The 122,388-nt window shown below is 40.9% G+C and overlaps 2 protein-coding genes, 2 long non-coding RNA genes and 1 pseudogene across 20 annotated transcripts; 3 read left to right on the forward strand and 2 right to left on the reverse strand.

The window, feature by feature from the left end:
* The first annotated feature begins 8,590 nt into the window (after positions 1 to 8,590).
* On the forward strand, positions 8,591 to 24,520 carry Gm31449. The gene is made up of 5 exons (XR_868245.2): positions 8,591 to 8,825; positions 15,723 to 15,820; positions 17,855 to 17,986; positions 23,586 to 23,705; positions 23,934 to 24,520. It is a non-coding gene; the product is annotated as a predicted gene, 31449 (long non-coding RNA).
* Positions 24,521 to 35,624: 11,104 nt separating this feature from the next.
* Tmem243 (transmembrane protein 243, mitochondrial) lies at positions 35,625 to 53,871 on the forward strand. Its single transcript, NM_001081029.1, has 5 exons — positions 35,625 to 35,747; positions 36,105 to 36,283; positions 51,368 to 51,418; positions 52,347 to 52,451; positions 53,342 to 53,871. Exons 2-5 carry the CDS (start codon positions 36,206 to 36,208, stop codon positions 53,462 to 53,464), a joined length of 357 nt encoding a protein of 118 aa, NP_001074498.1. The 5' UTR covers positions 35,625 to 35,747; positions 36,105 to 36,205; the 3' UTR covers positions 53,465 to 53,871.
* Positions 53,756 to 96,694, reverse strand: Dmtf1 (cyclin D binding myb-like transcription factor 1). Of its 17 annotated transcripts, none has more exons than XR_001784690.1 (18): positions 96,502 to 96,659; positions 86,686 to 86,806; positions 85,264 to 85,380; positions 83,788 to 83,910; positions 75,274 to 75,368; positions 72,014 to 72,128; positions 70,954 to 71,030; positions 67,344 to 67,501; positions 66,164 to 66,196; positions 65,256 to 65,365; positions 64,036 to 64,264; positions 62,845 to 62,996; positions 61,428 to 61,637; positions 59,330 to 59,415; positions 56,670 to 57,349; positions 55,973 to 56,350; positions 55,238 to 55,382; positions 53,756 to 55,026 (listed from the first exon to the last, which is right to left on the reverse strand). XR_001784690.1 is itself a non-coding variant. In NM_011806.3 (18 exons), exons 3-18 carry the CDS (start codon positions 85,370 to 85,372, stop codon positions 54,917 to 54,919), a joined length of 2,286 nt encoding a protein of 761 aa, NP_035936.3. In that variant the 5' UTR covers positions 85,373 to 85,380; positions 86,686 to 86,806; positions 96,502 to 96,664; the 3' UTR covers positions 53,756 to 54,916. The 17 variants fall into 17 exon arrangements, 10 of the variants coding, with proteins under 10 accessions (NP_035936.3, XP_006503637.1, XP_011238970.1 ...); XR_003955639.1 differs by having other exon boundaries at positions 56,670 to 56,825; positions 61,428 to 61,690; XR_001784692.1 differs by having other exon boundaries at positions 61,428 to 61,690.
* On the reverse strand, positions 93,405 to 95,798 carry Gm46901 (predicted gene, 46901). The gene has a single exon (NR_166570.1). It is a non-coding gene; the product is annotated as a predicted gene, 46901 (long non-coding RNA).
* Positions 96,695 to 103,950: 7,256 nt separating the features above from the next.
* On the forward strand, positions 103,951 to 104,154 carry Gm24666 (annotated as a pseudogene).
* Positions 104,155 to 122,388: the final 18,234 nt, after the last annotated feature.

A 122,388-nucleotide genomic window follows, 5' to 3' on the forward strand; every position in this document is an offset into this window, starting at 1 on the left:
GTATAGCTGACTTGAGGAAGGTCTATTTGCAATTTTCTATACTTGATCTTAGCCAAAAGGCGGAGAAGCAATTACTTGCAATTTTCTAAGAAGCAGACAAATTTATTTTCAAAGTTGACTGTACAAGTTGGCACTCCTACCAGCAATGGATAAGTGTTCCCCTTGCTCCACTCAGCAAGAGCTGTCATTTGAGTTTTTTGATCTTAGCCATTCTGATGGGTACAAAATGGAATCTTAAGAGTCATTTTAATGGATGAGGATGTTGAACATTCCTTTAAGTGATTCTTAGCTATTAGAGAGATCCCTATGTTAAGAACAGTTTAGATATGTACCCCATTTCTTTATTGGGTTATTTGGGTTGCTGGTGTCTAACTTCATACATTTTGCATATCAGCCCTGTGTTGGATGTGAGGATGGGCATCTTTTCCCATTCTGTAGCCTGCAGTTTTGTTCTATTGATGTGTCCTTTGCCTTACTGAAGCTTTTCAGTGTCATGAGGTCCCATTTTTTATTGTTCATCTTAGTGTCTGTGTGATTGGTGTTCAGTTTTTTTTAGGACAATAGATAGGGATCTATTTGCATTTTTCTAAATGCAGGCATCCAGCTAGATAAGCACCACTTGTTGAAAATGCTTCCTTTTTTTTTTTTTCCATTGAATGGTTTTAGCTTCTTTGTCAAAAATCAAGTGTCTGTAGGTGTTGGGGGTTAGTTCTTGGTCTTTGATTAAATTAAATTGATCATCCTATCTGTTTTTATGTCAAAACAATGCAGTTTTTATTAGTATTGCTCTGTAGTATAACTTGAAATCAGGGATGGTAATACTCCCAGAAGTTCTTTTATTGTACATATTGTTTTAAATATCCTGTTGATTTTTTTTTTTACATATGAAGTTGAGTATTGTTCTTTCAATGTCTGTGTTGGAATTTTGATGGGAATTGGACTGAATCTGTAGATTGCTCTCGGCAAGAAGGCCATTTTTCCTACATTAATCCTACCAATCCAGAGCATGGGAGATCTTTCCATCTTCTGATAGCTTCTTCAATCTCTTTCTTCAAAGACTTGAAGTTCTTGTCTTATAGGTCTTTCACTTGCTTGGTTAGATTTATACCAAGATATTTTATATTACTTATGGCTATTGTGAAGGGTGCTGTTTCCCTAATTTCTTTCTTATAATTATTGTTTGTAGAAAGGAAGGCTACAGATTTATTTTTTTTAGTTAACTTTGTATCCAGCTACTTTGCTGAAGGTGTTTATCATCTGTAGCCATTCCCTTGTAGACTTTTGGGGTCACTTATGTATACTATCATATCATCTGTAAATAGTGATACTTTGACTTCTTTCTTTCCAATTTGATCTCCTTTAGTTGCCTTATCCTATTGCTCTAGGTATATCAAATAGATATTCAGAGAGTGGGAAACCTTGTCTTGTTCTTGATTTATGTGGGATTGCTTTAAGTTTCTCTCCATTTAGTTTGATGCCTGCTATATATTGCCTTTTTTGTAGCTTGTATCTCTCCTGATCTCTCAACAACTTTTATCATGAAGGGGTGTTGGATTTGTCAAAATCTTTTTAAGCCTCGAATGCGATTACCATGTGATTTTTTTCTTTCAGTTTGTTTGAAAATGCTTCCCCCCCCCTTTTTTTCCCATTGAATGGTTTTAGCTTCTTTGTCAAAAATCAAGTGTCAGTAGGTGTTGGGGGTTAGTTCTTGGTTTACATTGGTAGAGTTTTCTATTGTTGAAACATCCCTGCATCTCTAGAATGAAACCTACTTGATAATGGTAGATGATCCTTTGATGTGTTCTTGGATTCAGTTTGTGTTTTATTGAGTATTTTTACATCAATGCTCATGAGGGAAATTGATCTAAAATTTTCTTTATTGAGTTTTCCTGTGGTTTAGGTAGAAGTGTGACTGTGGCCTCATAAAATGAATTTGTCAGTGTTCCTTCTTTTCTGTTTCTCAAAGAACCAATACTTTTGTTTCCTTTCCTCAATTCTTTGTATTGGTTCTCTTTGTTTCTATTTGAGTATAGAGTTGTTCAGTTTCTATGAGTTTGTAGGCTTTCTGTTGATTCTGTTGGTGTTGAAGTCCATGGTAGTCTGATAAGATGCAGAGGGTTATTCCACTTTTCTTTTATCTATTGAGACTTTCTTTGCTACCAAGTTTTGTGAGCAGTTTTGGAGAAGGTTCTCTGAGGCTCTGAGAATAAGTTATATCTTGTGTTTTTGGGTGAAATGTTTGTAGATATCTGCTAGGTTTACTTGAGTTTTAGCATCCGTTAGTTCCATTATTTCTCTGTTTAGTTTCTGTCTAGATGACTTGTCCATTGGTGAGAGGTGTGTGTTGAAGTCTCCAACTATTAATGTGAAGAGTTCAATGTGTGATTTAAGCCTTAGTAATGCTTCTTTACAAATATAGGTGCCCTTTCAGTTGGAGCATAGATATTCAGAATTAAGACGTCATCTTGGTGGATTTTTCCTTTGATGAGTATGAAGTGTCCTCACATTTATTTTCATTAATTTTGGTTTAAAGTATATTTTGACAGATACTAGAATGTCTACACTAAGCTTGCTTCTTGGGGCCATTTGCTTGGAAATCTTTTTCCAGCCTTTTACTCTGAGGTAATGTATATCTTTAATGTGGAAATGTGTTTTTTGTATGTGACAGAATGGTGGATCCTATTTTTATATCTATTCTCTTAACCCGTATCTTTTTACTGAGGAATTAAGTCCATTTTTATTGAGAAATATTAATAACTAATAATTGTTAATTCCTGTTATTTTGATGTTGGGGTGTGTGTGTGTGTGTGTGTGTATGTGTGTGTGTGGGTGTGTGCATGTGTGTGTTTTCCTTCTGTTGAATTTGCTGGTGTGAAATTATTTATTTCTTGTGTTTTCTTTGGTGTAGTTAAACTCCTTGGGTTGGAGTTTTCCTTCTTAGGGCTGGATTTGTGGCTAGATGTTTAAACTTGGCTTTGTCATGAAATGTATTGTTTTCTCCATCTATAGTGATTGAAAGTTTTGCTGGGTATAGTAGTCTGTACTGACGTTTGTGGTCTCTTAGAATCTGCAAGTCCTCTCCCTAGGCCTTCTGGCTTTTAGAGTCTCTGTTGAGAAGTGAGATGTAATTCTATTAAGTCTGCCTTTATATGTTACTTGACCCCTTGTAGCTTTTAATATTCTTTCTTTGTTCTGTACTGTTAATGTTTTTATTATTATGTGGTGGGAGAATTTTCTTTTCTGGTCTAATCTATTTGGTGTTCTATAAGCTTCTTATACATTTATAGGCATCTCTTTCTTTAGGTTAGGGAAATTTTCTTCTATGATTTTGTTGAAAATATTTTCTGGGCCTTTGAGCTGGGAATTTTCTCCTTCTTCTATCCTTAGTATTCTTAGGTTTGGTCTTTTTATAGTATCCCAGATTTCCTAGATGTATTGTGTCAGGAGCTTTTTAGCATTTACATTTTAGATTTGACATTTTGAATGATATATCAGTTTCTTCTACCATATATTCTATGTCTGAGATTCTCTTTTCCATCTCTTGTATTCTGTTGGTGATGCTTGTGTCTGTAGTTACTGCTCACTTACCTAAATTTTTTATCTCCAGGATTCACTCAGTTTGAGATGCCTGAATTACATCTCACTTCTCAAAAGAGACTCCATGGTGAGCAAGACAGGTACATCTCAATTTGTGGTCTTAGCTAATGTGAGAACACGGAGGTGGCAAGACAGGCAGAGGCAAGAACACAGGGGCTCTCTCAGGGGCACTTTCTGTGAAGGGCCAGCAGCCTTTGAGTTTTTGACAAGGCTAGCCACAGTGCAGAAAATTAACAACACTTCTCCTTTCAAATGAGGGTGCTTTGCTCAGTTCCTGCTCCGTATGGAACAAGCTGCCCTCTGGCACGGCCCACCTTGTGGTTGCTGGGAGCTTAGTAATCATGTCTGCCAAATTCTGGCAATTGTCCTGGTAGTTGCTGAGCTTGTGAGTCATTCCTTTTCCTCATGCTGACTCAGTGGCCAAAGCATGAGCAGTTGGGCACTTCTGCAGGATAGAACAAAACAAGGTTCAGATTTCACATCAAACCTAAACAGATAGGCTAAAGGCTGGATGTGGAAAGCAAAACTGAAAGACAGAGCAAAGTGTAACAGGGCTTCTGGGATCTTGAACCAAAAATGCTTTTTAAAAATAAAGCACATGAAGTGTAAACACTGAGGAAAAGATTAATAGATTGTGTCAAAATTAAAACTCCTGTGTATCAAAAGATGTAGGGGGCACAGAGGTCCTTGCATTCACAGAGAAGCAGTAAGAGAGCAGTTAATCACACAGGGGTTTCTCCTCAATGGAGGAGACAAAATCAAATACCTGCATTCCATCCAGAAAGCTGAGAATGGATTTTCTTAATGATCTGTTGATCTTTTTGCTATCTGTGGACACAGACCTCACCCAGTTTTTGCTACAGAGGCAGACCTCACTCAACCCCCCCAGAATGATTATCCCAGACTCTTCCCTCACTAGACCATCATAAGGGGAGATGTCACAAGTATTTTATGGCCTGCTGACCTCTGTGCTATCGGTCAGAGACCACATTAGATTCTAGCTATAGAACCCACCCTCATGGTCACATGTACTCTGTAAAGGAGCTCCTGTGTACTCACACCTTACGATTTATCGTGCCCCTGGAATTGGACTGATTGGACTGATTGTTGCCTGGAAACCTTTTCCCACGTGGTACTGTGTACAATGGACTGCTTGCCATCAGACTCCCTGAAGTCTGATCCAGGTTGACAAAGTCAATGTGCTCCAGGTCTTCATTCTCTCTGCACATTCTTCCCCCTGTCTGACACCTTCAGGGAGCCTCTCAAAAAGAAACCTTCAAAAGCTGAAAATGAAAACAGTTGTTCAGCATGCAGGCGGGCGGGGTTGACAAGTAGGAGACTGATGTGCTGAAAGCTTGCTGATTAAGTGCCATGCAGTCAGGAGGGTGTTACTGGAGTAAGCTTTGAGGTTTCAAATGCTCAAGCCAGGCCCAGGCTCTCTCTCCCTTACTGCTGCCTGCAGATTTAGAACCCTCAGTTACTTCTCCAACACCATATCTGCTTGCATGTCACTATTCTTTCCACCATGAAAATAACGGACTAAACCTCTGAAGCAATAATCTGTCCCCTGTTAGATATTTTCCTTTATAAGAGCTGTCATTGCCATAGCAATAAAACGCAGCTAAGACAAACATTCTCATGAGACAAAAGCAGAAAGACCTGGAGCTGTCAGATCTGACTGAAGTAAAGGGAGGTGTGACAGCATTAAAGTCTCATTCTCACACTTAGCAAAAGGTAGGATTCCAGCGAAGAAAAGCCACCTCCAAAGAGCTTCAGCAAGATGTTGTCTAGAAATGGGGCCGTGGTGCAGGGGACAGAGGCTTTGAAGGGCACAGAGAGGCAGATACCATGTAAATAAAGAGATTTGACTGCATATTCATATAGTTTTATAAGTTCAGGAGGCAGAGTCTCTTTTTAAACTGTTTTTTTTTTGTACAGTCAGGATAATTCCAGTGGCCAGGTTTATCACAAAGAATATTTATGTACATTTCTAGAAATTAATGTGGAACAAAATATTTCTACATGGCAGCAATTCAACTTTGTTTTTGAAAAGGTTGATTACAGAAGGTTATGTTATTAGTGCATCAACTGATACATGATATTCAGTGTCTCACAGAATCTATGTGGTGCAATTAACTAGCTTTTTGGGATAGCTTATTTTTCGTTTATTCATCACTGACTCCCAGAGATGCTTAACTGAGGAAGGGTGACTCATTCATGGCGTGAGCAGCCCCATCACATAATATGGGACAGAGACTTAATATAAACAGAAAAGAAGAGAGAAGGCAGATTAGGACCATCTTCATTGATCTCTGCTTCCTGGCTGTGGAGAGGATGTAACCAGCTCGCATGCAGCTCTCTCATGCCCCTGCTGTGAGGCCTTCCCTGCCATGAGGAACCTCAAACTATGAGCCAAACAAAAATAAGCAGATCAACACATCCTTCCTTCCTAAGTTACATATTGCCATGCTTTGGTCACAGCCATAATTTAAAAGTATGTCACCAAAGACTCAAGTAACCACTATTCTATTCCCAGCTTCTACAGTCACTGACTTTTTATGTTGTCTTTCCCATGTAATGCCGTCTGATTATATTCATGTCTTAAATGACAGAATTTCACTTTTATGGGTTAATAGTACTATGTATATAGATGTACTATTTCTTTATCTTTCCATCAGTTGAAGGCTACTTATGTTCCTTCACCTCTAATTTCCTTGGTTGTGCTAGAAACATGGAAGTGCAGATGTCTCATCAAAACATTGATTTTATTTTCTTTGGCTATATTACCCAATAGTGTGAGTGCTGGATCAAAGGAAGTTGCATTTCCTCTTTAAACACTATTGTCTATGTATGGGTGTATTGTCTGTGTGTATGGCTGTGTGCCATGTGTGTGCCAGGGGCCTTGGCAGGCCAGAAGAGAGCATCAGATTCCTTGGAACCGGAGTTACAGATGGTTGTTAACTATCATATGGATCCTGGGAATTGAACCTAGATCCATTGGAAGATCATTCAGTACTCGTTACTGCCTATCTATCGCTCTAGTCTGTTTTTCCCCTTTTGGAGCATGTCTTAGTTAGGGTTTTACTGCTGAGAACAAACACCATGACCAATGCAAGCCTTATAAAGGACAACATTTAATTGGGGTTGGCTTACAGGTTCAGAGGTTCAGTCCATTATCATCAAGGCAGGAACATGGCAGTCCTGTCATCCAGACAGTCACGGTACAGGCAGAGCTGAGAGTTCTACATCTTCATCTGAAGGCTGCTAGTGGAATATTGGCTTCCAGACAGCTAGGAGTAGGGTCTTAAAGCCCACACCCCCAGTGACACACCTACTCCAACAAGGCCACACCTACTCCAACAGTGTCACTCCCTGGGCCAAGCATACATAAACTATCACAGAGCATCTTTCATTTTTCTATAATATCTATATGAATTTGTATTAATATGCAAACAATATGCTTTGCATTTCCATAGTTCTGAAGTGTCTGTGTTATGGTTAGCATGTCTTTTGGGTTGGATATCTTTTCTAGTTTTATTTGTAGATCTTCCTATTAAATAGTTTACATTTGGGGGCTCAGTCCTGGAAATCCCTCAGAGAGAATAAACTGAACTGCTGTGATAGCAGCAACTGCACCATGGAAGATAAAGAAATACACTTAAAATCTGTTAAAACCCACAAAGATATAAGCGACGATCACAAAACACAAAATGGCAAACTAAAGTGGACTGTGCTATGACGTTAAAACGATTAGCAAAAGTATAGAAATAAAAATGGAGGAGATGAAGGGAGGGGTGAGGGAAATAGAGTGCAGGGGAGGTAGCATGAGATGAGAAGGAACAAGCGGGAAGAATGGGATAAAAGGGAAACAAGGGGAAGAGATTAGACAGGTGGGAAACAAATGCCAAAAAATTCTAGTAATATAAATTTTCTAACCCAATTAGATAAATGTGAGAAGGGAAATTACAAATCACTCCTAGATTCCCCAGTGCTCCAGGACCTTAGAGGAGCCTGACTCCTAGGTTAGAGCCCACACACACTCACTGGCACCACACCTCCCGGTCCCTGAGGACCAGCACAGAGCTCACTCCCAGCACCTTGGGACATAAATGGAGCTTGCTACTCAGGATAGAACCACATTTCCCTTCCTCGGCACTCTCTTCACAGCTGCCCGAGAACTGACATGGATGGAGCCTGTTTCCAGAGCCTTGGCACAGAGTGGCACTCATTCCCAGAGTTTTCTTTCAGGTGACATCCCCAGCGCTCTGTCACCCTAACATTCAGTACCTCATGTGGGGGTGCCCGTCAGCTTGCCCCACCTCCCAGAGTTTGTTCATATGCCTGTATCTGGTACATACATTCTGATTGTTAAATGAGGCCATATTCCCCCCAAAAGGTTTTATTTCCTTGCTTGCTTTGTTCTGTGACAAGGGCCAGCCATACTGCCCAGGGTGGCCTCAAACTCACAATCTTTTTGTGTTAAACTCCCAAGTAGCTGGGATTGCTGATGTGTCCACTGCTCCTAATTTCCTTTGAATGCCCCTGCTGCTACTTGTGTAGCACATCAGGACACAGAGTTGTTAAATATTCATGCTGCTCTTTGTAATCGGGTTTTTGTATGTGTGCCTGTGTTTCCAGAAAGCCTAAGCAGCATGGTCATTTTCTTTCACTATTTCACCTGTAGGTGGTACCCTAAAGCCTGGCTTTCTGTAAGTCTGTTGTGTTAGCACTAGAGGGTAATCCAAGCCCAGACTTGTCACAAATAATCAGTGAGCATATTACTCAGCAGGCGCTGGCACAGAACTAAAAAACTTAGTCCATCCCTGCAAGTGGGTGGTACTACAAGGCTCTTCCTGGGGCGATGATGCTTTACTCCTAACCAACGGATTGTCAGCACTGTTGGAGAATGCCTCCCTTTTGACAGCATCACAATAGAGGGAGCAACCCAGGCTCCCATGTCACAAGGGTGGCTATCAGTGCTGTGTCACTCTCTAATGTGATAGCCTACCAAGACCAGTCCAACCTGGTATTCCTACTGCTGAGATGGATTCGTGTCCCATGCTGCTATACTTGGCCACAGGGGATGCTATCTCAAGTAGAAAACTGGTGCACTGATGCCTCATGTCTTCATTTAACATGAGGGCTCTTCTAGAGACTTCATCTGCAGGAAGGCCCAGTGGTGGGGGCTGCTCCGTGCTAGGTCTCGGCAGCTGGTGATTAATTCCAAGGTAAAGACATGTGCTTGCCACCCTTTGCTCTCCCCCAGAAAATGTATCTGTCTTCACCCTGTGCTACCAGAGGTTCGGACAGTGCTTGTGAAAGCAGTCCCTAAGCCACCAAGGCTGATTCTAAACTGTGTTACACACGAATCTCTAGATGTTACTACATCTATGCTATTTTGGCTGGTGATACAATCCTAAACTTCTGTCTGTCTCACTAGGGTGAAGGTACTCACCCAGTGCTAGAGTAGCTAGCTTGTCAGTCTGGAGGCACTCACTTGTGGGTAGCCCTGCTGCTGGAGGCAGGGAAATGGAGGTAGGGAGCCTGGTGCCTGGTTCCTGTCTTTTCCTGTCACTTTTCATTCATGCCTAATTATATGGTTTGGGTTTTTGACAGTCCTTGAAACTTTGTATTTGAGGTTTCATAGAGGCCTGAATTTAAGATGTATTCCTTCCAGGTTGTATAGCTGTCTGACAGAGCCTGAGGGCACTGCCAACCAGAACCACTTTGAATTCTGGCTTTGAGAGTTTTTCATGTTCTAAACTACCTTTGTGGTAGGAAAGTAGGGCATGGGAAATGAGGCATCAAGATTTACCAATAATAATAATAATAATAATAATAATAATAATAATAATAATAATAATAATAGACTGGTTGGCAGAAATACTATTATCCTCTACCCTGGAGGGCCACATGTAAGGAACAGAACACAGACAAGAAGAGTGTGTTTTACACGAGTGTGGGAGAAAGCAAGTGCTATATAAATGATGTATGGGAGGTTGTGAAGCTGGGAGGCCACAGATTTTGAGCCTTAGACCTGTCTAATTCATTCCTATCCTTGGGAATGACATTCTTTTTATAAGTAATATGTCTCTATTTCTGTAATTACGCATGTGTCCCTCATCTACTTCTTTGTTCTGGGGACAGAAGAACCAGAGGGTATCAGAGCGTGTTCCCCTGGACTCAGACTTGTACCTAGCAAATCCTAATAATGCCCTTTGGAGGCTAAGGTCCTATCGGGAAGGCATTTTAAGACTATACATTTTTATTGGTCTTAACTTTCCTTTTCATCAGCCAACATGAAGGTTTGGAACAATCTATTTTCATTCTTTCCTTGGAGAAGCTTGATATTTCTAATTTAAATTTACAGTGGAGTTGTAGCCCTGCAGGATAACAGCTTAAGTGTAGAAGATGGGAATCTCATTTTACCCCCTTCTACCTGGATTCTGGATTCAGATCCTTCTCTGAAGCTTCATCCCTCACTATGCTCCTTCCTTTGACTGCTAACTTCATTGCATCAAGAGAAAACGCTTTATTCTTTGTGTATAATTTTTTTTTCCTCCACACACCTTCCATATGCCTGGCTCACATTGGTACCTTGTGAATATTCCCTGAATAGGAAAAGGCAAGGCCCTTTGAAACTATAGATTTATTTCAAATATGGAAATGTTCTCTTTTCTTTGAGAACATAGAAGCACCAGAGAGAAGCAAAAGGAAGAAAGAAATGCACTCAACTGTTCCTATGCAATTACCGAATTCTTGGAAACAAAAAGCAAGATGCTGCAAGGCCATTTCAAAGCAGAGGGAGTAGATCATTCGGATGTCTTTTCTCTTGTGGCTGCCAGATAATTATGCTGCAGAAGTCATTGCAGGGCTCAGATGTGGTGTGACTGTCAATCTCATTCATCTGTGCACTGGCACTAGCTCTACAGGGCTTGTGTTTGGCAGAGTGGGAGAGAAAAGATCCACAAAAGCTAAGTGAGAAATAGTCACATTTGAAAGTGATTTTACTTCTCAAGGTGATCTACTGGAGGGTGGAATACAAAAGAGCAATAAGCCCTTGAAAACCAGTTCAACTTCACCAATAATCAAGACAAAGCAAACTCTACGGCATCATTATGGTCAGACTGAATAGGCAGCCATCCTAGTCAGCGGTCTAGTGCTGTGAGGAGACACCATGATCACGGCAACTCTTATAAAGGAAAGCATTTAATTGGGGTTCGCTTACAATTTCAGAGGTTTAGTTCTTTATCCTCATGGAAGGAGCATGACAGCACACAGGCAGACATGGAGCTGGAGAGGCAGCTAAGAGTTCTACATCTGGTTCCACATGCAGCAGGAAGTAAGTACACTGGGCCAGACTTGAGCATTTGACACCCCAAAACCCACTCGCAGTGACTTCCTCCAACAGGACCATACCTTCCAACTCCTGCCAAGTAGTGACTCTTCCTAACGAAGAAGCATTCAAATATTCGAACCACCTCACCAGCTTTATGCTTTCTAACCTAACATCCAGAATTAGCTAAAATGTGGAGCATTGGTCACTAAAACACCAATGTAGAAGATTCTGCCAAGAAAGTAATTTGACAAAGTTCTTTTATATCTTAAAAAGGTATACCTTATCCTGATGGTTAATGATTGGCTACAGGATCTAAAATCTCTAAAAAGACAAGCATATGAATGTGTCTGTGAAGGATCATCTACATTTAGTTAACCAAGGTTGGGGAGACCCACTGTAGATGTGGGTGTGACTGTTCTGTGGGCTGGAGTTCTAGACCAAACAAAACGGAAAGTAAGCTCAGGAAAAGTCGTCATCGTTCTTTGCTTCTTGAGTGTGGATGGATATGACCTGAAACTCCTGTCATACATCCTGCTTTCCCCATGATGAGGGACTTCCATCTGAACTATGATAAACCCTTTGTCCTCAGGTTGCGTTGATCAGGTATTTTATCACAGCAATAAGGAAAGTGAAAGGCAATTCCACTTGTACAAGTAGATTTAATAAAGTCATTTTTCCCATATTTGCTACAAATATGTTCCGTGCATCAAAGCTGGACATAACCTAAATAATAATAATTTACATTTCATTGAGCATTTACTACATCCCAAGCACTTGCCTAATAGTGCATATAAATTAATTCATTTAAATTTCACAAACAACTAACAGACAAGCATGAAATGCAGAGCTAGTAGGTAATCTAGTCATATACCGAGAGTGGGCAGTCAGCACTTCTCCTGGCACTCTCTCACAGCATTAGTTCCTAGCCATTCACTCTACTCCCTTTCTAACACTCTGATCTAAACATCCAATGATGGAAAGTGTGTGGGTGTGAGCATGTATGTTAGACAGGGAGAAATATATCCTCAGTGTACAGAAATGACAGGACATAAAGTTATGGCCTATATTCCTTAGGAGTAATGCAGAAGAGAAAAACAAGAGAACCACTGGGTTGTATGACTCCTAGCATTTTTATGCAAATGTAATCATTGAAAACTATAACGGCAGAAAGACAGTTCACAAAAGAAGAAACACAAGGGTCAATTAAGTACTTTGTGTTCAAGATCCTTAGCCACCAGAAAAACACCAATAAAAAATACTTTGACATTCTATGTCACCTCAGTCAAAATGCTATCATTTGTTAGGAAAGAGGAATCCTTATTCATGGCTAACAGGAATGTAACCTAGTACATCCATGATCCTAGTACATCAGTATAGAGTGTTCTAAAATCAATTAAAATCTGGACTACCAGACGACCCAGGTATATCTCCTGGACATATACCCCATGAGTTTATTGCATTATAGCAAGAAAATGCAACCAGTTTAGGAATCTATCAGCCAGTAAATGAATGATAAAGACATGGTAAACATACATAATTGAATTTTATTCAGCTGTAAAGAAAAATTAAATGAAATATGCAAGAAAATGTATAGATCTGTAAAATATATTAAGCAGGGTAACAGACTCAAAAGTCACGTTCTCTCCCATATACAGATCGACTTACAATGTTTATGTGTGCGGATATAAATGGAGGTGAGTGTGGGTGTGAGCAATGGAACTAGAAAGACCACAAGGGGAGGAAATGGAAGGTGGGAAGGACAGCAAGACACAGTCAACACAGAAGTGGAGGCTATGATCAGTGGTGGGTGTATAAATAATTCAGGAAAATGGGGGAGACATGAGAAGAAGAAGCAACAAAAACAAATTGTGTTAGAAAATGTCATAATAGGGCAGATGAAATGACTCCACTGGTAAAGTTATCTTGACCTCCACACATGTGTATACACACACACACACACACACACACACACACACACACACAGAAGGGGGGGGGAGAGAAAGAAAGTATATGTAATTTTAGAATGTTTCAAAGAAAATGCTACAATAAAACACAGTGTCGTGTACACTAATTTAAAATTTTTAAATGTCAAACAATGATGACTAACTATAGAGTTGTGGTAATAGTATCTTTGAGACTTTTATATTTTTATTTTTTGTATATATATACACATACATATATACATACACACACATATATATTATACACACACACACACATATATATATATATATATATACATACTTGAATACACCACACACACATAATATATATATATATATATATATATATATATATATATATATATATATACTTGAATACACCACACACACATATGTCTATACATACACCTTGACATAAGTGTACCCATGTAAAACTCAGAGGTCCCAGAGACTGAACTCAATCATCAGGCATAGCAGCAAACACCACTACCCACTGAGTCATCTCACACACACATTGACCCGAAGTCTTTGAAAAAAAAAATGTTAAGTCACAACCTTGCCCATCCATAAGAGATCAAATGTCAGCTGGCTCCTACCAGTATAGCTGTGCAGGTGGGCATGGATTTCAGTATCATCTCAGTTGGTAAAGATCATATACACACACACACACACACACACACATATACACATATATATATGTATGTATGTATATGTGTATATATATATATACATATATATATATATATATATACATACATATATATATATACACACACACATTGCTGTACATAAACACATAGGAAACAAAAATGTCATGAAACAATATTCAATGTTTGTAAATATCATGCACTATTGTATTCAGTTCTATGCTCCATTCTTAAACTTCTAGGTGTCAGCTTCTCATTGATTTTGTCATCCTATGTTAATGCATTCTTAAGACAATCCTCAAGGAAAACCAAGGTTCTTGTCATGAATAAAGTATCCGAGAGAGGGTACCACAATTCTAGCTAGAGCACACCATCCTGAGGGCCTGCCATTGGCGAGCAAGTGAAGGGATGTTGAAGCTGTTTGTAGGAATAGAAAAATGGACCAGGAGTTGGCACCTAACCTAGAGTAGCTAGTAGCTAGTCTTACTCTTGCTATCAGAAAGCCTGGCCCTGTTATAGAATGATGGGCTCCACCAGACTCAGTGCCCTGTATAAGTAGAAAGTATTGTAAGCCTTAGTTAGTTGGTGAAGTAGGAGAAGATGAATACCCTCAATATAGGAAAGGGATGGAATGAAGGAAAATGCACTGGGCGAGCTGTGTTTATGGCAGAATGGTGGTGTGAGCATGTGTGCTTCACAAGTAATCTTCTTCTGTAAATAAATGAATCCTAATGTTTCTTAGTGCAGTGAGGATTTTAGGGAACAAGACTGTTGAGGTGCACCTGGCCTGCCAGTATGAAGTTGGACAGTCCTCTGAGATAGGGATGGGGAGGAGTATAGGAAAGATGACTCAGAGGAAAAAATATATAGGAGGGTTGTCCAGTGAGTACGGCAGCCTCGAGTTTAATTCTCATAGGCTTTATATACTTTATGTTGTCATGGGAAACAAAGTCCAAAGCTAGCAGAAACAATGGTTGATGTGCATTGGATATCTGTTCCCATCTGGAAGCCTCCCTGTTCTTTTACCAAGATTAATAGAATGTTCAGCCCCTCACCTTGAACGTGTGTCAGCAGGCCAGGAAATCTGCCAGCAGACCCCAACCTGCCTTGACTCTGCCTGACAGGCAGGCTTCCACAGAATTAGACAAAATGGCTCCTGACATTAAAGACAACAGCTCAAGGTTGCCAACATACCCAGAAAATGTTCCAATATTTTTGCAACAAGGGACTTTGGCTACAAGGAAATTTTGAGACAAATGTCCTGAAGAATGATTTACATATGGAGCCACCATATGTAAAGCAGGGTAGAGAGGCCAGGGCCTCCTGGTGTTGGAAGCTGACTGTAGCTGAGGTAGAGGAGAACAGAAAGCAGAGAGCAGAGAGCAAAGAGCAGAGCATTCCATCAAAGGGCTCACACATTTGAAAGAACTCAGTGAAGACTTTGTGATTTTTTTTTACATAAAAAGTATGAAATGTTTGTTATGTAAAGAGATATAATTTGTGTTGATTATGAAGCATGGCAATAAAACAAATGCATATTTATAACTAAGCTTTAAAAACTAGAACATGAGTAATATCTTTGAGAGTCTCACATGTCCCTGAATCTGTCACAGTCCTCCACTTCCAGATGGCACTTTGGACTTTCATGTTAATATTTCACCTATGTAGATCTCTATAACAGGAATCTCACAACCATAGCACAGGGCATCCCTAATCTAATTTATGATGAGAGTCAGCATATAATGAGAGTAAAAAGGCAACTTCAATGTATATGGCATATTACTAATACTTATTTAGATTTATTAGCCCTGCATAAAGAGGTTGTGGATTTAAGAAATGCAAAGCCTTTGTCTTTTGATGCTGCTAGCATTGCAAATGATATTCTGAAAAAAATTACAGGCTGTGTTGCCTTCATGGCCCTTGTTTACACCTCTCTTATTGGGTGTGACGGGACTTGGCTCTATGATCCTTTTTTTTTTTAAAGATTTATTTATTATATATAAGTACACTGCAGCCGTCCTCAAACATTCCATAAGAGAGCGTCAGATCACATTATGGATGGTTGTGAGTCACCATGTGGTTGCTGGAACTTGAACTCAGGACCTTCAGAAGAGCAGTCAGTGCTCTTAACCGCTAAGCCATCTCTCCAGCCCCCTTATGATCCTTTTTATGGCATGTCTGTTACCTGTTCTTTAGAGAGGAATCATCAGAGCTTTTACAGATGTCAAAGCAGAGTTACACAAATCAAGCTCCAGAAGAAGTCTTTCCTAGCAGAAGTTGGTAGTCAATGACAGGTAAGGTCATCTTGAAAACTTTCTAATTTATAGTGAGATAACCTTCTCAACCTAAGAAAGGCCACGAGATACAAGATTACTCATGTGCCAATGACAGGTAAAAGCAGTGTTTTTAGATGGCAACCTAAGACAGGCACGACTTTCTGCTCTGTGACTGATAAGGTGTGCAGCTCTTACAGATAAAAAGTCAGGTAAGATTCTCTCAGTGGTAGATCAACCTAAGATAGGGCATGAATGCTAGGATTCATGTACTGATGACGGATAAGGTCCACACCTCCTGAGGGGATGCCTAAGACAGGCCCAGTCTTTCTGTGCCAATAGGTGAAACAGCTTTGGCTTATATAGATTAGAAAAGGGGGTGTGGGAGACATGTAGGGAGCACAGCTAGAGATAACTTTGGCTGACTTCTTGCTTATGATTAATCCTGAAAGAGTCTACTAACATCTGTCTTTTGTTTTAATTAAGACATGCATTATATTCTGCCAAGTTCCTCAGTTTACACATATGTCCTTGAGAGACTGTCCAAGCCTGAAGGAAATGGCCTTAGTCAAACATAGATACTATGTACCATAACTCACCATGTAAGCATTTGTGGTCATTGTTTCCTGGAATTGGTCATGCTTTCTGTTGCTTGTCTTTAAAAGATACTGAGGAAATACACTCGCTGCTGGAGTAGTATTGACCAGTAGCCCTCCCATATCTGTCTCTTGCATCTTCTTTCTGCCTTTCCTATAATCATCCTCACTGACCCAGTCATGGTTTTCATGTTGACTGACCGGCAGGCTCTGAGAGCATCTTTACCACATGCACTCTGGGAAGATGTAAACATTCCATCTCTCATAGTTCACAAAGTTTTGATGTTTCACAAAACTTTACTCAGGCTCCTGAAACTTAAGAACCCTCTACCTTATATATCAAAGCCCGTCATTTGTTGGTTTTCTCATCCTCCACCAACCCTGGGTAATGTCTGATCATCTTGGTCTGTCCTCAGCAAGAATCTATCCCAGTTTATAGCTGTTTGATCTATTTACTCCTGATAATACCACTTGGTGAATTTCTATTCACTGAGTTACATTCTGCTCCTTAGCTGTAAATCCCTACTTCGTAATGCATTCAGAACTGAGACCAGTCTTTCTCTCCCACTGAAGAACCCCATTATTGGTATACTTGATTCAGAATAAAATTTTCCTCAGTTTGTGATTGAATAATCTTCCACAAGTATTTGGGTTGGGAGGGCTAGAGGGGCTGGACATTGAACTCAAGACTATACGTAGTGTAGGCAGCAGAAATCTACTACTGCTACATCTTCAACCCTTGGTGTATGTTTTTTTTTTCACACAGCCACAATCACAGGTTTGGTGTGACAGATCTTTGAGATCACAGTGTCAGAAAACCTGTTAGTGAAAGAAGGTGTTTGCATTAGAGATTTAGAGACTGTGCTCATATTGGTATTAAAATGGGATGAGAAAGCAGCATACTGGGTGGTATAGATGGGGTTCCTCCCCTCCTGTATTCTCAGAGCTAATAACTTTTCCCCAAATAAAGCTCAGGAACATATGTTTGCTCTCATTGCAAAGCCATAGGGAGTGGTGCTAAGATTTTCATTGCTAAGAAGACAAATAACTTAAGGAAAAAAGTATGAATACTGCTGAACATATTACAAAATAATTTCTTTTTAAAATCTGTGTGTGTGTGTCCGTGCGCGTGCGCGTGTGCGTGTGTGTGCGCGTGTGTGTGTGTGTGTGTGTGCGTGCGTGTGTGTGCGCACGCGTGTGCGTGTGCGTGTGCGTGTAGAGGTCAGAATAGGGAAGCAGCCCCACAGGAGCTGGAGTCACAGGTAGCTGTGAGCCACCTGATACAGTGCTGAGAACTAAACTCTGTAATACATGCTCCTCTCCTGAGGGGGTCTTTGCTAACACCATGGCAGCAGAATGTTAATCCACATGAGTCAAGAAGGAAGCCTGGTTTAACACAGTTCAGTTTCGGGAATTAGTTTAAACTTCAAAAGTCTAACACTGGGATACTTTATTTTAGACATATTTAAACACAGCACAATCTGGACAAAAAATTTCCTGGTGACAAGTACTCAATCTCATGTGTACAACAAAGCTTAAGACCTGACTTCATCAACACTCTTGTAAAGAGCAAGTGCCATCTTCCAGAAAGGTAGGTTCTATAGACTCACTGAGAAAATGGGAGCAAGATAAACAATGCTTCGGACAAGAGGCTCGGGGACTTTAGCAATGACTAAGATGAACGAACTCAAGATAAAGGTCTGGAAGTAGACTCGGAGTGCCCTGGCCACACAGGCAGGACAGAAGTCACCAGGCTGTTGTCCACTTCTACTCCCAGCCTTCTGGGTAGAATCCAAGCTACAAATCTCTCCCTTTGGAGAGAGAACAAGACATGTTTAACATTCCCAGTTCCCCAGTGCTTGTCTGTGAGCACAGGAAGCTACAGGCCTCCTACAGTAACCACTGAGCCACCTCTCCAACCCCAAGAAAATCTGTGTTTGCTTTACTTCCCAATCTTACCATTCTTAAAAGTTAAAATCTCAAAAGTTGTTAGGAAGATGAAACAAATTGACCTCGAAACCTGTTTTGCAATGTTTTATTTATTTTTAACTAAACAGTCATTAGTAAAGATGGCAAAACAATGAGTTTTCACTCTGGGTTTCTTTGTTCCTTTATTTTATTTTTCTGTATTTATATGTGGTGTTCTCTCTCTCTCTCTCTTTGTGCGCGCTTGTGTGTGTGTGTGTGTGTGTGTGTGTGTGGTGTATGTGGTTCCAGCTGTATGTGTAAGTATGGAGACCAGATATCAACTGGACTTTTCATCCTCTATTGCTCCCTAGCTTAAGTTTTGGAGCAGGATCTCTCACTGAACCTGGAGATCACTCATTAGTTAACCTGGATAGCTTGACCATTGAACCCCAAGGAATCTCTTGCTTCCTAGATGAGAATATAAGCATGTACCATCACACTCACTTATGTATAGATGCTAAGAAACAGAAATTGAGTCCTCGTATTTGAGTATTGAACACTTTACCAACAGAGCCAGCCTCCCAGGTGCTGCTGTGCTGCGTCTCTACACTTAGGAAGTCAAAGAGCTATAATGCCTCTCAGGTCACCTGCAGGCAGCCACAGAGGCTGAGAGCTGGTTACTGCAGCAACCTGTCATGCTTAGAAGACTGTTTTAGAGCCATCCCTCTTAGTCTGTCCACCCCTTTCTTCAAGCCTTAGGGGTTAGGGATGTGACACATAGATGTCTCACTTATAGCTGAGTACTCCACAGACCCCTTAGTCTCTGCCCTTTGACCAGACTGAACATCACAATATGGCAAGCAGTACCATTTACTTCTTCATATTCATTTATATTTCACTATGAACATTGTTTTTTAAGCAGTAAGGTTGTATTGCCTTGTCATCTTAAAAATAAACAGGTGGCATTATCCTAAGAAAAGATGTGTGATTGCTCCATTGTTGTGTCTATTTAGAGAGTAACTGTGGGAAGGCAAGGCTGTCAGGTTTGGGCTTCACCGTATTGTGCTGTTCCTTACTGTGCTTCAGGATAAAAACATCAATTTACCATGGAGACTTTGTTTTTGAAAGAGACTTTAAACACCCCTCAACACAGAGAGGAGGGGAGAGAAGAAAAGAGAGGACTTATTTGAAAGGTCTACTTAAGAGTCTATTTAGCCATATCTGTGAGCAAGGCAGAAAAGAAAGAGGAGACTAAAGGGACCTGGGAAAATGGGGAAGTCCCTCAGCCTGAGAGATACTTTTCCTGGTGGCTGAGAGTCAAAAAAATTGAATACAGTTGATGAAGCCAAGATTGCCTGCAGAGATAATAATGCCTTCTTTCCCAAAGACATTTCAACAACAAATGAACTATGTTTCTATAGACCCAGCTTGTTCCTGCCCTTAAGTTTTATACGCATTCTTCTCTCATCTCTAAATCTTAAACAACATTCCTCACAAAACATCTTACAACTGCATTTACAAACCTCACAAGATTAGCTTGCTTAATTTTCCAACCTTATTGAAATTCTATTCTCTGAGCAAGAAGCCTGCACCCATGTCTTGCTGTGTACTGTTCTTTCTCTCTCTCGCTCTTTCTCGCTCTCTCTCTCCCATGATGAAGTATAAAATCTGTACTATCACTTAACCTAATAAACATAATGACTTTGCTTTACTTTGACTAATCCTGAAATTCTTTTCTGTAGCATAGTTAAGGACTTAGCTTACCCCAAGTGGTGTTCCCCCAGGGGTAACTCACATGTTGGAGTGGACCACAGCTGCATCTTTTTAAGATGGCTGACAAAGGGAGTGGCTTCAATGAATACATTTTAAAAATCAGTCACTAAATGTCTTTTAATTGCTTTTCATCCATTGAGGCTGTTCTAGTGAGTAGCCATTCAGAGAATAAAACCACGGCTCACCTACTGTGTTCTGTTTTACTCGAACAACTGCCCTGGGAAAGGAGGGACTTTCCTTTCTCTGTGATTGTAAAAGAAACAGCTCTGAGAGCTGTTCAGGGTTATAGTTCTTGCTATTCATCTGCCTCAGAGAGAAACTCCAGTAGAGTCTGCAGTATCAGTCTGCAGTAACAGAACAGCACTGAGCCTTAGCTTTGCTAAAAGCCCTGCTGTTTTCTAAGACGCCCATGGAGGAGATGCTAGAGAAGGGTTTGCCATACTCTACACTGTACAGGTTATTTTAAAAAGTTGTCCCTCTATTCTCATAGCATGGTTGCACTTTAGATCTGGCTAGGTAATCTATAACCTTTCTTCTTAGAGATAAAGAAACTACCACCCAAGCAGACTCTCACAGATCAACCCAGAATGGAATCCCCCAGTTATTAAGCTGGCAGTGGTAGAGCACTCGCCTAGCTCTAGTCAGGCCCTGGATAAAAAACAAAATGACTGATCTGTTTTTTTCCAAAGCAGCTATATTACTTTCAAGGCTGTGCAGGAGGCTCACAGGCCCTGTCTGCCTTCAGTTGTACAGAGAGTGTGTATGTACAGGTTGTTGCAATGCCAATATTTCCTGCATCTGTCAATCAGTTCTCCCAGACTGCATTTTGACTTTTGTATTTTATTTCATGGGGTCCACTGAGCAAGGCTGCCTAGTCACAATCAGTGCATAAATGCTTTGAGACAATGTTGCTTTTGGGGGAAGACTCAGCAGGTAGGTGAGAGACAGCAGGTCAGCAAACCTCAGGCACGTTTCCAGGTTTGCAAGCCTTGCATCCTTCAACACCAGTAGCAGAACAGGGTTTGAGTGTGACCCTGCCAGTATCCAGCTGCTTGATATACTTAAGTGTGGGAAGCCACATGTGCCGTTGCAGGGTGGCGCTGGCTTCTGCTGGCCACCACGCATACATAGGCAGTAAAGTTCTTTTGCCAAGATGAGGTTTTGAGAATTAACCAAAATTAACCAATCAGATGAGAGAGAAGTTAACCAATCAGATGAGAGAGAAGTTAACCAATCAGATGTAGGCATGCAAATGAGGTGGTAAGCATAACCCAAGCACAAACAATCCGGGTGTGAGACACGCCTCTCCTAGGCCTATATAAGCAGCACCAGTTCTGGGCTTGGGGTCTTTTTGCCTCTGTAATCAAGCTCTCCCAATAAACGTGTGCAGAAGGATCCTGTTGCAGCATCGTTCTTGCTGGCGAGTCAGGGTGCGTGCAAGACTTAAGTCATCAGACAAGATTGTGTGTGATCAGATGGAGTTGTGGCTTACCTGGTAGAGTCCTTGCCTAGCATGTGTGAAGTCCTGGGTTTGATCCTCAGAACTGTCTCATAAAACTGGAGTGGAAGTGTGTGCACTAAGGAGGAGAGGCAGAAGAATCAGAAATTCAAGGTCATCTTCAGCTACATGGTGAGTTCAAAGACAGCCTGGGCCATTTAAGAACCTGTCTCAAGAAACCAAAACACATCACCACCACCACTACTACCACCACCACCACCACCACCAATACCACCCATTACCACCCACCACCCACCACCAGCAACAACAACAAAATACAATAATAAACAAAAAGCAGAAGAGAACAGATTTCATGTGGCCAGTTGTTCCTCCCCAACAGAGTTTAACATTTGTCACTGACAGGGTTCTGATTTTTCTTTCACTCTGTCTGTTTCCTTTCTTGGCCTCTTCCTTCCTGTATTCACTTCCGTTTCAGTTGCTAAATACTCTTGCCTTTGACAGTTGGGCCATTGATGTTACACACATGAATGTCTTTATGAAGAAGAGGTACTTAGTGTGAAGAGAACATGTTTCTGATTGCCCCAGTTTGCTTCTCTTTTGCCGTGATAAAACTTTTTGACCATCACCAACTTGAGGGAGGAAATGGTTTATTTGGCTTACACTTCCATAGTTTACCAAAGAGGAAAAGACACAACAGTAACTCAAATGAACTGGGAAGCAGAAACTGAAACAGAGATCATAGAGGAATACTATTTATAGGCCTGCCTTCTCAGGCTTGCCCCCACCCTGAGGCCTGCCCCCTCAGGCATGTACCCACAGGCCTGCTTTCTCAGGGTTGCTCGTTGCTCCCTCAGGTCTGGTCCCTCAGACTAGTTCCCCTCAGGCTAGTCTTCTTCAGGGCTTCTCCCTCAGGCCTGTACCTCAGCCTTGTTCCCTTAGGCTAGTGCCCCTCAGGTCTGCTCTCTCAGGCTAGTCCCCCTCAGGCCTGCCCCTCAGGCCTACTCCCTCAGACTAGTCCCCCTCAGACTTGTCCTGAAAAGGTCAGCATAGGAACTTTGGAAAGGTCATGAAACACTCTCCTCTCCAGAAGGGAGAGGCTAATTAGCATTTCTCAGACACAGGATGGGAATGGACCTGCAGGTAAGGACACATTCCACAGGACTGACCTTTTGCTCACCTTCAGACAAGGGAAGTCCCTGTCACCTCATTCCCTAAAGACCAATCAATCATATTGTACCTAGTTGCTGATGCTTTGTTCTGGCCCTGGAAACCATATAAAAACTCACCGAACTGGTGCTGGTAGTTGCCACCTCTTCTTCTGGTCTGGGACAACCCCAATGCACTGGAACAATAAATTCCTCTTGCTTTTTGCATTGATCCTGGCTCTATGTGGTTCACTCGGGGTCCCTGGTATGCTAAGGCTCTCCAAAGTCTTTACAGCCCCTCAGGCTTGTTCCCTCAGGTTAATCCTCCTCAGGCCTGCTCCCTCAAGCTAGTTTACCTCAGGCTAGTCCCCCTTATGCCTGCTCCCTCAGGCTTGTTCCCTCAGGCTAGTCCCCCTTAGGCCTGCTCCCTCTGGCTAGTCCCTCTTAGGCCTGCCTCCTAAGGCTAGTCCCCCTCAGGCCTGTTTTCTCAGGGTTGCTGGTTGCTCCGTCAAGCCTGCCCCTTTAGCCCCCCCCTTAAGCTTGCCCCCCCCCAACTTGTTCCCTTAGGCTTGCTTATCCACTCTATTTTTCACACAGTCCAACTCTACCTTCTTAAGGGTGGCACCTCATTCAGTATGTTAGGCCCTCCTACATCAATTAGCAGTTAAGAAAGTGCCTCGCAGACATGGCCAAAGGCCAGTCTTACCTGGGCACTTCTTTAGTTGAGGTTCCCCTTTTCCAAGTGGCTCTAGGTTGGGGTCTAGGTTGACAGCTGATGCTAATTTATGACCCTTGACACACCTCCTAAGGGAATTATACAGACTTCCCTAGGGATTCCTTGGCTTAAGCATTCAGCTCTCCCCTCAGCTTCAAGGAAAAGTTGAAGTCTAATATTTTCCTTGTAGGTGCTGTTTTCAAGGAAGGTTGAGAGGGACAAGATGGCTGTGTAAATAATCAAGAGTTCCACAGAGGATGCAAAGAGAGCACAAAGCATCTGAGGGGACATCAACTCAACTTGGTGAAAGGTTTTTGCTTGTTTCTTTCCGGTTGAAACAACCCTTTTAAAAGTCTGGTCACAGAAAATATTTACAGGGTGAGATTTCTATGATAACGAGACACCATGGAATCTAAAAATATGAGATGGGTAGGCACATCTTATTCTGATGAAAGGAGATGGAAGGAAAGATGGAAAGAGGTTGTTGGGGATCGAGGGAATTCCCATATGATGGTTTCTGTCCTCTTTTGGTCATTAGGTGTCTGAGCCATCTGCTGAATGGAAAGTGCCCAGAGGGTAAGTAGATGATGTGCCAGTGAGATTCCTGGAAAGAAGCAAAGCCTGAATGACTGATTAGGACTGCAGTGACATGGAATGACTGGTTAGGACTGCAGTGACATAGATTGGTTAGGACTTCAGTGACATGGAATGACTGATTGATTAGGACTGCAGTGACATGGAATGACTGGTTAGGACTGCAGTGACATGGAATGACTGATTAGGACTGCAGTGACATGGAATGACTGGTTAGGACTGCAGTGACATAGATTGGTTAGGACTGCAGTGACATGGAATGACTGATTGATTAGGACTGCAGTGACATGGAGATGTTAGAATGTTGCTGGCCCAGACACTTACTGTATCTCAGCTAAGCTTTGGCCATGTGAATAGCCATAGTGAATAGCCACAGTTCAGCTCTGTGGCAGAACTAATACCTTATAAAGAATAAACAAATTCCATTTGGGACCTACTAACTTAGCAGACCACTAGCTACACTAACCCAGAAACTAAGAATGTCATCAGATACCATCTGAACCCTAGGAGAGAGTTCCCTGTAATTATGTACCCGCCTCTCTGGTGTATTTTAAACTTGCCTTGACTTATGGCTTTCTTTGTTCTGTAAAACTATAAAACTCTCATGAAACTGCTTGCACAGTGGAACATGGAATTTGGGGGTAACTTATATTCATGCTCCCAAGCCATGGTCACTCAAATTTGGCTTTAGAATAAATTATCTCTTAAATCACTTTGAGGTGAGGGTTGTTTTTGTTTTTAGGTTTTTGTTGTTGTTGTTGTTTTTGTTTTTGTTTTTTATTTTCATCACAAAAGCTGTAAAGAGTTGCTTAGGCAATGCAGGAATTCCATATGTCTTTAAGCACACAGTTGAAGCTGGCTGTCTGATTAGGGAATGCTAAACTCTCCATCTTTAATGGATGTCTGACCACAAATGCTGAGAATAGGGGTTACTGTTATAGGAGACTTTATGCACACACATGCATAAAGCAAATAGAAAAAAAACCTGGAGACTTGTGGGAAGAGAAAGCACAGTGATAGAACACCGAATCTCAATCAGAAGAAAGTGGGTCCTTCACATACCACCAAAGGATGGGAGATAGACTGACATGGGTGGGAGGAAGTGCTGGGAAAGCTACTGCAGACAGGCTGAGATTCTGGGTGTTGACAAAGTTCAAAATGTGCAAAACATACAGCAGAGACAGTGCGGATGAAGAATCAGGATGCAGACCAAGAATCAAGGAGCTGAGGTGGTGGCCATGGCAGCAGCAGCAGCAGCAGTGGTGTTGGTGGTGGTGGCAGTGGTTATGTGTGTGTCTTAGATGGGGGTAGGGGATGGGAGTGGTGATTATGTGACCTTAACCCATTTTGTAACAACGATGTAAGTGATTTTCAAGCTTTGTATATCTGATTCCTCAAGAGAGTTAGTAACAGCAAATATAATTCATTCGCTTTAAGGTGAGACTGGAATTTCCGTCTGTCTTCTTCATTTGTATTATTGTATTAAGTGGAGTTATGAAAGGACCTATTCATAATACTCTTCCAGCATAACCCCATCCCCCACCCCCTTTTCTTTCTCCTCCCTTTTTCCTGTTCTCAGTCCCCTTCATTCCCCTAGAGAGTTTCAGTTCTACTTTCTTGTTATCTATGTATCTGCATAAAATCTAGGACCATATTTCCTGAAACTGGCTTAACTCATTTCAGGTATTTACCTTCAGTTGCACTCATTTGCATTGAAATAGCATAACTTCATTTTTCTTTACAGCTGAAAATAATTCTTTGTGTTGTACAGGCTACATTTTCTTTCCCTGTTCCTCTTTTGATGGGCAGTTCTAATTGCCTCCATAACTTAGCTACAGTGATGCAGTAAACGTTGATGGGGAAGAAATTCTACATTTCTCACAAGCTATGACGCTAACATGGCTCATCTGGAGCCGCCACACTGAGTGCCAAGACACTGCACATCCTGCCGTTGACATCCATGTAATTCTCTCTTTCATCCAACAACACTCTACCACCATGTGCTGAAAGGAGCCGATTTTAAAAGATCACGTTTCACCTGATCCCTGACATTATCTGGTAGGGAGGTGGGGATGGGATGCACCTAAGAATCAATACCTAATCTGTACTGAGCTAATCAAAGTTCGTTATGAGAAGGGACAGAGGTAAATCTGTGGTAGAGCCATTTGCTTGCCAAGATGGAGGCCCTGGGTTTCATCCTCAGCACCAAGAACAAGACAAACAATTACAAAATTTGTTTATGTGTGTGTGACTCTTTGAGTAAGAATGGCCCCTGTAGGCTCATATATTTGAATGCTTGGTTCTCAATTGATGGTTTACCCTGTTTGGAAGATTAGAAAGTATAGCCTTTTTTGAATAGGTGTGTCCTTGAGGGAGGAGGTGTGTCACAGAGAGTGAGCTTTGAAGTTTTCTTGGTGGGGGGGGGGAGGGCAGGGCTCAGATTTCAAGATAGGGTTTCTCTGTGTAGCCTAAAACGGTATAGTTCAGGTGAGCCTAGAACTAAGAAATCCAATTACCTCTGCCTCTAGAGTGCTGGGATTAAAGGGGTGCATGATCACCAGCTCTTGTCTTTCAGGTTTTAAAATCCCTGGCAGGCCAGGCCCTTCTGCCTTGTGCCTGTGGGTCAGGATATAGCATTGAGCTACTTCTCCAGAACCATGTCTGCCTCCATGCCATGATGATATTGGACTAACTTTCTGAAACTATAAGCAAGACCCCAATTAAGTGCTTTCTTTTACAAACATTGACTCTATCATAGGGGGTCTCTTTACAGGAACAGAACAGTGACAAGGCAATGTCAATTGAAGTAGAAATCACATTGTGCTTGGCAACAGTGAGGCACCATAATATAGGTCCATTTACCCCATATTTAGCACCCCAAAGTGAAAGCCAAATGGGGAAGTGCGGGAGAAGTAGACATCATGAGAAAACTGGAATTTAAGGGAGAAAATGGTAGCAGTGTTTAGAAAATTGGTGACCCAGAGAAAAAACTATCAGTGAAACAAGGTCATTGCCTCTGAGTCAACCTTTTCCCCAAGCCCACAGGATCTGGCCTGGACAGCTGCCTCTTCTTGCTCTTCTCCTTTCATAGTCTCCTTTGGGGTCTTGAAGCCTTCTCTCACAAGGCTTTTCCCTGTCATCTGAAGACAGTTGGCATCCCTCACACATGCCATCATGCACACACTATCCAGTACTATCATCCTAGCCAAATTAGCAGAATCTTTAGCTGCTGGGATGCTTCCAAAAGACTGTCACAGTGGGGCTTGTCGACTGTTTGCCCGCCCTCATAAAGAACAACGGTGTGGAGAGAGGGACTTGAGGTCCTCATCTGAGTAGCCAGCCATCTCTCCTACACTATTTGCAAATGGACTAGGTAGGACTACTGAGGGAAAGGTTAGAGGATACATGTGGGGAAGAAGGAGAGGAAGGAGGCTCCATTTTCATAGCCATGGGGAGGCCATCAGCACTGCTGAATGCAGACCTTTCATTCATTGTGGCTGCATCAGGGTCATGTGTGCTCATGTTTGTAACCCCTCATCTACTGTAGAAGCCTAATAAACTCATTGGTTTCCTAGGGACACTTTGGTAGAATTGTAGCTCAGTTTATCACTGGGACATAAGGAGAAAGGGTTAGACATTGAGGATGTCTCACCAGGGAAAGAATTTTAGCAACATCAGATTTGTTAGTGCATTATGTCTTGTGGGGAGCACATCTGGAGTTAACTTTGGCTAGCTTGTGATTAATCATAAATGAGTCTGCCAGTATCTGTTGTTTTTAGTTAAGATGTGCTTTAAATCCTGCCAAACTCCTCTGCTTATGCATATGTCCTTGAGAGACTGTCCAAGCCTGAAGGGAATGGTCTTAGTTGAACATAGATACCGTATATTATAAACTCACCATGTAAGCATTTGTGGTCACTGTTTAACTTCCCAGAATTGGTCATGCTTTCTGCTGCTTGCCTTTGAAAGACACTGAGAAAATACACTTGCTACTGATGTGGTATTGACCTCCCATATCTGTTTCTTGTATCTTCTTTCTGCCTTTCCTATAACCATCCTCACTCTGGCAGACTCCAGGAAGTAGTGCCTAGTGTGAAGGCTCGACTACTGGGGACACAGTGAAGGACACTGGTGGAAGTGGAGTGCTCAGGAAAAGTGAAAATGTTGGCAGCATTGAGTAACTTTCAAGAGTAAAAGACATAAGAAGACGTAGAAAAGAGAACAAGGGAGCTTGGAAAAAAGAAAAATACATAGAAAAAATTGAGAAGAAACATGAAAAAATGGAAATGGAAATGGCTGTATGCTCTTTGTACAAATGCTTAAGAATACAATTCACTAAACTAGGGAACCGGCTTTTTAGGAACAGAGTTTTTTAGATTTTGTAGAAAAGGTTTGTCCTTGGTTTTCTTAGGAAGGTATAATATATTTAGCAACCTGGAAGAAAGTTGGAAAAAGACTTCAAATATATTGTGATGTGAATGGACTAGGTAAAGTGCCTGTAGATAATTTTAGTCTTTGACCTTGAACAGGGCTTGGAGAGAGAAGTGGGTTGTGGAGAAGGGAAGTGAAGTAAGCGTCCCCAGAGCCAGGCGTGGATGCTTGCCACCACGATAGAAGTGTGCCTAGTGAGCACCAATCGCTGGCATCACCACTGGAGTGCCCACCATCCTCTGGAGGGGCAGGAGATGGAGGCAGCAGCAGGAGGCAGAGATGGGAATGGTGTGTGAATGGAGGAGCCAGCCTGGAGCTGGAGGCAGATTCCAGAGTGGCAACAGAGGCAGTAAAGTACAGAGTGCTACTGTGACCAGTGGACAGTAAAGCAGATTTGCAAGCTCTGGCATAGTGAATTATGATCCAACCCAGCAGGTTAAGAACTAAGAAAAAAACTTTTATGGAAAATGTTTGAGATTGATAAATACAAGTAATGAAGGTTAGAGGATGTAAAAGAATGGTGATGATTTAGAATAAAAGTGCTTCAGATGAAAGATATTTAAAGTTGGTAAATGTAGGTAAAGATGTCTAAAGTTGGTAAATGCAAGTTATAAATATTGCAGGGTCTAAGAAGATGTTTTAAGGCATATAAATGCAAGTTATTAGAGATGTAGGAAATGATTTAAGGTATAAAAAAGAGGAAGGAAGAAGTGGGAAATGTTTCATATTCTACCCCACATGCTACTATTATTTCAAAGTTCAGAGTTTAACATTGACCAACAAAGTTCTGGTAAGTTAATGGCACATTGGCAGTTTACAATTCATTCACAAGCTTCCCTTTGGTTTTCTTCTGAAATGCTTCTCATCATGCTAAAACACTCTGTTCAATTTGTGTATCTAGCCCTCTGAATTGACGAAAAATGTTCTGTGCCTTTTAACACAAACCTATAGCTTTTACTAGGTCTCAAAGGCATGAATCTACTCTTGTCTAACAAACACTGTTAACTATATTTCTAAAATATGGATTTCAATTCAATGGTAAATACTAATGTACAACATTTTGTAAACTAAAGTTCACATAAACTTCAGGAAATCAAGAGTCCTAAGCTTGGGCCCTCCTGTCACAGATCAAATGGATTCTGGATAAGTACACCTGCCTGTTCTTGGAAATGGGATTCCCCCTTAGTCTTGGGATTTCTTACCTTCCCCAACTCTAGACAATTTTAACTTCTGTTCCTAGTCTGTATTTCTCTTAGCATATTTTCACCTGGCTGACAGACTCCATCCAGGGATCACCTGTGGAGCTGCTGAACTCTGGACTTGCTGAAAGCTGATGTTAACAAGTCCAGCTGATGTGATTGTTCCCTGTCTTTCATCTGGATCAGCTAATCAGATGCTTCTGATAAATGCCCTATTGCCCAGACTTTGACTAGCATTTCAGTCTTCCTGGGCCCCTTGCAACAGCTTAATGTCATCAGTAAGTAGATACAGATGATAGATATGACATCCATTGTCTATAGGCTGCAATGCTATGTCCAAAAGGGACCCCCCTGCATACACTTTGAAAACAAACCCATGTCCCTTGTCAGGTTTTTTAATGGCTTGTGTATTTTTAATGGCCTTACGTGTTGATGACCGGACAAATGAATGTTTCTATGTCTGGAGATTTGTATAATGTAACCTGTGTCAATTGCACTGTTAGTAATTGTATGGGTCCAGATTAATTGTGATTTGCTATAGCTGTAACTTGACTAATTGTGTATCTGACATTGTATAAGGAATTTCTTCATCAACCTTCATTATTTGTTATGCTTACAGTTAATGTTTCCAAACCTTGGTATTCAGAGAGAGTCTTAAACGTGTTGGTTAAAGTTCAAAAATCTTTGAGTAGACCTAAGAGACTGATTTTATTGATCATTGCTTGTTATAGTATCTATTATAGCCAGTGCTACTACTTCTATATTAGCTTTAGCACAAGAGTTTTATTGATCATCTTGCCAAAAATGTAACAATGCCATGAGCATATAAAGATAGATGGCTAGAACAAAAGATAAATACATTATATGATATAGTGCAGATCATGAGAGAGGAGATACGGGGAACAAAAGTCAAAAGACATAGGAATGTCATGCTCAATAGCTATGGGTTTGTATTACTCCAAAAATGTATAATTAGAGTCAGCATAATTAGACCAGACTAAAAAGGCACCTTCAAAGTATTTGGCATACTAATACTTCTTTAGAGTTGTTAATCCTGCACGAGGAGGTTTTACATTTAAGAAATATAAAGCTTGGGCTGGTGAGATGGCTCAGTGGGTAAGAGCACCCGACTGCTCTTCCGAAGGTCAGGAGTTCAAATCCCAGCAACCACATGGTGGCTCACAACCATCTGTAAGGAGATCTGACTCTCTCTTCTGGAGTGTCTGAAGACAGCTACAGTGTACTTACATATAATAAATAAATAAAATAAAAAAAAAAAGAAATATAAAGCTTTTTGTCGTTTGACACTGCTAGCATTGCAAATGATATTCTGAAATAACTACAGGCTTTTTTTTTTCTTCATGGTCTTCATTATGTCTCTCTTATTGGGTGTAGCAGGACTTGGTTTTGTGATCCTTTTTATGGCATGTCTGTTACCTGCTCTTTTCAGAGGAATCATCAGAGATTTTACAGATGTCAAAGCAGAGTTATATAAGTTCAGGCTCCAATGTTTTCCCTAGCAGAAGTTGGTAGTCAATGACGGGTAAGATCATCTTGAAATCCTCCTTAATCTAAGACTGGCTACAGATACAAGATTATTCCTGTGCCAGTGATGGGTAAGAGCTGTGTTTTGGGATGGAAACCTAAGACAGACACAATTTTCTGCTCCATGACTGATATGGTGTGCAGCTAAGGTAAGATTCTCTCAGAGGCGAATCAACCTAAGACAGGGCATGAATGCTAGGATTCATGTGTCAATGACAGGTAAGATCCACACCTCTTGAGGGGATGCCTAAGATAGGCACAGTCTCTCTGAGCCAATAGCTGAGACATCTTTGGCTTATATAGATTAAAAGAGAAAGTGGGAGAGATATTGGGGAGCACAGCCAGAGTTAACTTTGGCTGACTTCTTGCTTGTGATTTTCATGAATGAGTCTGCTAACATCTGTCTCTGTTTTTATTTAAGATGTGCTTTATATCCTGAAAGGTCTTCTACTCATGCATACGTCCTTGAGAGACTGTCCAAGCCTGAAGGGAGTGGACTTAGTTGAACATAGATACTTGCTACGCTCTCCGGTCGAGTCAGCTGGACAAGCCGAAAGGCTTAAAAGTCACTCATGAGGCAAAAGAGTTTCAAGGAAGCTCTCCTCCTGGAGTCTAGCATTCTCTACCCATACATTAATTTTTCATTCCCGCGTTCCATTACCAGGTTAGTCTAGTGTATGGATCCACGTGCTCTCTTTCAGTATTTTCCTATTATAAGTGCTTTTTAAAATTGAATTCTGTCATAGCTAAAGCCTTCCGCCAGTGTTCCAACAGTCCTAGAACGTCCTTGACTAAGATCAAGGGCTTGGAATTCAGTAAGATTGTAAAAGCTAAGTCACTCCCTTACACAGGAATTTACCATCACTAAGGAAGAAGGAAGTTTCAGACCAAAGGAGAAACCAGAATAGATACTTAGAACTATAGCAGAGTTACACCCATACACACATATTTATAATGGCCTAAGGGGAAGGTGGACTATACAAGAGACTAAAATAGGAACTATGGCAAGGGCGCAAAGCCCTTGATCCTGGCTTCTACGATTAGAGAATCTTAGGTGGAGCCCTTGTTGATCCCAGCTGTTATCAATGTATTCTATCCCAGGTGGTTCCCGTTAGACCTTTTGTGTTTGCATTCCTCTGTTTTATGTAAGATTTTGGTTACCTCAATTGTACCTTGCGAATATGTCACCCAACTTCCTTATTGTCCTCTGCAAAAAAGTCGGATGCTCGATTAGAAAATTACACTCAGATTCCACACGACCTCTCCTGTGTGTGTCTGTTTGTCATTCATCCACGCTTTGCCCACCCGCGTCAAGAGACCCGTTCCATGCAGACACAGGGACCAAGAGGGTCTGCGGCAGATACTGTATACTATAAACTCGCCATGTAAGCATTTGTGGTCATTGTTTAATTTTCTGGAATTGAAATTTCTGTTGTTTGCCTTTGAAAGACACTGAGAAAATACACTTGCCACTGGGGTAGTATTGACCAGCAGCTCTCCCATATCTGTCTCTTCCATCTTCTTTCTGCCTTTCCTATAATTATTCTCACCTTCCCAGTCATGGTTTTCCCACTCACTGACTGGCTGGCTTTGGAAATGTACTCATGTCAAATATTTTAAATATAGTTGAAGTCATATATTTCCATTTTCTATCATCTTTACTTTGTTTGTTTCTTTGGTTTGGTTTGGCTTTTCAAGGTAGGGTTTCATTATGTAGCACTGTATATCCTGGAACTCAATATGTAGAGCAGGTTGGCCTCGAATCAACAGAAATGCAAGTGATTTTGTCTGCCAAATCCTAGTTCTATGCAGGACTTTCACGTTAGCCTTCGCACAGGAAGGAGTTCCAGCAAGGCTACATAACTTGTGCAAGGTCACACAGCTTGTAGGTGGTGAGTTTGGGTGTTAGGTCAAATGCCATCTATTTTAAAGCTTGTGTCTATGCATTCTCCTTTTCCTAGATTGCATTTGCTCTGTCTTTTATTTCAGCCTCAAGACAATGCCCATGCTTATGGGCTGACCTGGTTCTAATTACTAGCCTAAGAAACACAATACAAATGTCCAGAACCTTTAGCCTATAATCCCCCAATTATAATCTCAAAAGGTGAAGATGAGAAATTTGGAAACACTGAAGGCTGTCTTAGCTAGGGTTTCTATTGCTGTGAATAGTCACCTTTAATTGGGGCTGTCTTACAGTTCAGGAGTTTATTAAATTATTGTCATGTTGTGAAGCATGGTGGTATGCCAGCAGATATGGTATTGGAGAGGTGGCTGAGAGTTCTACATCTAGATTGGCAAGGCAGCAGGAAGAGAGAGTGACACTGGGCCTGGCTTAAGCATCTGCAACCTCAAAGCCACCCCCAGTGACACACTTCCTCCGACAAGGCTACAGTAACTTCTAATAGTAACACTCCCTGTGAGGCCATGGGGCCATTTTCATATAAACTACCACAAAGGTCAAAATTTGAAAACTGCAGTTCCCAAGGAAAGAGGCTCCCGTATCAGGGAGAGAAATTTTAATTCCGGGAAGAAGGCTGACAGACTTTAGTAAAAACAAAAATTTTAGTTTAAAAATACGTTGTTTGGGAGCCTGGAAAGATGACTCAGCATTTAAGAGCGCTCACTACTCTTGTAGCGGACCTAATTTTGGATCCCAGCACCGATGGTTGGGTGGCTTTCAGCTGCTTGTAACTCCATATTGAAGGAAATTCACACCCTTCTGGCCTCCTTGGCTGGAAGCACATATGTGGAAGCACATGCATGCACATGCACACACACAGTTAATAAAATCTTTTGAAATATGTCATCTAACTCTAACTGGCATTAGAGATGTTTGTGAACCACATGCAGATGCTAGGAAACAAACCTAGGCCCTCAGCAAAAGCAATAAGCATGCTTAGCTGATGAGCAGTCCCTGAAAGTTTTAGTAGTTTTTGGTGAACCAAAGTAATATTTTCCCGAGGAGCCAGTGAGGTTTCTGGTTTGAAAACAATTATGTACAAGTAGAACCAGGAGAGAGTTACTCTGTTCAGTCGACAGAACGATTTCTGCCCGGCCTGTGACCTAAATATGAATATTCTAAATGCTTCCTCCCCACCCAGTCACCACAGCAGCAGAGCACAGAGGTGAATATAATTTCCAAATATGTATGTTACCTATTTTACTATAAAACGTTGCCTATATGTTCTCTTGTTTCTCAAATAACTATACTTTAAAAAATATACTTGTATTTAAAGTCTTTATTTTTTCCCAGAATAATATTTCCAGAACTTTAACCTTTCAGAATTTTAGACTTTATGGATTTTGATTTGACTGTATATCAAATTTGGTATTATGGCATCTTTTGGGGTTGTTGACCAAGGCCCATAATTACTGTGTTATTTTGGTGGATAGTTGCTTAGCACACAGCAGATTCTCAAAGTATTGTTAGTTTTTATTTTATTATTTTGAGACAGGGTCTTGCTACTTAGTCTAGACTGTCCCTAATATTCAAAGGATTACAGCCTAGAGCCTCAAAAATATTTTTTGTTGAATGAAACTGAATATAAGTAAGTGAATTAATTTGTAGGACCTTTTAATATGAATCTTTAAATAGAACTTTTAATAGAAGTGGGTGCTGGATTATGTAGTATTGCTGTTGTTAAGGTAAAGTCGCGAGTAAACAGCTAATTTGTAAAACACGTGTAATGATTGGGCAATGGGGATATGTATAATACTTACGTGTACTCAGGGCTGGAAGTTCGTTGTGGTTGTTATTCCATCCCTTGTTCTAAACTGTTGCGTGGCACTGGAACCCATGTCTAGATTCTAAGCGTTCGTGGAGGTATCGCTTCAGCTTAGAGTCTCCTGCACACTAACACTTTCCGAACTTTCTTGAATCTAGCTAGGTATTAGTGTCAGCCCAATCCTATTAGTGTAGTTGTTTGGTTTTTAGCTTTTAGGAAGAACTTCAAATGTAGAGCGACGGTACTTGTGCAGCTTGTCCATTCCATTCAGCTCTCTAAGCCCCAAGACTCCAAAAAGGCCCAAGATGCGAAGCTCTGGCCTGTGGCAGCACCCCCACTGGACCAGGCAACGAAATACCTAACTGTTTATGTAAACTAGGACCTCTTATTCTGTGTGTAATACAGAATAAAACACGCATACACGATTGCCTCCGATACTGTAAAGTGTCCACATCCAAATCCTGGAGTGGTCGAAGCAGGTTGTCGGGTTTTAAGACGCCAAATTCGAGTCGGTCTTCAGAACCCTGCTTTAGCCACTACGTGCACCGCGCAGCCGCCAATTGCCAAGAGGCGGAGAAACGCTTGGCAGCGGGGACCCGCGCCTCGGTGGGACGACCCGCACCTCTGTAAATAAAGCTCTGCAGCCCAGGCGGCGCCTCTGCCCGTGGGATTGGCTGCCTGAGTCGTGACGCGATCTGGGCGGGCCCGACCGGTTTGCGACAGTGGCCGCAGGTCCCGGACCGGAGAGCCCGGGGGGACTCGCCGCACGGCGCCGGCGTCCGGCCGGCGTGTGGGGGCCACGGCTCGGGGTCGCGGCCGCTGCCTGGATCCGCCGCGCGCGCGGCGCGGGACGCCGAGGTCTGGCTTGCGGGCGCAGCCGGGGCTGCGGGGAGCACGGGGGACGGGACGCGAGCGGGCGGATGCGGAGCTCTCAGCCGAGCTAGGGTGGTGTGCGGGGCCGCCCGGCCCGCAACTTCACTCCCGCCGCCCCGCCGCGCGGGGGACTCGCGCCAGGCAAACTTTCTCCCGGTGGAGCCCCGGCCGAGATTGGGGGCGGCGGGCGCGGGCGGGGCGGCGGCCAAGCGCTGTTTGTTTCCTTTCACTTCCCGCGGCGGCCGCTGGAGATGAGGACGGCGGGGCTGGGGCGGAGCGGCCAGGGGCCCCCGGGAGTGACAGTCGCCCCGTCGGGATTTCCCGCCCTCCCCACCCCCCCAGGGCCCGGGCCATGCGTGCGCCGTGAGGGGCGGGCGTCCGGACTTCGCGAGCTGATGCGGACTCGCTTTTGAGCGTCCGGGGACGAGCGAAGCAGCCCTAAAATGGAGGACTTTGCTACCAGGACCTACGGGACCAGCGGCCTGGATAACAGACCTCTGTTCGGGGAGACGTCTGCCAAGGTGAGTGCGGGAGTGGGCCCCGGGCCAGAGTGCGAGAATCCCGCCTCCCTCCACCCCGCTGGCTCCTTGCAGCCTGCCTGGAGGGTACTTGGAAGTGGGAAGAACTGTTCTTGCCGTCCCGCCCCTCTCTTGGGATGTTTGCCCTGCACTCTGCACCAAGAGCAGTTTGGAGTGGAGAAAAGTTCAGAAAGTTCTGGGCAGTTTGTGGGAAGCCCTTACGGAGAGTGCGGAAACCCCACCGTGGAGGGAAAGTCCTGCGAAGGTTGCATAAGCGCACTTTCCAGCTCCACACTTCAGGTGTGCGTCCAGGGCTTTAGTGGTTTCAGGAGTGCATCGAGAGCCCAGGGTTGCTTCTGATGATTGCTTACCTAGAGTTCTTAAGAGGATGAGGATGTGAAGCAGCTCCATGAAGGTGGATGTTGGCCACAATCCCAGGAGGTGATCAAACAAAGGGTCCCAGCTCTCAAATAGGCAGAGGCACTAACCGTTTTCTAGAAGCTTGACTAGATAGAGCCTCTGGCCTGCAGTCAACAAAAGTCTTTCTCTGTACTTAGCGTTAACTTTCTGAAACTTGCTCCCCACCCCCAGCCCCCTTGCCTTGGGGACAATCAAGAAACTCTGTATTCAGCATAAAACTTTCTCAGAAGTCAGGGCAAGATTAACCTGTAGCTCTCTTACCCTCCCCCCCCCCCCACTTGTAAATGACGTTGGTGACTGTAGACCCCCTGACCCCTGATAGGAGCAGTCAGCCTTTGAAAGTTGCTGTGGTTACTGTAGAGCTGGGTTTCTTACCTTGTGGGAAGAGCCTGTACCACACACAGGGAACTTCTCCACCTGGCAGTCATGGGGAATCCTAAACTTGGAAGCTGCCAGTCTACCATGAAGATTACTTATTATTAAATTCCATATAGAATTTGATTTGTCTTGGGGTGCTTTACTAAGACATTTCAAGATGGATGTCTGGCTTCTTGTAACTTCGCCTAATCTCAGCTCGCCATGCTTGGGAGCTCAAGTTCACTAATGCTCCTTCCGTTATTTGCAGACGTTACTGAGCGCTCATGTGTGTCTATTTGGTGTTAAAGGAAAGCAGTCAGGAACGGGAGATCTGTGCATATCTGTGCATAAAGTGGAGATTCTGGTGACTGTGGCCTGTGTCACAGCACGGAGGGCATCATGCATTTTGGGTACAAAGATGAAACTGGTCTCATTCATATGAAACATTTGTCCAGCTGTCCACAAATCAGGCTCACTGTCTCTTGCGCATAGCTTTCTGAGTGCTGATTGAGAGTCTGGGTGATTCAGACTTTTAACTTCATAGGCTCTGTAATACAGCAGCACTGGGCTTCCCAGTGGACTTGTCTGATGCAGACACTGAAGCTGGCTGGGCTGACTGAGATAGCTCACTGTGTTAGTTTCAGCGCTTGGGAGGCTGGGGTAGGAGGGTCACTTGATCACAAGGTTCAAGATGAACCTGAGGTACATAGTGCAATCTTGACCCCAAATCAAAACCAGGAGCCTTAAAAGCAAAATAACAACCCCCCACCTCCCTGACAAATGTGTAGCTATTGAGAAATAATTGATGTTATTGGCTGGCCAGATGCCTACTGCTTGAAAGTTTCCTACCATCCGTCATCCATTTGAAACCCATCCAAGGACATCAGTATCCAAATATATCTCTGTTCATGACACCCCTGAGTTCAAGTGTACGGCGATTTTTTTTTTTTTTTTTTAAAGATTCATTTATTTATTATATGTAAGTACACTGTAGCTGTCTTCAGACAATCCAGAAGAGGGAGTCAGATCTTGTTACAGATGGTTGTGAGCCACCATGTGGTTGCTGGGATTTGAACTCCGAACCTTTGGAAGAGCAGTCGGGTGCTCTTACCCACTGAGCCATCTCACCAGCCCGTGTACGGCGATTATAATGCGCTGCACTACTTAGGCAGCTCCAGAACATTGCAGCACTGGCCACATAAGCGAAAAGTTAAGAATAATATATAAGTTTGCTACAACTTGGGAGTTGGATAAGTTGCCTTGTGAGGTGGACGGGGCCATTGCATATACATTCCATGGAGTGGAGAAAGGAAAGAGATCCATGGTTTGATGTGGGGCAAGTCATGTTTCCAGTAAATTGCAATGCCTAATCTGGAGATTAAAGCACCTGCCTTTGTTTATAGCAAGAGCTTTATGTGTAGGCCTGAGTGGGGCAAGGAAGAGTGCAGCCATTTCCTGGGATGGAGGAACGGCTGCTGGAGCGGAGTCAGTCTTGGGAATTCCGAGACATCAGTCTCTGTCTCCTCTCTCCTCTCTTGCGTGTGAGTGGCTCTGGCTTCCTCCTTTTCAGATTCCAGGAAACTAGACCACAGTAGCCACTTAAGTGGAAACTTGGTAATAGTGAGCTGCTGTTAAACAAGCTGAGAAAATCACGACAGGAGAAAGCCCATTCCCTTATGACAAATTCTTGGAGCTTTTAGTGGTCTCGTTTCTCTAGAATAATCAACATGGTATAGGCTCTCAGTTTTAGGGGTCATCTCTTCATTCTTAAGGCTAAGAGCACTGATGCCCAGATAGAGGGGCGTCCTGAGGGTTTGTGTTTCCTCAGCGCCAGGCAACAGGCTGGGCACTCAGTGTTCCTTGTTTGATCGATCGTCAGAGTCCTTTCTAAGACAGATGTTTGTATTTCTGTTGTACGGCTAAGGAAGTGAACTCCACGGTATTACTTTTTCAGCTACACGGCCAGTTCTCTGGCAGTATTTTGCCAGTTCCCTTTTGTGAGCTGAACAGTGGTGTGAATACTGACTTAGTCATGGAGCCTGTGTGGCAGGTTCTCACTTCTTGCCTCTTCCCAGGAAGTTGGGGTGAAGGGTTGCCCTAGCTCAGGTAGTGAGTTTTCACTTTTGAAGAAACTTAAAACCTAGTGGACCTTGAGAAACAACCAGGCGGGCAGATCACAGTGATTTCCAAATTGATTCAGTTTTTAGTGCTAGGTTTAGAAATAGCTTCAGAGATGGAGCTGCTAAAATAGTTCTTGTTCCGCGTGAGGGATGACAGAAGGGATGGTGGTTATATTTTGTAAGAAATTATACCTCATCGATACCTTTGAAAATGTTATCAGTCTTGGTCGGAGTGTCAGAATGTTATTTTCAATGTCTTAAACTATTTCTTCCCATCAAGGAGGCAGTAAGAGTGCTGTGAATCTGAGGCCAGCTCTGGCTCCACAGTTCCAGGCCAGTCTGAGATACATCGTGAGACCCTGCTTCAAACAAAACTAAAAACCAAAACATTCTTAAGTTCTCTTCCATGGTGCATTTCCTTCGGGTAAAAACCAAGCATGGCAGAGACCAAAATAATAAATGTCTGATGTTTATCTACGGCCATTTTGTAGTGTCTAAAACAGGGTTACCCATGTGTAGACCACAAGTGCAGGGGCTATATGCTCGCCTAGCATGCATAAGACTACAGGTTTTATTCATAACACTCTCTACCCCCATCCCAACCCCAACCACCTATCCAGTTAGCCAAAACTCCCAGAAAAGACAAGCTCAGGGGTAGAGCACTTGCCTGACATGGACAAATCCCTGTGTTTTTGATCCCTAGCACCAACACTCCCAAACACTCCCATTCATTTATCGAGGCATATTCATTCATTCTCTCTCTGTCTCTGTCTCTCTGTCTCTCTCTCTCTCTCTCTTTCTCCCCCTCCTCCTCTTCTTTCTCCCCCTCCTCCTCTTCTTCCTTCCCCTCCTCCTCTTCTTCCTCCTCCTCTTCCTTCTTCTTCTCCTTCTCTCTCTTTCTCCACCTCCTCCCCCTCCTCCTTCTCCTTCTCTCTCTCTCTCTCTCTCTCTCTCTCTGTGTGTGTGTGTGTGTGTGTGTGTGTGTGTGTGTTTGCGCGGGCAAAGAAACATTTGGGCCTTAATGTAATTTAGAATTTCTTTGTAGACCTACCAAAATATTTAGACCCATAAATCCATTGTTTTACATCTCTGACAACATGTGGTATTAGTCACACCATTTTATTTTCTGTCTTGAAGGGGATAAAACAATATAATATTTAATTGCTATAGAATACGTTTTATAAAAAATTGAAAATTGTATTACTAAGAAAAAATCCATTGTTTCAAGACATTACTAGTATAAATAAATTTGAAAAATGTTTTTGTACTGTCTTTGATGTCAGATACGCTTTACTCTTGGAGTCCATTGCAGTTCACATTGGCTACATTTCAGGTGCCGAGCACCTACGGCCGAGCCCATCGCTTCGACAGAGTGTTCAAAGCTGGTGGTTTCTGGTTATGGCGTTTGTAGCTCTGTTTGAGAAACGCCTTCTCTTGCTGTGAGAGTCGCAGAGGCTCAGTGTGCTGGTTTTCCTCTCTGACGCTAGTTGATGAGGGTGGGTGCGTAGGACTTTTAACTACTTTGGTAGTGTGTTATGCCCACCACAGGAACATTCCAAGACATGGCACTACAGAGAGATTTCTGGTGGACCCAGGGCTCTTTTCTTTGCTCTTCCACCTCCTTTCCTGCTGTCATGTGAACTAAAACCTGGAGACAGTCCCTCTGTCTAGTCCTTGGTTTTAGAGAAACACCAGTCTCTGCAGAAGAAGGGCGTTCAGTTGCCCAGGCTTGGGTGTCACCATTTCTTGACTTCATAATTACGTGTTAGGTATCTTAAATCGGTTTCAATTGTCTAGGCTGCGTGGACCTGAGTGTGAAGAGGGACCGTGATTCTTTGAGTGGGAGAGAGCAAAGCATTTCCCCACAGCTAACACCGATGGCCAGAGGACAAATCCCACTTGGTGGGATGCAATGAAAACTGGTTTCTAGACAGATGTGTTCCAATGATGGTGTCTTCGCTCAAAGTATGTAGTTAAGTCTAAGAGGAGCATTGACGTCCTGTTACTCATGGTGGAAAGTGAGGCTGGGGAGTTGCTGCTGTGGACTTCAAAGCAGATGGGAAAGGACAGGGAGGTTTTCTGCAGAGGTCAGTAGGCTCTGAGGCTTTTGATACTGGTTCTGAGAGCAGGATGCTCTTCCCATGTTCCTCAGTAAATAAACGAGCGAAGAGAAGCAGCAAAACCAAGATGTCTCTCATTACGTGCAGTGTCCTGGACAGGTTGTTTGAACTGGGAGTTTGAATGGAAGAGGAGAAATGTAAGATACTCTTTATGCGATTTTTAGCCCCTTTAAATTTATTTATTTATTTGCTGATTTAAGGACAAAGCTGTTGCTAAGGTCTCTGTGTCTTTGCTGCCTTCTCTTGCTTAGGCCCCCACAAGGCTGCCCCATAGGGCAGCGGAAGCTTCTAGTTTCTTTTGAAAGCCTAGTTTCTGTGATACCGTGAGCACATCTCTGTCTCCCTCAAAGGTACTACCTCTTCTAGCTTGCCAAATCACGGTCCCTTCTTGTGCCAGAGTTGTGGTTCTGAACAGATAGCTGCAGCGACGTCTCCCTTTCTACTCTCGGAAGTTTTCTTCCTCCTGTCTCAGGATCCCTATGGACGGGCCTCAGCCAGTCACTGAGTGTTTAGAAAGCTCTGCAGAAGACATCTGGAGAGAGTTGAGATGCACTAGTCATACCTTGCTCCGTGCCAGCTCTGTCCAAGGCCACTTTCTTCACTGACCTTTGGAGCCCTCCCTCTCTTATTGTGGGGATTGAACTTGGACAGCAGGCTTGTGTGGCAAGTGCTTTTCACTCATTGGACCGTGTCCTTGGCCTTGTTGCTAAGTGTCTCTCCATTTTTGTGGTCTTCCTGTAGTGCCCCCTCTCCCTGCAGACCAGAATCCTGTTGAGTCAGTCTGACAGCCCTGCTCAGTCTTTGCTTTCTTCCAATGAACCTGGCTGTCAAGGGGGCGTCCTGGCACCGGTCTGTGTACTGTGAGGAACTTGGGTAGATGTGGCTGCTTCCAGAGTATGTCTTTCCTAAGCTCTTGACTCTTCCTGTGTATGGCTTTTAAATATATTCAGGTTTAGCTGTCGTGAGGGATTAACATCACCTAACATGACCTGTATGCTTGGGCAAATCTAAAACTACGGACTTCAAAGGCTTCTGTTGAGAAACTTGGGTACACTGCTGCCCAAACAGGAAGTGGTGTTTTAAACTCTCAGGCTATTCAATTACTGTGTGTCTTCCTGTTGAGGTATATATAGCAGAGGCCAGTATTAAATGGTTGTATCATACAGTATTGTGTAAGAAACAAACTGAGCCTATCCTCTTGGAAGCTCTTATTCACATTTACTGTTCCCTGGGCAGACTGGACTTTAGTGCAGGTGTCGTAATGCTACTTCTTATGAACTGAATAATTATTTTTCTTACAGTCATGTATAGATATTGTAATAATATTTTCTGAGCTCAGATTGCTGACAGACTTGAGTGGTCCTTGTGGAAAGTAAAATGAATTAAAAGTTGTTGGCTGCTTTAGAAATTGGGGCTAAGCACGGAGGAGTCGGTTCAGCTCCCACTAAGCTCCGAGCAGTCTAGTCAGTCCTTAAAGACTCCGTCAGACATGGCCACCATTGAGCAATAATTCCTGTTGTGAGGACTTTTATTTCCTAATCTGTACGGCAACCTAGGAATCCACACAACTGGAAAAGTACATCTTAAAAGTTAAGTGACTTATCCAAACTTAGCAGTCAGTACATGGCAGAAGAGGTTTGTGAGTCAGGTCTGTCATGCCCCTGCCTCAGCATTTGTCCAGTCTGCTGTTGTGAAGCTTCAGTGCACGTCATTGTGTACTGATGAGAGTTGTTTTTCTCCCCTTAAACATGTAGACTGTGTTTGTGCTCTATTTTTACTTTAGTTTCCATAAATGGTGCTTCAGTGAACACAATCTATTTCAGGTACATTTTTATCTGTGAAGAGAATCTGGTAGGATGAATGTACAAAAATATTCATAACCTGAAGATGCTTCAGACTGTGAATATGGTAAAATAACAGGAAATTAACAAATGTCTGAATTAAGTTGATCAAAAAGAAGAGGGAATTTTGTATTCAGGTTCATGTGTGGCGATGGAAAATGTGTCAAATTGTCAGGAGGCAGGGTCTCTCTACATAGCCCTGGCTATTGTCAAACTATGTAGACCAGGCTGGCCTCTAACTCTGCCTCCTGTGTACTGGGATTAAAGGAATGTGCCACCATGCTGGCCACCTGCAGTTGTGAGACTCCTCTCCATAAATTGTCTCTGTTTATAGTTCTGTTCAGTGTTCACTGTTACCTTGGGCGTTGTACCAGTGGGCAGAGTTCACAGTTCACTAGAGTCGGCCAGTGAGGCAAGAAGTCTCACTTTCCACCCTTGTCCCGCTGGTTGTTTCTGGTGACCATATAAGGGGAAGATCCCAGTTAGGCAGAGCCATACAGCTCAGAAGAAACAACGCCACCGACAGGGTGTGAGTTTTCTTACTTCATTAAGCAAAAGGAAACCTCCCATGCTTCATTTCTTCTCAGGGTCTTTTCCTCTCAGGGCCATTTACCTAGCCATTTCTAGAGCTTGGATGACCTGAAGTTTTCCTCTGTGACGGGAAGAAAAGCCAAGTCATTTTTGAAAATCTATCTCTAACGTATAGCATGAAAATCCTTAAGTTTGGGAAATGGGGAACTAGGAGGATGTGACTCCAGTTCTTACTGCCTCACTTAAAGTGAACCATGGGAAGAAGGGCTGCCTAGTGGGCTTTGCACATTGGCCTGTTGCTTTGCTTCCCTTACTAGGAGTACCCAGGACTCAGACATTTGTGGGCTAGGGAGCTAAGAACTGATAGATGTCGGGCTGGAGGGATGGCTCAGTGGTTAAGAGCACCGGCTGCTCTTCCGAAGGTCCTGAGCTCAAATCCCAGCAACCACATGGTGGTTCACAACCATCCATAATGAGATCTGACGCCCTCTTCTGGTGTGCCTGAAGACAGCTACAGGGTACTTAGATATAATAATAAATAAATCTTAAAAAAAAAAAAAGAACTGATAGGTGTTATATTGTACCCTTTCAGAGTTGGGAGTTCTCAAGAATATCGGGACAGACTTCTGAGTCTTGACCTGGAAGCATGAGTAGAATGTTAGCTGGGCATGGTGACAGTGGATCTCATCAAGAGCCCAGTGCCAATCAGTGAAGTGCACATCTACATCCCAGAAAATATGCTAGGTCACATCTTTTCTCATGGATCCCATGTGCTAAGAGGATGACAGAACATACCTTTCCTCTGTTACCATTGCTTTCTAGGTTCACTTGGCCTTGGTTTTAGTACATTGGTGCCCCTGGGACAAACTGCCACTTGGTGTATAAATTAAGAACAGAAGTTAATTTTCTCACTGTTTTAAGAGGTTGGGAAGTCCAAGACCAAGGTATCAGCAGGATTAGTATCAGGTAAGGGGCTGCTTTCAAGATGGTGACTTGCTGCTGCCCCCTGGGGGGCAGTGATGCTGTGTTCTCAATATAGCAGAATGGAATGGCAAGAGAAGGCTTTGAGAGGTGCTGATCCCATGCAAGAGGGCACCCCCCCCCACTTTTTTGTATTAATCACTTCTCAAAGATGCTATCCATTCCTTCCTCTCTCTACAAATATTTTTTCTAGACAGGTTTTTTTTTTTTTCATAGCCCTGGTTGTCCTGGAACTCATTCTGTAGAGCAGGTTGTCCATAGATTCAGAGACACACCAGCCTCTGCCTAAGTGGTGGAATTAAAGGCATGTGCCACTGTCTTAGTTAGGGTTTTATTGCTGTCAAGAGACCATGATCAAGGCAAGTATTATAAAAGAAACCGTATGATTGGGGCTGACTTATAGTTCCATAGGTTCAGTCCATTATCATATTGATGGGAAGGCTGGCATCGTGCAGGCAGACATGGTGCTGGAGGAGTCGAGAGTTTCACATCTTGATCCATTGGTAGCAAGGAAGAAACTGCTGGGCAGAGCTTGAGCATAGGAGACCTCACCTCACAGTCCTGCCCCACAGCGACACCTAATAGTAGTGCCACTCCCCATGGGCCAAGCATTCAAACACATGTCTATGGGGCCAAACCTATTCAAACCACATCAACCACCATGTCGGGCTCCAAAGAGGACAGTACCTCTCAAGTCAGCCCTGGTGATTATTTCCATATTCTTTTTGGTGGTTGCCACTGTATACATTTTTGGCCAATGCTGCATAATTTGTTGGCAACACCTGTCTCTAGATTCTTGTATATTTCCTTGCTTTTCCTTAAAAAGGGCTTCTCAACTTTCACACTGCAGTGGTTCCGCATTGCCCCCGTCTGTGCCCTGGTCACTCTTCATCTACTATTTTCTATTCTCAGTCAATAGAAAGAGCAGAAAGTGAAAGCTTTCTATCTAAGTAGCAAGCTTGGTAGAAGGTGGGGGGGGGGGGTAGTGCTCTTCTGACATTGAGGGACTTGAGACTTTATGGGCAGTGGTGTTCCTCATTGAGAACCAGTGGCCAATGGTACAAATGGGGATAGCAGACCGAGGAAGGGCACAGGTACAGGAGGGACAGCAATGCAGGCCTCTTTGAGATCCTCTTTAGGATGGAATGGAAACTGGGCACTCCTTTCTCTCTCAGCATCTGCGTGTGGGGATGGCTAAGGATATAACAATGGGATTGAGGATAGGACTCAGAGTCCAAGGATAGAGGGTGCCAGCCACTTCCTGGAGAGGTCGGAAGCAGTCAACTCCGAAGACCAGTGAAACACAGTGAGGGGTTAGCTGAGGCTAGAAAAGGGCAATCTGTAGTAAACCTTGTTTCTTCCTTTAACACCATCTTGATAATTCTGGGTATTGTTGGCAGAAGAATATGGTAAGATACAATGAAGTCACTGTGAACATTGGCAGCCCTCGCAGATTAGTGGCTTGATAGGAAAAGGTGCTCTTCTGGGAGGATGAGGGCATATACCATGATACAAACTTAGAAAGTATACAACTGGGCTGGGCTTCTATTATATGAAGTGGCTCAAAGTCTGAAAATAAAAGCAGCTTTGGCCTTACCATCCCCAACAATGATGTCAATGTGTAGAGGAAGAGATGAGTAGTTTTAAGATATTTAGAATTATCCAGAACTAGGCTTAGTGCCTTAGGCACTCCCCAGGGGTTTTGGGGTTTTTTAGACCACGTGGCTCAGGGTCAGATTCCCAAGATGCTTCCTCCAGGGAGTCTTCAGTGCATTTCTGAAATTGCTAACCCCACAGTCTGCAGGGGAGGGTCACAAGTCACAGGTTTGGTGTAGCAGATTGGTTATGCTCTGACTAATGAATGGGGTCCAGTTTTTGGGACAGAAGAAGAGAACGTAAAAGAGTAGTACAAGGAGGGTTTGGCATAGCACTTAGTTGAGATGAGACAGGGGATTTGTTATGATTGAATTTGGTTTTAAGCTGGCCTGGCAAACAAAATGTCCAGCCTGGTGAAGTCCTGCCTGTTCAGTCTAGGATTAGGACATAGGAGCATGAGCTGTTTGGGGGAGGTTTGGAATTGCCACATATCTCAACATGTCTCATCTTCGAGATGCCTGAAGTGCGGTTCCAGGAAGCACTTGAGAGGATGGTGGGCGGTACCAAGTCACTGATGAAGCTGTTCTGCTACATGCCCATCCCTCAAGCATAGAAGCCACTGTTGGCTGTGTACAGCTCAGGTCCCAAGTCAGAGGGGAGCTCCCTCTACTGGTGAGACGCTTTAAGGAAAATGCTGTTGGCCACTTAACGGTTTAATTCCCTAGTGTGCAATGCTGAAGGAGAGGTCACCTGTCCCACCATTAACTGCCAGCCTTTATGAAAACAGGTGGTTTGTCTTACTTTGATGTAGTAAGTGTAAAATGGGTGATGTTTGGGGGTCTTGAAATGGGACTCTTCTGAGGGATGCTATCCAGAAAGGGTTTGAAGTTGAAGAGATGTTGAGGGATGGTCAAATTGGGAGCAGCGTCTCAACCATTTCACCTCTCAATTCACAGTCACTGTATTGCGAATGTACCTATCAGACCTTTAGCTTATTTTATGGACCAGAATGAGACCTGAGTGTGTATGAAAAACTGCACTTTTATATTCAATGTCATGTAACAAAGGCTGCCTAGAGCCAGAAGTGTGCCTCATTTGATGATCCAGGTTTCATACTTTGATGAGCGAGAATCTGCCACATATCTCAGAAGTGTCCTCTGTCTTCAAGAGACACCTAAAGTTATGTATAGTAACATGTCTTTTCCTTAGCTAAGGACTAGCCATATACTGTGGCTGTACCTTCCCTTTTGAGGAGTAACAGTAAAATGAGTATGAACCCTCCCTTTTGCAGAACTTCACAGAGATGTGTTTGTACAGTAGATGTTATTAAACCCCAGCAACTCCCTCCTCCGCAACGTGAGTCCAAAGGCAGCGCTCAGTGGCTTATCGTAATTGACACTCACTCTGTTATGCACAAGATTCACTGAACACAAATGCTCTTGAGATCGGACAGCTGAGTTGGCTACACCAACGAGCATGGGTACTGTGTAATGTCAGTGCTGTGAAAAGGATGATTCAGATCTTAGGTGGGCTGGAGCTAGACATGATTTTATTATGCTACTCAGAATAATGTAGTTTAAAACACATACACTGTTTATTTTGGGAATTTCTCTTTTGGATTTCTGACCCACAGGTAACTTGAAGCCATGGACAGCAAAGCCTCATTGAAGAGACAGGAGTTTAAATCAGAAATTATTTCATAGGCAATTTCACCCATAAATTCTCTTACCTCTTCCTACTTTTTAAGTGTTCTGGAAACTCTTTTAGAGTTTCACCTTCATCTTTTTATTGTTACTGTTTCACACAAAATCTGTTTTGGGAATAAGGACAACATTAGTTGCTGTGGAAATAGAAGACTGGACATGATGCTTGTGAGCATTCTAAACTCTATAGCAACAGAGTGTTTCCCAAGAGTGGATGATAGCTGCTTGGCTCCTGGATGGTCCTGTCTATATCCTGTTAAGGCCTTTACTACCTGAGTTTGAGTCAATGTGTACCTTCTAACAGTGTGCTGGACAATTAAATGACTGGCCAGACAAGACCGGGGCCTTTGTAAGTTACAAGTGTAGTCTGAAGCAGAATCAGAATTATAAATTGTTGAGACTATCAGTTTATTTTACTCTTCCAAACAAAATGGGGTTAAAGGATCCATTTGGGGGGGTCACATAGTGGCAGAGTAATCTAAGAACTAGGACAAAAAAAAAAAAACTTGGGGTTGTGGAATGGTTTCTGGGAAAGATAGCACTAGTTGCAGACAGAAAAACTTGAGTTTCAGTTTATCTTATAAATGACGAAGTTTAAACCCAGCATTTGTATCCAGGGACCAATGTGGAGCAAATTCTAGCCTTAAATGCACTTTGACACCTTAACTAGTAATCGAATTATCAGTTCTTTGATTTGGAGATTGGCTAGAAGAACCTGCTGTACCCTGGAATATAATCTTTGTCCCAGACAAAGGATTTCTACCCTAGCTCTGAACTATCGAAGTGGCTTGCTCAAGACTCATACCAGATCTTGTTAAAAATATTTTGACTCAGCAGATCCAGAGGGAGAGGGAGAGAGGGAGGGAGGGAGGGAGGGAGGGAGGGAGGGAGGGAGGGAGGGAGAGAGAGAGAGAGAGAGAGAGAGAGAGAGAGAGAGAGAGAGAGAGAGAGAGAGAGAGTGTGTGTGTGTGTGTGGGGATTTAAACCAGCTCTTAGGTGAGGCTAACACAGCTGGCACATAGACCTTATTAGAGTAACCAGGTCTGGATACAGCATTAGAAGTGGGAAATTTCTAATGAACTCTGGCTCTTCTGACCTGGATTTACGGTACTCAAAAGCAGGAGACCTGAGGGCCGGGCACTGGCTGTGAGGAAGCAAACCCTGCTAAGCATTTCGGCCACATCTACCTCAGGAACGGAGAGAGCTGCTGCACTTTAGCAGAGTAGCTGTTGATTAAGGAAACTGTCGAGTGACTATCTAGAAGCCAGGCAGGAGACTATTTAGGTGTGCTTTCATTACATGATCACAACAGTTATGCTACCGTAATAGGCTAACAGGGCATGCTAATAGGCTTTGTGAGGTGCCATCTGTCAACTGACAGCAGGAGTGGCTTTGAGGATATGCTGTCTAGCAAGGAATGTGCAGCTTTTTATGGGGGGAGTAGGCCTGGCAATCTTGTTTCTTTTACTTAGACCTTAGGCACTTTGATTTTCCTGAGCCTTTTTCCATGTGCAGATCATACTGCAATTTCATCCATATGTACATACATATGTATGTCAGGGGTTGATGTTCAATCATTTTCCTTAACATTCTCCATCTATTTTTTGAGATAAGTTCTCTCATTCGGCTCCTCTGGCTGGACACTGAGCTCTACAGACCACACCTCATCTAACTCTAGGGGAGGACTCCGATGCACACTGCTATGTCTAGCTTTCACAAAACACAACACAACCGTGTGTGTATGCTGTGTATGACCAGAGGCCAGGAGAGAGTGTCAGATCCTCTGGAGCTAGAGTTACAAGTGTGAGCTGCTTGAGACCGTGCTTGGAAACCAAACCTGGGCCCAACTCTCCAGGCCTCACGTCCAGGTTTTTAAGTGAATGCTGGGGACTGGCCCAAACTCAGGTCCCCTGGCTTGTGTGGAAGGCACTTTACTAAGCAAGCCATCTCCCCACCCCCTCGTCCCTAGTTTTAGAAAGCATGTCTGGTCAGTTGCCTCTCCGTCAGTTTTGATTTTTTTTTCCCCTCTCCTCTTTACTCTTGATTTTGGTGGACAAGCTGCTGTGACATTTGGAAACTGTGATTTACCTTGTATACCTCTGTTAGTGACAGAGCTGTTAGGATACAAAGACCCATAGTAAATTTCTCCAATCTCTTGAGAGCATATATTCTCAGTTGACGGTTTCACAGACTGGTACAGGTTTTATCCTTCTGCACTCTGATAAACACATATACAGTAGGCATGTGTGGGAGGAAGTTAAGCGAGTAGTAAGTTGCTCTCAGGTCTCTTTTAACTTTTGGTGGGTTGTGTTGTTGCGACCTGTTGAGTTCTTAGTGAAGTTGGGGTATGCTCTTGCATAGATCAGGCACACCACACCCAAAGCCTACTATACACCCAGCTTTGCCTGCCACCTTGTGTTTTTCAAAAGTATAGAGAACTTGAAAGAAAAGTTTTAGTGTGTTGCTGTTTCCATACCCTCTTTCTGTAGATACTAAAACAACCTTTCAAGGGCCAAGGTGGTATGGAGTCTGCCTAGCATCACGTGCAAGGCTGTGGCTGGAAGACCAGCAGCCCCTGCTCCATAAATATGATTTCAGCTTTGGCTTCTCATAAATAAGTTATTCTTGGTGACCCTGAAGTAGTTTCCTAGTCAAGTCTTAAATCCCAACCTTGTTGTATATAATTTTTCCCCCTCTGAGGATGGGTGTGATGAGAAATCAAACCTAGGTCCTGCGCAGGCCAGGCAAGTGCTGTACTACTGAGCAACGACTCTTGCCCCTGTTCTGTAATCTTATAAATAACTTGCCAACCTTATTACTTTGTAACATTGTTAAGCTTGGTTTCAGAGTTTGTTGTAATTTTTGTAAGGTACTTTAAAACACACTGGGCCCACGTTTACCTTAACATGTAAAATTTAGGTTACCCCTACTTTAGGTATGTTTAAAGAATTGGCTGGATTAGGGATGAAAATCCTAAGAAAACTCTTCAGTCAAATAATTCTTTGTTTATATTACTAAAGTTTTACTAAGTTGGAGAAGAAAACCACTGGACTACACTACACACTGGACTACATGCCTTCGTCTCCCTCCAGCATGGCACTCTGGTCCTTTCTAACAGCACCAAGTATTTTTAGGTAGACAGGGCCACTTCCTGTGTCGCTTCCATCCATTCCTATTTCTCGGTCTGAGCATCAACCCCACTACTCCCCATGTTAGGACTAGCAATCCCCAATAGCACACGCGCTCCTCAGTTGCCCTCTCTTTCCAGAGCCATTCCCACATTCCTAGCACCACAGCTTTTTTATTTGGAAGACGTCAAGGGCCAACTCTTGGTCTCTTCATTCTGTAAGATTCCATCTTCCATTCTGGCAGCAGCCCAGTCCAAGACATCTGGCTTACAAACTGTTGTCTCTTTCAGGACCGAATCATCAATTTAGTTGTTGGCAGCTTAACCACCTTGTTGATTCTAGTAAGTACCTTTGTTTGTTTTGCCACATTTGCTCTGTTGGCCAGTTTTGAGAACTTTTAGTGTCAATTCTCCCCAAGACTTTAAAAGAGGGTACAAACATGTGTAGACTATTACAGTCATGGCAGAGTGAATCAGTCAACCGCACTTGCCATTGTTGCCTGCACAGTAGTACACCTGTACAAGTGATACCGTGATAACCAAGTCCTCTACCAGTGGTCACCACCGCTCCCATTTCTCTTAATGCCTTAAACTTGCTTTTAATGCCTAAACAAGTTTTAAAAGACTTATAGGATATTTTAAAATTCTGTATAGCACATTAGATACACATTCTATATAGGTCTATCAGACTAAAAAGCTAGTTTCTAAAGTCTGATAAATACGGATTAAGTTTGTCAAGAGAACAAATCTTAGTTTGTCCTTTGTTTAGTTTATTTTTTGTCTTTAGAAACAAAATGGGATTCAGAAACCCATGTTCCATAAAACTAAGCCAAGCCGGCTTTGCACATACTCAGTTACTGTTTTCCTTCTAATTTTGCCCTTTTAATTTCCATAGCATCTTGGCAATGCTGAAAACAAATAGCTGCCGTAGCATGTTGGGCTAGTTTTGATAAAGTGGAATGCTTCGTGAGTTCGCATGTCCTCCTTGGGCTGGGCCATCCTAAGTCTTCATTGCCCCAGTCTCAGTGCATGTTCTGCTGAAGAGAACACTGGTTACCTGGTAGGAATATTTAGAATACTGAGATAAGCACAGCAACTCACTGCTAATGTTGGTTGCTTGTCTGGCCTTCTTTCACACTTGCTGGACTAGTCAGAAGTGCTAACTGACTTGAAGGTGACGTTGTGATGTAAGAAGTACTACCTTGCCTTGCCCCTGTCTAGCCACACCTTGGAATCCCACTCAAGGCCTTACATGTTTCTCTCCACACAGGTCACACTGATCAGTGCTTTTGTGTTCCCTCAACTACCTCCCAAACCACTGAATATATTTTTTGCTGTCTGCATCTCTTTGAGTAGTATTACTGCCTGCATACTTGTGAGTACTATTTAGAATTAAAATGTTTGTAAGCGCTTACATGGTAGTGCTTAGACAGATTGCTAGCCCCTGGGTCTATAGAATAGGGTATCTCTCCTTTAATCTAACCCCCCCCCAATTTACTTCTAATAATTACACATGGGTCCACTTTGATTTGTGATCTTCCCAGAATATCGACAATTAACATCACATTTGTCAGGAAACAAAGAGACCCCTTTGTGTACCAAAACCAGCCCCCACCCCAGAGGATGGTGATTGGTTCTCTGTTTTTTAGGCTAACTGCTGGGTCTGCTTTCACCTTAGGAAACAGTCAAACCTTGGTGTGGCACTGTGGTTCAGTGGGAGAGGTGATCTAATATGCTCGGGCCATAGGTTTGACCTCTAATACCTACCATTTTTTAAAAAGCAAGTTTTTTTTTTCTTTAAAAAAAATTCCTAAATTGTTGCAATCCTACATAGGTTTTAAGCATAACATTTGAGCAGAACTAGTCCTAGGTTGAATCTTTGAAGTTTTCTCATCTCGTGTGTTCTACAGCCCTGAGTGACCAAGGTTGAGATAGTTAAACTATGTATTTACTTACGTAAGCCCTCTTAACAGACCTAATCTGAGTGCCTTCCCTTCTAGTAACTCAAATATACTAAAAATGTATCCAGATATATATTCTCATCTAACTTGATTAGTATACTACTTTGACATTAGAACCCAGTAAATAACAAAACCAGGAGTACATAGGGAAACGCTTATTAGCGCTACTTGAATCATAGGGGATTAAACTGAAGACTATCTCAGGACAGTAATCTCTAATGCTATCCATATGAAAGAAGCATTAGTTGTATTTTACACTGTAACAGCTGGTCATACTTAAATTTGTATTTGATTCTTCTTTTAGATCTACTGGTATCGACAAGGAGACTTAGAACCGAAATTTAGAAATCTAATTTACTATATCTTATTTTCTATCATCATGTTATGTATATGTGCAAACTTGTACTTCCATGATGTGGGAAGGTGAGGCTGCAGAGACGAAATACTTACCAGGACTCTTGGAAATCTATGTGAATTTAACTGCTGCAAAAAAGTATGCTGAAGACTCATCGACAGACGTGTGGTACATGATGTTTCCATGTTAACTGTAAATCTCAATCCCCCCTGCGAGGGGGCTGCAGCATAGATCTCTGCTCTCCTTTAAAACGCCCACACATTCCAGCCCTCAAATAGCAAGGAATTCTCACTTTTGAAAGAATTTTTTTTTTTTGTTTTTGTTTTTTTTTTTTTTAACAATTTAATTGCATGGCTCAAAATCTTGCATTTTAAGACAAATACTCTTTTATTTCTGTTAAACTGAATATACAATTATTGTTCCCCTAGGCAACCAACTTTTGCTTATTACTACAGTTTTACATTAATAAACAGATGGTGAAAAGACAGCTTTGATTGTGAAGATCTAATTACAATAATAAATAAAATAATTTATACAAGTTTCCTTTTTTTTTCCTCCTTTTTTTGGACTTTTCTATAAGGATCATATCATTAAAGCCCTACAGGCTAGTTTTGGCTTTACCTTAGGAATGACTCTTGATTTGTTTTCTTTTGATACAGAAGCAAATTTTGTTTTTTAAAAGTGCCTGAGGGAGAAGCTATAGTGTACCCCCAGCAGGTAATGCACGAAGTGAACAGCATACTCTAATTAATACCCCTCACTATCTTCTGGGCAATTTATATGTAAAACATGTCATAAAAAAAGTCATGGTTATCAGACACAGGCAATATGACCTCTCCCCTCATTTAATTTCACTTCAAAGTGCTAGCTGTAAACTAATGACTGGTTTCTGATGAGAGTTGATAACTGTTTTGTTACCACTTTAACCACGTTCCCTTTAAAAGTTAAAAATCAAAGACCTGTAGTGAATTTTCTTAACTCTGTAATGCTTTGCTTCTTTACCCTGCCTCAGTCAGCTCCCACTGCCAGCAATGGGTTAACCAGCACAACCACCCCCCATAATGTGGTATCTGGATGCTGGTCATGGTCATGTCATCAACTCCTAAGTTAATCTTTCTGAAAGTCACTGCTAACATAAGCTGAATTACAACCAGCCCAGCTTGAGTCTGGACAGAGCTGTGTCTAACTGCAGAGATGAGTATTACTACTTATATTTAAACCAGAGTAGTTAAGCTCTGGTGATATAAGTAGCTGCAGTGACTGCAACTCCCTCTTGACATAAAACCTAACAAGTCTGGGCAATTCACACTTCCTATCCTCCATCATAACAACTGTTATAAAATTGGACCTCAGATGATCTACTGAGAAGGAGGTAAAAGTAACAGCAGCAACAATGTGCATGGCTTAAGCATGGCAGCTAAGTACAAGCCAGAGGAATGGCAAACCACAACTCCTGGGATGGCTCCTTTCTTTGGAGACAATGTAGTCACAATGTGGCTTCTTGAAGTACCTGTTTCTAATAATCTAGTGACAGTTTACTAAGTCCTCAACATCCTTTGAGTCTTCAGAAACAGGACTGCCCAAAGATGATCCAATTATATTTGATGCTTCCTGATGATGCTGGAATATTGGATCTGTAATGAGTCAAGTTTAAATAAAGTTAGTATTAAATGTGTGTTTCTGATTCTCCATTCAGTCCAATAGTTTACCAAAGTGTAGGATTTACCCAATAAAAGAACACTGATAGATCAAGAGAAAAGTTAGCATGGATGCATAAAACAACAGCCCGATTCCCCCCATCCCCTTACTATGTATCAGGCTCATGATTAAGTCTCAGTAGAGTACCTGTTAGTGTTGTCAAAGGCAAGACAGATTCAGTATCTATAACATCAGATGCCTGGATAAAGCCATGAGGTGAAGGAACGATAAGTATTGTTTCATCATCAATTGTCTGATGAACTTGGTGCACTATGGTGGGAGACTCTAAATCCTACATGATATTTTAAAAAAAAAAGGAGAAACTGATTTACATCCCAAGTGTCCATGTTTGTTAGTACTTAGCTCTCAAATATATTCCATCTGAAAATTAGAACATAAAGGTTTAGACCTTAGAGAAAAGAATTATGTTGCACTGTGGGATATATGTAATTTCTAAAATCTACTATTACCCATACCACCCAAAGGTGATCCAGGAGTTGATGGCAACAATTTGTTGCCTGTGAAAAGGGGACACTTCAGCAAGGAACTATGCCCAGGTGTCTCTGCCTGCTCATTTCTGTCAGCAACAAGAACACATTAATTTATAATTTTTGAATTGAAACTCTGTGAGTAAAAAGAAAAGAAGAAGGTACTAGAGCAACTGTTCTTCAACCCCTTTGGGGTTGCATATCAGATATTTATATTCCAATTCCTAACAGTAGCAAACGTATAGTTTTATGGCTGGTCATCACCATAAGCTGAGAAATGCATTAAAGGGTTTTGGTGTTGGGAAGGTTGAGAACCACTGTCCTACAGCATCTCTCCTTTAAAGCCCTCCTGAAGCCCACGGCAACACCAGCTGCAGTCTTCCTCAGAGCTTACCTCAGTAACATAAGCACTGGCTAAGTCAGACGGCGGTTCTTCCTGCTTAAGGTCAGTGTCGGCAATTTCTTCCTCTGTTCTGACCATGACACTGTTCATCAGTTCTGTGCTATTTTGGTCGCTGAATTTAGATACATGAGCATTATTAAATGATGGTTGTATAGTCATCTTAGGCCGAGGAATTTCGTCTGGGAAAGTGTCTGCTTCTAGTGCATCTGGAGGCTCAGGGAAATCAGATGAATGAAGATCACTATCAACTGTCAGTTCCTCTTGGGATAATGAAGAAGTGATGTCCTCTGTAGCTACCGTCTGAATGATGACTCTTGGTGTGTGACATTGTACCGTGACATTATCGCTTGTGTTCAACAAATGTTCTGGCTGTAACACATTAAAAGAAACTATCAATGACAAAAAGACAAAGAACTGTCTCCCTTTCCCATACCTTTCCCCTCTGCAGCTACTTCACCACTTTTCTACCTGTGTTTCCGTCCCCTTCGAGTCCCTTGTTGTACATTTCCTATTTGAATGAGTATCACTCTTTGTTAAAGAAACAGTGGCGATTACAGGTATACCCGGGGAAGAACGCATGCACAAGACTGTACTGAGGACAGGCAGCATGAAATATTCTTGATACCCAAACAACTTTACATTTTTATCAAGTAATGAGGCACTCAAAAATGATAAGTATATAACATACGGATAAAGCATGAACAATGATCTGTTCAGGAGAAGCAGGAGCAGCAGCTGCCAGGGTTACTGTGGGATTTGTGGTCAGTGTTAGGGGAAGGCCTTGACTTGAGCTTGTTTGAAGAAGGTAGGTGCCTGGAGTACCAGTGGGCTGTAAATGGAAAGACTAAAGAAGAAAAAGCGACTCAGCACAGACACAAAAGCCCATGGATTAACTCTACATCTACATTTAACCTGAATTTAGTAGCTAGCAACTGCACTTGCCAATCATGAAGGTACAAATGATAAAGTGAATATTCTTTATTATGTAAACTGTCTCCAACCATCTGAGAGATAATGAATAAAGCAGTTACTATGTCTTTTGTTCCCATGCATTTTTATGTTCTGGTTTCAACTAAGTATCAATACACTAGATTCAGGAGCCACCATGGGCAATACAGGAACCCACTTTTCAATCACCTCTTTAAACTTTTTGCTGTAGTTTAAAAAACAAAACAAAACAAAAACCCAAAACCTCTTAAGACAAGCAAGATATCTTATCTTAGTGGGTTACGGCGTTTGCCAAACTGGAGTTTGATCCCCAAGACGAACAGTGGAACAGACTCTGGCAAGTTATCCTTTGACCTCCATCACCATTAAGGCATGTCCCCTTGTCCCCATAACAAGATGCAGAAGTAAGAGTTTACGTTTCTGAAAAGGCACATCAGCAGTGCTTATTTATTATTTACTTGAATGCTTTTATGTTAGGAAATACCCATATATTCAGGGAAATGAAGACACTACTTGAAACGATGGTTAACTAGAAAAATGTGTCTCTGTGATGAGTCTGGGTTATCGTAATAACCTGCAGAATACATATTTTTATACACTAGGTAGTGGGTAAGCTGGATAATCTATTTTTCAGTTTAATATTGTCTTGGCCAAAGTCTTTTCTGTGTCTCAAATCCCTGAATACAGGTTTTCTTATTGCTAACAAGGAGATAATCTCTATGTCTCATGGAAAGGGCTGGCAGACATAGAAATTGTTAAAGTGCCTATTACCCACTGGGAAATGAAGTTTTTCTCTGCTTTTTCGAAAAGTGAAAAAAAAATTTTCTAAATGTTTCAAGTATTTACTGTAAATAGCAAAGAATACTGAATATATGTATATACATTTCAAGTGTTTTAATACACTTGTCTATAAATTTCAAGAAAATTACATGTATGGGTGTTTTGCCTGCTGTTTGTATGCCCAATACGTTCCTGGTGCCCACCATGGGAAGAAAACGGTGTTAAATTTCACCCTGGAACTGAAATCACAGATGGTTGTGAGGTATAATGTAGGTGCTGGGAACAGAGCTTGGGTCCTTGGGAAGAACAGCAAGGGCTCATACGGCTGAGCAATCGCTCCAGCCCGCGATAAGACTCATGAAACATTCTGTAGAACCGCCTAGGTAAGAACCCTTAACACCCACTACACTGTACATTCCCACCGTGAGACCACTTTAAGTTGGAGATGGAAAGAGGATCTATTGATACTCTGGCGATCTTCCAGGGAGCTAGCAAAAGGTATTGCCTAAATTATTGTATTAATATCTAATTCTTTAAATCTTGAAGCGACATGAATAGTGTTTACATTTTCTTAATAAAATAGAGGGAACTAACTCCAGGCTTACTCTAGGAAGGAAGACATGAACTGGGGCTTTTGCTTTTTAGATCTTCATTGCCCCTAAAAGAAACCTTGTACATTTAAATTATGACCCGTTTCCCCCCAGCTAGAGGGACCCACAATTTACTTCTATCAAATCCAGATGTTTATTTGGAGAATTTCAATTAAGTGAGAGCCCCAAGAGATGTTTCTGTCACTGATGGAGCTACTTGTAGATAAATCCATTGTTAAGCCAGCAGTGTATCTTTACTATTCGGGCTCACTGAAGAAGAGGAAGGTACCCTGTGGATGAGTACCTGCTTATCAGTGACTGTATGGCCGACTGAAGAAGCTGCAGCTTCTCCTACCTAGCACAGTGATCACACTGCTAACCCAAAATTTGAAATTAAGCTTTCATGCATGAGTTCTTATGTCAACTTTCCTTTCTCTTAGATTTGATCATTTGATAGTAAGTGTATAGTGTGCACACATGTGAAAATGTTATGTAGGCCAGAGCCAACATAGGTGTCTTCCTCAGTCTCTTACTGACATGGCTAGACTGGCTGTTAAATCGCGAAATGGTGGAACTGCAGCAGGTAGGTATGTGTTGCCACGCCCTTTTGCTTACACAGCCATCTTCCCAGCTCCTGATAAACTTTCACATTTTTACAAATAACAAGATTCATTAGTTAACCAGGAAGGACTGGAACTAGAAAGTTTGTATGCAGTGGCTAGTTTTAACTGCTTACTAACAACATACTCAATAAACGCTACCAATGGCTCATGAAGGCTCCACCAGCTCTCAGTAATTAGTCAGCACAAAGTTAGACCGTCTACTCAGTACTCCTGTAATTTGGAGATGTAAACAAAGCTTGGAGAAAGAGCAGCATGACAATGACCTATATAGAAGTGGATGTCTCACTTGTCTAGACTGTCCATCTGGCCTCAGAATTCTAATTTCACAATAACAGTTCTAGTAAAGATACCTGAGCTTTGTTTTGCATAAGAACAGCCAATAACTATTAATCTCAAGTATTACTCACTGGAAGAATCTCAAATGTTTGTAGTGTTCCACTGTTTAGTGTGATTGTTTCTGAGTCAACAGAAGCAGCAGGGGAGTCTGTTGAAGCTGTAGTAAGAACAAGGACAATAATAAAATGCTTTGTGAAGTTTCTCCAATGGATCCAGCTGTCAGGAAGGAAATCTCATAATGAATCATTTGCCTGTAAGCCTAAAGCTACATGATGGACCTATCTGCGATGGCGCAAAGATCAGACACACAATAGCTAACATTAGCCCACTGCCAGCTTTACTAAAACAATCATGCCTACCATGTTTTTTAGAATATATATGCTTTCCTACTTTCTAGAAAGCAATAGTAACACCATAAGCCTCATAAAGCCAAAGAAACAAGATGTTTGCTGTTAACTCTTGGTATATATCAGAAAGTGTTGCAAGTGTTAGGAAGCAAGAACACACCAAGGCTAATGTGGAAGGAGAGAGAGAAACTTAGAGAAACATTTTCTGGATACTTTTAGTAAGCACTATAGATGTGGACTGGCCTTCTTGTAACATGAGATATTCTAGTAACACTGCTTAGTCCATGGTCACAGAAAAGTAATTTAGTCCAAATTTAACATTCGGATTTTATCTGTCCTACCTCTATAGTTGTTATGAGTAAAAGTAATTTTAAAATCAAATGATAGTATTTTTTTTATTTTTTTAGAAGACAATATTTTAGGGGGGTGTCTAATGAGCAAAATTAAGAGACTGGGGTCAGAATGCTAACAATAATGAATGGGTTACAGAACTCTTACGTTACTCATATCTTGCAGTTAGTAATAAAATACTCTTAAAATTATTAAAAGGAGATAGTATGAACAAGTATTAAAGTTCCATTTATAAAATATTTGCTGTCTTCTTAATGGATATTGTCATCCTAGTGGTGGCTAACACTCTCCTGGACAATTTATTAGTCAGTAACATCTTGTATATTTATTTAGACTAGAAACTGCTCTCACTTCAACTATAAAAAACATGGAGGGCCAAATAATAAGTAAAACAAGTAACTAGTTTAAATGTTTCTAAAGTAGCTTTGTGGTGCTGGGGATCAAATGCAGGACTTCACTCATACAAGGCAAGTGCAGCCCCCTCAAAGGTAACTTTGATAGTTATTGCATATATAGACACATTATCGTCAAAATATCAGTCCGTGCCCCTTGTTTCTAAACAAGGGTACCGAGAGGTACATTTAGATATGTGTATATTTATTTATTTATATTTGTCCTAATGACAGAAAACACTATTAGCATCTTATAGATGAAGTCAAGAAACACAGCATGTAATAGGAGGGTATCTTGCAAAAACTTATTCAAAATGCAGTAATAAAATGCTCAGGTGAACACCCAGTGTAGGCTTGTGGACAATAACCTTTCATAGGCAAACAGCATCATGTAGGACCACCACCACCACCAAAAAAAAGGGGGGGTGTATGGTAAATAAAGATGGTTCCAAGAACTGGAACTAATTTCTGTCACTACAATCAAAGAAATGTCAGAAGGGGAGGAAGGTACACTTGGAACTGAAGTGAAAAGTCTTTCCTCTCTCTCTATTGCTGGGTTCCTGAAATCTAAGCACAAAACTGACAGGCAAAGATAACTGAGATTAGAAACATTTTCCTGCATCCAACTGTCCCTTTACTACCTTCATTTTTTTCCCAACCTTTATAAAGATCCCATTTTTAAAATCCACTACCTCAGATCCACCCCTATGTTGTTTACATTCTGGATAAATTATAAATGGTATGTCATACTGAATTCTATCTCTGCATGTTAATGAATGTTTTAGGAAAAAGTTTTCTACTAATCAGTGATTTAGATATCGATTTGATTAATTTCTATAAAATCCTTACCCTTAATTATAAAACCTAGAGATGATTTAGAAATACTTGTAGCTGCTAGGCGGCTGAAGCTCTTCCTGTCACGCATTCATTCTTGTGCAAATGTTAACGGAGGTGAACATAAAACGCCTTAGATCTCCCCATTCAATGTCCATCAACACTCTAGAAGACTAAAAGTCACTGGAGCCATTAACTAGATCCTAAGGCCCAATGGCAAGGAGTCTTGAGGTGCCAACACTTACAGACGTGGGTGATCTGGACTGGAATCTGCAACGCTGCCATGGGGCTTGGAGAGATGGCTGTATTATCTTCCAAGCGGGCGACTCTGATCTGAACATGCTGTACACTGGAATTGCAATTACTGTTTGGAACTCCAGATCCTGATTTATTCTCCAAAAGCACTGGGTTGTTTTTTTGGTTCTCATGTAACTGTTTAAGACCTTTTATTAGGACTGAAGGGAGATGGGTAGACAAAAAGAACATTGACTCTCCGACAGACCACCATCTAAGCAACAAGGGAAGTAGGGGAGGAGGAGGGTAAGGAGGGAAAGTATTTGGAGTAAATAGTTGTATACTGCACATGAGAACTATTAAGATAATATTATAACATCCATCATAACATTAAAAAAGGATTAAAAAATTTTTTTGGAGATGGGAGTGGTCTTGCTATATTGCCCAGGTTGGTCTCCAACTGTTAGACCTAGTGATCCTGTATCTCCCTCTGCTCCTCAAACAGCCTGGACTTATGAGACTTGTGCCACCATGCCTGCCCAGATTTTAAAATACTACACTCATACTGTTCTTGCCATTAGAACTATAACAAAATAGAAATGGGTGGACATTGTGAAGGGCATGGAAAGAGTATCTTCTGTCCTACGTCTTCTGGTACAATTTTTTAGGACGTTTATTTTGAAATGAATAGTGTGCATTTTTCCACTAATGACTCAAGGGCTGCACTTGACTGCCAAATAGCAGTATGTACTCAAGGCCTTTCACTCTAGATTTTGCTCGTTTTGGCAAGTGTGAGGGGAGGGTGTCTGTCTGTAGTAGCTGCCTGCCTTTGCTTTCTTAGTGCTGAGGTTAAGTGTGAACCACAATATCCAGCTTTTGCTCCTTCATAGTAATCTACATTAATCCTTTCTAACTGTGACCCCCAGCATTGAATTCTCCTTTGAAAACTGACTTGGGAGTGCCGTAAGATGAGAAATTTGTTTGATAGCCTAAAGCAGACTCTGTAACTTGGGTTAGTACCTAAATGCAAAAATGCAAGTTTTTAAATGAATCCCATTGAAGATCTCTGGAGTTAGTAACAAAAGTAGAAACCCATAAGAGCCTATTTTCTACAAAAAGGAGTACCAGACTTGTCTCCAAATAACAAACTTAACTCATTTTCAAGAAATATTTGTACTAAATGAAACCATGTAAAATTTACTTCCTCTTATAGTTTATGTGGAAGAACATGAACATATGTAAATGTGTCCTCCCCTCACAGGCTTTGGGCATTACAGAGCACGTGGGTTCTTCTCTAGAGCAGAAAAGACAAGTACTCAAAGGGACAGGGCCGTTAACGAAAGCCTGCCATAATGGCCTTTACTTGAGGCAAAGAGCTTGTAACCACTATTTTTTCAGAAGTAATACTATAAGCAAGTAGTACATTACCAGGAAATGAAACATCCTTATGGTTTGCAATTTGCCTTTTGATGGTCCACCATTTACTTCGAAGCCACTGTGGTGAACGGACACTGCTCCATCCTTCAGCTAAAAGATCCCAGTTTATGTCATTTTCATCGGCCACATCAAGCTCAGCTATCCTACAGATTATAAGAGAAATCTATTAGATCTTAAATTTATTTATAAATCCTCCTCATACTATAGGTGACAGGACCAGCAATACAGGAGAATGGTAGATTAGGCAATGAGGTTCCATTATTAAAGAGGAAGGACTTCAGCAGTGCAAATTAGCCTAAGAACTAAGACAAACTAAAGTGCAACAAGGTGCTCAACTGCAAATGGCTAGAAGCAGATCTAGCACCAAGAAGGAAAGGGAACAGGCTAAAGTCTACAACCAGATCAAGGGCAGGTTTAGTTGCACAGTGGGGCACTGTTTTATATAGTTTGGTTTTTAATAAGTTATTTCTTGGCTCTGAGCTTTTCCATTTATAAAGAAACTAAATATGTTCAGAAATTTACCATATATAAAATTATATATAAAAAATGACTTAGTTGAGAAAAAACAAAATGTAAAAATGAAACAAAACCCAGCATGACAATATAACTACATCAGGTCTTAAAAGTGTATTATTTCCTAGCTTTTACTATCACAGAGACTATAACTGTAATGTTCTGAAGATTTTCCCACGATGTTTTGTTCATTAGTTTTTATGGTTGGAACAAATCTACATGCACACCCACACACAGCACTGCCATTATCTTAAAGCCATCTGCTGAGCTTCTGTGAGGCCGAGGTGTTTACTCTGGCCTAACTTGACGGTGCACGTGACCGTTACTACGTCCTTGTTGCCAACTGGAGCACAGTAACCAAGGACGGACGCGCAGGAGGCTGAAACACGCTTCTTCTACCGTGCTCCCACAGCCTAGGGCTGAGCACTCTGGACGACAGTGGAAAAGCCTCACTGCCATTGCCTCTCTCTCTGCACCCTCATTTGGTCCTTTGCTGGGCACTACCTGCATCAACCATGAAGGAACAAAGAGCTCGCTGTAAACCACTCAGGACCTTAAACATGGCTCTCCACAGTAAGGCGGCCTTTCATTAGGCACTCGAGAAAATCAAGAGGAAAGTCAATCAAGAACCGAAGCAGGCTTTCGTGGCCAAAGATATGGGATACAAACCTTAGGATGAGATTGATTTCATCTTCCTTGGTCCATTCAGTACCCCCACTCTGCTTCCAGTTCAGGTAGTTGAGCCATTTAGAACGGCATTGCTTTTCTGAGCGGGTACCCACTCTTTCAGCTACAGCTGCCCAAGACACACCCTGTGTGACGATGTCACCTGGCTCCGTGCTTGTTAATTCATGAACTACCTCTGCAAGTCTCTTTTCTTCTTCTTCTGTCCATTTCCCTGAGAAAGCAATCATCCAGACTACATTGTTATCTTCTCAGTCATCACAGGATCCAGCCCTCTATGTCCAAGCACAAAGGCAAAGTATGAGTAGTTCTGTTGTCAGATTATTTTACAACAGCACTCAAGAGGAAACCACATGTACTCACAAGAATTAGAATGCACTGGCTTTTTAAGGATAGATATATGACCTAAATATAGCTATGAAGACTCTGGAGCGTCACCCAAAGCTGCTGCTTCCTTCCTTAAGCCACACCTTGTTCTCGCTGTCTGACTGGTACTAACGATGCTAAGTGAGACAGAGGACCCACCCTTGATTTTACATTAGTTAGGTAAGGGGGTAAAGAAAAACACTGTTTAGAAGCTGAAACTAAACTTGGAAAAAAATTTCTTAATTAAAAGACTGAATATGGATTATGGGTCCTTCAGGAGCATTAGGACCAAAGAAGACCTATAAAAGTATCTACTGTAACTTGTTTTACAGAGGAATTAAGGGTCAGAAAGATAGACAATGACAGACAGAGGGTTTCTACAGACTACTGGTTCTCACAAATACTAGGCTGGACATTCATCTTCAGCACATCTGTATATATTAAGAGGTATGTGCAGACCTGTCAGAATACTGAAATACTAAGAACCTTAAATTTGTTTATGGAAAACTCTAATTCAAGTTTGAGTCCACAAATACATACAAAACCCTGAAACATTCACAAGTTCTGTCCAGTTAGATGGCCTTACATCAAAACTATGTCTGTCTTAAAAAGGAATGGTTTCCCATGTGGAACAGTTTTAAATTGATACAAAACTGAAACATGCTAGAGTTAAGACTTATGTCCTTGCTATCAACATTCAATGTACTGTATTTTAAAGTATAACACTCAGTTGGCTTTATCTATTAAAGCAAGGGAAGAAAAGAGTAGGAAATGACCCTGAGTTAGTGGAAGACACCCGGTGTCTGCAGAGGCAGGAGGCCCAGCAGCACTCACAGTACCTGTGTTGCAGGTATCCTTCATCAGCCGGCAGCGGTCTTTGACAGAAGAGGCACTTCTTCCTAGGGCCGCCCCTATTGTTGCCCAGTCATTGCCGTGTTTTATCCGGAGCCTAGAACAAGAGTCTGCCGATCAGCATTTGGGTCAACTGTTCTCTCCCTTTTAATTTCACCACTTATTCTTCATTCTTCTTCTCCCTTCTGACTGGCTGGCAAGTTGTGGGCAGCAATACTTTTGAGAGCCAAAGTTTGAAAGTGTGGCCTTTATTGTGTGGGGTCCACAGTTGTCTGTGGGTGAAAAAAAAAAACAGGCAGCAATTGCCCTTTTCCTGGGTCAGAGAAAAAATAGGTAACTTGGATATGTGTTCAAAAAGACCAAATTCCCCCTCAGGCTACATAATTCCCAGGCAAGCCCCAAAGGTTTTCCTTTTGAGTATATTGTTAACAAGCATCTTTAGACATTTAAAAAAAGTCCAACAGTTCCTTATAAATAGGATCCACTTTCAATTGTCTTCAGATATACACAGACATACACATAAAGTACACACCGCACTTCATGTTTCTAGTCTTAGGTCAATGAAACAGCATTATGCTTCTGGAAATACAGCCCTTCACTCCGGGGAACATTCACCCCGTCTCAGTTTTATGGCAAGCCTTTGATCCTGGTATAAATTTCCTAAGTTTAGTGTTCAGGCCACTGAAGATATTCACTTAATTTCTTTTGGACTACCTTCCTATTAGCGGTCTCAGCAAGCATCTGGTGACTGACAATAGGAGGCTAGTTTGTCTATTAGAGGTATGCCTAATGTATCTTCTAACAGAAATTCATGTTTTTAACAGCCAGATGAAATTATACCAGTCTTCCAAAAAAGCTAACAAGTGCAGTCATAAAAACAAAGTTGCCAACTTACTCCTTGAGCTTCTCGATCTCTTCAGGAGTGTATCTAGAAATTCAGAGCACGGGAGAGGAGGTCAGTTAAACACAGAATGCTGCTCAAACATTACCTAACCCCAGGCTCTTAGAGACCTGGACGTTAACTCACACAGCATACAGATAATATTATTAAAGTGCTTTTAAAGGGAGTTCTTAAAAAGTTGAATGCTTCTACGTTCTTAAAGGCTCTAATAATTATTTTTACCTATAATATACATATATACTCTATCACTTTCTCTGTGAAAATCCAACATTTCCAACAGCTACTTGCCTTATGTTATCTAGTTAGGTCTCTAAAATTACAAATGCTCAATAGACTTATAAATAACAGTACATGACAGGTAAAGAGAAAAAAAATTCTAATTTTTTTTCTAGCCAGGCAGATACTCTTAACACATTTCTCTATTTCGACACAGCCAATGCAATGTTCCTTTTATACGTTTAAAAAAAACCAAAACCAAAACCATTTATCTGAACATTATATAAGGCTGTCCATTTTCCAGCCAGCTGCACTACATGGAAGGTTTTTGAGAAGTTAGCCAAGTCATTCCTAAGCCAAACACCTTTTCTTTTGTCCCCCCTCCCGTCCCCCATTGTAAAGTGTTTCTTCACTGGCAGCGTGCTGATGGCTAGAGGCGGCTTCATTGTGACCTAACATCTCAGAGGCAAGAACAGCCAAGGCCACGGCCACCCATGGAGTACCTGTATGGAGCATCCCTGACAACTCTCCAGGAAGGCTGGCCGCCTTTCCACACAACCTGTTACTAGCTAATTTACTTTCTACTCTGGTTTCATTTAAAGTCAAACGACGTCACTATCCTATTATTACTATTATATTCCCAAATCAGGAAATAAAGAATGAATTTGGAATTCTCTTATTAACACTTCCTAGATTTTTAACCACACCAATGTTTAACCTACAAAGCAAACTCTGACAGTCAATTCAATCAAGTTAACCTAAGTAAGGTAGTTCAGATTCTAACTCTTAAAGAAGTCCTTATTATCAGGTTTCTCCACATATCAAATACTTACAAAATCACAAAATTATCAGTAATGATTCATAGCTGCCTCCAATTCAGAAATTAACTTTAAAAATTGATAGTTCCTTAACCACTCCCCCTGTTACATGAAAACATGCACAGTACAGGTTCTCATACTTTCCCACATGGTTCCTGTCATCATACATGCGCAGCACTCTTCTATAAACTGCAAACAAAGGCCGGTTCAGCCCCCACGCTATAGTCCTGTAGAAATCTTTTCTTTCGTCTTTTGACATCTCAAAGATGATTTCTGTAGCATCTTTTATTCCGCGAGCCTAAATGGGTTACATTTCTTTGATTTAGGGATGGCTGATACAATGTATATGGATATAGCATGCTTTAAATTAGTTTAATGTTAAAGGTCAACAATGACATTGAGAGACTCTAATGCTAATAAGTCAGATATAAACTTAATGCTGCATTAATTATTCTTATGATACTTAAGGGCACAAAAATAAACTATCCAACTCAAACAACTCAATTTCTGTTTAACTCATTTAGAAATCATTAAAAATTTAAAAGTATACTTGAAACAGGTACAAGAAAATCAAAAAAGCAAAATAACCAATCAAATAAATGGAAAGATAAGTTTAGAAACTTGTTCTTTAAAAGGGTGAATTAAGAATAAATTTTGAAATGTTACATTCCTGGCAAAAAAAGGGACACAAATACTAGAAATGAACAACAACTATGACACACACACACACACACACACACACACACACACACACACACACACACAAAAGGCCTAAACAGAGATGCTCCAGACACTGAACAACAAATGTGCACCAGGAAATAATTTTATAAAAGTGTGGAGTTACATAAAATGACTAAACCCTGAACAATCAACTTATCAAAATGGACTCTGGAAAAGTGAAAATCAAATAGACACAAACCAGAAAATTAAAAAAAAAAAAATCCATTACTACTGATCTTTTCATAGTGAAAGTGCCAGGCCCAAGTGATATTATCAGTAAAACACTACAAATATTCAAGAGATAAAAATAACTGTGTTGGTAATTTCTGATTTTATTAGGCTAGCGTAACCTCAATACAAAACAAATGAGAAAAATTTCAGAAAATAATTTTGGGCCAATGTTTAAAGCTTACTCATTACTGATCCTGAAATCAGAGATGTCTAAGAAATTTATTTATCATCTTAAGTCCACCCAGCAGTAGTAGCTGGTTGAGTTTCAAAACAATCATTATTCCAATGACCCATATCAGAGTATTTATAGATAACATGTCAAATTTCAAAATATAAGCATAATACTCATAAATGATAAAACTTGTAATGAATCAGGGTTAGCTGCTGCCATAATAAAAGAACATGACAGAAATATATACTTGAAAATAATTATTTTCAGAGAATACTATACATAGCTAGAATTTTTTGAGAAAATAAACCAAGCAAACACCAGAGCACTGCATCAAGCTGCCAAATATGAAACAATCTATAGACATTTGCATTTCTCTACAAAGCATACAAAAGTCATGGAGAACATAAAATTAAAAAATATTATAATACTTATACTGAGTTATTATAATATTTTAAATATAATATTATAATATTATACTGAGTTCCAATAAAAATTGTATCAAGATTTCATTCTCTACAAACTAAAATTTTAAGAGGAAGAGTGCTAAAAATAGATATGGCACTCATGAAGGGATCTGCCCTGTCAGGTATTACTGTTCAAGAGAGTGTTACACTGGTAAAGGTAAAACAACAAGATAAGCTAGAAAAAAACTGGAAAAGACTTTCACACTATACACATTGTGGCAACTGTCATCCATACACAAAAAGAATTGAAGCCCTACCTCACTTTAATTGAGGGGATAAAATTCAAATGCAAAATTATAGACTGTGAAGGGCAGTAAGAGATTTCATACTTATAAGATGTCATCTTATACAAGTATACAAGACAACATGAACAATGGATACTAAAATTAAGACTCTTTGTCCATTAAATGTTATGTAAAGAAAGGCGGGCCCTAAATTTTGACAAGGCATCTGTGATGAATAATCTATAAATCCTCACTATATATCATGTATTATGAACATCTGGCAGAAAAAAAAACATAGCCAAATGGGTAGAAAATACAAAGAAACATTTAAAAGGAGCTATAATGGTCAATAAGCATCTAAAATTATTTTACTTGAAGATCAGCAGCATAAACATAAAAGAATGAAGATAAGCGTTTCCTGAGTAGTAAGCAACCTGAAATGTGTTTGTTCAGTAAAATAACAGCTACACAAGTCAATAAATGACGCCTAACAAAAATCACGTGAGCAAGAGAAACTGCGGAAAATGTGGTCTCTACACACACACACACACACACACACACACACACACACACACACACACACACGAAAGCCAGGTAAAATTATAGTGGTATATATCTTCTAAAACGTTTAGAATCTCTTTTATCATTTATTCATAGTTCTAGTACTGCACACAATTAAAGCTGGATTTAGCAAACACCTATAATCCGAGCGCTGTTGGACAAGGTCAAGCATGCCGGCCCCTCTCAGGTGTGCTTGTGGCAGTTACTTTTGTTTATCGTTGTGTGCAACATATGGACTATCTGACACTCAAAAGTGACTCCTCGGCACTGTTCTAAGAGCACCACACAGCAAGATCAAGAATTAAAACCAACAAGTTATCTCTTCTCCTTCCCAAGTATACTGCCAATTCCTGTCAGTCCTACCACGGTTCTCCAGATGACCTGAACTCAACTCTAAGCTACTGCAGCTCTTCCTTACTAGGACTGCACCTACAGAGGACTTGCAGAGTTGCTTTCCCCGGCCAGGTTGAGTTCCCACATGCCCTTTCAAAGGTCTCAAAGCTTAGTCAGGACCACTAAAATGGAAGGGTCCCTGGAGAGCGTTCAAATCTGCTAAGCAAGAAACCTTCTTTATTTACTGACTTTTTGTTGCTATTGTTTCTTCAAAGTAGACTTTGCAAAAGCACTTCCATGTATCATTTGTAGAGAGTTTATAAAGAATAAGAGCTTTTTAAAAAGCCCTTTCCGGTTTACAAAGCATACTTAGGAAGATTGCAGTTACCATTCAGTTTAGAAATATAGCCACAGTAGGCAGCAATGTGTTTATATGTATAAGATGGTAATGGCTAACAAGAGAGTATATATCCTGCTACCCAAGCAATGCTAACACTCACATTTCAAACATGTAAATCTAACTCCACCTCAAGAGTAAGGCAGCACGGCTCTGGAGAGGGTTCTCCACCATCAACTCACCATTTTAAACCATCAGCTTCCCTTTACAGCTTGTACAATTCCTTGTACAATAAAGTTCTAATCATTTGACCTGGACTTTATGCAGCTGCCCTGAGGCTATTTGCCTTGTTTCCAGTTAAAGGTTTAATGTTACACGTTTCTGTTGTAGATCTCGGTTCCTTTGCCACTCAGCATTTATGTATAGTGTTTACTCTATGTGACCCACTCTTAGTTCACACCCTTTCAAGTTCATAGCCTTTCTTGGCTCACACCTTTGTACATACAAAAAGTACCTATGATCACAGTAGCACAAAAGGAGAAGGACAAACTGTGACAAGTTCACAGACCTTGAAATTCTAAAGGCAGCAATTTTCTGTTAAGAAAAATCAGTCAGACATTCGTAGATTACACACAAAATACTACCTGGATACTCGTGCCATCATCAGTAAACAAATTATTGAAATGTGAAAACACTATCATGCTGTACCTTCAGATAGCGCTCGATGTTGTTCATTAAAATATCAATTTCTTCCTTGGACCACATCCCCTGCTTCCATTTATGTCCTTTAAAAGAAATATTAATATACCATAAATGAAAAAATGATTACATAAACTATTGCCCTTTGAGATGAATAAAGTACAATAGCCTTCCTTTGTAATGTGTGTCCCTAGGAAGAGAACCAGGCTAATCTGCTGTCCATTCATCTGAAATGTCCAAGTACAGTAGCTCATATACCTTACTGCATGAAGAAAGAATTAAGTTCTGCTTTTCTTTCAGAAGTAAACAGTTGCCAAGACAAAAGGAAGACCCAAATCGTACTCAAAATTTTTCTTTCATTACAAAATTATTTTTACAAGCAAAAAAAAACCCAAGGAGTAAAGATTCTGGGGCTGGGTAAGCATAGAACACTGCACGCCGTGACTGGACAGTTACCAGTGCTCGCTTGGCAGGTCGGGTTTACTCATGGATCTCTGCTGCCTTTCCCTAGTCAGACAGCTATAGTCCACAGTTCTTTGGTTTTTGGTAACAGCTTCCCTCAGCTATGTGAATGCTGTTCCACTTTAAGCTTCTAAAGGACTTTCAAACCAAAGGAAGATTGACTTTCTCCTCTTAAAAGCAGTGACTGTATTGCCTCTCAAATACCACCACAATGCTGGGCAGTGGTGGCGCACACCTTTAATCCCTGCACTCGTGAGGCAGAGGCAGGTGGATTTCTGAGTTCGAGGCCAGCCTGGTCTACAGAGTGAGCTCCAGGACAGCGAAGGCTACACAGAGGAAGGAAACCCTGACTCAAAAAACCAAAAAAACCCACCACAATATAATGTTCAGAACACAACAAAACTTACTCTGTATCAGAAATAGAAGAGTAATAATTATTCTACAAGAAATAGCATTCTGGTATCATTCAGGCTAAAATTTAAACCCATTAGAAAGATTACACTACTCTGCCCACCAAGGAAGAAGCCCTAGTTCAGAATCTTGAGGACCACAAGCTGTCTAGACTCAAGGCTTCTGGTACTGGGATCTCAAGTTCCGACTGCTTTACCTTTGTTAGTGAGAGAATCCTTATCTTCTTTAGTTGTAAACCACGCTTGGCTAACTGCTGAGACTTCCTCAGTACCCAATGGAGATATTTCATCTAGTTGATCATTCTGTAAAATCTTTAAAAGAGAAGAGGGTGGGGGTTTGGGGTAGGCCAAGCGAAAGAGAAAAAGGTTGGAGCTTGATTTAATACCCAAGCTGACCCACCTTTTTTGATGCTAGGAATTATAAAATTCTAACAAATTCACTTTTGAGTGCACACTGCCTCTTATCATCTGCATCAGTACTGCATTACTGAAGTCATTATAGGAAGCTGGGTGTTGTGATACATACACACCTATAATCCTGGCATTTGGGAGGCTAAAGCAGAAGGATGTTGAGTTTGCTAGCTGGGGCTACATATAGATCTTGTTTCAAAAAATGGAAGTAAGATATCCAAGCCAAGTGGAGTGCATAAGCCTTTAATCCCAGCATTCAGGAGGCAGAGGCAGGTGGATCTCTTGAGTTCAAGGCCAGCCTTGTCTACAGAGTGAGGTCCAGGACAGCCAGGGCTACGCCATGAGATCTTGTCTCAAAGAACAAAACCAAAAATATATTCCAAAGTCATTTTGGTATTTCTGCAGGCAAAATGAACTTGTCCACACAGTTGGTGCCAGTTTCAGACAGATCTCCTGTCCTTGGGTGTTATGACTGGCCTATGTCCTCAGGGATTTTCTCTTACCTAGTATGACTTCTTCATAAAAGATTATCAGAGTAAATTAAAAGAAACCACTGCAGAATCACTGTCTGTTTTACCTCCTGATAATTTTTTGTTAGCCTGTGAAGATTCATAGCCTTCCTAGTGTTCTGTTCCTCAAAGAACTATGACAGAAATAGTTATTATCACTGTGGCTACAGGGATCTTTATGCACCATCACTGGCTACAGCTTTAGTCCATTCAAGGTAATTAGGCATAGAACACAGACTTGGCCATGGGCTTAAAAGCAGCTATACTAGAAAAAGGACAGACTTGGACAGACAGAAAAAGGACAGACTCACATGTATGAGGCTGTCATAGACACATCAGAGAGTCACATGATTAACTGTCATTCAGTTTACTCTCTGGCCTGAATAAATTACTCGCCTAAGTCACTGCTTGGAGTAAGTTCCAAGAATGAATGTACTGTTTCTCTTATAAACAAAAAACTGAATTTCTAGTCTGAAGAACGGAATCCCAACTGAAAGATCCGAGCGCAGTGAGAAGACCCATGTCTCCATGGTTGCCTCTTTTGACACTATTCGTGGAAGTGATTTAAATCTAGCTAGACATCACTGGATAGCCAGTGAGATGGCTCAGAAAATAAACTGTTTGGCATCAAACTTGCTGACCTGAATTCAATTCCTAGAACCCACATTGTGGAAGGAGAGCGAATTCATTTCTATAAGTTATCTTTTGACTTTCACATGTGTGCTATAGCATACACAGATGCACACATGCACACACATGTAAACAAATAATATGCATATGTTGTGAATATATGAAAAACTATTGAAACAAGTACAAGTCTTAGTTTTAACTGCATATTTGTTTCTTTGATTGATTGATTGAAGTTATGTTCCCTCTATTTCTAAAGTCTCTGGAACTTTTATCATGAAGGCATGTTGAATTTTGTCAAATGTCTTTCAGCATCAAGTAAATTCGTACTAACTAGATGATGAAAATGTATAAACTAGAATACTATTCAACTCTAAAAAAATGAAGTAACAAAATTTGCAGGAAAATGGATAGACTTTGAATATATATCAGATGAGATCATACAATCTCAGAAAGAAGAAAACTGCATGATCTCCCTCATATGCAGAATCCAGCCAATACTGTATGTAAATGAACATACATGTGAGTGAAGGTAGAACAGAAAGAGTAAGAATGGCTGGCGCAAAGGGAGGAGGAAAGACGACGCAGGTGATGGACATGAGTCATCAAGCAGGATAGAAAGCAGAGAGCTTTCATTTTGGGTGGTAGGTTAACATATATTTGATATTAAAGTGTAGAATCCAATGTGAGGCATCATAGCTCCAGAATGGCTATCTTAGCTATAGTCTTTGAAATGTACAGGCTGTTGAGTCTGGTAAACTTTGGTCTGTGATGTTCATTTTATTTGCAAGGCTTTTTATAATAAAGCTCATACAATTTTTAAATTAAAAAGGTAGAATACTTGGACAAGCCCAAGTATTTTGAAGAAAGAATTTTTCTATTACTTTAAGAGCACTAAAAAAAATCCTCTCCATTCAAACAGAGCACATATGAGGTATACTAAGTTCTTTTTTTTTTTTTTGGTTTTTCGAGACAGGGTTTCTCTGTATAGCCCTGGCTGTCCTGGCACTCACTTTGTAGACCAGGCTGGCCTCGAACTCAGAAATCTGCCTGCCTCTGCCTCCCAAGTGCTGGGATTAAAGGCGTGCGTCACCATGCCCATCCTGTACTCAGTTCTTAATATTACATACCAACCTGGAACTCTTGTACTTCCTAAATGAAGTATGTATGCTTCATAAAAATGTTCAAATATTTTGAATTCAAAAATATTAAGGGCTGGAGAGATGGCTCAGTGGTTAAGAGCACCAACTGCTCTTCCAAAGGTCCTGAGTTCAAATCCCACAACCACATGGTGGCTCACAACCATCTGTAATGAGATCTGACGCCCTCTTCTGGTGCATCTGAAGACAACTACAGTGTACTTAGATATAATAATAAATAAATCTTTTTAAAATTTTTAAAAATATTAAATAGATAATTAATTAATTATTAAATAAAGATATGAAGTAAAAGAATAAGCGAACTAAAAGCAAAAGGCACAATCAGGCAGACATAAATTTAGAATACATACACATTTTAGATTCAGACCACATAAGACAGCAAAAGAAGTTCACATTAAGAACAGAAAGGCCTGGCTACTAGCCAATGTCACAACACATGAGAAAACCTATCTAGTTCTACAAGCACCAAATGGAATAGCACAACTGTAATCACTGCTATTAACAGCTCAAGATCTCCAGACACAGATGAAGGTACATCCATTACTTCCTATTCCAACAGCCATGATCTCTACAAGGAACACATATTAAGAATCTATTTTTGTTTACATGTTGGGACAAAAAAATCCCTTAATTATAGGTCTTTAGTTTTATTGTCATTATGTTATCAAAGTATAGCCTTATCAGTTTTTACTTAAGCTGTGTGTAATGACCATGTTCCACACTGAAGTCAGTTTAAAACATGTACTATACCTGAATTTGTGTCACAGTTCCCTCAGAAAGTTCATCATCTGCCACCTCTGTAGTTGCCGTCATGGTCACCTCAAAGCTCTGATCATTTTCTGAAACTTCAAGAAAATAATGATTCATCTGCACCATCATAACCGTAGCTCTAATTAATTACCCTAACAAACATCCATAACCGTAGCTCTAATCACCCTAACAAACATCCATAACCGTAGCTCTAATTAATTACCCTAACAAACGTCCATAGAGCGATCATCTAGTTTCCTAAGCCACTTTTACCAATCATTATAATGCACGTTAATTGTTCAATACACATGAATACCAGGTAGGAAACTCCTTTCATGGGGCTTACAGTCTACAAATGGACAAGACATTATGTTGGGTGACACTCATATAAGCCAAGGACAAAATAAGGCAGGAAAAGGAACGGATAGAGTGAAGCAGTGTGTCTCAAATTTTAGGTATGAACTAGGGTGATACGACTTGGGGTAAGGAAGGAAGCTAGTCTCGCAGTAAGGCATTTTCAGGAAAGATAAGCACAAAGGCTCTGTGATAGGGCATGCGTACAAGTGTAACCAATTCACTGTTGTCATAGCAGATGAAGTAAGAGCAGAAGGAGACTGAGTGAGACCTCATAGGCCATAACAAAGACGGGACAAGAAAGCCCTGGATGACTCTGAGCAGATAATTGACATACGCATCGTTCGTTAACAGGATCATGCTGGCTGCTGTCAGGAAAGCAATCGGAAGGGCAGAAGGGCTAGAATGAGCAGAGAGGCCAGGGGTTTCGACTAGGGGGAAGCATAAACAGTTCAAATTGTGAACGCATGTCAGTAATAGAGCCAATATGCTTCCAAGACAGATGAGATGTATACAAAACTGGAAAGACAAGGATGACAGGTGCCCTGCCCCCTTTTTAAATTTACACAATAAGAATAGACTACTATTAAGCATTCGTGAATTTTCAGTAAGTCACTTTTAAATACATGACTAAGATAACTATTAAACATCAAAAATTGAGGGAAAAGGCTCTATCTACTATACCAAGTCTGGCTGAAATAAGTAGGACCATCATCACCAAAAAGAAAAAACACAAATTAAGATCCCCTAGGTAGCAAGTAAGAACAGAGGAGGCACTCTAAGAGCGGAGTCTTAGTCTTGGGGCATTCCATACTTAGAGGCTGGTTTGATGTGCACAAGTCAAACTAAAAGATGGACATAAAAGACAAACACAAAGAGAGGAGGAAAGAAAAAAAGAATACTAGGTTTAGCACAAGGTGTCTGGAGACCTGGGAGATCAGGGTGAAATTAAAGAATGTTAAAGGAAAATGAGAAAAGACATAGAGGCAAAGGCAGACAGTTGGAGAGTGGCCAAAAATGGCTTCAGGGCTTTAGTTTATGGAAAAACATGTGTTTAACATTAAAAGGAGTCATCCAGGTAGAGAATGAGCAAGTAGTGATTCAGAGACCCAAGAACTGTTCGAACATCTGGGAACCTGCAAAGTCCTGAAGCTGGTAAGCAGAAACGCAAGCCTTAGCTAGCTAAGGACACAGGACTTACCCAAATGGAGTAATGGTAATAGAATGTATAGTATATTTTCTTATAGTATAGTAACTTTTCTCTGAAATAGAAAGCAAGGCTGTCCTCTGGGTAAGAAACATGTAGGAGTCAGATTTGGGGACACATGAAACTATCTTCTCAGAGTGAAAGAGAATATGAGTAAGTCTTGTGTGACATTTCCTGACAGATCATATATCCCACTCATGAGGAAGAAAGCCAAGTCAGATTATTCATTCTACCTTTCTCTAAGGCTGTTCAACTAGTTGTATTAAGTATAAACAGGGAAAAATCCAATTTACCTAGGGTTATAGTTTTCCCAAAGGACAATGGAAGGAAAGGAGGAAAAGGCATCTAAAGGTAATTGCAAGATAGTAAACATAGCAACCACAAAACTGCAACTGGGTAAGGAGAACAGGAAGGACACACTGTGCAGAAGGAACAAAGTGGCAAATCAGTGGGCTCAGAAATGAAAAGGATTACTGGAGTTCTGCAGAGAGACTATGCTGCAAAGAGGAAGCAACAAGTCTGAAAGGTCACAAATGCACACAGGTAACAAGTGACCCAAGAGAGCAAGAGGGAGAAGCAAATGGGGAACAGATGAGTGACTGGGGTTTCGACAGAATTGCCAAGTCAGCAGGTAGTTATCATGTTACTGTGAGAAGCAGCAGGTGACCACAAAGGAGTAAGCTAGAATGACTAACTTGAGAAGATAGAATCAGCAACTTTGAGCCTGGTGTGGCCTCGCACGCCTTTAATCCCAGCAACTGCGGAGGCAGAAGCAGGCGGATTTCTAAGATCGAGGCCAGCCTGGTCTACAAAGGACAGCCAGGGCTACACAGAGAAACCCTGTCTCGAAAAACAAAACAATAAAATAAAAAAGTCTATTAGAGCCACTTGACTTGTAGTATAGTTTATTGCCAATGTTTCTTTGTTGATTTTCTATCTGATTTGTCCAGAGATCAAAGTGGGAAACTGGAACTCTCAAGTATTACTTTATGCAGTATATTTCTCTTTATACTAACATTTGGTTTATGTAATGGGTGTTCCACTGCTGGGGGTGTATACATGTTTGCAACTATTATTTCACCTTGTTCAATAGATCCTTTATTATTATGGTTATCTTTGTTGTTTCTTATCAGTAGCCTCCCCCAGCCCTGAGTACACTGACTCAGACCTTGCACTCCCCGACAATGAGACCACCTGGGTTGGAGCCTTCCCACCTAGAAGCTTCTATTGTTCTGTTACAATTCTACCTGCTGAGAGATTCCAGAGACAACAAGCAACCCAGTGATTGACACCTTCTTGCCAAACCAGTGCTGTCAGACAGATTGCTTAAAGGCATCAAGAGTGGATCTGTGGTCTTTGTATATATTGGATATTAGCCCCCTATCAGATTTAGGATTGGTAAAAATCCTTTCCCAATCTGTTGGTGGCATTTTTGTCTTATTGACAGTATCTCTTGCCTTACAGAAGCTTTGCAATTTTATGAGATCCCATTTGTTGATTCTTGATCTTACAGCACAAGCCATTGCTGTTCTGTTTAGTAATTTTTCCCCTGTGCTTTTCCCCACTTTCTACTTTATAAATTTCAGTGTCTCTGGTTTTATGTGGAGGTCTTTGATCCACTTAGACTTGAGATTCCTTTGTACAAGGAGATAGGAATGAATCAATTTGCATTCTTCTACATGATAACCGCCAGTTGTGCCAGCACCATTTGTTGAAAATGCTTTCTTTTTTCCACTGGATGGTTTTAGCTCCCTTGTCAAAGATCAAGTGACCACTGATCTACCTGTCTGTCACTGTGCCAGTACCATGCAGTTTTTATCACAATTGCTCTGTAGTACAGCTTGAGGTCAGGCATTGTGATTCCCCCAGAGGTTCTTTTATTGTTGAGAATAGTTTTTGCTATCCTAGGTTTTTTGTTATTCCAGATGAATTTGCAAATTGCCCTTTCTAACACAGTGAAGAATTGAGTTGGAATTTTGCTGGGGATTGCACTGAATCTGTAGATTGCTTTCGGCAAGATAGCCAAAATTTTTATTAATCCTGCCAATCCATGAGCATGGGAGATCTTTCCATCTTCTGAGATCTTCTTCAATTTCTTTCTTCAGAGACTTGAAGTTCTTGTCATATAGATCTTTGACTTCCTTAGTGAGAGTCACACCAAGGTATTTTATATTACTTGTGACTATTGTAAAGGGTGTTGTTTCCCTAATTTCTTTCTCATCCTGTTTATCCTTTGTGTAGAGAAAGGCCACTGATTTGTTTAATTTTATATCCAGCTACTGAGCTGAAGCTGTTTATCAGGTTTAGGAGGTCTCTGGTGGAGTTTTTAGGGTCACTTATATATACTATCATATCATCTGCAAATAGTGACATTTTGACTTCTTCCTTTCCAATTTGTATCCCCTTGATCTCCTTTTGTTGTCTAATTGCTCTGGCTAGGCCTTCAAGTACTATATTGAATAGGTAGGGAGAAAGTGGGCAGCCTTGTCTAGGCAGCCTTATTTATAATAGCCAGAAGCTGGAAAGAGCTTAGATGTCCCTCAACAGAGGAATGGATACAGAAAATGTGGTACATTTACACAATGGAGTACTACTCAGCTATTAAAAACAATGAATTTATGAAATTCTTGGGCAAATGGATATATCCGGAGGATATCATCCTGAGTGAGGTAACCCAATCACAAAAGAACTCACTTGATATGCACTCACTGATAAGTGGATATTAGCCTAGAAACTTAGAATACCCAAGATACAATCTGCAAAACACAAGAAAATCAAGAAGAAGGAAGACCAATGTGTGGATACTTCATTCCTCTTTAGAATAGGGAACAAAATACCAATGGAAGGAGTTACAGAGACAATGTTTAGAGCTAAGATGAAAGGATGGACCATCCAAAGACTACCCCACCCAGGGATCCATCCCATAATCAGCCACCAAACGCAGACACTATTGCATACGCCAGCAAGATTTTGCTGAAAGGACCCTGATATAGCTGTTGCGAGGCTTTGCCATTGCCTGGCAAACACAGAAGTGGATGCTCACAGCTATTGGATGGAACACAGGGTCCCCAGTGGAGGAGCTAGAGAAAGTACCCAAGCAGCTGAAGGGGTCTGCAACCCTATAGGAGGAACAACAATATGAACTAACCAGTACCCTCAGAGCTTGTGTCTCTAGCGGCATACGTAGCAGAAGATGGCCTAGTCGGCCATCACTGGGAAGAGAGGCCCCTTTGGTCTTGCAAACTTTATATGCCCCAGTACAGGGGGACTCCAGGGCCAAGAAGTGGGAGTGAATGGATAGGGAAGCAGGGCGGGGGGAGGGGGGAGGGTATAGGGAACTTTCGGGATAGCATGTGAAATGTAAATGAAGAAAATATCTAATAAAAAATTGAAAAAAAAAAAGAGAGTGGATCTGTGGGAGATGGGCTTTCCCCTTTATAAGCACAGACTGCTAGTAAACATGGGGCCATGATCAGAAAATTTGTCTTGGTCTCTTTTCTTCTCTCACCATTCTCTCCCATACAGCTGCGGCCTCCCACTCAGGAACCCAGTTAGTGTGGCCTCAGGTGGCTACACTTATCTATAAGTAAAATCCACTTTACCTTTAAATAATAACTTTCTGATGCTTTTCATCTATCAATTTGTTTCATCCTTTAGTTTTTAGTCTATTGTGTGTCCTTATAAGTAAGCTAATGTTTTGAGAATTTTGTCCTCTAATCCATTTTGCCTACTAAACATTTATGGTGAAATTGAATCCATTTTCATTTAGCATTACTACTGCCAACATATATTCTTGTCATTTTGTTAAATTTGGAGTTTGCTTTGTAGGTATTAGTTTCCTTTCTCCCTCTTGGATAGCTTGTTTCTCTGTATTGCTAAGATTTAATTGTAGGTTTTTGTTTTTGTTTGTTTTGCTTTGGGGGGAGGGCTAGTTGTTGTTTTGATTTTAGTAAAGGAATCTCTCAGTATTATAAAGCTGCTGTGGCCTGGCAGAAGTGAATTCCCTGGTTTTGTCTTGGAAAGGCATTTTCTACTGTTGAATGCTAGTACTTTTCTGAGTAATGTATTCATGTTGCCACTGAACATATTTATGTAATGTTTTTGTTTTTCTTTTGAGAAAGGGTTTCTCTGTATAGCTAGGGATGTTCTGAAACTTGCTCTGTAGACTAGGGTGGCCTTGAATTCAAAGATCCACCAGCCTCTGCCTCCTGAGTGCCACCAGTGCTCAGTATGAGAGGACCCTCCTTAAGTGACTCTATTAGAGGTCTCTAAGATTAATTCAAGATTTGAAAAATGTTCAACTGCTATTTTGCTGAATTCATTTTGATATGATCCTTTCCTTTCTATTATAAAATATTTGTAACAATCATTTCCTTAAAGTTAAGTCTTATTTGTATGTCTTGGATCTTTTTTTTTCTTTTAATCTGAGTTACTTCTAAACACCTACTACAACTTCAAGCTCAAGAAATTTAGAATCAAGAGGTTCTTGCTCTGCTTGATCTAGTTTGTTAAAGCTCGATTTTAAACTTGCATTTACCAAGTTCTTTAGCTCTAAACTTTGTGTATTTTTATAATGTGTGAGTATATATATATACTCTCTCTGGGTTCTTTACTTAGAACAGAAGGTATTTTTCTAATTTCACTGAACTGTTTGCATTTTCTTAATTACAGTTATTATTTAAACTACTAAACTTTTAAAAAGGCAACTGATGTATTTCCTTTTCCTTGAACTTGCCACCTTTGGCTGTGTTCTTTTGGCAGTAATGACCTTCTTTTTCATATCTTTGTCCGTATATGTATTAAAATATATAACCCTGTACATTGGCTTCTACCAATTTTAGAAGTAGCAGAAGTACTTTCTCCTAGAGATGTGCCTTGGATTTGCTGGGCAGGCTACTCTGGCTTGGATTCCAGGTAGACACAGTACTTAAGTGTTTATGTTAATCAGCACCTGGAATACCTATGGGCGACTCAATGGCCTAGACCAGAGTATGAGTGGGATTGTCCTACCTGTTAAGATGGAGATGGTTTGCAAGTGGTTCTATGCATTACTTGCTCACTTTCAGTATCTATGGCTGATATAGTCAATTATGGTGAAACCACTATGGTTCCTTCTAGGCAAGATGTAGTCAGTGTGGCTATGGAGATAAAGTACCTGCTAACTTATAAAAGCTATGTGCAAACACATCTACTCTGTAGGTTCAACATACAACGAGTGGTGTGGCCAAGTGTTCACTTATGTCAGATGTCTATGGAGATGACGCTGCTCTGGTGGGTATGGGAAAAGAATGGCCATTGGTGTATACAAACTACACACATAGTTACTGTCACAAAGCCGCTACGGTGACCTGCTTACTTCCTAGGGAGATGAGGATGAAGTTAGGACCACCCAGCTGCTTTTGTCCCTCAACTATTTAGGCCATGCAGCTTTGGCTACACATCAGAGCCAAGGGCTGAGAGGGGACTGAGTGGCCAAACTTTGTGCCTTTACTCTAGGTTTTATTTATTCTTAACAAAAGAGGAAAAAAATACGCAAATGTTTCTCCCTCTTCTTTTGTTCTGTTTAAAACAACAAAGTACATTTATATGAATAAAAAAAGAGGAACATTCCTAAATTGATTTTATCAACAATTTTTATAAATGTGGAGAACAAGAGTCCAGCTTAGTAAGTCCAGTCTTCTATTAGACTTCAAATTATGTTCCCAATGCAGTGAACAAACTGCATACATACCACATGCATGCTAGTGGCACCATCTCCACAAATTATTAGATGATAAGACGAGCTTAATACCATAAAATAGAACAAAGTGCCAAGTAGACACTGAACTTATGAACCAAGTATTTTAAATAATGAACTAGCTAGTCACAATTTAGTCCAAAAGAATTACTAAAAAACTCTTGCATATAAAATATTCATATAGGATTATATTTGTATAGATAAGCCAACTAAGTTTTTAAAAAGTGACAAAGAAACAGTAAGAAACACTTAAAAACATGAACCGACAGGAAGAAACTTCATTTAGTTAAAAATTTTAGGCACAGATATGTTACACTTGAAATTAATACTAGTCTTGTTTTTTTTTATGCACAATAAACTGAAATGAAACGGTGTCTATGTCAGTTTGAGAAGCAAGTGGCTCTGTACATTACTTGCTAAGAAGATTTTCTATGCTAAATACCTAGTCCTAACTTCACTGACTGATAAAGATTTGATTTCATTTGATACTTATGTGCAAAATCAAAGTTCTCAATAACGGCTACTCTGCTTGCAGTGACAGTACCTTCAACAGGCAGGTGGCTCATTTCTACCCCTACAGATGAAAGCATCTAATAGGAACAGATTTCCAAATTCTTTACTAAGCAAATCAGAATCAGGATGTAATGTTGTTGCTGGTATGCCTGTTAATGACATTCTCTGAAATGTCTCTCTTCTCTGGAATCTAGTCGACTGTAAAGGATATCAAAACCTAAACATACTAAAAACCTTATTAGAGCAAGGAACCTAGGCATCTGCCTAACTTCCATGCAGATCTACGTGAGGGCTAAAATGTGTCCTAGAGGAACTAGACTACCTGGGAATGTTTGAATGTCCTGTCTCTCTGAGCTTCATTTTCTTCATTGCAATGTATGATAATCGTTCCTACTGCATAGCACTGGAGGAAGGTTGGGGGAAAGGTAGAGCTTAAGTACCTTATACTGTTGAACAAAGTAGGGATGAATACATATCCATTTACAAATGAGGAGAGCGTCAATTAAAAGGTTCACATAAAGTCTACCGCAGCAGGTTGAGAGAAAAGAAGTGTTGAAAAGATTGGACAATATGTATAAGCAATGTGAGAGTTATGCTTAAAAAACGATTTTTTTTTTTTGACTAGATAAAAGTAGAGCTCAGGTCTCTCTAGAAATCCCAAATGACTCTTGCAAGCTAAAGTCCAATTCCTTAACAGACTTACGTGGGAGTGCCACGACTGATATGCATGGCGTAGCGTCATCAATGCTTTGATCATCCTCAGAGGACAAACAAAGCCTCTTATGTGGAGGTTCAGTACTGTCTTCTGAGTCTACTTCATCAGGGTCTAACGGAAGGGGAAAAGTAAACCAAACACAATGCTCAAAACCTCAAGCCAATTTCAAATAACAAAACCTCTACCTACTACATCCATCTCTGCAGGATTTTCTTATCCATTAAAAGCATCCTTCCACCCACTTGCTCACTTGGATTTACCCAGCCACACTAGGACTCAGGAGTCCTTGCTTTCTCCTTGCTTACAGCAGCACTCAGCCCCTGTTCTTATAACAAGAACTATGGTGGGCAAAAGTGGACCTTCTAACTAACTTGGTTTCCCAAAGATTTCACACTTAGAGAAGGGCTGAGCATCGATTCATTCAAACATTTCCTAAATGTCTACAGTTGGTTCTAAGTGCTGGGAACAGAACAATGAAGGATGTCCTTCAAGGAAGTTCTGGTGGAGTAATAACTAAACCAACAATTTCATAATAGCGTCCTCAGAGCTGTGACCGTGGGATGAAGAGGTTGTCGTGAGCACACACTCTTTAGACTGGAAGTGAAGGGCGTTTTCCTAAGGAGCTATCATGAACTTGAAAAAAATGCAAGCGGGGAAACGTTTGTCTCTCCTGGCAGTTAGAGAAAAATGTGCAGTAGAACTGAAGACTAAAAACAAGTGTTATAAAAATAAAACTGTGGACTACTTAAGAACATAAGCACATGGATTCTAACAACCATGGTAACTATGGCAAGAGGGAAGGCTAGGAGGAAGAAATGAAGTAATCAAAGCACCCAGTTATATATCCTAAAAAACACGTTAAGCTTTCAATACAGCCCCTGACAAGTGGGAAAACTGGATTAAAGGCTGGAGTGACTCAGATGAGAAAAGACAATCTGGTCTAATAGAGAGGGGCCCAAAACAAGGAGAAATAGAGCTTTAGGACAGCATACGACCAGTTAGGTTACAACATAAGGAATTGATTCCTAATTATAACCAGAGACTCTAAAAAGGAAAAGTGAAGTTGAAGAAGTATCTAGAAAGAAGCTCTTGGGACATGTCAAATCCAGGGTGCCTAAAAGTAGTATAGAAAATTCGTAATAAAGACAGAAATGTGAGCCATCATAATAGGTAGATACTAGCTAAAATGAATGAATGAAATAGTCCAGGAGAAATAACACAGTAGTGGGAGAGAGTATTAAGTAAAGCATCCGAGCACATGCTTAGTCTAAAATTCATAGTTAATTAAGAAGTACTAAAGTATTCTAAAACATAAATTACAAATTAAGATTAAACTACAGTCCAAAGATTAATCTATAGTCCATGGCCTTTTCAAGCACATTAGACTAATTTGTGGGTGTTGGATAAAGGGTGCAAGGGTGCAATGATCAATCCCCAGTGTCAGTAATTAGCAAATTCTCCTACCATTCTGAGGGCAATGAAGAATGAGATTCCCGTCCGTGTCCTGAGTAAACGTCACAGAGTTCACAGTTTCTACTGTTACTGTGTCAGAATCCTCTTCAACTGTGCTCATACTCAAATCTGTATAAGAAGAGACTATGTAAGGACTTATACAATTAATTCCAGATAGTACATGAAACTGACCTAGATATCTGTTTTACAGTCTTTACATAAAACTGCAAAGGAGTTCAGATATCACAAACTGCCTTTCTTAGTCTCTCCCCATTGTTAAGAATTAGATTCAGGGGGCAGGGGATTAAATTCAATAACCTGCAAGAATTTGACCAACTCTTGAGTAGTTCTACCAACTTACAATATTTCCATTTGTGGTGGTTACTCTTCACTGTCAAGCTGAGATTTAGCATCACCATAGAAACAGACCTCTGGGCTTGACTGTAAGGGATTTTCTAGACTAGGCTGAGCTGGGAAATGCACTTTAAATGTGAGTGGCATTATGCCATGGGCTGAGGTCTCAGACTATGTAAAAAAAAAGGTGAAGAGAACGGAGTAGGAGCACACACATTTCCCTGCTTCCTGGCCGAAGATACAACGTGGATACAATGTGGTACTGGCTGGCTCAGGCTCCTGCCATCACATCTTCTTGGCTGTGATGATTGAACCCACAACTTCTTATTTATACTTGACAAATGGTCTACCACTTAACTACATTTCAAACCTGGTATTTTTAGCAGAAAATTAACCAAAACTTTCATCTTGATCTAATAATTCTAAGCACCTTTTGAATATTTAAGCCCTGTTACCTGAAAAATAATAACACTAAATAATTCTTTTCTCCCCCATAGTATTAAACAAACACACTTAACCACCACCAAGCAAACACTTTTGTATGGGTTTGGGGCCTACTCCTGACAAAGAGAATTCCAGTTTAAATTGCTGTCCATCACTTGCTGTTTTGTATGTAACAGCACATTTGGTGTGCTTGTTCTCAAACAATTGGAGTCTTAGAACAAGGTCAGTATCTTGTGGCTAACAGAGATCAAAGTACTGGACTACTAATGCCTGATTGAAGTCTACAGAATCTTATAATATAGTTCTTGTTTCAACAGGTTTTCCCCATATACCTTTTACTGATAAAACAGACAAAAGTCTTGAAGTGTATTCAATTACTCAGTATATGACCCACATAGGTATCAATCCATTTATATATAGTTTAATTCCATTTAAATTTTTTCCTTTGGCAAAAAACACAACTATATTAATGTTTACATGGTAAAGCTTCAATGAGTAGTATGCGCTTACTATATCAAAGAACTTAATTTTACAATTGTAATGACACCATTTTCAAGATAAAGATGAATGGAACTCCTGGTGTAGTTATGAGGTCTGCTAACCACTGGGTGGATTCTGCAATAAAGGGAGACTTACCTAGACCACAGGTGGATTAGCTACAGGCCTTCCCATAGAATCCCACCTCTGTGCTTCGGCCAGCAGCATCACTCACGTTAACCAAACTGCTTCTCCTCCATGCTTGTGCATCTGTGATCCTCTAGAACACGGACAGCAGAATACGAGGCTCAGACACAACAAGTACTATTTGAGTACTAGTTATAATGCTATAGCACTTTGGCCTCACACCTGATACCTCACCCACCAGAGAAAGACACAACTTTCTTCTGCATGCATTTTATGGCAAGCTGCCTGAACACCAGTATTGTATAAACAAAGACAGAAACAATCCATTCTTTATCCACTTAGAGCTCATAGAAAGTTTCTTAACCCAAGCAGCCACTCAGCAAACAGTCAGATGTCCTCTGAAAACAGGTTTAGGTATACAAGTGGTTACAGTAAACCTTGGAACCACTGTGCACTTACCGCATATGAAAAACTAACATTCCCACCAGTAATATATTAACACCCCTGAAATACCTTATTTCATCTTAAACCATTAAAAATTATTTACAACATCTATTCAATCAGAAACCACATAAGAGGACAGGTAAACAACCCTATAAAGGAATCAGGAGGTCAGCAACATTTTCTGGGTATAGCTAATTTCTAACATATCCCTCAGTATGGAGAAGAGAGAAGGGGTAAGTTATAAAGGCCTGTGTTTAGGAGGTGACTGTGGTTTGGAAACATCACAGCACTCAAGGAGAGAGGACAGACAGAGAGAATAGCTTTGCTTTGGGGGCAGAGCCAACTAGGCTTTATGACTGAAGAGAATTAGACTGAGAAGGGAACACCATCTCAGGATGATTCCTGGGCTTCTGGCTTCAACTCAAGGGATTTTATCATAAGCTGTTTTTTATCAAGTATTAGTAATAGTGATACCTAAATGTAAGATATATGGTATTTAAGGTGCCAAGTGGATGGTTGAATATTTAAGTTGTGCTCAGAAGGCATAATTAATACCTATAAATTTGACCTAATATAGTATGCAAGTTGTTTTTAAAGATACCTAGAAATTGGAGGCCTAGATTCTAGTTCCAGAATGCTTTACTTACTTATGGAAGACAAGGACTGGCTCAGGTTAAGAGAAACTGGGTTCAGTCCCTGGCACCCACATGGCAGCTCACAACCCTCTGTAATTTCAGTTTCAGGACCCAGCAGTCTCTTTTGGCCTGTGGAACACAGATATACATGCAGGCAAAAAACACTCATAAAGTAACAAATCCATCAATCTTTCGAAAAAAGGAATGAGGAAGACTAGCAGAGGAGACGGAGGACTAGCTGGTGACACAGAAGGAAACCGAGTAAGTATCCAATGGGTATTAAAATGACTAACCGCCAGTAAAATGACAGAGAAGTACTTATTCTAGCAATACGGAGAACACTCATGACCTTAACAGAAGTAATTTCGGGCTGGAGAGATGGCTCAGCGGTTAAGAGCACTGAGTGCTCTTCCAAAGGTCCTGAGTTATAATCCCAGCAACTACATGGTGGCTCACAACTATCCGTAACGAGATCTGACGCCCTCTTCTGGTGCTGTCTGAAGACAGCTACAGTGTACTTACATATAGCGATACAATACATAAAGCTTTGGGCCGGAGTGAGCAGAGGTCCTGAGTTCAATTCCCAGCAACCACATAATGGCTCACAACCATCTGTACAGCTACAGTGTACTCATATACATAAAATAAGTAACTCTTTGTAATTTCAGTGGACTGGACGGTAGAAGAAAAACAGAATCCAAAATACCTTTGGAAGACAAGACCTTTGAAGGTAAAGATAATGGGAAAAGGAAGTGGTCATGCCAGTGTTGGATGAGTATTTCAACATGTCTCTGTTTAAAGTCAAATACTCGTCGAAACAGAGACATGTTGATGACTAAATCAAAGCAACTAGGGAGAAGAAACTTTGTGCTTTGATTCCCACTGACTAGACTCACAACTATGCTTGAACTGGAGTCCTTTACCCGCCAATGCTACCATGAACTCCCTGGAGCATACACAGCACTAGCAGCCTCTTTTGAGCCCCCAATCCTCCCAATCAGTGGTGGTGTCACTTTTACACTAATTAGAAATAAGAAGACAGAACGGAGGAAAGGCAGATAACATTAGTTACAGACAAACTGACTTTCTGGCACATTCCCATTCCTGATGAATTACCTTGCAACAATAAATACCTTAATAAATTAAAGAAAAGTCGGGCGTGGTGGCGCACGCCTTTAATCCCAGCACTCGGGAGGCAGAGGCAGGCAGATTTCTGAGTTCAAGGCCAGCCTGGTCTACAAAGTGAGTTCCAGGACAGCCAGGGCTACACAGAGAAACCCTGTCTCGGAAAAAAAAAAAAAAAAAAATTAAAGAAAAAGAACCAGAAAATTGCATAAAATGTATAATGGCACTCTTGCGTATGCTCATATCTGAAAGATGAACCCTTCACTTACGGCTAACAGAGGGGATTAAGGGAGGAAGACATGGAACAGGGCATCATAATATAGCCCAGGCTGGCCTAAAATTGATTATCTTCCTATCTCTGCATACCCAGTGCTTAGACAACATGCTTGTGTTACCATGCTGACCCAAGATGACCCTGCTTACTAGGATACAATAACCTGGTGGAACAAACAAGGTAAGTTACAATATAATAACATTTGTGATTTAACACAAAATTAAAGAAAGAAAGGACTCTCTCATGCTCCCCTTCACGTCAGTATTGATATAAAGTTCTTAGGCTCACATATCCATTGGGTCTTCTATTACTCTCAATTTTAGAGCAGTTAAATGTCAAGAATCCCTTTTAAAAAAATAAATAAATCCAGGAAGTCTCATGTCTTCCTTACAGGCCAATTCTATTAACAGTTTCTAAGCACAGACACTACCTATGGTAATCATATAAAGCAGGAGGCAACGTAGGCTGACCAGAGATGACAAAGGTTGTTTGGGAAGATGGAGTGCAGTTATACATATATGGCACAGGAAAACTCACTAGTGAGGATACTTTTAAAATGGGAAGACAGGGCTGGAGAGATGGCTCAGCGGTTAAGAGCACTGACTGTTCTTCTGAAAGTCCTGACTTCAAATTCCAGCAACCACTGGGTGGCTCACAACCACCCGTAGTGAGATCTGACGCCCTCTTCTGGTGTGTCTGAAGACAGCAACAGTGTACTTATTAATAATAATAAAGTATACTTTATTATTAATATTGGGTCAGAGAGAGCAGGGTTGACCAGAGCGAGTGGGCCAACTGGGACGAGCAGAGCGGGGCTGGAGTGAGCAGAGGTCCTAAATTCAATTCCCACCAACTACATGAAGGCTCACAACCATCTGTACAGCTATAGTGTACTCATATAGATGAAATAAATAAATAAATCTTAAAAAAAAATGGGAAATACAGCCGGACAGTGGTAGCATACACTTTTTTTTTCCTTTTATACACATGTGTAACTTTAATTTTTTTTCTTTTTTTTTCTTTTTCTTTTTTTTTTAATTAGGTATTTTCCTTGTTTACATTTCCAATGCTATCCCAAAAGTCCCCCATAGGTAGCATACACTTTTAATCCTAGCACTCCGAAGGCAGAGGCAGGTAAACTGGAGCTCAAGCCTAGTATGGTATACAGAGTTCCAGGACAGCCAGGGGTCTCAAAAATCCACTGGCATATACTACAGAGAGATAAATGCAACTAAAGGCAATAAGGACGTATTTGAGGTTTCCTGACTCAATATAGTATTAACAATTATCTATTTCTCTTTAACATTTTAATGACTACCTTTCACATTTTTGATTATATTTCAGCATACTTTTTTGCTTTTACAATATTTTGAATTTTTTCCTTAAGATTTATTTACTATTATATGTAAGTATACTGTAGCTGTTTTCAGACACACCAGAAGAGGGCATCAGATCCCATCACGGATGGTTGTGAGCCATCATGTGGTTGTGGGATTTGAACTCAGGACATCAGTGCTCTTAACCACTGAGCCATCTCTCCAGCCCTGAATTTTTTTTTTTAAGATAAAGTCTCATTGTGTAGCCCAGGCTAGCCTTAACCTTATGATTCTCTTGACTTGGCCACTTGGCTTCTTCAGTGCTAGGCTCACGGGCTTGCATCATCATACCCAACTGCACATATCTTTTCTTTTTTTCTCCCTACCAATACTAATTATTTCTCACCTTTTTAAAAAATAAAAAGATTTATTATTATATCTAAGTACACTGTAGCTGTCTTCAGACACACCAGAAGAGGGCATCAAATCTCATTACAGATGGTTGTGAGCCACCATGTGGTTGCTGGGATTTGAACTCAGGACCTTCAGAAGAGCACTCAGTGCTCTTAATCGCTGAGCTATCTCTCCAGCCCTATTCCTCACCATTTTAATAAGTATAAAATAGCTGTCTAGTCAGGAAGTGTTGGGGGAGAGTGTTTAAGGTTACAGTATTTACAGAGCTCCTTAATGAACACCTCCAAACCTAACATAGTCCTCCTTCATCCTCCCTCCCTCACACACACACCACCTTAGGCAATATTTAAAAGAAAATGTATCTATTAATGTGTAATTTAAAAAACACGTTTAATGTTTTTTCCCTAAAGGAACAAAACTCTGCCAAGCAGCAAATTATTGGCAGATAATAAATTCCTAAATCTCATACCTAGGTACATATAAAAGTGTTAGAAAACATACAAGCCTACACAATAATATCTTCAGAAGTACTTACAATTTCATATAGGAACACTTTGTGCTTAACGTAGAATGCTTTGGAATGGTTGAGGCAGATCAGAGCCACCCACCTCTTCCTAGGCCACTGGGTTAAGAGTTAACCACCGTGAGACACTGTTAATTTTAAGGGTATCTATACTGTGAGCACCCTTTTATGTTTATTTTTCCTTCAATTCGACTCTCTAATTAGACAACTATTAGACTCTTCCCTAGTGCCATCACTATTGTGAGCAGTCAGCTGAGTGCATATTGCCACTACCAATTGTTTTGAACACTCTATTCTAAACACAGGAGCTTTGACAAAGCTTTAGTCAACTAACCTGCTTGTTGAAGTACAACCTCCAGACTCTTTGCCATCACAAGCTCTGATGAACTCTTCATGACCCCACAGTTGTTCCAACCCAGGCCAGGAGGGAGCATTCCCCCCCCCCCAACCCCCTTTGGTCCAGCTAAAGGCCTGGGATGGTATAAGCATTTACATAAGGAGCTTAGCCCTGACTAGCACAAACATTTTCCTTGTTTGTGTGGATTGCTGTGAATGAAACACAGCTGAAGTACAACCTTTGTGAGCCATCTAAGAGACATCCCTATACTATCACCTGCATCATTACCCAACAATAGGTTTCCCCAGTGTCCTCTTCTCTTACATTTATTAGAACGGGCTTAGTTGGCAACACACACAAAGTCAATTCCAAGTGGAGGTGGAGACAAAGCCAGAAGCAGTGTCAGTAGTAAGGAGACCTGAAGGGTTCTAGAGCTAACAGAGGTGAGAGCCAAAAGGGGGTTCCAGCTGTTTAAAGAGTCCCAGGAAGCTGCCAAACAGCTGAGACTCAACCTCTTTGGACAACTGTCAACAGGATGAAGACCCCATTCATCTTCAGGCTCTAGCCACTGCTGTGGAGTCAAGGGTTCTGACACCCTAACCCTGTAACGAGCTAGAAGACTAACAGTACTGCTTACCTCTGAACCAGATCACCAAAGCTGCCAAGTGCTGTGGCCACTGGCAGTTAAAATCAGGAGCATCCATTCAGCCTCTAGCCTGAAGGCCTGGCTGGGAGAGCTGTCTTGGGTTAAAGTCAAAGCTTGATCAATAGGGCTCTAGTGCCTGGGGCTCATCATACATCAGTCCAGACCCTAAGTCTTGGGTACTCCAGAATCCAGCATTGCTGGCAATAGACTCTTTGCCTATTCAGGATTCCTATCCAGGTAGAGCAAAAGATTCCCTACTAGCAGTAACAGCTCTGGACTCTTGGAAATCCTTCTGTATACTTTGTGAGAAAGTCTGAAAAGCAGATTTATAAATCAAGATAAAGATTGAACTATGTATGTACATAATTACCATTGAAAGATGGTAAGCCAATACTAACATATCATCAAGTGTCAATAGGTTGTTAAATGGAATTTAATGTAATGCTTTAATTGCTTTAAGTGTTGATTTAATTATCAATGATGCTGTAATTGAATAAAGCAAATTACATGGTAATGTGGATGATTTTAAATAAAGTATGTAACTTCATACATGGCCTGATAATAAAATTGAATTGCCTATCTAATCTACTTAACAATGATATAAGAACTTAAGTGTTTGATTATATTCTAAGATATCTTCTCAAAACAGCACTTTTGTAAAACACAATCTGATTTTTAAATACAAATTATCACCAAGTTCTTTCCACTAGTTCATATTGAAATCACATTTCCATACTAAATACTAAAATACACTAGGCAATGAATAAACCTAAAACACATTAATAAGACACATTTCTTTGACATAAAACACCTTACAGTGAGGGAAGGGTTAGATTAAATGCCGCTGTTAGAAGAAAATGGCCTCACTGTTGGTATAGCCAAAAATGGTGTTTTAAAAGGTATGACGTAAAAAGTGTATATAGGACCTGCCACGATACTTGTTCTTGACAACTTCTTTCTGGAATTTAATTATGGAGTGGGCTATCTTTCCACAAACTAGAAAAAAGGCAGACACAATAAATAGATTCCTTTTATTGAAGTTGAACCAATTTACCCTTATGGTATCAAAGCAAACAAACTAATTTTTATTAATTTTGATTACAAGAATTCTCTGCACAAAGCAAAATTACCATCAAGACAAATGTAGAAATGATACAAAAGGCATTAAACTCCACATGTCTCTGTACTTCACTGAGATAACATTTGGCTCTAGGTTTATTTATGTACCACCTTAGTTGAAACTGTGTCTCATTTAAGCATACAAATTACTAATCCTTTCAAGAGGAGTTATGGCAAGAAGAGAATGTACTCAATTAGTAAAATGAGAACTCCCGGCTTGAGAGAACATTAGCATAGTCTCTACAAACACTGGAGGTTGGTTGTGTGGAGAGATGGCTAAGATGATCACTACAGAATCCTCCTTAATCTGGATGCTCTTCTAAAGTCTTGGTATGTTTGCAACTGACAGATATAAACTTACAGAAAGTCTCCCAGTTCCTCAATACTTTCCAAAAACACTTGGCTCTCGCCTTAACCTAATGTTTACAGCCAGGCTGTACATACTTAGTTGGGTTGCGTGTTTCTTATTAAGCATGTATCCTCATCGATGCTAATATAAACTACTGCAAATCAAGAGACTAAGATGAAAACTGTGGAGTTTTACGACAATATTCCATCTTTGAAGAGACTGAACTTTTGCTAGTTCTTTCAGCCAAGCTACTAACATGCTCAAGAACATTTAATACTATGTACTTAGCCACTATCCTTCTGTGTGCTCAGCCTGTTTAAGTTTAATCCTCCTTTATGATAACAATGTAGTCAACCGGGCTGGTGAGATGGCTCAGCGGGTAAGAGCACTGACTGCTCTTCCAAAGGTCCTGAGTTCAAATCCCAGCAACATGGTGGCTCACAACCATCCTCAACGAGATCCGATGACTTCTTCTAGTGTGTCTGAAGACAGCTACAGTGTACTCACATATAACAATAAATGAATCTTTAAAAACAACAAAAATACCAAAAAAATGTAGCCAACCTTATAATGCTGTGGATTTCCCACGTATGTTGGAATTAGCTATTCCAACATAAGCTGAATGCATAATTTTAATCATATTATGTATTTGTCCATGGTCCTGACCCAGAATAATTTGTGAATATTCTGATCATCATTGCTGAAAGCAACCAACAGGTTGAAAGCAACCCCAAATAAAACATATTTACTATAAATATTGAATGCTAAATATGGATATAGTTTGATAACATGGTTTAGTTCTTTCCCAAACATTTTCTGTGCTATTTAATAAATGCAAAGCAAGGCCTTTGTTTGGGACAGACACAGAATGATATAGGCAAGCACAACTTGAAAGAGAGAAAGAAAGGAAGAAAAGACCAACCAGAGGACACTAGTAACTATTTTCCAGATACACTCTATTTCCAACCTCAAACCTTAAGACTAAAACTGATTTCCTCCTTCGAAAAGTTAAAACCTGAATACTTGGAAAAAAGTGTATTTTGTATGTATCCCCCAAACTGCTAAACATACAGATATGACAAGAAAATGGTAACAATACCAGGTGTCTCCCTCAACTGAAAGAGTCAGTGGACCAGGCAGGTTTCTAGATCATCCCCCTGAACAACAGTTTGGGTAAGACTATCATAATCTAAAGTAATGAAGAAACGTTAGCTTACTTGATGGTACTCAAAAGCACCAGGGAAAGACAGTAGTGGGATAAAAGCATAAAATAATAAATAATATTCTTCATATAGATAGGAGTGTTTTTTCACGTCTGTGGAGAATATCATTAGTCTCTCACTGACCTGGTACACTCAACATAACAATCTTTGAAATGGATTTTAAGTTTGTCTAAGTTTAACCAAATATACAAAATTGTATCACTATTCTACCACAGTAAAAAGCTAGTAATATTTTGTTATTATAGTTGTTTTAAATGTTATAGTAAATTACTCGAATTATTAAGGTAAATTTAAGACTGGCCTAAAGAAATTTGCAGTACCAGAAATAGAAAATCTATAAGGAAAATAGCCTTTGATGTTTGTAAAACTTTCAATATAATCAAAGGTCTTTTCTTTCTTAATTTACAGCCTAAAAGCCACAAAAGTTATTTACAACACGAAAATATAGCTCTAATTAATAAAAGTCAGTACATCTAGCTTAAGACATAACACATCACAAACAGTACTGAAATGCATTTTTCTTTGGAGGTTGTCCCAAAGGAAGTCTAGCTGTCAGAAAGAGGTACAAGGGCTGACAAAAGCAATCACGGGCTATCACTCTTTCTTTAGCTACACCGAAGTCTTTAACTATAAAAACATATGCTGTATCACTGAACAGCACAGGATGGCACTGGACCACTTCTTTCGGAGTAAAACTCGTTAAGGTTGCGGGGAGATTCTCAAAAAAAAAAAAAAAAAAAAAAAAAAAAGTTCTTGCTAGAGGGCCAAAGAGGGTTTTGAAACGCTAAAGGTCTGCTCCGCACGATCCTGACAATTACTAGTTGGCTGGGCCAGGACTCTCCCCGCACCCCAGGCCACGTCCCGCGCGGTCTCTAAAGAGAAAGTCCGACTGGCAACCATGACTTCCTTCGCTGAGTCCAACCGGCGAGGGGCTCACGGGCCAAACGAGCCGAGGAGAAATGGTGGGCTTGGGACGACCCCCGCCCCCACTGCCCTGCCCACCCCACCCACGCAGCCGAGGGGGCTCAGTGCACCCCAGCCAAGCCAGGCTGGCAGCTCCGCCGCCCAGCACGCACACGCCCGCGGGGCCCCCGGCGCCGTCCTCCGCGACTCGGGCCCACCCCCAGGGGTCCCGGCGCCATTTAGTTCCTCCAGCCCGCCGCCATTTTCCGCCCCCACCGGCTCGCCGCTGCGCCCCAGGGATCGCTCGGGAGTTCCAGCCGCCAGCGGCCGCTTGAGCCGGCGACGGAGACCGCGGGCGCGGCGTGCGGGGCCTGCCGCGGCGGCTAAGCGAAGCCCGGACTCCGACCCCGCCCGCGGCACCCAGCCGGCGACAGCCAAGGCCCGCGAAGGGGCCGGCTCGGCCGCACTGGGCGGAGCGGCTGCGGCGGAGGCCCGGACCTGAAGGTTCCATCGCACTTACTTCCTGTTTTGGGTCCGGGCACTTTGGAAGAACCAGGATGGAGGCTCCAAAAAATACCAGGATGGAGGAAGCAGCCGCGGGAGAGAGTGGCTGCAGCTGGGGTGAGCGAGCGCAACCAGCCACCGGAAACGGAGCCGCGAGGCCGCGCCCCGCCCCCGCCCTCCCAGCACCCCCCCTGCGGCCCGCCTCTCCTGGGGGGCGGGCCCGCGCGCCACCCCCGACGTCACTTCCGTCTGCGTCGGCAAGCTGATGGGTTGCTGCGGAATCGAGCGCCATTCTCAGCGAGCGATAGGGTCGGACGGTCGCCGTCGAGCTGTGGCGGGTGATAGACGTAAAGGAGGGTCTTTCCCTTGGCAGGCGTCTGCACCATCTGTCTTTTAGTTTCCGCAATCTCCGAAGCGAAGAGGGAGCGGTGTGTCTCTATAATTCTTGTGAAAGGTGACCTCCGTGAGTGTGACCTCGCTTTTAGGAGACTACAGTTCTTTATGCATTTAAAGTTCAGTGCTGGTAGCTATGCCGAGTGCAGCTCTATTTTCTGGATTCTTAGAGATGAACAAAATAGAAGCCCTGTTCCCATGCCAATCTTTAAGAATCAGGTTCATACATGAATAGATGCATTTTGACCATATTTACTCCTTCCTATCCACTCCAACTCCTCCCCGTGTTTTCCCTGACATGCCCCCGACTCAAATTCATGTCCTATTGTAGGGGTGTATTTCTGGGTACACACATGTAGCCCAGATGTACTTCAGTGTAGGGCTGCGCCCCGCTTGGACGTGGGAAAACAATCTGATCTCTTCAGGAAGGAAGTTGACTCTTCCTCAGCAGTCTTGACTGCTTGTAGCTCCCTAGCCAGAGATGGAACCTTGTTCGCCATCCATGCTGGAATGTGGAGTGGAGTGGTGGTATGCATGGGACCACAGCTGCTGAGTGGTGGGTGTTAAAACAGAAGTCTTCCCATTCCCCTGACTCTTTCAAGTTTTCTGCCCCCCATCTTCAGCAACGCTCCTATACCTTTGGTGTAAGGATTGCATTATAAAAACCCACTTAGGGATAGGCATTCTACAGTCACTTAACTGCACACTGGTCAGATGTGGTTTTCTGCCATAAACACTGCTACAAAAAGTGCAGACTCTATGATGAGAACATCAAAAAAGTTGCCTTTTGCCCCATGCTGGGCACAATTGTTCGAACCTATTAATTTCAGCAGAGAAGAGGTTGAGGCAGAAAGAAGACTGGATTTTGAGGCAGTGTTGGCTACATAGAACACATCTCAACCAAACCAAACCAACCCAAAAGTTCTAAGATACACAATTCTGAGCATTGGGGTTCCTATTGGTGTTGCTTTTATGATTCAGCAGATACACGTTATACTTTGCTTTCCTTTCACTACTAGTGATACACAAAGTCCCATTCCTAATCAAGAAGCTGTTTGCAAATGGTAGATCTGGGGAAAGGGAAAATCATTTTTTCCCCCCAGGGGAGTGAAATTAGATGTATCAGGCATACTCTTAAATCAAGCAAGGTTCATAGGAGTTGATGGCCAATGCAATTTGGAATCACAAGTTTTTTACAGCAGCTTTATTCACATTTGCCAAAACATGCAACCAACCAAGAGGCTAACCAGGAGGTGAATGAATAAACAAGCAGGCACATCTATTCAACAGAACTTTATTTGGCACTAAAGTAGTGAAGAATTAAAATATATGTTACGTAGTAAAGAAAAATCATCCAAAAATTGATGTATGCTAAGACTATGCCATTCTGATTGTCTTATTTTTCTACTGTTATGAAGAGACACCATGGTGAAGGCATTTTACAGAAGAAAGTTTTAATTGGGGCTTGCTTACAGTTTTAAATGATGAGTTTATAATCATCACGGACGGAGGGGAGCATGGCTGCAGGCAGGTAGGAATGGGGCTTGAACAGTCCTTGAGAGCTTACATTCTTAATTGCCGAGCCATTTGGGTATGTGTAGGCTTCTGAAAGCTCAAAGTCTGCACCCAGTGGCATGCCATTTCCAACAAGGCCACACCTAATCCTTCCCAAAGAATTTCACCAACCAGAGACCAGACATTCAAACATGTTAGCCTGCAGGGGCCATTCTCATTCAATCTGCCAGTGGTGATATTCTGTAAAGGGCATTGCTATGGAGACAGTAAAATTAGTGCATCCAGGGGTGGAGAAAATGAATAATGTGCGGGGGTTCCTATAGCATCAAGGGCTCTGTGTGCTGCTGAAATAGCATGCCTTTATAGTTGCAGCAAAACCCACAGGTCTGATAGATAAAATAGAATGAACTCTAACATAAACTATATCTTCTGTATTAATGGTGTGTCAGTATAGGTTCATTCGTTATAACAAATGCCCACTCTTGATTGTGTGTGTGTGTGTGGGAAGCCGTGAGGTATGTAGGAATTTTCTCTACTTCCTGCTTAATTTTGTGAATGTTAAAAAAAGTCTTTGTTAAAAAATGCTAAGAAAGGGCTAAATAACCCTGAACTTGAATAATGTAAGTCAACATTCTCTGTGTTCCTGTGTGTTGTTCATATGTGTTAAACTCATGTAATCAAATACTTAATTGAAGGTTCTACAAGTGAGTAACATTTTACTCAGGAACCAAATGCAGTTGTAGAGTGTGTCCAGGTCACACAAGCAAGGGGTACACTCAAAATTGTAGCCTACTCACCCTGCTCTATTTCAAAAATATACTTTGGCAAGTGTCACCTCATGATGAAAACAAAACATAGCCAGGAGCTGGAGAGATGGCTTAGTGGTTAAGATTACTGACTGCTCTTAATATATATATATATATATATATATATATATTTATAAATATCTTCACTAAGCCAAAGTAGTAGTCACACTTAAATTTCAGACTTCCAGCTTATTCTTATCCACAGAATCTTAGGTAAGCTTGCACTCTACTGACATACAAGATACGGAGGGAGACGTATGGAGGACAGGGTATAGAGCTTCCATGCCATCTTTAGATGTGTCACATTCCGAAAGTGTATATATCTTAAGATATCCAGAAGCGATTCAGAACCCTACCCTGGGTTTATGGAGGCCATATTCAAATGTGTGATTGTGCAAAAGGGTATGATCAGAGGCTAAAACTCTTGAGTCAGAAAATCTAGCAAGGCTTGTAGATTTAGTTCTTTTTGTTTCTTTTTTTTTAATATGCAAAAATTTATTTGACCAAGATGTAGAAAAAGTGATACTATTATGTATGATACAATAGCAAGAACGTAAAGAACAGAGTATATTTTATCAATTGCACAGTTTGCTCAAAGTTCATCTCCCTGGTAGTGTGATGCTTAATAAATAGGAGTGAGGCGCAGGGTTCAGATAAGCTAGAAGCAGGGTGACTTTCAGTCGGGACTGTAAACTTGAGTTGGCCCCGCACTGCTGGGGAACGTGGAATGTTAGAGTGTGAGATGTTAACTGAGAAAGGAAAACTACAAAGCCAAAAAAGGAAAAAAAAAAAAAAAGTGCAGCCTACAGAGCACCTCACATCCAATTCAATCCGGAGGTCTTGGTCTTTTATTAGTGTCATTCCCGAAGGAATTCAAGTCTTGGCAAAGTCAAGCTTCCATTTGTTGTTCCCGGAACAATGGAGATGAAGTTAAGCCAATTTCTTTTTCCTTCAGTACTTTGCTGCTGGAAAGACCTTTTGTTGCCCAACACTTGGTAATACAACAATGCTCAATGTATTGAAGGCTACTAACCTTCGCTGTGTAGCTCTGGCTGAAAAGGGTTGGACTCTGCCATAGTCCCTGCTGGGCATATCACTAGACCACCGCAGAAAAGTCCAGGAACAAGACGCTTGCTCCTCAGCCGGGCGTGGAGGTGCACGCCTTTAATCCCAGCACTTGGAAGGCAGAGGTAGGCGGATTTCTGAGTTCGAGGCCAGCCTGGTCTACAGAGTGAGCTATAGGACAGCCAGAGCTATAAAGAGAAACCCTGTCTCGAAAAACCAAAAAAAGACACTTGCTCCTCAGAGAACAATTTTGGAGCTACTGGAAGATGTAACATGGAACAGCACTAAAGCTCAGTCAGAAGGCACATGGGCAACAGTGATCACCCCAGGATTCTCGCTTGGAATGCTTAAAGGACAGTCTGTTCTGCACGGGGGAGTGTGGAGCAGACTCAGTATGATCAGGCTAGTCTAGTTGTGCTTTATAACTTCCCATAGGAGACTGTTAATTTTCGCTGTGGGTGGAAAATTTCTGCATGTTTTCTTGTGACAACCCCTAGCCTCACAAAACTTCCCCAACAGCAGCCAGCTATGATTAGATACTTGAGCCTGTGCTTCAAAGTGTGGGGCTGACTACTTCCCAAGAACCAAATGCCCTCAGCCGTAAGCAACTATGCTCAGTGTGAAATTCCCTGCCTATCTTAGGAATAAATGCAATTTAAGAATAAGAATAATCAGAGTAGCTGGTGTATGGCATTATTTTTTTATGGCCCTTGAAATGGGATCCTTCAGATAGGGGTCTTATTTTTTATTTCAAATAAAGTAGAGAAAAAAATTTATTTCTGTCTGGAAAACAGAAAGGCGAGGAAAGATTATTGTTTAAGACAATTTTCTCTGTAGATCTCCAGACAGCTCATTGAGATAGCTCAGCTCTCAAAGACCAAAGCCCAGTCTTTTATTTACATATCAGTTTAGTTATTTACTTCTGCCTCCATTTTGACTAGCCCACAAATCAACATTCCTTGTCCCCAGCCCACTGATTGGAAAAAAAAATGCAGTGGTGGTGGAGGAACAGGGCCCCGGGTTGAGGGAAAAAAAAATGACAACAAGCGCATTTTTTTTTAAACATTGCAAATGAATTCAGAGAACTGCTTACCTTTGTAAGCACAGACAATAAACTTATCTGGGTGGCATCCCATCCAGAGATTACCATTCTGACCCTGCCTGGACCTAAATTCACTGAGCCCCTGACCGACCTTGAACTCAGGAATCCGCCCACCTTTGTATCTGCCGGCTCTTTTTAACTTTCTGAAGAGCTGGCACGTAGTGCAGCTGCCTCGGTTCTTTAAGGTCCATGAAGCCCTTCCTATGATTCATATTGCATCCTTATATTTTGCACAGTCGATAAATTATATATTTTTGAACTCATGTTTTCAGAGTTCATTCCCATAGCCTGAAGGACTGTCCTGAAGGTCACATGTTTACTTTTTTTTTTTTGGCTAAGGACATAGACCTACCCTCACCTCTCAGACTCGTGCTGTTTCTGATTATTATGGAGTCATTAACCTTGGTAGAGAGGACATTCCCCTTTAATCATGTCAGGGAAAATTTTTCCCAATAACTTTGGCTGGGAGACTATTTCCTGAAGGAGAAACATGAACTAATATATCTACATATTTTTATACAAACAAGCCTCGTGCCCAACAATCCTCAACACTCATGGAGACCCACACCCTCCTGGATCTGCTCCAGGGTCGAGAAAACATGTCACACTGTCTCTTCCATGCAGGACCGTGCAGGACTCAACATCACCTGATATTGGGAAGACAAATTCTAGTTTTTACCAACTGCCTTGGATTGGGAGTTTTGACTAAGGAAGCATAACAAAACATGATAAGTCATAATAATGATATTTAAAATGTAAATCTAGCATTACAGTAATACCTCTAGACTTTTAACCTGAATAATTATTATAAAGATTTTCTAGAATGTGATTTGAATTCCAGAATACCTGTCTGTAGTTACACCTACTTTTCTTCTTAGTCAGAGTGCAGTGAGATTATGCATAAGATTTTAAATATACTTGAATTTAAGTAGGGTTTAGGTGTCTTATAGAAAAAATAAAGATGAGAAATATTGCCGTCCCAAGCAGAAATTATGGCATAAAAACATTTACAGCTTACTAATGGCTTTTGCTCTGTGTGATTTCCTGTGTTCCCTGTGTTGGATAAGATTCATGAACGTCATTGTGGATTCAGTGCTGATGGCGTTTCCTCCCTTACTGTTTTCTCTTCTCTTCACCGCTGTCGCCACCCCCACTCCACTTGATTTTGAGACCTGCTCTTCCTCAGAGCTGAGACTGTTGTTGAAGTCAGGATCCTCTTGCCTCAGTCTCCTGAATGCTAGTGTTACAGGCACAGGTCCCCATATACGTTAACTTTCTCTTTTTAAAAGTTAAGTCATTAATATAAAAGTATCTGGACTACGAAGGTGTGGATTCTGTTTCATGTTCTTTACTATGTATTCAAACATGGAAGTAGATGGTATGTTACAGACAAAAGATATTTTTCAAAGTAAAAGGAAAATCCTCTGTAATTTTTCTTTCTGTACAGTGTATGAATCCTGTTACTATGCTGTTGGCATCCCAAAGCTTTGGGGGAACTGATGGGGACCCTAATGCTTGTGCAGCAATGAGCAGTTTGCTCTGTGCAGCCCCCACCTCACTCTGGCTCAGATTCTCCAGGAAGGCTTTCCTCTGGGCTGTAAATGAATTCCAGCCCAAAACCCTTTTTCTCCAAATCCTTTTTTGTGTCTCTGTCTCATTTCTATACTCTAATTCTTTAACCTGGGGGAAAAAAAAACCTCCCTTTGCCCTTTTCAGTTCCTTTTCTTTTGCAGTAGATGATGCTGAGAGTGATTGGGTTATTAAGAAAGAAAATTGTTGAAACATGTTCCAGTTGTTCAACAACTGGAAAATTTCAGTTGTCATGGGAATGGAGGTCTAAGGTTTCATACACTTCTATCCAGTGAGGAGTAAAGCAGGGATAGTATGAAATTATACTGTACACAGAGAACATCAGGCCTTGCTGAGAAAGGATTGAAGCAGAGCCTAGAAAAATGAGCACAAATATCACAAAAGGGGCTGGGAGATGGAAGATGTTTGTCCGTAATAGTGCAATAAAAACATATTTATAGAAAGTTACTTTCCTATATAGCACAAAATAACAATGGCACACCTCATGCAAGTGATAGATCAAGTCCTGTTCAGATATTACCTGACTTTAAAATTTATTTGCCTTTGGAAAGAACATAAGATCAACCATCTTGCTAAATTCTTTTAGTATGAATGTATGAAGCCCTATGACTTAATATGACTTAGTATAACCATGAAGCACTTAATTTAGTATTAATGTATGAGCGCTCTCTCTCTCTCTCTCTTTCACACACACACACACTGTATGTGTTCAATCCTGTACAGAATGTTTCTGGACCTTAGTTATCTATCTTAAGATTTTATGCCCATTAATAAGTAATTCCCATTTCCTCTTTCCCTCAATCCCTTGTGACTACAATATTGCTCTTTGATTTTATGAATCTTTGATTCTACAAGTTTGACTATTTTAGACACTTTATTTAAGTACAATAATGTATTTGTTTCTGTGGCTGACTAACTTCATTTTGCATCATATATGCAAAGTTTATCCATGTTGTTAGATGTTGCAGAACTTCCTTCTTTTTAAAGGCACTATATCACTTCTCAGCCTTTTGTCTAAGATCAAGTGTGGTATCTGTTCTTATCAGTTTAAAGAACAGTATTCGTAAGACTAGAGCTGAGCACATGCCCTGACAGAGCCAAGAAGATATATCACCCACCTCTATCATGTGAGAGCTTTAATTTGCCAGCATATGACACAATATTTCAACTTATTGGATAGTTAAAAAAATTGTCTTTAACTAAAGAATTAGAAAAAAACTAAACATTTTTTGCAGTAGTACCTGTCTGCAGAACACAGTCTTTATTTATTTATTTATTATTTATTATTTTTTTATTATTGGGTATGTATTTCATTTACATTTCCAATGCTATCCCAAAAGTCCCCCACACCCTCCCACACCCACTCCCCCACCCACCCACTCCCACCTCTTGGCCCTGGCGTTCCCCTGTACTGAGGCATATAAAGTCTGCACGACCAATGGGCCTCTCTTTCCAGTGATGGCCGACCAGGCCATCTTCTGATATATATGCAGCTAGAGACAGGCGGGGTACTGGTTAGTTCATATTGTTGCAGAACACAGTCTTTTTTGTTTTTTTTTTTTTGAGTATCACCATATTAAGAAAGAAAATAAATGCTGTCATTTACTATTTTTCAAAAGGAAGGTCAGTTTTAACAGTATGTCACATCTGCTGGTTAATTCTTGTTGATTAGATGTGACATTTTAAAGCATATCATTTAACCAGCAGGTGTCTCCATTGTTCAGTGAGATCTTTTTCAGAGTAGTAGCATTACCAGTAGATGGAATTATGGAGGCTTGAATTGCTAGTGATATGTATAGAACAGAAAAGAACTCAGGCCCAAACTCAATAATAAAACCCTAAGAGTAGGTCTTGTGCTCTGAATCCAAATAAGGCAAAGATGTGTTGCAGATTGCTGCTCATTTCTTTCAGTCCGTTTCATGTGCAGCAGAAGAGAAGGAAGTGGGTGCCTTCACCGCTTTTAGGAGCTCACACGTTTATGATATGTGTACTCACTCATTCTATTTAGCAGATATTCCTGAGAACCTCCTTAGTGCTGAGCATTATTTTAGACACAGAGACTATGGTTACACTCAAGATAGATGAAAATTCTGCCTTCATAGCATCTACATTCTAGGGGACAGCTCACATTGTGACATGTTGCTGGTAGTTTTTGGCTGTCTGCTTTGTGTTACCACTTGGTTGCATGTGCACACACGCCCAGGAACTATCTTGGATCTGCAGATGAAAGACACACACACACACACACACACACACACACACACACACACACACACGATCATTGTAACCTGCCTTATTGGCTCTGTGTCTGGGCTCTCTATCTTTCCCTTACCTTTACTCCTAGCACAACACCTATAATCCTCCCTCAAATTAGCTGCCCAGTTATCTTTCCTCCTAGCTCAACACCTCTAAATCTGCTCTCAGTTTGGTTGTCCAGTTACCTTTACTCTTAGCTCAACACCTTAAAATCTGCCCTTCGCTTGGTCGCCTATTTACCTTCTCTTAAGCCCATGGGCCACTTTCCTTTTACACCTACATTTTGGAAGATCTTCCCTGCAGCTCCGAGTCTGTTCTGTCCCTCTCCCCACTAAGTATCTCAATTCTCCTCTTCTCTCATAGCCTGCAGGAACCTGGATATCTGTCCTCTTTCTTTCTGCCCAGTCATTAGCCACTGGCATCTTTATTGATTGATCAAGAACCAATTGGAGACAAGGAACTTCAGCATCAGTACTCGCAGATTCTTGATTAAATCAGAGTATCAGAACCACTCCTCTACAGTGACATACCTAGATCATACCATGCAATATCTTGTGTTTAAGATGCCAGTTTACTACATCACAGCAACTGTCTATAAACGTTTTCCTAATTAACTTGATGAGAAACGATGACAGTATATGAATCAAATTACTTGCTGCCTTTACATGAAGCCAAACTGCAAATATTAGAAAAGATGGTCAACGTCCATTGCTCTTGTTTAGTTAGGGTATTGTGAGTTGTTGCCTGTCTTCTGAGGTATTAGAGATCATTTGTTTTTACACAAAACATCAATCATGGGACAATAGAACTGTTGTGTTTGATGATGATGACGGTGATGCTGCTGCTGACGTGTGTGTGTGTGTGTGTGTGTGTGTGTGTGTGTGTGTGTGTGCATGTGAGTGTTCTTGTGTGTGTATCATATGTCCAGGGGTGCAAGTGGGTGCATGTGAAGACTGGAGGTCAAGTGTGTTTCTCCATCACTCTCTGTTTTGTTTTTAGCCTGGCTCCCTCACTCACCTGGAGCTCACTAATTTGATTAGACTGACTTGTCAGTGAGCCCAAAGTTCCTCCTCTTTCTGCTTCCTTCACACGCATAGGTACCTATTAGAGGTGCCCTCCCTTAACTCCCTGATATTTTGTTTTGATTTTACATGATAGTGACAGTAAAATTTATAACTTTATACTGTGGCCAGCACTTTACCAACTAAGCCATCTCTGCAAATCTCAACCTGGGTTTTAATACTTCTCTAGTAATTTATGAATGTCTATATTGTATTAAATATAACCATAGTAAATTAAACTTCAAAGCATAATGCTTTTTTACACTGCATATTAAGTAGGTAGTGAAGACAAATAATATACAGTTACCTAATTGAATGATATTGCACTAACAGGATTAGAAATGTGGCATTTCAATGGGCCATCAGTTGAAACTTGAAGAATACACACACTCACACACACACACACACACACACACACAATCATATTTTATAGTTATAGTCATTGTCTCAGTACTACAGCTGTTTGATAAGCCTGGGTAAGGAAATAAGTGACTTCAACAGTAAGGAAAATCGCTAACTTTCCCCTGTATCTATTTATATTTCAAATGAAGGTTTGTAGAACTTTGTTCTTTGTATTGGTTCAACCTGGTGTAGAAAGATAAAAGGCTATCATAGGCACTACCTGAAATAAGGTGGATTTCCTTTCTCTATTCCACTGCACTAGATAGGCTGTGTTTTTGGCTGTTGTTGGCTTGTTTTTACATAGCCTCTTTCGCATGATGCTTTACTCTTTTCTTTAACATTGCCAAAGAATTGTATGAGGTGGTGTCATTCTCTATTAATGACATTATTGATCTTGATTAAACTTTCTTGACTCTCTTCTGAGAGGAAACTCATTCCATCTTAGCATTGCATTGCTAATCAACTGAAGGAAACATATCTAATAATACAACAATGCCCTATACATCATAGCACGTTGTTTGAAGTGGTAACCGTAAGTAAAGTACTCTCTAGTGGCTGACTGATGCAGAGGATATAAGTGAGACTATGTGTCCCTACCTGTCTTTTTTACCATAACAACATTTTGATAAAATTAAGAGTTAGAGAATTTCAGTATTCCTTACCCTTGCACACTGTTGATAGGAATATAAATTAGATTAAGTGTTATAGAGAACAGAATAGATGAAGCAGTCCTACTACAGGGATACAAAGGGAAGGGAAGGTAATCAGCCTGTCAAAGTGACATTGACCCTCATAGTTACTGTACTGCTGCACATGATAGCCAAAAAACAGAAACTAGCCAAGTTTTCATGAACAGTAAGTGAAGAGAGATAATGTGGGAAAAATACTACTCAACATAAAAATTAAAATGTCACTTGCGACAACATAGATGGAACTGGAAAACATTATGTTAGGTGAAATAAAAAGACGCAGAAAGACAAGAACCATATGCTCTTAGTCATATGTGAAACGAAATAGTTGCATGAAATATATATGTATGTATATATATATATATGTATGTATATATGTGTGTGTGCATATATATATATGTATATATGTGTGTGTGTGTGTGTGTGTGTGTGTGTGTGTGTGTGTGGAATTTACTGTGGTATGTGGATAATGTAATAGTCATATCATAAATGGCATATCTGTCACCTCAGATAGGCAGTATTTTTTTGCACTAAAATTATACTCAATCTTGGAATTTCTGTCTTCAACATTGTATCACGGAAGTAGAGTTTGAAAGGGATATGTACCTGGGAATTACTAGTGTTTTTAGAAGATAAACAATATGTAGAATATCCTAGACTGTAAAGATGCCTCTAAATTTTTAAAAGACAATTACTTGAGTTCCTTCCAGGGGTGCAGAGATTAGATCAGAGTGGTATTAGGTATAACTCAGTGATATTGAATCCAGTCCCCTCTACAGGAGTTTGGAGAAAGTTATGTTTGAGGCATAACTGAAACACACTAGTTATTCCTTTGGTATGTCACTACAAATTCAAGCAGTTACAGAAGTGACTTCACAGCTCTATGCTAATAATTAGTAGATTGAATTTACCTATCTAGGCAGATGACTGAAGAGTTATTATCAGCTCAAACAGGATAGGATATTGTTCTTGGTTGATGACACAGTCTCAGTTCCTCTTCTACAGTGTATTTAAAGAGTGTGCTGACTTGTCTAAATCCGAGCATCTAAACCTTGCCCAGTCAACTAACAAAGATCATTTTTCCATCTTGGGGACTTACCTAGGGTGATGAGGCTTGGTTTACGCTTCTTTGAGTCTAGCTAAGTTTTCTCCTTGAGAGTTTCTAAGGGTAATGAGGCTTATTAGGCAATGAATTACTTTGTAATTAGGCATGTCTCAGTCTGTCAGAAGTGCTTAGTCGTCCATCTGTTGTATAATTTTCACTCAAAGGATAAACTATATAGTCTCTTCAGGCTCTTTTGGAAAGAGTAGAAATTGACCAATTCATTTTTTTCCCATTGATTAATCATGATCAGAACACAAAATACAGTAGTAAAAATTTGGAAATATTCTTAAAATCTGGCCACATTTAGTCTACATTTCAGCCAAGGTAGAGATTCGTACCTGATATCCATTTATCATTGGCTAAAACTAATACTATATTAATCCTAACTGAAGTGCTCATAAATTACTGACTCTATGGCTGCTGCAAGAAGTATAATTGTGACTTTGTGCCCACTTCCCCTTCAATTATACTTCTTACTTATCTGCTGGGAGAGGGGAATTCATGAGTTTTCTTCGATGGAATGGCACTGGGCACCTCAAGCACACTCCAGGGCAGGCCATGCACTCAAGGGCAAGGGCAGCACAGAATAGACTCCATGGTATTTTGTCTGATCTTTGTTATCACTTGGTGGTTCCTCTCTCATTTTGGCTTTTCTTTTATTGGCTTTTTTGTTTTTGAGAGAGAGAGGGAGGCAGAGAGCATGAAATTGGGAAGGCAGAGAGGTGGGAGGATCTGGGAGGACTTAGGGAAGAAGAAGGAATATGATCAAATTACAGTGTATGAAAAAATTAAGAAACAGAAATGTAGACAGAGTATCACTGGGATGTTGTGCTGTTCTTGTTAAAAGAAAGTTTTGTTTTATTTGTACTTAGTCCTGCTTTCAGTACTATTGGGTTTTGATGGTATTTAGTGTCAGCCAGTGTCGCATACATCTTACTTCATAAAATCAATGTGATATTTTCTTAATATCTAAACACAAAGTCCAGAGTCCCTCAGTGAGGTACATATTTTTCTGCTGGTTTTCAAGGCTTCCTGGGATCATAGCTATCTTCCCCTCTAATTCTTGCACTGGGGCATATGCTAACTTTAAAAACTGGCTCTTTTTTTTTTTTTAATTAGGTACTTTCTTCATTCACATCTCCAGTGCTATCCCAAAAGTCCCCCTCCCCCCATTGCCCCCCCCCCCACTCCCACTTCCCGGCCCTGGCGTTCCCCTGCACTGAGGCATATAAAGTCTGCACGACCAATGGGCCTCTCTTTCCACTGATGGCCGACCAGGCCATCCTCTGATACATATACAGCTAGAGACATGAGCTCCAGGGGGCACTGGTTAGTTCATATTGTTGTTCCACCCATAGGATTTCAGATCCCCTCAGCTCCTTGGGTACTCTCTCTAGCTCCTCCATTGGGGGCCCTGTGATCCAACCAATAGCTGACTGTGAGCATCCACTTCTGTGTTTGCCAGGCCCAGGCATAGTCTCACAAGAGACAGCTATATCAAGGTCCTTTCAGCAAAATCTTGCTAGTGTATGCAATGGTGTCAGGATTTGGAGGCTGATTACAGGATGGATCCCCAGATATAGCAGTCTCTAGATGGTCCACCCCTTCATCTCAGCTCCAAACTTCATCTCTGCAACTCCCTCCATGGGCGTTCTGCTCCCAATTCTAAGAAGGGGCAAAGCGTCCACACCGTGGTCTTCATTCCTCCTGAGTCTCATGTGCTTCGCAAATTGTATCCTATATCTTGGATATTCTAAATTTCTGGGCTAATATCCACTTTTCAGTGAGTACATATTGTGTGAGTTCCTTTGTGAATGTGTTACCTCACTCAGGATGATGCCCTCCAGGTCCATCCATTTGCCTAAGAATTTCATAAATTCATTCTTTTTAATAGCTGAGTAGTACTCCATTGTGTAAATGTATTACATTTTCTGTATCCATTCCTCTGTTGAGGAACATCTGGGTTCTTTCCAGCTTCTGGCTATTATAAATAAGGCTGCTATGAACATAATGAAGCATATGTCCTTCTTACCCGGTTGGGTATATGCCCAGGAGAGGTATTGTGGGATCCTCCAGTAGTACTATGTCCAATTTTCTGAGGAACCGCCAGACTGATTTCCAGAGTGGTTGTACAAGCTTGCAATCCCACCAACAATGGAGGAGTGTTCCTCTTTCTCCACATCCTCGCCAGCATCTGCTGTCACCTGAATTTTTGATCTTAGCCATTCTGACTGGTGTGAGGTGGAATCTCAGGGTTGTTTTGATTTGCATTTCCCTGATGATTAAGGATGTTGAACATTTTTTCAGGTGCTTCTCAGCCACTCGGTATTCCTCAGGTGAGAATTCTTTGTTTAGCTCTGAGCCCCATTTTTAATGGGGTTATTTGATTTTCTGGGGTCCACCTTCTTAAGTTCTTTATATATGTTGGATATTAGTCCCCTATCTGATTTAGGATGGGTAAAGATTCTTTCCCAATCTGTTGGTGGTCTTTTTGTCTTATTGACAGTGTCTTTTGCCTTACAGAAGCTTTGCAATTTTATGAGGTCCCATTTGTTGATTAGATCTTACAGCACAAGCCATTGCTGTTCTATTCAGGAATTTTTCCCCTGTGCCCATATCTTCAAGGCTTTCCCCCACTTTCTCCTCTATAAGTTTCAGTGTCTCTGGTTTTATGTGGAGTTCCTTGATCCACTTAGATTTAACCTTAGTACAAGGAGATAGGAATGGATCAATTCGCATTCTTCTACCTGTTAACTGCCAGTTGTGCCAGCACCATTTGTTGAAAATGCTGTCCTTTTTCCACTGGATGGTTTTAGCTCCCTTGTCAAAGATAAGTGACCATAGGTGTGTGGGTTCATTTCTGGGTCTTCAATTCTATTCCATTGGTCTACTTGTCTGTCGCTATACCGGTACCATGCAGTTTTTATCACAATTGCTCTTTAGTACAACTTTAGGTCAGGCATGGTGATTCCACCAGAGGTTCTTTTATCCTTGAGAAGAGTTTTTGTTATCCTAGGTTTTTTGTTATTCCAGATGAATTTGCAGATTGCCCTTTCTATCGCTGAAGAATTGAGTTGGAATTTTGATGGGGATTGCATTGAATCTGTAGATTGCTTTTGGCAAGATAGCCATTTTTACAATGTTGATCCTGCCAATCCATGAGCATGGGAGATCTATCCATCTTCTGAGATCTTTAATTTCTTTCTTCAGAGACTTGAAGTTCTTATCATACAGATCTTTCACTTCCTTAGTTAGAATCGAGCCAAGGTATTGTATATTATTTGTGACTATTTTAAAGGGTGTTGCTTCCCTAATTTCTTTCTCAGCCTGTTTATCCTTTGTGTAGAGAAAGGCCACTGATTTGTTTGAGTTAATTTTATATCCAACTACTTCATTGAAGCTGTTTATCAGGTTTAGGAGTTTTAGGGTCACTTATATATACTATCATATCATCTGCAAAAACTGATATTTTGACTTCTTCCTTTCCAATTTGTATCCCCATGATCTCCTTTTGTTGTCGAATTGTTCTGGCTAGGACTTCAAGAACAATGTTGAATAGGTAGGGAGAAAGTGGGCAGCCTTGTCTAGTCCCCGATTTTAGTGGGAATGCTTCCAGTTTATCACCATTTACTTTGATGTTGGCTACTGGTTTGCTGTAGATTGCTTGTATCCTGTTCAGGTATGGGCCAACTGGGTCTTTTTATTTTATTTTTTCTATGAAGCTACTCATTCAAAGAATTTAGAATAAATATATGAGAATCAAACTCTTCAAAGGAGGAATCACCTCCTACTATTTGTCTTGCTTCTTTCATGATGATCCTGCTGTCTCTCAAGAGTGAAGGCAGCTCATCTCCTTGCCCTGTCCGTGGCATTCTGTGTGAAATAATGCCTCTATTGATTGCCAAATTTTACTTCCTTCCACAGTAAGAGAATAAGTGAGTGCCAGATACTGATTATATTCTGCAGCGCCCAAGTGTAATTGTCTCACCAATGTGATCTAGGCAAAGCTGAAGAGCACACGATTTTATCCGGAAGGAATGTGTCTGCCCTTCTAATTCACCTTTCCTTTTTTTTCTGGCTGTAACATGGTGGGCGTGGTGTAGTAATACATCTTGTACTCTATAGATAATGGCACCAGGAATAGGAAAATAATAACTAGATTTCTGGAGTCCTCGAACCATCTTTGGATGATTATATCTTGCCTGTTATGTGAAACAGAGGTAAATTTCACTGTTTTTATATTTTCATATTTTGAGTGCCTGTGGCTGAGTTTCTAGCCCAATCAATGTAATAATCTTCAGATGATCTCTCTTAACATCGACATACCTCTCAAAAATAGAATTGTTATTCTAAGAGGAAATCAATGAAACCAAACTTTATCCTCCTTTTTACATTGAAATGTAACTTTCTGTAAGCAGGTAATGTGAACGATACTTTCTTTAAGGAAATTCATGTTTAAAGGCACTTCATCAAGAAGAAATATTGTGAGTGAGCATCGAGGAAGCTCAAAGTATCTCCAAGGAAAAATGGAGAATGGTATCTCAAAGTCCTAGCCTTCTCTGTACGATGCACAGAAAATTACCAAAGCTGCTATCAAGTGTTTGGGGAGGGACTCAGTTTTCTCCAGGCAAGCAGATGCTGAGGAGCTACCCGTGCTCCACCTGATGGTTGCATACCCATGTACATACTGGCAGCACTAAATCAGCTCTTACATACTAGAAAAGGGAGAGAGAACATGAGGTTGAAGGGGGGAGATGGTGGGGAAATGGTGGCAGAATTAAAGGGAAATGTATTTGATCAAAACACATGAGTGTATGAATATTAAAATATTTTCAAAAGAATAAAAATTCATTCTGTTTGGATAGAACATTGTGAAATTGTGGATAACAAAGACTGAAATTGGTAGATAAAGACATGGAAAGATCTGTCAGATTTGATGCTTTATTGTATAACAAAATACCCCAACATTTAGTATTCCCAAATTATTATGACTCACCTAAATGATAAACCGGGATTGGATGGCCACATTCACATGTCTACTTGATAGGCTAACCATAATGTCACTCCAGTGTACAGGTTTATTTGTATGGCAGCAATGTTCCAAAAGCAACACAGAAGACATGTTTTTATGTAGAAGTATTTTTATAAATCTGTAACAATTTTACATGAACAGTTATTGACAAAGCTTATATATAAGAACTGGAAGGAAGCCCTCACTGTTCCATAGGAAAACTTGAAAATCATCAATGGACAATATTTTTTAGAGTTCTAGTTTTTGAGATACTAAGAGAGATGGACTTTTAGTTGGTGTTTAGTGAAGAAAGCAGAACCCAGACTTGGAGCTCACCCACAGATCCTGTCCCCAGCTTTACCCTTTTATATGAATAGATTTCATTTATTAGAAAAGTGAGCTTTTAGGAGTTGGTTTAGTGGGTAAAAGCAATTGCTCTGCACGAGGACCTGAGTTTGGATCCATAGCACCCAGGTCAAAAGCCAGGCATGGTTGTTCTTGCCTCTTACTCCACCATTCTCACTGACCAGCCAGCCTACCTTGAAAGGTGAGTTTCTGATACAGGAACCCTGGCTCAAAGCAATAAGGTGGAGGGAGCAATAGAGGGTGACACCCATCATCCTCCTCTGGCCGCCACATGCTCCTGTATGGGAACAAGTATCTTCACATTCACAAGTGTGTTCACACACATTCATCCGTGCATACACAGGAAGGAAGCACAGGTCCCAATGCCCACATCTGATATCACTCATTCTGAAGATCTTTGTAGTATGGCACGTTTGCTATAATTAATGAATCAGTGCTGACAGAGTTAGTAACACAAGCCTGTGCTGCGTTTAGGTTTTAGAGTTCACACAGACCCTTTTCAGCTCTAGAATCCTTCCCAGGATACACAGTACGCTTAGCTATCACATCTGTTCTTAGCAATGGCAGGTCTTTCAGACCTTCTGCAGGTCTGGTAACTTTGAGTATTTTCAGGAGTGATGTCAAAACACTGTGTTGGTTTCTGCTTTATTGGAATTCATCAGGAACTCTTGTGATTAGATTCGGATGATGATTTTGGGGAGAAAGACCACAGAGGTAGAGGGCCTTTTTCATCACATTTTAGGTGAAGGTGCTCTCCCACTTATGCCTTGTGGGTGTTACTCTTGATCACTTGGCCCAGGGAGTTTGCTTGTGTTTCCCCATAATCTCCCACCTCCCCTTTCCTGAGCTCTTTGGAAGGGCCATGTTTCTACTCAGTCTCCATTTAACAAGCAGTAAGCTATTCTATACTTTCATCCCTGAGAGTGGAGAATCTGTATTAATTATTAGGACTTATTCTACACTGGAGATTTATTATTTCCTGCCAATTCATTAATTTACTCACTTATTTATATCAATGCAAATTCACAGATGTTTATTACACACATTAGGCTATAGTCTTTTTTGTTTTGTTTTGTTTTTCGAGACAGGGTTTCTCTGTGTAGCCCTGGCTGTCCTGGAACTCACTCTGTAGACCAGGCTGGCCTTGAACTCAGAAATCTGCCTGCCTCTGCCTCCCAAGTGCTGGGATTAAAGCCGTGTGCCACCACGCCCCACAGGCTATATATAGTCTTATACTACATTATTTTGTTTTCTTGCTTAAATTGTTCCAGGTGTGCAATATATTAGTACAGCTGTATAATGAAGAGATCCACACAATTTTGCCTTCAGATTTTCGTAGTTTTTTAAAACCCCATCATGCCCCACTGCTCTGTTTACTTTCCCTGAATTTACTGACTCACCTCATTTTATATCACCCAACTAAAGCCAGTTTCTCTTCTCTTCTCTGCTCACTGATTAATGCCAATCATAAGGTAGCTTACTTGGAAAACATGCAGGTGCTAAGACTTAAATAGTGCTTCAAATATGGAAATACTCTCAAGGGAAGGGGAAGGAGGGAACATTTTTTAGGAAGATACTGCTTGCCACCATTCCCTGGTCTATCCACCATGTAATAATTGTAACACACCAGGTAGCTGATGGAGACACAGTATAAGAGAAAGCAAAATCTACTAATCAGTTAACAATGGTCTAAGGTATTGTTATTAATGAACAGCCCAAATTCTTCTTACATCACCACAGGGATAAAAGTGATGGGAGATCATGGAGACCTCATGCAGATAATATAGCTTAAAAGCTAGAGTAAGAAATAGGTGACATTGGGCAAAAAGGAGGTTACATGAAGACCACTAACATGTAATGATAGAAAAAGTCTTAGCTCTCATTACATGACTTGGTGAAACTAAGCCAATTATAGCATATTTCAAGCAGGGAAAGGTATTTTTAACCATTATTACATCTGAGAGAATCGTTTTAGAAATGTTTGAAAATGGAAAGATTTTTATGAATGAGCAAAACTGTGATAGAACACAATAGAAGGAGATAGAGTGTTTGACAGAGGTAGAGAATGGTGAGAGAGGGAAGGAGAAAGTCAAGACTCAGTACCTTCAACCAAAAGGACACTCACTGCTCCCACATGGGCAGCTCAAGATGGATCAGAGAGTTAAACACATGAATGAAAGATGTGACAAAAGGCAAATCAGTGACTAATAAGTGCCCACACAACTGTCTGAGAGAAGCATGAATGAAGAGCATATGCTGCTTGTTTGCACTGTCAGGCCTTAGATGAGCTGTTAACAAAAAAGGAGAAAGATATTAAGACAAGGCTTGTGTAGACTGTTCAGAGAATACGGTGGGAACACGAGTGCTTTCCATGTTAAATTGGTGAAGTCATGATGCAAACTCCTTTCCCCTCTTATTAAGTGATAGAATCTGAATACAGTTTCCCCTCCCTCTGCTCTTCTCAGTTCCTCTCCACCCCTCTCAAATCCTTTAATAGTATAAAAAATGTATTGAGGGACAGCCAATAATTAAAATAATTTTCATTTTAGGAAAGAACTGTAATGTTTCTGTCCTCTGTAGGTTTTTTTTTTAATTCCCATACATTTTCCCATTCTCTTGATTTGAGTTGTTTCATTTAGGAAAAATAATAGAAAGTGGAATGTGGGGGACATGTTGTGAGAAACGTACGGTTAAACCGGAAAGAGCACCTCTCCCCATCCTTGCTGCCCCTCATCTCTCCAGCACTTCCCACCATCACTGAAGAACTGGATTTGGGTTAAGCTAAATCGAAAGAGATCAAAGATTCCCATGTGCCTGCTTTGAATAACACAATGAGACTGGAATCAGAAACTCAATTTAAACTCAACTTTGAAGAACAGAGCACTTGGACGTTTTAGATGAAGAACTGGACCATTTTAAATGACCTCAAATAGTATAGTAGAAGTATCCCCTGCAATGTAGTATCCTTACAAATCTAGTCTAGAAATTTCCAATGGTTATTTAATGTTCTATTTTGTCACACTAGTTATATGTCCTCTAATGTGTGTCACTAGTTATTTGTCCTTAGTTCAGTTAAAGTCAGTTTCCAAATCCATACAATGTTGTAAACTAAGGAATAATCTCTGCATATAGATTTCCTCCATCTAAAAGACAAAAGAGAATCAATGTCATCGGGTATCAGAGTTGCCAGGATAGGATAGTGAGGTACACTATGAACTATAACAAGTCATTTGACACTAAGCTGCTGGTTGATTTCTCTCCCACCATGAGCACCAATACGCATTTCCTACAGTAATGTTTTCCTACACAATTTTAATTGCTACATTATTATTCAATTCTCAGATTTCATTCTGGTTTTCACTAATTACTCTTTATGTCTCCTATTATAAATTCAGAACAAAACCACAGATGTTAATTGTTACACCTCTTCAGTCTATTTCAATAAAGCAAGAGTTCTTTGACTCTCACATCCTTGACATGAAAATTACAAACATTGTTGAACCGACCAGTTTTGTGCCAACTTGACACAGGCTGGAGATATCACAGAGAAAGGAGCTTCAGTTGAGGAAATGCCTCCATGAGATCCAACTGTGGGGTATTTTTTCAATTAGTGATCAAGGGGGAAAGGTCCCTTGTGGGTGGGGCCATCTCTGAGCTGGCAGTCTTGGGTTCTATAAGAGCAGGCTGAGCAAGCCAGTAAAGAACATCCCTCCATGGCCTCTGCATCAGCTCCTGCTTTCTGACCTGCTTGAGTTCCAGTCCTGACTTCCTTGGTGACAGACAGCTGTATGGAAGTGTAAGCCAAATAAACCCTTTTCTCCCCAACTTGCTTCTTGGTCATGATGTTTGTGCAGGAATAGAAACCCTGACTAAGACAATTGTTTTAGAAAATATCCTCCCACTTGAGTATATTGAGGCACCATGATTTTGCCAGAAATCTCTAAAGTTCTGTCCTTACAACCTGTCAGCTGACACAAGAATATTGTTTATCATTTCGAACCTACTTCTCCCCCTGTTATAAAAGTCTATTTCAAATGTAGGTATTAAAACATTAATGTTTACATCTATAGACAAGAGAAGACTTAAGTGAATTTATTAGTCCTAAATCAAGGTATCAGCATTGCACAGCCTTTCCTTTTTAACGCTTCCTTGTCGTATGTTCCCTCTTGTATCTCTAGAGCCAGCAATCAGCTCCAGTACTGCAGAAAGATTATTGCAAGAGATAATTCTGTTAAATTATTTTAGGTCACTTAAAATTGTCCAGTTCTTCATCTGAAAATTTCAAATGTTCTGTTCTTCAAAGTTGACTTATCAGCCATCACTACTTTAATCACATCTCTTTTTCTAATTCCTGTCTCCTCTTCCATGATTAAGGATCCTGTGATGCCTTGAACCATGACTTTACTAGCACTGAGTAGTTATCTAGGTCTCCAGTACTAGCCATGATTTCTGTATTGTTGACTGAGTCTTAAGTCCATTTATTCTGCTGTTGGTCACTGACAAGGTATGTGTACCACTATTACTGTTTTTGTGCCATGCTGTCTTACAACCATGGCTGCCCAAATGTGAGATGAACAAGAATGACACCAATGGATAGGTCAAAAGAGACAGGGAAACACCCATGAGGCCTTAACCCTATACAAAAAATGATAGGTAGACAACTTAAGAAAGCTGGGAGCTACAGAAGTGGTCTTCCTCAGGGAAGAACACATCAGCTGATTGTCCAAAGCCAAATGGCCAGCCCTGAAAACATACATATAAGTAACATTGTGGGGACTGAACATGTTATATTTAGACATATATAATTACTGAACAAGTTATATTTAGAAATATGTATGCATATATGCATGCAATAACAATTAGTAAAAAGAAAACAAGGCCATAAATTTGAAGGAGAGTAGGGAGAGATATTCAGGAGGGTTTGGAGAAAATGGCAGTAAGAAACATAATTATATTACGTCTTAGTTAGGGTTTTACTGCTGTGAACAGGCATCCATGACTAAGGCATCTCTCTCTTTTTTTTAAAAAAGATTTATTTATTATACATAAGTACACTGTAGCTGACTTCAGACGCACCAGAAGAGGGCATCAAATCTCATTACAGGTAGTTGTGAGCCACCATGTGGTTGCTGGGATTTGAACTCAGGACCTATGGATGAACAGTCAGTGCTCTTACCCACTGAGCCATCTCGCCAGTCCCAAGGCATCTCCTATAAGGACAACATTTAACTGTGGCTGCCTTACAGGTTCAGAGGCAAGAGCATGGCAACATCCAGGCAGGCATGGTGCAGGAGCAGCTGAGTGTTCTACATCTTCATCTGAAAGCTGCAAGAAGAAGATTTAGCTCCAACATGGTTAGGAGCAGGGTCTTAAAGCCCATGTCCACAGTGACACACTTCCACCAACAAGGCTATGCCCACTCTAACAAGGCCACACCTCCAAATAGTACCATTCCCTGGACCAAGCTTATTCAAACCACCTCATATTAATAATGTTAAAATAAAAAAATAAATAAAGAACTGGGCACTAGATACATCAGAATGTTGTCCTCTATAGGCCCTCTGAGTGAGCAGGATTTTAAAGAGAGACTATGTGAGAATAATTATATAGCTTTATTTGCAGAAACTCAGGGCTGACCTCGTCACTGTCTTCATTAGGAGAGTGCATGAATATTGTCATGCATTCATACAATGGAACAATGCAATACTGGTTAGTATTAAAATAAAAAGAATGCATGCTGAGGAGATGACCCTGTGGGTAAAGTGTTAGCTATGAATCCTTGAGGACTTGAGTTCTGGTCTTCACCACCCACATAAAAGCCAAGTGTGACCGCACATACACACCTAAAAGCCATAACTCTGGGAGGGAGGCGGAAGGTAGGCCCTGTGGGCTCACTGACCAAATTGGTGAGCTCCAGGTGTAATGAGAGCCCGTGCCTCAACAGATAAGGTGTAGTGTGACAGCAAAAGACATCTGACACCATTCTCTACCCTCCATATGTTCATTCATGAGTGAATACACCCCTGTTCACAAAATCAACACAGAGAACAAAATGATGGATGCCACCATACAAATACATTTCAAAATCAGTATATTGACAGGATTGACTAAGACATGAAAACTGCTTATGACTCAAATTTATAAGATACTTGAAGAGAAGACAAACGGGGTAACAGATAACAGTGGCTGTCTGAGTAGAAGGAGATAGTAACTTTACTACCATTATGGTAATACTCCTTTATTGAGATGTGGATGGTATAAGTATGCTTATATAAAGCTTGAAAAATTTGCCATACAAAATGTACACTTTAACACAATTAAAATCAACCTGTGCTTGGCTGATTTAACTTGGAAAACAGCTTTTGTGTTTCATTGTGCCCTTTCTTCTTGATCTCGTTGTGTTGCTTTGAGAGCATGTATTAAGGCTCTCCAGAGAAGCAGACTCGCTGAGTGTTTGCCTGTGTATTTACATTGAAGAATTGACTTTTGAGGTGATGGGAGCTGAGTAGTCCCATTGTCTACTATTTATGAGAGAGAAAAACTGGTGGTACAGTTCAGCCTGTGTTGTAAGGCCTGGAATCCAGGACTGATTGATTCAAGTTCTTTCAAACAAACAGACTGGGTAGTGGGGTTCATACTGAGAGAGAGCTGTACTTTACTGCATCTTCTGAGTAAACTAAGTTTCTACAAAAACACTCCCATAGACATAGGTAGAAGTTAGGCCTAATTTAGGCCTAATTTGGTGACTCCATTTCCTAAGTAAGTCCACAGAGAAAAATTGTTGTGCTGTTTGCATGTCCAGGTGCCACTGGATCTGCATGTTGCTGTTGTTTCTCCCGTAAGAATGGCAGGGCTCGTGTGTCCTCTTTTCTCAAATAAAATGATTTAACTTAAAAAAAAAGTATCATCAGATGATTGTGGGGAGCTGTTGGGGCCACTTGCTTGGCAGGAATCTGACATTGGGCCAGGACAAGGAAGTAAGTTCAGGCAGTAATCTAATTTTAGGCTAGAACAGGGAAGTAGGCTTCAGGCAAGAATCTGATTTTGGGCTTGGACAGGAAAGTAGGCTCAGATATCTTGGTCATCCTGATAAGGCCTTAGAAACAATGATCATGGGACTGTGTTTATAGTCTTGCTTGTTCCTTGACTATTTGTGTTTATTGTGCTGCTTGCCCTTATTACTCGCATGTACTTAAAATGGTATAAAAGCAGATTGGGAAAAAATAAACCCGCCCCAGAACTGGCTGGGGTCCTGTTACAATGTTGTCTAATTGTCTTTTTTTCTTTTTAGTCCTCAGTCCTGCACTGGAGAACCTGTTGACTGACTGAGCTGGCTTGGTTAGAGGATGGATGCTGTAAGAATGTCGAAATCTTTTCACCTTTCTGTCCATCCCTCCTCCCTCCCTCCTTCCTTCTTTCTTTCCTTCCATCCTTCTCCCTGTTCTTTCCTTCCATTCTTCTTCCTTGTTCCTTACTTCTGGTCTTTCTCCTGTTCCTCCCTTGCCCTCCTTTCTCTTGTCTTCCTCTGTCTCTATTTCTCTCTCTCATTCTTTTATTCTTTCTTCCTCTCTTGGTCTTACTATGTAGCCCAGGCCACTCCTCACTCTTCACCCCCCTCATTTCTGGCATCACAGGCATATGTCATTGTGTTCAGCGAGAATAATGAACTATAGCAACAAAGGTTAACTTCCTTATAAACTGGTAGACTCTCATAGTCTCCAGGAAGGGCATACTTCTAGAATGAGGAAGAACTTGACATTTTAATAGGGTTAGGCCACTGGAGTTGAATCTCAACAGCTCAAACCTTTTCCTTACTGACAGGTTTCCCCTTGGCCTCCTTCACTACTTCTGATTATAAATATATTCTAATCATAAGTGTATGCCAGTTCTATGAGAAAGATTTAAGTAGTCATTTCACATGGCAGTTACCCAAACAGTATTTCACATGCAAAAAAACCCATTATTTTTGTATTAAGAATAATGAAGAATTACTGTGTATTATAAATTTGTGTTCGAGAAATACATTATACTTCTTTCCTAAACGTTTCTTGACCATGGAGGTTTTTGTTTGTTTGTTTGTTTGTTTGTTTGTTTTTTAAATGACACGTTAGACTGAACAGGACATGTGTTCAGCACAGTCACCATAGTCAAGTTGTGGAACTTGAAATGAAAGACCAAGCACAAACAGTGGCCATCTTTCTTACCCAGCCTTTTTCCCTATCACCTTTCCTCACTGCTAGAGCTTGTTTCAGATGGTTACTTCAGACCAGCTAGGCAATGTCTTTCCCACATTTGTGGAACTATAGCAAAGCTTCCTAACTTAGACAAAGCATGAGACTCTTTAGTCCTCTTAGTGCCATTGCATCACAACTTCTGTTTTGCTTTCCATCTTCAGTTCCCATGTATATGTGTATGTATATGTGTCTGTATATGCCTGTATATGTCTGGATATATCTTTATATAATTGTCCGGATCTTCTCTGGCCTTTCTCTCCTGTTCCTGGCCTCTGTAATATGGTACTCATAAGCAATCAAGACTTGCA

The sequence above is a fragment of the Mus musculus genome, chromosome 5, assembly GCF_000001635.26.
Source record: "Mus musculus strain C57BL/6J chromosome 5, GRCm38.p6 C57BL/6J".
NCBI classification, from domain to species: domain Eukaryota; kingdom Metazoa; phylum Chordata; class Mammalia; order Rodentia; family Muridae; genus Mus; species Mus musculus.

Excerpts from the sequence above, each read along its gene's own strand:
- Tmem243 (NM_001081029.1), top strand. The coding sequence starts at position 36,206 with ATGGAGGACTTTGCTACCAGGACCTACGGGACCAGCGGCCTGGATAAC. Across the intron at positions 36,284-51,367 it reads TCGGGGAGACGTCTGCCAAG|GACCGAATCATCAATTTAGT; the intron begins GTGAGTGCGGGA and ends TGTCTCTTTCAG. Across the intron at positions 52,452-53,341 it reads GTATTACTGCCTGCATACTT|ATCTACTGGTATCGACAAGG; the intron begins GTGAGTACTATT and ends TTCTTCTTTTAG.
- Dmtf1 (NM_011806.3), bottom strand. The coding sequence starts at position 85,372 with ATGAGCACAGTTGAAGAGGATTCTGACACAGTAACAGTAGAAACTGTG. Across the intron at positions 61,638-62,844 it reads TAAGGATGTTTCATTTCCTG|TCCTAATAAAAGGTCTTAAA; the intron begins GTAATGTACTAC and ends ATCTCCCTTCAG. Across the intron at positions 55,383-55,972 it reads CCAGTGCTTATGTTACTGAG|GATTTAGAGTCTCCCACCAT; the intron begins GTAAGCTCTGAG and ends AATATCATGTAG.